The 113,467-nt window shown below is 42.3% G+C and overlaps 15 protein-coding genes and 1 pseudogene across 43 annotated transcripts; 8 read left to right on the forward strand and 8 right to left on the reverse strand.

Moving 5' to 3' along the window:
- Positions 1 to 6,945: 6,945 nt before the first annotated feature.
- LOC108044379 (protein ERGIC-53) lies at positions 6,946 to 10,143 on the reverse strand. Its single transcript, XM_017123371.2, has 5 exons — positions 9,923 to 10,143; positions 9,017 to 9,735; positions 8,469 to 8,941; positions 7,914 to 8,039; positions 6,946 to 7,843 (listed from the first exon to the last, which is right to left on the reverse strand). The coding sequence occupies exons 1-5, from the start codon at positions 10,101 to 10,103 to the stop codon at positions 7,807 to 7,809; spliced, it is 1,536 nt and encodes a 511-aa protein (XP_016978860.2). The 5' UTR covers positions 10,104 to 10,143; the 3' UTR covers positions 6,946 to 7,806.
- A 617-nt stretch (positions 10,144 to 10,760) lies between these two features.
- Positions 10,761 to 20,534, reverse strand: LOC108044378 (zinc transporter foi). 2 transcript variants are annotated; one of them, XM_044457524.1, is made up of 6 exons: positions 20,118 to 20,534; positions 13,923 to 14,493; positions 13,505 to 13,853; positions 13,276 to 13,445; positions 12,196 to 13,206; positions 10,761 to 12,131 (listed from the first exon to the last, which is right to left on the reverse strand). In XM_044457524.1, the coding sequence occupies exons 2-6, from the start codon at positions 14,346 to 14,348 to the stop codon at positions 11,967 to 11,969; spliced, it is 2,121 nt and encodes a 706-aa protein (XP_044313459.1). In that variant the 5' UTR covers positions 14,349 to 14,493; positions 20,118 to 20,534; the 3' UTR covers positions 10,761 to 11,966. The 2 variants fall into 2 exon arrangements, with proteins under 2 accessions (XP_044313459.1, XP_016978859.2); XM_017123370.2 differs by lacking the exon at positions 20,118 to 20,534 and adding an exon at positions 16,438 to 16,537.
- A 431-nt stretch (positions 20,535 to 20,965) lies between these two features.
- LOC108044395 (pyrimidodiazepine synthase) lies at positions 20,966 to 22,103 on the forward strand. The gene is made up of 4 exons (XM_044457525.1): positions 20,966 to 21,067; positions 21,123 to 21,706; positions 21,765 to 21,886; positions 21,947 to 22,103. Exons 1-4 carry the CDS (start codon positions 21,040 to 21,042, stop codon positions 21,975 to 21,977), a joined length of 765 nt encoding a protein of 254 aa, XP_044313460.1. The 5' UTR covers positions 20,966 to 21,039; the 3' UTR covers positions 21,978 to 22,103.
- Positions 22,104 to 22,391: 288 nt separating this feature from the next.
- LOC108044391 (pyrimidodiazepine synthase) lies at positions 22,392 to 23,544 on the forward strand. The gene is made up of 2 exons (XM_017123392.2): positions 22,392 to 22,518; positions 22,700 to 23,544. The coding sequence occupies exons 1-2, from the start codon at positions 22,488 to 22,490 to the stop codon at positions 23,419 to 23,421; spliced, it is 753 nt and encodes a 250-aa protein (XP_016978881.1). The 5' UTR covers positions 22,392 to 22,487; the 3' UTR covers positions 23,422 to 23,544.
- LOC108044394 lies at positions 23,544 to 24,508 on the forward strand (annotated as a pseudogene).
- Positions 24,501 to 25,340, reverse strand: LOC108044393 (pyrimidodiazepine synthase). Its single transcript, XM_017123393.2, has 3 exons — positions 25,313 to 25,340; positions 24,688 to 25,256; positions 24,501 to 24,636 (listed from the first exon to the last, which is right to left on the reverse strand). The coding sequence occupies exons 1-3, from the start codon at positions 25,338 to 25,340 to the stop codon at positions 24,502 to 24,504; spliced, it is 732 nt and encodes a 243-aa protein (XP_016978882.1). The 3' UTR covers position 24,501.
- Positions 25,341 to 25,931: 591 nt separating this feature from the next.
- LOC108044367 (pyrimidodiazepine synthase) lies at positions 25,932 to 27,491 on the reverse strand. Its single transcript, XM_017123358.2, has 2 exons — positions 27,410 to 27,491; positions 25,932 to 26,728 (listed from the first exon to the last, which is right to left on the reverse strand). The coding sequence occupies exons 1-2, from the start codon at positions 27,435 to 27,437 to the stop codon at positions 26,031 to 26,033; spliced, it is 726 nt and encodes a 241-aa protein (XP_016978847.1). The 5' UTR covers positions 27,438 to 27,491; the 3' UTR covers positions 25,932 to 26,030.
- A 135-nt stretch (positions 27,492 to 27,626) lies between these two features.
- On the reverse strand, positions 27,627 to 31,920 carry LOC108044384. The gene is made up of 6 exons (XM_017123385.2): positions 31,833 to 31,920; positions 30,339 to 31,393; positions 29,465 to 30,009; positions 29,147 to 29,205; positions 28,979 to 29,080; positions 27,627 to 28,924 (listed from the first exon to the last, which is right to left on the reverse strand). Exons 1-6 carry the CDS (start codon positions 31,907 to 31,909, stop codon positions 28,729 to 28,731), a joined length of 2,034 nt encoding a protein of 677 aa, XP_016978874.1. The 5' UTR covers positions 31,910 to 31,920; the 3' UTR covers positions 27,627 to 28,728.
- A 172-nt stretch (positions 31,921 to 32,092) lies between these two features.
- Positions 32,093 to 33,194, forward strand: LOC108044385 (transcription factor Adf-1). Its single transcript, XM_017123386.2, has 2 exons — positions 32,093 to 32,309; positions 32,366 to 33,194. The coding sequence occupies exons 1-2, from the start codon at positions 32,162 to 32,164 to the stop codon at positions 32,812 to 32,814; spliced, it is 597 nt and encodes a 198-aa protein (XP_016978875.2). The 5' UTR covers positions 32,093 to 32,161; the 3' UTR covers positions 32,815 to 33,194.
- A 532-nt stretch (positions 33,195 to 33,726) lies between these two features.
- Positions 33,727 to 37,113, reverse strand: LOC108044386 (pseudouridylate synthase 7 homolog). Its single transcript, XM_017123387.2, has 5 exons — positions 36,930 to 37,113; positions 36,682 to 36,872; positions 36,263 to 36,622; positions 36,106 to 36,208; positions 33,727 to 35,903 (listed from the first exon to the last, which is right to left on the reverse strand). Exons 1-5 carry the CDS (start codon positions 37,043 to 37,045, stop codon positions 34,475 to 34,477), a joined length of 2,199 nt encoding a protein of 732 aa, XP_016978876.2. The 5' UTR covers positions 37,046 to 37,113; the 3' UTR covers positions 33,727 to 34,474.
- Positions 37,114 to 37,403: 290 nt separating this feature from the next.
- LOC108044401 (zinc finger CCCH domain-containing protein 3) lies at positions 37,404 to 39,743 on the forward strand. Its single transcript, XM_017123402.2, has 4 exons — positions 37,404 to 38,183; positions 38,325 to 38,867; positions 38,965 to 39,160; positions 39,219 to 39,743. The coding sequence occupies exons 1-4, from the start codon at positions 37,522 to 37,524 to the stop codon at positions 39,594 to 39,596; spliced, it is 1,779 nt and encodes a 592-aa protein (XP_016978891.2). The 5' UTR covers positions 37,404 to 37,521; the 3' UTR covers positions 39,597 to 39,743.
- A 515-nt stretch (positions 39,744 to 40,258) lies between these two features.
- On the forward strand, positions 40,259 to 61,930 carry LOC108044390 (tetratricopeptide repeat protein 28). Of its 3 annotated transcripts, XM_017123391.2 has the most exons (8): positions 40,259 to 40,331; positions 41,192 to 41,282; positions 45,937 to 46,125; positions 51,685 to 53,754; positions 54,305 to 55,472; positions 55,688 to 57,362; positions 57,765 to 58,534; positions 58,598 to 61,930. In XM_017123391.2, exons 3-8 carry the CDS (start codon positions 45,985 to 45,987, stop codon positions 60,325 to 60,327), a joined length of 7,554 nt encoding a protein of 2,517 aa, XP_016978880.2. In that variant the 5' UTR covers positions 40,259 to 40,331; positions 41,192 to 41,282; positions 45,937 to 45,984; the 3' UTR covers positions 60,328 to 61,930. The 3 variants fall into 3 exon arrangements, with proteins under 3 accessions (XP_016978880.2, XP_044313856.1, XP_044313857.1); XM_044457921.1 differs by lacking the exon at positions 41,192 to 41,282 and having other exon boundaries at positions 40,266 to 40,331; XM_044457922.1 differs by lacking the exons at positions 40,259 to 40,331; positions 41,192 to 41,282 and adding an exon at positions 40,397 to 40,416.
- A 109-nt stretch (positions 61,931 to 62,039) lies between these two features.
- LOC108044358 (arginine-glutamic acid dipeptide repeats protein) lies at positions 62,040 to 83,070 on the reverse strand. Of its 24 annotated transcripts, none has more exons than XM_044457928.1 (15): positions 82,581 to 83,070; positions 80,973 to 81,264; positions 71,558 to 71,689; positions 70,297 to 70,530; positions 65,457 to 70,230; positions 65,267 to 65,390; positions 65,051 to 65,195; positions 64,830 to 64,990; positions 64,604 to 64,660; positions 63,924 to 64,007; positions 63,724 to 63,874; positions 63,225 to 63,324; positions 63,034 to 63,128; positions 62,930 to 62,973; positions 62,040 to 62,167 (listed from the first exon to the last, which is right to left on the reverse strand). In XM_044457928.1, the coding sequence occupies exons 3-15, from the start codon at positions 71,618 to 71,620 to the stop codon at positions 62,152 to 62,154; spliced, it is 6,048 nt and encodes a 2,015-aa protein (XP_044313863.1). In that variant the 5' UTR covers positions 71,621 to 71,689; positions 80,973 to 81,264; positions 82,581 to 83,070; the 3' UTR covers positions 62,040 to 62,151. The 24 variants fall into 24 exon arrangements, with proteins under 24 accessions (XP_044313863.1, XP_044313859.1, XP_044313864.1 ...); XM_044457924.1 differs by having other exon boundaries at positions 62,930 to 62,982; XM_044457929.1 differs by lacking the exon at positions 62,040 to 62,167 and adding an exon at positions 62,412 to 62,552 and having other exon boundaries at positions 62,930 to 62,982; positions 71,573 to 71,689.
- Positions 83,071 to 83,699: 629 nt separating this feature from the next.
- Positions 83,700 to 91,610, forward strand: LOC108044400 (UPF0687 protein C20orf27 homolog). The gene is made up of 2 exons (XM_017123401.2): positions 83,700 to 83,930; positions 89,965 to 91,610. Exons 1-2 carry the CDS (start codon positions 83,894 to 83,896, stop codon positions 90,468 to 90,470), a joined length of 543 nt encoding a protein of 180 aa, XP_016978890.1. The 5' UTR covers positions 83,700 to 83,893; the 3' UTR covers positions 90,471 to 91,610.
- A 2,401-nt stretch (positions 91,611 to 94,011) lies between these two features.
- Positions 94,012 to 101,129, forward strand: LOC108044357 (cold shock domain-containing protein E1). 3 transcript variants are annotated; one of them, XM_044458219.1, is made up of 10 exons: positions 94,012 to 96,533; positions 96,912 to 97,474; positions 97,546 to 97,940; positions 98,001 to 98,208; positions 98,263 to 98,727; positions 98,845 to 98,998; positions 99,061 to 99,230; positions 99,322 to 100,272; positions 100,343 to 100,520; positions 100,584 to 101,129. In XM_044458219.1, exons 1-10 carry the CDS (start codon positions 96,497 to 96,499, stop codon positions 100,598 to 100,600), a joined length of 3,138 nt encoding a protein of 1,045 aa, XP_044314154.1. In that variant the 5' UTR covers positions 94,012 to 96,496; the 3' UTR covers positions 100,601 to 101,129. The 3 variants fall into 3 exon arrangements, with proteins under 3 accessions (XP_044314154.1, XP_016978836.2, XP_044314153.1); XM_017123347.2 differs by having other exon boundaries at positions 98,284 to 98,727; XM_044458218.1 differs by having other exon boundaries at positions 98,001 to 98,727.
- Positions 101,130 to 102,882: 1,753 nt separating this feature from the next.
- LOC108044356 (E3 ubiquitin-protein ligase CBL-B-B) lies at positions 102,883 to 110,619 on the reverse strand. The gene is made up of 6 exons (XM_044458220.1): positions 109,755 to 110,619; positions 108,636 to 109,043; positions 108,308 to 108,432; positions 108,119 to 108,240; positions 107,929 to 108,060; positions 102,883 to 106,139 (listed from the first exon to the last, which is right to left on the reverse strand). The coding sequence occupies exons 1-6, from the start codon at positions 110,306 to 110,308 to the stop codon at positions 104,871 to 104,873; spliced, it is 2,610 nt and encodes an 869-aa protein (XP_044314155.1). The 5' UTR covers positions 110,309 to 110,619; the 3' UTR covers positions 102,883 to 104,870.
- Between the last annotated feature and the right edge of the window lie 2,848 nt (positions 110,620 to 113,467).

The raw sequence follows: 113,467 nt of genomic DNA on the forward strand, positions 1-113,467 counted from the left end.
TTTCTTTAAAATTCGATTCGCTTTTTAAACATTTACTTCAGCAGTCCTTTTTCTTCAATTTCTTTAATTTTTCGGAAATACGTAAACTCGTTTTTATATTGCTTGACAAATTCCACACAAATTTGAAGCACTCAAACGACATTTGCATGCGGGCAACTACAAAAAAGAGGCGAGAATAAAACTTATATTGAGAACAATAAAAATTTATGAAAACCCATTAGGGCGAGGCTGGAAAAACAAGCAAACGACTACAAATTGCCGACAGCCGTCCATGTCCTAAGCACGGCGCACTCAAACCCCTTGGATGAACTCGAGATCAGAACGGGATGGAAGGGGAGATTTTGGCCACAAATTATTTTTATAGCTGAGCCCGATCCCAGGCACGAGTACGGAGAGTTATGCGCCGGAGAATCTCATAACCAATCCCGGACTAAGCCCATGGAAGTGCCCGGATGGACGTCTCGGTCGTAAAAAGATGAAAATAACTTCAAGGACTGCACAGTGAAAAATATAGGCGAAACTTACCGAATTTCCATTTAATGGAATATATGTGTTTTACATTTTAACAGAAGGATGCATAAATTGTGAAATTAAATTTTGTATTAAAATATAAAACAACTCATTACACTGAAGTGTGGAAGGTCTAATATTCATTGATATAAGTTTAATTGGTGACCCCGATTCGTTGTTTGTCTCTCTTGAAATATGGCATGTGCCATATATAACTTTTCCTATTGATTGAAATGGTTTAGATTTAACTTTAATTCTTTTAAAATCCGAATAAACATTTTTCTGTTTGAATTTTGAGTTTTATTCCTTGCGAAATGGAATTGTAGGTCCCAATAATGAGTTTCAATTGAACTGTCATTTTTATGAGGCAATGAAATAAAGCTGTAAAGCAGTAATGAATATTTCTCTAAGTGAAATTAAAAGTGGGAGTAGATGTTGTGCCGTGTCATTGTCATTGTCACTGTCGTTTGGAGGCATGGACATGGAAGAGAGCAAATTTTAATTGATGACGATTTCATTAAAATTTCAGACAGCCGCGGCGGCAATCCTGAAAATCTACATCCTGCATCCCCAGCGTGGGGCAATAAAAATGCAAACAAGCGGCGCGTGGGCGATGTCCTTGCTCCAGGAGATGATGAAGATGATGTCGGGTTAACTCGCCCAGCGAAGCGTGAAGGATGCAAAAAGTTAATCGCTCAGGCGGACGGCCCGGCACTTTGTATCTGGCCAGATGTGTTAATGTTTCTCGATCCCAGCCCCGAACAGGGGTATTTTTTATTGCCCTGTCCAGGACATTCAGCATCCTGCGGGATGTGTGTTTGCGCACTAAGTAAATTGCGTAAATTTATGGCTGCGTAAATTGTTTAATGACTCAACAGTCTATTTATCCTGGCGAAGCCATGCACCGACATGGCCTAATGGCCATGTTGAGGTTTAGTTTGAATCCGAGGCGTTCGGGATTCGGAATTCAGTTTAGAGTCAAGGGTGTCAAGTGGAGGAGGTGGTGCCCAGGATTGCCCAGATGGAGGTGGTGCAATGAACTTGTTCAACGTTCCATTCGTACAAGGCATTTATTGACATATACGAAGGCATTAAATGGTTTATTGGCTGCATTTAATGGAAACCTTTATTGCATTTTTACAATATCGTGGAAACAGAAATTTTTCTAAACATCTAAAGCCGTTCAAATTGGATAAATTACAAAACTACATCCAGCTAATAGTTTCTCTCAGTTTAATGTTGATCCTTGGTGCTCTACTTGCATAATAGATTTTATTGATTGACCTACGAAATAATTTAATAAATGAATAACTTTACAAAATCAATTCATACACTTATATTATTTCAAAGAGAGAGTGTATTCCTATCCTTAATTATTTCATAGTCAATCTAGAGGTCTTACGAAAAGCACCACATCACTATCGTTCAGAAAAACATTTACGAATACATTTCAACTTAATTGTCTTCACTTAATTTTCCCTCAATGGAGCATTTTCGGGACCGCTGACATGTCAGTATTTAGAAGACGATTTCTTATCCCAGCTGAGGGATCTTCCCCGCTGGCCAGGACAGCAATTAAGCAGGCATTAAACATGTAAACTGCTTGCACCGCCCCAGAGATCAAGGATTGGGACGAGCAGGAGGATGCTGGCTGTGGATGAGGAAGAGGCATCCCGAGCAGGAAGATGGAACCCCTTACCTTCGAGGGTTGGCTGTCCAATTCCGTTTCCAATTCGCTGACTTGTCGCACCCAGTCTCAAACTGGCGAACGATAAACGGCGCTGATAGCACAGCATTTATCAAGGAGCTGGGTACAAGCTCAATTGAGTTTCAAATTGATGTCACCATTATCGGGAACTGTCATCTCAGGACAGTGATGGGGTGACGCGGACATGAGGGATGGGCAAGAAAAATAAAACACATATAACAACAAGGAGGACTAGCTGATATGTATCCCGTATTTATTTATAATTTTTTCATCATTTATCAGCGGGACAACTTTCTCACAAGCCCGCAATTGCATATTTATGTAGATGTGCAGTGTGCAATTTCAGTTTGCGCTTCGATTTAAGTGCTCATAAATAAAAATCCCCGCAAAAATCCACCCCGGAAAATAGCCAGGGGTGGGGGGTCGAAAGTGGATAGGAAAAGTCCACCCCGGGCGAACTGTCAAAAAGGCAACGGAAAGTTTGTAAACAAAACTAATGCCGACATGGGTGTTGATAAAGTTCTCCAAACTTGTGGCACCCCCATCCACATTCACATCCACATCCATTCCCGGCTTATTGAATTGCCCTACACGCTTGATTGCCCGCTAAACGGATGAGGGGCAGGGGTTTATCCCGGATTTTCCCGGGGCGGAGGTGACTTTGGCCATTCGATTCGTGTGTGACATGTGGATTCGTCATACCAAAAAGCGCAAAATATTATCCAGGCCCGTCTTTTGTTCTGGTTTCGCTCGCAAAAACATTCACAAAGGGTGCAGGACTCGGAATGCAGGATGCAGGCCAGTAAATAGGGCGAGGGGTTTCAATGGGACTCCATTTGCCAGCTCGCTTCAATGGAATTGTGACTTGTGTCTAATGGACTATCCTTTGTCATCCTGCGACCCGCGACTTAATGGCATCGGGAAACTAAAGCAGTTGCACAAACATCCAGCATCCGAGGAGCAGTTTTCCCATTGTCCTTGCACTTTGGGTGGGACGATTTTCCTATGGAAATTTTTAAATTCGTTCAAACGCAGATGGAACGATATTTTTAATCGTTACAAGATAAATTGGTTTCTAATCAGGTTGTTAGGGAAAAATACCCAAGACATTTTGCTTGCTTTAGCTATAAAAATCAACTGCCATCATTTATAAATAACTTCTGACTACTTCTTAGCCTTATTGAATGAAATATATAATTTTACCGAAAATGTCACCAATGGAAAGTCTCTTAATTTGTATTCAAAAATAATTAATACATAAATTCAATAACGAAGCTGTTTATTTTCCTTTGTGTGATATAATATTCCGACTATATACTACATGCAAGATAAATATATTATATAAAAACTTTGATTGAAATAAAAAAATGTACCAAAAATACATGTCAAGTTGTTTAAGTTCCGATTTTTAGAGAAATAAACCATAACCATTACCACCTTCATATTCCTAAATGAAGTAAGCCACTTTGAAATCGGATGTCTGTAAAAAAGATATGGTGTCAGAAGTTCAGGTTTTTGGTCACTTTTCTGCAAAGCCATTTTTCGAAAATGTGAAAAAATGACTAATAATCGAGCCAAAAATACAAACCAAGATGAATATACAGATTTTTAGAGAATTAAACCACAATCATTTAGAAGTATGCCACTTTGAAATAGGAGGTCTGTAAGAAAAGTTATGGGCTTAGAAGTGCGGGTTTTTAGTCACTTTTCTGCAAAGCCATTTTTCGCAAATTTGGAAGGGGGTTAGCTCATAAAAATGACTAAAAATCGACCCAAAAATTCAAGCTTCAAAATTCAAGATTTTTAGAGAATTATCCCACAATCATTTGGAGGTATGCCACTTTGGAATCGGAGGTCTGTAAGAAAAGTTATGCGCTTAGAAGTGCAGGTTTTTGGTCACTTTTCTGCTAAGCCATTTTTCGCAAATTTGGAAAGGGGTTAGTTCATAAAAATGACTAAAAATCGACCCAAAATTACAAACCAAGATGAGTATACATTTTTTAGAGAATTAAACCACTATCAATAAGAGGTATGCCACTTTGGAATCGGAGGTCTGTAAGAAAAGTTATGGGCTTAGAAGTGCAGGTTTTCGGTCACTTTTCTGCTAAGCCATTTTTTGAAAATTTGGAAAGGGGTTAGCTCATAAAAATGACTGTAATTGACCCAAAATTACAAACCAAGATAGGTATACAGATTTTTAGAGAAATAAATTACAATCATTTAGAGGTATGCCACTTTGAAATCGGATGTCTGTAAGAAAAGTTATGGGCTTAGAAGTGCAGATTTTTGGTCACTTTTCTGCAAATCCATTTTTCGAAAATTTGGAAAGGGGTTAGCACATAAAAATTACGAAAAATCGGCCCAAAAATACAAGCCAAGATGAATATACAGATTTTAAGAGAATTAAACCACAATTATTTAGAGATATGTCATTTTGAAATCGGATGTCTTTAAGAAAAGTTATGGGCTTAGATTGCAGGTTTTTGGTCACTTTTCTGCAAAGCCATTTTTCAAAAATTTGAAAAGGGGTTAGCTCATAAAAATGACTAAAAATCGACCCAAAATTACAAACCAAGATGAATATACAGATTTTAAGAGAATTAAACCACAATCATTAAGGAATATGCCGTTTTGAAATCGGATGTCTGTAAGAAAAGTTATGGGCTTAGAAGTACAGGTTTTCTGCAAAGCCTTTTTTCGCAAATTTGACAAAAAAATCGACACAAAAATAAAGTTACAAATACTTTTCTGTAAAGCAGTAAAGTTTTAAATGGTAATTAGAGGAGTCCTTGTTCGTTTTAGCTTAAGCTTCCTTAAGCTTTCTTCGGATCATTAGCAAATTACTCTGCAAAATTCAATTTTCGGATTAGCAACAAAGTTAGTAATCCGGTGACGGCCAATTTGCTTTCTTTGCTGACTGACGAGGAAAAGAAATCTGCCCAGATCGGATGACAGTTATGGAAATTTATGATTCATTGTGAGGCATTTGGGTAGCTGGCGGGATTGCTCGTAGCAATGTAATCCATTTGTTTGCGCAACATTTGTCACGCTGCCACTGCTCCTCCTCGCAAGGATATTTGGGACATGGGCTGGGGATTTGTCAAAGGCCACAGCTACATATATCGCACTGATATAGCCCGCCAGATCCACCCCGTTACATCGTAACTACTTTGACTTTGATTTCATATCCCCTTTTTCGCAAATGTTTGCCAAATGTTGCGAACTGTCGTCCTCGTTGTTGGTTTGCTGATTGAAGGAGGGAGGGAATAAGGACATTCGGGAGGGGATTTATGAATTTCATTTGCTAATGGATTGTGGTGAGCTCTGAAATTCCACAGATGTGTAAATATGCAATATGGATTATTAAAGTTTGGCTATCCTTTTTAAAATGCCACTATATTGATCTGTTTCGGTGGAAAGCAAAACGATCTGGATGGTTTAATGGATTGGAAAGTAAAAATTAGTCATAAAAATTAAGTGTTTGGCACACACACTCTTGTTCAGTAAAAGAAAAATTAGTTAGAGAAGGAGGGATAATTAACAAATGGAATTCTAAAAACTTAAATATGTATCTTTATTAAAGCTTTAAAATATTAAATTATTTCTTGAAATTTAACGTTTTTTTTTATTATTTTGAGTTTTAAATAAACTTCAATAAAATATACTTCAATAAATATTTTAGATTATCTTGGTTTATATTTATTTTAAATAATGTACAATTTTAATTCATTGTGTTTTTAATTAAAAATTTAATTTCACCGAAAATTTTGAAAAATTGTAATTAATTACTTTTATGTTAAAAAGCGAAGTTAGATTTATAGCTTATTAGTATCTTTTTATTTGCCTAATGCATAACTTTAACAAATCGTTACGATCTGGATAACCAACATGATTTATAAAGATAACACTCACTAAACATTAGCTATGCGGAGAAAGTGAATAGACTGAGATCTGTATTTCATAACTAAAGCAAAATGTCTTAAAATATATATTAGTTTAGTTGCTTGTATGGAGTCTATACTATAGAGTTAGTTTTGTTACAATGCACCAGTCCCATCCCTGCTGTGTAAACCCTCTAAGAGTGGAACCATTTTCTTTGTTTGCGAGCCTCATGCCGATTGGCTGTTATAAAGAGTTAATAGTCGTTCAAGTCCCCCTTCCAGTAACCTTTTCTACTGGTCCTGCTCCTGCGCAATGGAAGTACATAGGACTCGGAACACATAAGCGGAGCTACCATCCAACCACACACCAGAGCTGCCTGTCTCAAAACCCCACATATAACCCCTTCCCCAATCTCAAAGTGAATTTATAACATGGGCCGCGACTGCCGTTGGCTTCTGTCCATTTATCTTTCGCTGGGTTTTCCTGGGATTTTTTTTTTGGGTGGTGGTGTGATGGGAACCCAAACCACAGAGGACCTGCCCACAATGCCACCAATGGCAGTTACATTTTACGGCCAAAGTTCACCAGGACCCAACTCGTCCCCAGCTCCACGCACTTTGGCGTCCAAGTGGCGCCATTTTTGCCGCATTGTCATCGCTGGGAGGACGAGAATGGGCCACTGACAGGGATTCTAGTTTATGCTTACGAGGACTCTTCGAGAAATAAAGTTTTCACTCTGTCGATATCAGCGAAAATAGCTTCGGGTTCGGGGGAGTGTAAAAATAAAATGAAAGAGCACAATCAAGCGATAAAGTTGGACAGTTAAAGATAGTCTTTTGTGACGATTTTTTCTATAAATTGATTTTTTATTTTCAGTTTAAACATTTCTATCGAGACTGGAATGGACAACATATATAAAAACACACTTTCTTCAATTGTTTTATAATTTATCAGTATGTATATTAAGATTATTCAGTAGAAAACTTTCTTACATCGCACCAAAGGCATGCGAACAAAACAAAACTTAGTGAGACAGTTCATCATAATTATTACATAAATTCATTTTCAGGCTAAATAACAAAAAAGCTGGCTCTTTGTTTAATCCATAGCACAAGAAAATGGAAAAATTGATTTATGTTGCCAATTATATTTTTGGGAGCCGAGTCCACGATATCATAGAAATTAGCTACGTTTACGGAATTTTCATATATTTATAGTTTTTTCATTTTTTATTTTTTTTTTTTGGGATTGTTTTTTTGTTTTATAGAAATGCCTGCACCCATGATATGCAGAGTTGAGAATGGAGTGAAACTTTCGACTTGACTTGCTAAACAATAAAAAACATCTTCTGCTGGCTATTACTAGGGGGAAGTTTGTATTGTGGCTTCTTCGACGGTTTCTTCGTTTTGTATTGCGTGGCATTGTCATGAGGCTTATTCATTGTTCAAATTTCTTGTTCTTTCTTCGATTAAGTAACGACTTGAATTTATATTCGTAACCTGACTTATCAAACAGACTTCTATATAAAAAAAACAAACAGTTATACGTAATGGTAGAGCATGGTACGCAGAAGTCTTAAATCTTTCATTTTAACTAAATTTAGTTGCTGCCTAGTCAGGTGTGCGAATGTGTTTCCTCGTGTTTTGTGTGGGTGTATGCTTGTGTGTTTCTTTACTCGTTACGATCCCAAGGTGTCGCGATTATGCCTAATAGAACTTTTTCGCTTGTGCTTCGCTGCGGTTTCTGAAATTAAAAAAGATGTAAAAAATTAATTAGTTGTGGATCCCGAATTAAAAGTTAATTCAATACGCACTTGAACACGCTGTAGATAAAGACTAGCAGCAATTGGACAACGGTTATGCTGAGGAACAATGTAACTCCAACGCAGTTGCCCGTGGGACAATTGGCCACCTGCGCTCCTGCTTGCGGTGCTGCCAATCTGTAAAGTAAAACCACATTTAATACGATATTAAGATTATGTAATATAAACTAATGAAACCGCAAAATCCTGACCAATTCCTCTGAAAAAATTGAAGTAAACTGGACTAAAATAATTTAAAACTAACAAAAAACTGTAAACTCTTAAAAGTGATTCTTAAAATCCTATGCTTTACGTTTGACTTTATATTTTCATCGCTTGCCTATTCAGCAAATTTACATTTAAAACAATATACCAAACACGATTTTAAAATTTAGTTTAGCATGAATATAAGAAAAAGTTCTCCTATATGTATAAACAAAAATAATACTGATAACGTTCGCTGAAGCACGAGGTCACTTCCGCATCTTCCCATGTTAATTGAATAAAATGGTGACTTGTATGATAACAGGTTTTAGAAATTAAGATGATGCTAGGCGTATTTCTCACCTCTGGCCCACGTGGGTGATGCCCTGCTTGACCTGGTTCATGCCATCGCGCATCTCGGCGATCAGCGTTTGCACATCATAGCCGGTGGATTGGATTTGTGCTGTGGGCGCGTGCTTCTGATTCATTTGAATGTTATCAGTACGCACATTGATATCGCCCACCAGTTGCCGTATCTCTCGGATGGAGCTGAGCAGCACGTTTTGATTTGTGAGCAGGAGATCAACATCGGTCCTAGTAACGGCCCCTACGGGCAGCTGCTGCTGCACTCCACCAGCGGCAGGCGGAGGCAGAGCCTGTCCGGCATTGCGCGAGACGAGCGACAACGTAGTTTCCTGGCGGCCAATAATCTCGTCGACCTTGCGGGACAGCTCGCGCAAATGATCGGCAATCTGGCTCTGACCCTGCCAGATCTGGCGAAGCTCACGCTGGTTCTCCGACTCGTAAAACTCTTCCCAGTCTTCGTCGTCTTTGTGCTATTGGATTACGCGGTTATTAATTATCAGTCTAACAGATAAGCCATCTTTATTAGTTGCCTGCGTGGCACTTACCTCGTCGGGATGATCCTTCTTGTACTCCAGCTTCTGCTTCTCCAGTTTGTCCTGGTATTCCTTGTACTCCTGCGTCAGCTTCTCCTGGTTGTCCACCTTGGGCTGCTCCTGTGCCTGTCCGGCGGCATGCAGCGAAGTGGTCAGGAAATGGAACACATCGTGGTCATCAGCAAGACCGCCCGTGGCTGCAGAAATGCCAAAGTAGCCGTTCTTGGGCAGATTAACGTTATCCGCCCGCAGACACAGCTCGTAATCATCGTTGTTGTTGGTCATTCCGTTGTGGATGAGCACGGTGAGCACATTGTTGTAGTACTCGATGCGCGCCCGCGTGGGGAAGGGCTTGTTACGGAAATCCCTTAAGCAACCGCTCAGGAGCTGGGTGGTTCCATCATTGGCATGGTCATACAACTTGGTGCCATCATTGAGCACAGCACTGATGTAGGGATTATTGTGCTTGTTGTCGTTGTCGAAGGAATCGAACATAATGGCCAGACCGTTCCAGCGGTCCGAAGATCCGAACACTGGTCCATTGTAGTCACCCTTTTCCGTGGTGTACCAGAAGGCCAGTCCATCCGCTCCGATCCGGCCACGTCCCGTCACCCGGAATACAATCTCCACGTCCCACCAGTCGAAGTTCGTCTGGGATTTCGTCCAGATGGCACCCTTCTGGGAGCGCAGCGATGGCGCCACGCGCACACTTTCCGAACTGGCAATAGCATCTGGAATGAGAAGCAACAAGTTTTGGCTACAGAAAAACCCGGAATGATGGACAAATCGAAATCCAAACAAAGTGCCTGCGTGTACACTTGGCGGCCTCGCGCCATCTCGCTCGCACCCACGGCAGCAGAGCGGCAGCGAGTGGGCCAGAACAACTGACGTGGAGCTGCGTCTTCCACTCGTACTCACTTCCCCCGTACTCCCAAAACGGCACGGTTCCGTCTTTCTGGGCCAAATATGGCGGCTTGAACGAGTACTTGTACTCGAAGCGTCGGTGGACGCCCACGGCCCCAGGACTCAGGTTGCCGGTCGCCTCGGAGCAGGGATTCCACGCCAGGAAGCACAAAATGGCCAGGAATGTGGGCCGCATCTTTGCAATTATATGTTGACAACTAGTGGTGGGTAACGGCTGACGGCACAACTGGGGATATCGATAGCCAGCCGGCACCGTTTTTTCCTCGAAAAGCGATAGTATCGCACAAGCTGTACTAAAACATATGTTGGCATGATTTAAATGTCAATTTTTATTATAGTAAACATCAAATTAAATATTTTACAGACCAAAACCAATCAACAATAATATTAAGAGGGGAATATAAATTCAAAACGTTTTGAGATACTAAAAATTATTTTAGTAATTTAGTAATAATAGTATTGTTGGAATTACCAAAAATATATAAACATTTTTGGATCAGTTTTTAATTGAAAAAAATAAACTGCTAAATACCAAGAGTTCTAAAAAGTATCGAACCGTAGATCACCATCATGGCTATCGATAACCGCCCTAGCCCGCCCAATTCAAAAGCTCTCGCTATCTTAAGTTGTGTATGACGTTGAGGTGGAAAAACATTTATTTTGAAAATTTAAAAAGTGTTTACGTTCCGTTACAAAATAAACAAAAATGTAGCAAAATACGCGCCATATGCATCTGCTGGTGCACACTTAGACGACTTACTTACAAACATGTTTATCAATACATTATTGTAAAATTATTTCGTTAGTTGTTTCAATTGCCTTTTGCGTGATATCACCAAAGTAAGTAGTATTATTACATCCATTTCTCCAAAAGTTTCTTTAGCACAGTGTGTATATATATGTTTACTTCTTTATTCTTTGTTTTTGGTTTCCTGTTTGTAGTTGTCGTAGAGCTTACAGCTAGAATTAATATAGGTTTTACTGCCTCAATAGCACATAGTGTGGGCTTTACAAAATATTTATAGTTGCTCAGTTTAAGTGATAGCTTCGTGTGCAGATCGGTGTGTGTGTGGGATAGTCATTAAGGGCGATCGTGCCGCAAGTCGCACCATTTTACAAATGTTAGTTACTCATTTTTAATCACAATCACTTTCGTGTTAGTTGTGTGCGCAATTAAAAAATTACAACTCAAATAAGAAAAAAATAAACTGTTTTGTTTTAGCTTGGTTTATTACAAAATCATAATTAATCGAGGGCGCTACGGGGTAGCGAAAATCTAAATTATGCATGAGCGTGCCATTTAATAATCTTTTCAATTTATTACAAATACGATAATAAATTAAGCTTAAGTGGTTTTGTGTCTTTCCTTAAGTGGAAATTATATACGTTAGAGTCATTAAGTACTGTCAAAAATAATAACAGTAAAGTAAACGTGCGCACCCTAGACTACGAAATACAAAAACTATATGTATGTATACATATTCTACAATATATATATCGTAATTGTTAAGTTCTGCTTTCAATGTATAAGATCAGAAATTAATGGATTTGGGATACAGATCAAATCCAATCCATTTTCTGTCATTTGTAGTTCTTCTCATGTGTCGTTTTAGAAAAACTTTCTCGACTTGCTTTTCAATTGGTTTCTTCTAAATTCAAGATCACTTTATAACCTAGGCAATTTTAAGACATCTTATATATAATCGGGTGTAAAGTCGACTCGAACGCAGTTCAGAAGCAAAATTAGGAACGAAAATAAAACGAGTTTGCTGAATCTCGTCGCGGGTGTTGGTTGTGTGTTTCATAAACTGGATAACAAATGCGTTTGATAAGCGCCAACCGGCTGTGTATGTGGTTTGTGTTTTGTGTAACTCTGTGGACTAAGGTAAACAACAATCTAATCAAATTATACAAAAAATAATAATTCAAGAGGTCCTATAGGCCTGGCGGAAAAATGCAGTTAATACACAAGATTCGCTGCAATTCACATAATACGCTACAAGATTCGCTGCGGTTGGTTACAATTTTAGTTATGTGATTAATGCACGTGCTGGAAAGATGCGCCTCCCGCCGTTCCAAACACGCTCATGAGATCGCCCTCGTAAAGGGCAATCACTAGCATTATTCCCACTCCGCTCAGCATGCCGAGTATTTGCAGCAGGAACTGGCCCAGTGATTTGTGCGAGGCAGAGATCTCAGGCATCTGCAAAAGTAGGATTATGAATTAGTAAATATAATCAGCAGGTTTAATATAATAAACAACTCACCATATCGACTAAGGCAATGTAAATGAATAGTCCGGCAGCCACGGCAAACATCCACTGGGCCACGCCCTGCGACTGCCCAAAAGCAATGCCGAAGATCATGCCGATGAAACTCAGGACACCCGTCAACAGGTTGTAGTAGACGGCCGACTTCACCGACATGCCCGCCTTCATCAAAATGGCAAAGTCGCCCAGCTCGTGCGGCAACTCATGGCAGAAGACGGCCAGGGAGGTGGAGAAGCCACCAGCAATGTTCTCCGCAAAGGCTGCACCGATAGCCATGCCATCCGTAAAATTATGCAGCCCGTCGCCCATGATGATCATCCAGGCCACGGCGCTCAGCGTCTCGGGTGGCGAGTGAACGTGTCCATGTCGATGGCTGTGACCATGATGCGATGACTCGTGCTCCCGCAGGATCACAGTCACATGGTCGTTTTGGCCGTTCTTATCCTTCGCACTATTCGACTCATACACCGCATTCCCGTCCAGATCGGTGACAATGGTGTTATTGTCCTGTCCCTCCTGGCTGTGCTGGTGGCTGTTGTGCTTGTGATTGTGGTGGTTCATCTCTACACAGTTCGTGTGCAGCGTTGAGAGCAGGGATTCGGCGGCGGCGGCCATGTCGTTGGAGCCGTCGTGATCGCCCACACCGTTACGCACTTCCGAGGCGGAGGCAGCGTCTCCGCCAGCGCCCGCCGCCGAGTTCGATCCATCGCCGGGAAGGTGCATCCACTCGCTCTGCTTGTTGTTCATGGTGATCTCGTCGTAGCAGTACGGATACGAGCTGTACTTTTGCTTGCAGATCTTGTCGCCGGCCACCGAGTTGTTTACAGATGAGTCTGGATCCCGCATCACCTTCGCCCGCGACGGTTTCTTCGTCTCCTTCTTTTCCACGCTCTTGCGCCACTCGGAGATCATGGTCAGCGCATGCTCCGTCACGTAGAAGAAGATGATGCCGCCCAGGCAGCCCAGCCCCTTCATGATCATACCACGTTCATCCTGGCCTGCCAGAGACTGTTAATCGGGAATTTAACATCAGTCATGTCTTAGGAAATAACGGGCGGGGTTATCAGCTCTACTCACATGAGGCAGCAAGTGCAGAAGGGCATCGCCGGTCATCGTACCCACGGCCAGCGACACCAGATACTGGATGATGTATTTGTAATACCGCGAACCCATAAACGGTATGATGGCTACTCCTACCAAGCCGAGGAGTCCGCAGGCAAACACAGAAATGAAAGCATAGATCCACACTGCAAAGGAATATTAAGATAAGTAAACAAATATTGGTATATAGGGTGCTCAAACCCACCGTAAAACATATCCTTGTCCTTCTCAGCCTCAAGCAGCTTTTCCGTGCTGTCGATGTCGGACAGTACTGTCGGCTCTATGCACCCACCGCTCTGTGCCTTCAGCTCGTACAGGAGAACCGGACACAGGTTTAGCAGGTCCTTTTCACTCAGACCAAAGTTCTTGACCTCCTCGCTATGTGAATGTGTGTGGTCGCTAAGCAGGAGTGCGCAGGTGACATTGGAGTTGGTACCATTCTGACTCAGCGTGCAGTTTTTGAGCTGCAGCTCCTCCTCCTTTTCATCATGGTCGTGGTGATGGTGAAGATCGTGAGGCTGGACATGATGCACTAGGCGACTAGCGGGCACGCACTGCGGAACGAATAAGAATCACCAGAGTTAGTCAACGATGAACGGGAGATTAGCTTTATTTATACTCACAGTTCCTTCACTTGCCCCACTGGCCAACGAGTGGAGGCTGAGCTGCTGTAGCAGGCCATCGAATTCGCTGCTGTTCATCAGCTCGTTCTGGACCATCAGCTTTTCGAGATAGTACTGGGTGATCTGCGGGACGCGGGACTCGGAGCTATGGCCGTGGTCATGGCCAGCATGGCGCTTTTGTCTCCTCGAGGGCGGACTAGTGCTGTAGTTGGGGGTGTCGTCGTCGCCAGAAGCGGATCGCTGCTGGCGCCGATCGGTGGTTTCGCTGGAGGGACTTAGGTTCGTATAGACGCGGGCGTTGAGCTGCTCCTGGCTGTGAGTCGTCCCAAGAGCCGGGCCCAGTAGACTCTCGATGTGATCCTGGCAGTGCAGGCGGTGCGCGCATAGCAGGCACACCACGCAAACGGCCATAATGTGACGCGCCATTTTTAGGCCCGACTTGCTCTTGTACTTCCACTCCTAGGACTAATGCTAATGACTCGGACTCTCGTTTCTGTTTACTGCCCAGCAAGATCTGCCGCGATCATTATATATTCCTCAGTCAGTCGTAAATTGGAGCGCTTATTTCGATCTGGAATTGAACGGAAAAGTCGGTAAGAGATTAGCCAAAAACGAAAACAAGTACACTGAAAACCAACACGGAATTCTATCTGATTAAAAATCGTTTATGGGGTTCTACTGTCAGCCCCTTGTTACCATCCCACACTCATTACGACTGAACCGATCCGAAACGATCGGTGGCACTTACAAAAGCCATTTGCCCGTTGCATAACCAAAATAGTCAGCCAACCAAAGCGGAAGTTCAAGATCGTTCGTTGGTGGATCGACACCTCCAATTATGGGACAGCGAGCAGCCCAAACAACAGACTGGTTTCAGGTGCCCCAAGATCACCATAAATGGGCGGTTTCACTGCATTTGTTGTCTGCTATAAACAAAGAATTCTGCTGGTATGGGCAAAAGGAATAGATCACTTCGTACAGTTTAAAAATTGCCTTTGGGGCTCATTTAGTTTTGAGTTTTTGGTATATAAATTGTTAGGTGTAACCACATTTTAATAAGAAATCTTTACATAATAAATAAACTTAAGAGTTTATACTATAATATTTTGTTTATTTTACTTCTAATGCACAAAAACTTTATGAAGTTAATTAATTTTATATATTTATCTTAGCAGAATATCAAAGGAAGTCTTTATAGTTTTGCTACATCATTACTGATAAAAACACTTTAAAAATGTTTCAGCTTATCACTTTGAAAAATCTACTAATTCCACGATGTCTTAACATTCCAACTTCTTATCAAAGCATTTGCTTTTTGAATCACAAAGCTCCAATCACATATTGTCAGTGATTTTATATTATTTTCAATGCCAGAATCCAAATGTTTAAGTCTTCTTTACTGTAAATATTTGCTGATAACACTTCAAAAATCACTTCAAAGGAAGCCAACTCGTAAAAGTTACATAACTTTATCTCATTAAATTATACCAATTGTGGCTTATCTGCCAACTACTTTTCAGCTCCTAGTCGGGAGCCAAAGTGGTCGATGCCATGCGGCTTCTTCGATGAGCAAACTACGAGTGGCACGCGCCAAAAAGAAAATTTGCCAAGCGAGACTTGAAATTCCCCCCCCAACTAACTGAAAATAAGTCTGTTATTGTAGTGGGCTGTAACTACTTGTTGTTGTTGTTTTGTGTGTGGGTCTCAAACAATTTTGCAATTGCGCATTAATGCCACAACTTGGGCAGTTAGTTCAACGGTCCTGCATTGAAATCCAATTTATTGATAAAACTTTGGCAAAAATTTACGACACAGGTGAGAAGTGGGGGTATAATACAGTTACACGTGGGTGGCTTGCTGGTTATCGACATAATAAAAGCGAAAGCCAAAACACCCATAGGTAATAATAGAAACGTCATTGTTGCTGCATTGAGTGTGGGATGGGGCGCGTCAAGGTCGCAGGAAGTGGGCGGGCTGTCATTGCACCCACGGCATTGACAAGGACACATGTCGCCTTGGCAAGGGGTTAAGTGTTAAAGGTTGAGGCTGAAGTTCGCACTTGTTGAGGAAATTAACTGCCAAACTGCCAGAGGGATTCGCGAACAATCACCGCCAGGCAAAAACTTAATTTCATGGCAATAAAAATCAATCAACGAGGCAAATTATTCGCATACAAATTTCCCAAATAAGATCAGACGCAATTCATCGGCAAATATTCCCAATCAATCCTCCAAACTCAGTCAATTGGTCAAGTGCTGCCGCCATTGACTGACTGTTTCGTTTGTATTTTGTTTTTTACTATATCTTGTTTTTTTTTTGTCATCAAGCCTCATTTAAATTCTGTTCGCGTGATTTTAATGAAACCACTGGGAGAAAAATGTTTAACGAGCTCGTTTTTATGTTGATTTCAATGCTATATATTTTTGGAGTGGAGGGTCATCAATTGAATTCACTTTCTTTCACCCCACACATTGATATAAGGAAATGTTAAAAATAACTTGAATGGAGATCGTACCGAAAAGAACTATTTGGAAACCGAACCGATCCGCGATCCGAAGAACCACCAGCGAGCTTTGATCACACTTTGCAACTGAGCGGCGCGCGTCGCTTGCGGTTTGATTTATAAGCCTCGTTTCGTTGATGGCTAATTGGGTGAGTGTGTGTATGTGACGGGGACCACATTAAAGCATGCCCACATCGAAGGCGTACTAACTTAACAGGGCGTGGCTGATTTCGGACCATGGCTAAAAGCGAAGAGAACGCCAGAACCCAACGATTCCACTTGCATTTTGTTCTTTGGACCAAGAGGATTAATGCTGTATTAACTAAGACTCAATGAAAATGTCAATTAACTTGAAAACTAAAATAGTTTCAAAGATTTTACGGTATTCACTATAATCTTAATGTAATTGATTACTAATCTAAAGTAATTAATTATTTACATTTTTGTTTTTACATACAATTTCTTTAAAACTCATAAGTTTTGTTAATTAATTTTAGCATTTCAAAACGAACACGTTAATTTTTAAGCATTTATATATATTTTTAATGTATGTACATCATATTCTTGCAGTCAGAAAATTGTGAGCTATTTTTGTTTATGAACTTTAAATATATAAATATTTATGCGTTTCTGAGAAGCAGTTGTGTTTAAAGCAAAACCATAAAAATAAATTCTATACAGTGAGTTAAATAGTTGTTAGAACTTACAAATAAGAATATTTTTCTCTATTTAATTAATTGTATAGGTTAAATTTCTAAAATGAAAATAATACTGCTGTGGTCGCCCTTTTTTGATTCGATTTTTATTGGTCAACCATATCAAGTGTGCTCTGTATACACATTTTTCTGTCTTTGCAGTCTTCTATGTACATTCAATTTTTGCTGACTCAATTTGAGTTCGCATAACATCTCCATATACGAAATTTTAAGCGACGGTTTTTTCGGTCCCCCGTGGCAATGGTAAAGCCAAAAAGTCAGTGAACTCACTGCTGACTCAGTTGATACACAAAGTTTCGCATGATATCTCCAATGAATTAAGCTGACTCAAAGAAAAACCAATCTATGTGCTGAGTCAAGAAAAAGGTGTTTCGCTTGATATCTAATTTCCCTATACCGAAATCGGATAACAGCAAATATTTGAGACAAATACCAATCCTTAACATTCCCTGATTTATTCCTTCACTGAACCAGAGAATTTTTTGCATATGATCCCACAATCTTAATGTTCAAATGGAGGATGGGTTTTAATTTGCAAATCGTGAAATTTCAACAAATGCTGAAGACCTTTTAATTCATTTTATCTTTCTGAAACACATTCCCCTTTATGTTTTATCCGCAAAACAAAAATTTTGCTTGACATCTACCGATAAAAGCTAAAATTTCACAGACGATCGCACAAAAAAACATTGATAAACGAGACCGGAGGGGTACAACTCATTTTTAAGAGGGTTTATTTCACAAAATTGTGAAATTACTGCCCAGTCTGAGTCAACATATTTGAATTTCACATGAAATCTCCATTTTATAACCAGAAAATTCTTGGAAACCGTTCCCCAATAATGTTTAGTTCACATAACCGGATTTCATTCGGCAGCTACCAATTAAAGCCGAAATTTCACATGCGATCGCTTGTCAATGAGTCACTCTTAATTGAAATAATTTCACATGATATCTCCGCGACTGAAACCTTTGCTGATTGGCACTATTAAATATCACATTTTTTATACAACAACCTTAAATTGCGCAACGCCGGCAAAAACCTGGGAACTGACTCGTAAAACTGCTCGCACGATTTTGTATACATATGTATATACGATATGCACATATCATTTGTGCTAAATGCTGACGAAGCCTCCAGTTGCTTGGCCTGAAATTTCAACCAGACATCTACCCTCGAGAAATGATCTCTACCTGGCGAAGCAATTTATCTTTTATCTCGCCCTATCTACAAACGAATTTCATACCTGAAACTCCAGGCAAATAAACCTGCAAAATGTGTACCTAAGAACCCAAACACACAAACACACATTTGGGCATTATCTTTTTTACCTTTTTGGTATGCCAGTAAATTGTTGGCTCAAAGCTTGATGTGAAATTTCAGTAGACTGACTCTTTGTTGGAAGATATGAAAAACTCGGGTCATGTGACGACCACATGAAATCGAAGTTCTGGACGGTCAGAAGCATTTAAACGGCAACTTTTGCAGAGGTCGATCACGTCGGAGTCGGAATGGAACGTTGCGGATCCGCTTCGATTGGATCGAATCCGGACGGGACGAGGCTCTGACCTTGCCATGCTCGTCGACTGCTGAATTACGTGGACTGGCGGCTTAATATTCAACTAGTACAACGACTGACACATAACTGATGTTGAAGGGCTGGCCATAAGCGATAAATAATTCATCTGGAGGCATCAAAGTGATCGTAGAGAATTGTTTGTTTTCCGTATCGAGTGTTTAGCTGCCTCAGCTGACGGCGCCAGGTTGCAAGGCGGTTGCGGTTGATATTCCATATTGCAAATATAACTTTGCAAATTTCGCTGGCTCATGAATAATTGATTAAAGGCATGTGGGCATTGCAGAAATGGGAAAAGTTCTCGGCCGATAAGGAGTCTTCTGCTGGCCACAACCAGCATTATCTATGATTCATGCACCCACCTACACTTCTGAAAAAAAAACTATGTGGAAGGCAGCCAAAAGTGCGAATGAACATGCTGATATATGGGTCACCGGCGATAACAGTGGCGAAACCAAAGGGGGTCTCGTCCCTGTTCGGTAATATTATTCTATAATTTCTCAATATTCAACATCAACTATTATACACTTTACTATAGATAAAGTTGTAAATTAATTCCCAACAAATTTACCGATTTAAATTGGGACACTCAACTAATTATTTGAAACCTTTGTTCTCCTATATTACTGCAACAGTGAATAAGGGGTCAGGCATATAATTACTCATGGGAAACAACTTAAATTTGTAGATGAATTATTGATTACATAAGAGGTGGGTCTACCATTGAGCTAAATATAAGAAAGAATTACGTGACAGCATTAGAATTTTTTTTTGTTAAATGATTACCACTGTAAATGAAATGCTTATAAGTTCAGAACATTTCAATATTTATAATTAATAGTACTTAATCTGATACATGTGTTACAATCGTTACAGTGATCACACTGGAATTTCATGGTTCACTGCATCGAGTCTGCCCTTTACGAAAACGTGAACTAGTTTTGTTGACATTCAAGGTAGTATTATTTGAGAACCCCTTCTAGAACATTTTCAAGCCCCGCCACTGGAAGATAAGCATTCTGCCTGTGAGCTTCTATAATTTCCCTGATTTTGCGTAATTAGGCTCTGAAGATAGCGAATGGAAATGGCATTCGGAATGGCGTTGAATTATGTATAGAACATAGTCATGACTATAAGTATGCCGATCGAAAATAGCATAAAAACGTGCTGAATGCTAGTGTAGTTACGTGTGCATCTGTGTGCGTGTGCGAGTGTGAGTATGTAAGTGAGCGGGTGTCAAAATCACTCGCACATGGAAATCGCCCGCTATAAATAAATACGAGTGGGTGGTGGGCGGTGGTTGTAAGGAGGGGGGCCCGTCGCTTGCAGTTCCTATACTAAACTTAAACTTGGATTAATCTAGAGTACGAGTAATTAATATAGCTATACCACTACTCACCAGTGAATTTACCGGACTGTTTAACACATCACACACACGGCCACGCAAGTGTATTTATCAATTGCGAGATTCAATGCGGGATCGAAGATAATGCTGGCCGTTTCTGGGGCTACTTCTGATGCGGTGGGCGTAAGTTAGAGGCGCCTTCGAGATAACGCCGAATGTCAATTACGCTGCAATAATCTCGGATTGACACGGAGAAACCGACCGGAGCGGCAGAATAATGCACGGACACGGCCACCAACACCAACACAGGCTCAATTACGCAAGCGGCGGGCTAACTGTAAACATTCTCCGGACACGCTAAACATATGCCGCTGCCATCTCTTTTTCGCACACTCCGCCAAACACAAAAAATCCGCAACTATAACAAATTTTTTTTATAACAATTATCGATAGGCGGCAAGGGCAGAGTGACCGTCTGTGGCTAAGGGCAAAAAATACTTTTCGGTATGTTTTTGAAGTGGCTAATTTTGGTATATTTTTATCGCTGGCGACGTTTGCCCCCATCTCTATCACGTTTTGAAATTCAACCGGGAAAGACCTTTAGTTTCTAAAAGTGTACTACTTAACTATTAAGTAAAAATGAAAGTTATAAATTTAAAGCTAAAGTATGCTAAAAAATGTAACACTTCGTACACATCTAGTACGCAATAAATTAAAAAACAATGAGCTGGAATTTAAATTCAATGATATTAATTTTTTTTAAATTGAAATTTTAATATATCTAGACAAGGTCATATAAAAATTATTTAGTTCATCTCTACGCCTAGTTATATTTCCTATTTGGTATTTTTTTTACTATCACTGAGACTGGAGTTTATTTATCGAGCAACCTCAACTTTCAGAATCAAACATCGATAAGTTTCATTGACAAAAACAAAACCGGTATTGTTTTGCCATATTATTTTTGTTTGCCAAAATGAGCGACACTCAGCATTTAAGCACAGGTAAATATTAAAAACTAAAATCCTTATTGATATTATTAAACGCAATACCCTTCAGGTTCCAAAAAGCCCATATTCCCGGATGATGGGGTCTTGAAGTTGTATTCGATGCGCTTTTGCCCATATGCACATCGTGTGCACTTGGTTTTGGACGCCAAGAACGTCCCACACCACGACACTTACATCAATCTTCGCGAGAAACCCGAGTGGTTCCTGCAGGTGAGCAGCTCCTCGAAAGTGCCGGCACTAGAGCTGGTCAAGGAACCGGGCAATCCCGTGCTGATCGAGTCACTCATAATTTGCGACTACCTGGACGAGAAGTATCCGGAGGTGCCGCTGTATCCCAAGGATCCGCTGAAGAAGGCCCAGGAGAAGATTCTGATCGAGCGCTTCGGACAGTTTATCACCGCCTTCTACCGTCTGGTGCTCCACGAAAATCCCGCTCAGCTGCGCGACACTGATCTCTATGCCGGATTGGACATTTACGAAGAGGAGCTGGGCAAACGTGGAACAGAGTTTTTTGGCGGTTCTAAACCAGGAATGCTGGACTATATGATTTGGCCCTGGTGCGAACGTTTTGCCTCCTTGAAGTTCAGCATGGGTGATGGCTATGAACTAAATCCTGAACGTTTTGGCTCATTGGTATGTTTGTAATAGTTTCTAAAGTCGTCATGTTTAAACCAAGATTTTTCTATACCAGCTTAAGTGGCGCGACTTGATGCTCCAGGATAGAGCCGTTAAATGTTTCTATCTGGATGGACAAACCCATAATAAATACATGAGTTCCCGCCGGGCGGGCAATGCCGATTACAATATGCTCTAGTAAGTCTATGAAGTCTTAATTTTATATATCTGATCCATAAATTTTTTTATTTTTTTTAGCAATGAAGCCAAGCGTGCCAAATTGGAGTAGTCATAATGATAATGGTTTATACACCTCAACATGTACATATTATGAAGATTGATTTAAAATTTACCCACATATACATAAAGCAGCATTATTGTGATTGGAAAATAAATACTCTAATATGCAAAGCAACATTGGATTATTGATAGTAGAAAAAAATTATTTTATATAAATATTTTCAAACTTGATTTGTTTGACAAAAAAAACCAAAAGGATTTCCTTTGAGAGTGTCATTTAATATGCAACTGAATTTTCAATAAGTTACGTTGGTTTCAGTTTAATGGACTTTAAAACATAATTTTATTTGGGTAATTTTGAATTAAGTTAGTAAAGAAACTTACATTCAAAAACTGTAAAGTCACCCGCTCAGCAATCGATAAGACTATTCGATATACTCACTCGTCCAGCGATTACTATATAAGGTCCATCAAATCTCCACTAGTTTGTCATTCGATTGGAACCATTTCTTCCGCCAACATTTCTCGCTTAAGGAATTATCTTAAAATTGTTAATAAAATGGCCCTGCCGCAGAAGCACTTCAAGAGGGGTAAGTGGGGGGCACTTCAAGGTCAACGGGATAGTGACGCGGCAAAAGTTAGCAATTGATTCCATAGTTTTATCTGTCCCCCATCATGAGAATAGTAAATTACCCCACAGATAGAGATATAATTTTAGACCCAAGCATAATGGAAAACTTTCCGCTGACGTCACAAATCACCCATCAACAGGTTCCCCCAAACCGGAAATTCCAGAGGATGGAGTCCTGCGCTACTACTCGATGAGATTCTGCCCCTACTCCCAGCGTGCCGGCTTGGTTCTGGCCGCCAAGAAGATTCCCCACCACACGGTCTACATCGATCTCAGCGAGAAACCGGAATGGTACATCGACTACAGTCCACTGGGCAAGGTGCCGGCCATCCAGTTGCCCCAACTTCCTGGCCAGCCGGCTCTTGTGGAATCCCTGGTCATAGCCGAGTACCTGGATGACCAGTATCCCGGCGAAGGTTCCCTCTTTCCCAAGGATCCTTTGCAAAAGGCCCTGGACAGGATTCTCATCGAACGCCTGGCTCCCGCCGTCAGTGCCATCTATCCGGTACTCTTCACCAAGGACCCACCCGCCGATGCCATCAAGAACTTTGAGATCGCTCTGGATGTCTTCGAGCAGGAGATCACCAAGCGGGGAACGCCCTACTTCGGTGGCGAGAAGATCGGCATTGCGGACTACATGATCTGGCCCTGGTTCGAGCGATTCCCCGCCCTTAAGTACACTCTGGATGTACCTTACGAGCTGGACAAGACACGTTATCAGAACCTTTTGAAGTGGCGCGATCTGGTTGCCCAGGATGAGGCTGTCAAGGCCACCGCTCTGGATGCCCGAATTCACGCCAAGTTCATGCGTACCCGTCATGAGGGCAAGCCCAACTATGATGTTGCCTTCGAGCCCTTGTAAAGGATTCCAGTTCAGGCTGATTTTAAAATGATAACCCTGTAGAACAGGTTTCCAGATACTTAAGCTTAGATTGTGAAACCGCTCAGCGATAAACTATTAAACCCATATGTACTCCCTCTGAAATGTTATTTTTCATCTCCATCTGGGATTTGGGGTTATGCTCAAGTCCTAACCAATTAACCAACTTATTTTGGCTTTGCAGGTTCCACCAAACCGGAGTTACCTGAAGATGGCGTCCTGCGTTACTTTTCCATGGCATTCTGCCCCTTTAGCCATCGGGTTCACCTCCTGTTGGCCGCCAAAAACATTCCGCACCACAAGATCTACATAGATTTGATTGAGAAGCCGGAATGGTACAAGGAGTATAGTCCTCTGGGCAAAGTGCCCGCCCTACAGCTTACTGGGGTTAAGGATCAACCTACAATTGTGGAATCCCTCATAATTGCGGAGTACTTGGATCAACAGTATGCCGAACCACAACTCTTTCCGAGAGATCCTCTTTAAAAAGCGTTGGACAAGATTCTCATTGAACGTTTTGCTCCAGTGGTCAGCGCTGTTTATCCAGTATTGACCTGCAATCCAAATGCTCCTCCAGATGCTCTACAGAAGTTTGAGAACGCCCTGGATGTATTTGAGTTGGAGCTGACTAAAAGAGGAACTCCCTACTTTGCTGGCCAGACCATAGGGATCGTGGACTACATGATTTGGCCCTGGTTTGAACGCTTTCCCAGCATGAAAATCAATACGGAGCAGAAATACGAACTAGATGGCAAAAGATTTAAACAGCTGGTAAGTAGAAATAGCTCAAGTGGATCTATAATCCTAAACTTTACCATTCCAGCTCAAGTGGCGCGATTTAGTGGCACAGGATGGAGAAGTGAAGAAGACTGCTCTAGATGTCCAGCTTCATGCCGAGTTTCAGAAATCGAAGACTGTGGGCAATCCGCAGTACGATTTAGCCTTCAAGGGCAAGCTCTAGAACGCCAACTGGTTTCGTCAAGATCAATTCGTTGGAACCGGTTATGAACCGCAACTATGTTTTATTCATTCCATGCTTACAATTCAAATAAACCAAGTGCATCAGGCATCCTTGACCAGCAGATTGTAGTTGGGCTGCCCCAAGCTGCGCGTGCGCAGGAACTCCGCTTGGACTTCGGCCTCCATGTAGAAGGCCATCACAGCAGGATCCCGCTTCATGCGCTCCAGCCACAGCGTCTGAGAAAATAGATTAATGATGGACCTCTAAAACCCAAAAGATCAACTCACCAGTTGCGGAAAACGCTCCTCATCGTAGTTATAGTCCGCGCCGCGCTGCAACTTCAGAAGTTCCAGACGCTCACACCAGGGCCAGATCATGTAGTCCAGTATGCCCGTCTGATCGCCGCCAAAGAAGTCTGTGCCGCGGCGACTCAGCTCCCGCTCGTAGGTGTCCAGCCCGCTCCAGAAGGGCTCCAGCTCACCGCCGTCGGAAGCCCTGAAGAAGGCACCCAGCACCGCTCCAAATCTTTCAATCAGTAGCTTTTCCTGCACTTTCTTGAGCGGATCACGGGGATACAGCGATCGCAGCGGGTACTGGTCGTCCAAATACTCGCAGATGAGTAACGATTCCGTAAGCACCGGTGGTCCCGGTTCCCGCACGATTTCCAGAGCCGGCACCTTGCCCTGCGGATTCTTGTCCAGCAGCCAGTCCGGTTTCTCTGTGAGATTGATGTAGATACTGTGGTACGCGATCTGCTTGGCATCCAGCACCAGGTGCACGCGCTGTGCAAACGGGCAGAAGCGCATGGAGTAGAGGCGCAGGATTCCATCCTCGGGCACATCCGGCGGGGGTGAGCCTGCCGGGGGTTCTCTATTAGTTTCCATGGATATTTGTGGATCTGCATTCACATACCTTTAGCCAAATGCCTGCCGTTGCTCATGATGTGCGTGCTCGGGTCTGGAGATGCAAGTGATGATAGTGGTTGCCATTCGAGTGGTATATAAAGGGCCGCCGGCTGCCCTTCGCCGGGTGGCTTTTCTTACCCGGCTGAACTTGGCGGCCGGAGCAACCTTTGCGGCTGACACACATGCCCAGCCCGGTTGATACAGTAAATACTCTTTTGAACCTTCCAAAAATGCAAATTTTATTCTGTAAATATTTCAGATAATTCTGAAAGAAATTAATTAAAATTTTAAATTGGGTAATTAATAATTGTTTATTTGAATTATATAGCCTTTTTTCATGACTCAAAAATACCGTGCAATATATCCAAGTGCATTGACTAATAAATTGGTATTCATTGCCATGAGCCCCCAACTTTTATGAATAAGAATATCTTTATTAAGTTTATCTTTCATTTATAATTTAATGAATTCATTCAAAATCTTTATGTTACTTAATTAAAAAGCTTATTTTCATCCTCCATATATATAATTTAAAACCAAAACTTGGAAATTGAGAGCCATTCAAACTTTTTAAATTCTTAATTATAATCCGATTGATTATACTAATTAGTTAAGAACAAATCCAGTAGATTTTATTTATTTTGTATTTAATTTCTTTTTTGTTTTAATATTTTTGTTAAGGTAAATATTTAAATATGTTTTTTGAATTAATTGTAGAAGTTACTCTAAGCCAGCAGATCGTAGTTTGTATTGCCGGCCTTTCGGGTTCGCCAGAACTCGTTATGGTTCTCGGGCGTGGCATAGAAGGACTTGACCACCGAATCCTCCTTCAGAAGGGCAATCCACTGGGCTATTTTGGAGAAGCGCTTTTCGTCGAAGTTATACTCCTCCGGCAGCTTAAGCTTGATAACGGAGAGGCGCTCGAACCACGGCCAGATCATGTAGTCCACGAATCCGGGCTTGTCGCCGCCAAAGAAGCTGGTGCCCCGCTTGGTCAGCTCCTGCTCGAAGATGTCCAGTGCGGTCCAGTAGTCCTCCAGACCGGTATTCTGCGTCAAGATCTTCATGAAGGCACCGGTGATGCCGCTGAAGCGCTCCAATAGAATCTTGTCCTGGGCCCGCTTAAGGGGATCCTTGGGCAGGAGCGGATTCTGCGGGTACTTCTCATCCAGGTACTCTGCAATTATCAGCGACTCAATGAGCGAGGGCTGATCCTTTTCGTCCACCAACTGGAGGGCAGGAACCTTCAGCAGCGCGCTCACATCCACCAACCATTCCGGCTTACTCTCGAGATTAATGTACACGGTGTGGTGAGGCACGTTCTTGGCGTTCAGGACGAGATGGGCCCGCTGGGCATAGGGGCAGAACCTCATGGAGTATAGACGGAGGAGACCATCATCAGGCAGGACAGGCTTGGCAGAACCTAATAACATGGATTTATCAGTGGAATTTCTTCTATGCCGATAAGAAATATATATATAAGGCAAAGTGGGTTTTTTGGAAGGCCAAAAATTATCTGTCTGAGTGTTTTAAAAAAATAAGTTGTCTTAATAACTTTTTTGATAATTTATTAGGTTCGGGACCTTTTGGACCCGCCCCTGTATACAACATATTGCAAGTCATTGACTTGAAGTTGATTGGGCCATACGTGATACTATATGACAAACATTTGGTTGATACGTTATCTCTTTGAAGTGTAAATATTTTGTTTCATTTTATACTTATGGGGTTAAGTAAAAACCGATAATTCATTGATAAAGTTAATAAAAAAATATGATGATTTTTGCAAAATAAAAATTGTTTACATAAAGACGTTTATCGATCCCATAAATACCGGTTTTTCCATACTTCACATCACGCATTGGGCGAATGATTAATAGAAAAAATTCGTTTCAAAATAAATTATGTATCTACTGTATGTTATATCTTCTTTACTTAAACTTTTTCCCCAAAAAACCCAATCATTAATATTCATATGTGTAAAACCATGAATTTATGAGGATTGTTATTTGTTTAGTAAGAGTAGTTAAAGCACTTGTATTTGCCGACTAAATAATGACATGGGCGTTTCTCTTATTGCCGGGAACACGTCATTTTCTCTTACCTTTGGCCAAATGTTTACCAGAACTCATTTTGTTTTTGCAAAAATTGTATCGGAGTAGAAATTATTGTTGAAGTCAACTCGACGTTGGATCCCAAACTGAATTTTCTCTTCGACGGCGCTCTGTATTTATAGACTGAATAATCGCTTGGGAGCTTTTTTAACCATGACTCTTAAATTTGCAGTGTTTTTGATACCGCTTTTAAAAACGATTTCTCATCGTAGACGTTTATTTAAATTAAAACGCTTTGCTACATTTGCGATTTGTTTTGGGGAAGAAACAGTTTTCCTCCTGCATGGTTTATACATCTACATACTTAGTTTGTTAATAATCACGCCTGCTTGTAAATTTTATATATATATTCTGGATATATATTGTTTTTTTTTACATGGTTGGGGGGAGTTTTTAATTAAACTTCCAACTACTACACACACACATTTAGAGATTTATGTTAATGACTTTTCGCAAAAAGTTTCGATCGGCGGAATTTCAAAATAAAACTTAATCTATGTACAAAAAAGTTCTCGAAATTTCTGTTGAAGCCTTATAAAAAATATAAAAAAGTACTAGTACAAATTCAACGAAGTTGCTGACATCATAAAGTCGCGATAGCGTAATACAAAACAGTAGTTATCAGTTATTACATTCCAAAAATAATCAATGCAAATTAATTGGAAATAAAGATAGAATCATTTTTATATTTACTGCTCTAATTAAATGTTCATTATAGCATTTTAATCTTTTTGCTGATGTTGGTCCTACAAATGGAATGTTTTAACAATACAGATTTTCTTATTTTTTGACAATGTCCGTTGATGAAAATTATTCGTACATTTTAAATGATTAAATTGTATAGTTATCTTTTTTCGTATCAATTGCGCGTTGTTGTTACATGTAATTACATGGGGAATAAGTATCTAAAACTAAGTAAATACATACACTTAAAAAAAATTCTACACACATTAGTTAAATATTGTTTTTCTTTCTTTTCAAATTACTCTTTGGGTTTTGTTTTGCATCGTTGCCAGACGATTCCGATTCTAAGTTTCGTTTACATTTTCGTTAATTATTTTTGCGATTTTGTATTTTGTTTGTTGCTCTATAAAATATGCAAACTGGTTGCATTTTGATCACGGTTCTTGCTGTTGCATAATAAACATCCCTCTTTTGATTACTGGAACGACTTGAATTTATCGAACAAAAAGGTGTTTTGATGTTATCCGCTGATCCCAAAGATCCAATTCCTCAAGTGGCGAATTCTCCAGCTTCGAATGGTGTGCTGTTACTTATTGAATCCATGTCCTGATCCGGATGGCCCTCCTTAGGTATTCGGTGAGGTGGTAGCTTCGGACGATAGGGATGTTGTTGCAGCTGCCACTGCATCGATGTCGATGTTGCTCATCTTGTGCAGCATGAGGGACTGCGTCGACCGGGTGACGGTGGAGCTGGGATACTTTGGCTGCATTTGGCTGGTGGACACTGTGGAAGAGCTGCTGGTCGCCGGAGGTGGCTGCTGGCTGCAAGTGAACAGAGTTCATCAGAGTGCTCTTGCTAGTCCTTAGGACACACACCCCTTCTGCTCGCCATCCTTCTTGCTGTTGAACATGGCCAGCTCGATCTCCGTGTGCTGGCTGTTCATGTGACGCACCCATTCCGCGGGCGTATCGAAGGATCTGAAGGGATAAAAGGAGAATCAATATGACACCCCTTGGAAGGATTATATTGTCAAGTCAACTTACGTAGAGCATAAATCGCAGAGCAGGGTGACATGATCATGGTCCATATTGTTCTCCTGTTGCTGTAAAAATATATATTTCATTAAAATACATTAAAATGTATAAGAGTACGAACTCTTTTATTTATTTGCATGTTTGATAGTTTTTTTTAGGAATTTGAGAGATTTAGAGATTTGGATTAAGATTTAAAGGTCATCCTTAAAATGATAATGATGTAAAAGATATATATTTATCTATCATCGACACATAAAAACGTATTTTCTGAATGAATATCTGAATGGTGATTATTTAGGTTAATATAATATTATCATATCATCTTACCGAAACTCGGCGTCGTTTCTTTGGCACATAAGTTTTGACGGTTCGCAGGGCAAGATTGCTGGAGGCGGTCGACGTACTCCCGCTGGCACTGGAGGGCAGGAGGTTCCTCTCCGTCCCGCCCGTCGTATCCCCGGCATGGGTGCCCAGGTGTCGGACCAGCATCTTGGTGTCCTCAAAGGACTTCTGGCAGATCTCGCACACGAGCAGTTGCTTGAAGTTGTTGTAGTCGCGCAGAGTGTGCTCCTCGTTCTCCTCGGAGGGTGTTTCCCGATCCCTGTTCACCTCCAGCTTTACGGCGGTCATCTTAAAGTCCAGCGGCTGCTTGGGCGATGCCAATGGCCCCTCCTCCAGGTTGTTGTTGTTGGACGCATTGGAGGCGTTTGGTGGGTTGTTGCTCCAGTCGGTCGGCTCCTGTTTGATGGTGAGGAAGTTGTGCGGATGTCGAAGGTTCGGCGGATGTGGTGGCTGCTGAGGTGGCGGTGGTGTGGCAGCCAGGCGGGATGACACCACGTGCTCAAAGTGCGGAGTTTCATAGTAGTCACGAGCTGAGGAATTAACAGGAAAGATTAATATTTATACTATGGAACTGTAGCTTCTTTTTTTTTTTTAATACAACAAATATTATTTTATTTTACTATAAAATCCTTTAAAATCAATTTCCGAATTCTTAAGCTATATTTTAGCTATTTCTTCATCATGAAGATGTTCATGAAATGATCTTTTAAAATCGCTAAATAATGTAAAACTTAATTTACCCAGAAAAAAAATTTATGTTTTCCAGACTTAAAAGTTGAACATTAATAAATGAATATACATTTTTATAATCAAATATTACATTTTAAGAGGATTTCATTTTGTATTGCAATTAACTCACATCTTTCGCAGGCGCTTTCCCTCCTCAGGCGTCGTTCGAAGACCAGTCCCACCTCATTCCGCTCCCGCAGTGCCTGCTCCTCGTACTCCGACCTCCGCAGTGTGGTCTCCGCCTGATCCGCACTGGGTCCAGCGGTCATGGGACAGCTGCTACATCCCACCTCCGTGCAGATGGATATGGGTTGGGATGCAGAGGCACCTGCTCCGCCTCCTCCTCCGCCAGTCGTTGATGTCGATGTTGGTGGAGGTGGATGTGACTGTGGGTCAACCTGGCCAGGAGCCGCAAAGCAGCACTTGTCCTCCGGATCGATGGCCACCTCCTTGTTGACCGAGATGCCCAACTTGCTGCTGCTAGCCACGGTAAGGAGTCCTGTGTGAGCGGCCATCTTTGGGGATTTGATGATCACGGGAGAGTCCTTGGGCATTACGGAAACCCCGAGACCTCGGAATTGTTGCTGCTGGGAATGATGGTGATTTAGGTGGTTGTGGTGCGACGACAGGTGGTGGTGATCCAGGGCAAATCGTGTGGATCCTCCCGGCTTGCTGGCATAAAGATCTCCCTGGAGCTGAGCCGACATGGTTGACGGTGGCGGCGGTGGAGGTGGCAGGGCGGAACGGGTGCCATTGGACATGTACATGGCGCTCGCCTCCCGCGGATGCATATGCCCGGCCAGCGGATGAGGATGGTGCGATGTGGTAACCACCGAACCGGAGCCACCGCCATTGGAAGAGCTGGTGCGGCACAAGCCGCGAATCTTGAGGATTTCGCCGCCGCGCAGGACCTCGTTGAGTATGTCGTTGGAGACGGTGGCCTCGCCGCTGTACATGTACTGCACCAGGATCTGGATGGCCCGGTGACTCAGATCCGGCGGCAAGACTACATAGAGCACTCCGTTTGGGTTCGTGATCGGTGCCGTTTCAAACATGGTCGCGAAGAACTGGGACGAAGCACTGAGGATGAACTTGTGGGCCGAGATGCCCACCGTGGGAATGTCCGAGGGGATGCCACTGCTGTTGTAGGAGCTGTACAGGACCACATCGGCGAACTTCTCGTTCCTGAGTTAATAGAAAAACATTAGGGGTTAATTTACATTTTTAATACATTAATAAGGATGGTAGTGTTTTAGCCTTTGACATGATATTTTTAAGATCTGACAATATATAAGGTGACAAATTAATTGATACGAGGTTAAGGTTAATTTATCTTTATTAATAATGTGAGTGTGATTACCCAAAATAAAGAGTTCTTTGGCATACGTTTTAGATGATAAAGATTTTAAATTTGATTTTTGTTCACAACAACATTCGATAATGATTAAAAATGTTTCATAAATTTATGTGTGTTACAGTTATAGCAACTATGTGTACATATATAAAAGAAGAAGCCATGCTTCTAACACATAAAGTTTATAAAAATGTGAGCATTAAACTAATCATCACTTTTGAGCTATAATAATTTTAGCAATTAAGGGATTTCTGTAATTTTATTACTTACTTGTAAAGCGTGGCTATGGAAGAGTTCAGATAGGAGAGGTGCGAGTCCCACTTGAGGTGATAGTTTTCGGCGGCCATCTCTGCGGCCGGCAGCGCCTGCACAACGATAAAATCAATAAATAAATCAATAAATGCCGCCAGTCTGTGGGGTGAATCTCTTTTTGAATCTCCCATTTCCACCTCACCACCCCAGGTGTGGTGAGTACGAGTGGCGAACAACCCTGTTTCTTCGTGCCAGTATATTTATCAGGTAGAGTAACGGTCACTCCAATCCGCTAGTTACCATTTGTTTACAAACTTTTTATTTGTTTTTATTTTGAATATATTGAAATGTCGGAATTCGACACGCGACTTATAGAGTTGGTAAGAGCCAATCCCAAGCTTTATGAGCGGGAACTAAGGAGCACCCCCTACGAAGGCAATAAAAAGCGGAATACGGAAATCTGGCGCAGCATCTCCACTTCATTAAATACAGATGGTAAACAATATGGTTTTCTAAATTAATACTTTTAAATTAATTATATGTCCACTTAGCTGCTGCATGTGTCAGTCGGTGGAAACATTTGGTTGCCAAGCAGCATAGGGAGTTGGCCAAAGAAAAGTCCGGAGGTACTGCCTCCGATTGGAGCCTCCTGCCGCAACTACATTTCCTGCAACGTCACCTTTACCCCAATAATCATCGAAATTCGGGGGATGTGACTAGGAATTCACTGAAATCCATTGAGGAAGTCAACGACGAGGAGGATCCGCTACAGGAGGCCATGGATGAGCAGTTGGCCGTGGCGGGAGCACCACTACCAGCCCCAAATCCTGCTCCTGCAGCACCCGCCACTCCCGCTAAAACGGAAAAAAGGATCGAGGCCCTGCTTGAAGGACTGGGAGAAGCCAACCGGATTAAGGCTGAGAAAAGGATTCTCGCCTACCTTTGCAAATGTAATCTGCGCGCCCTCAACGAAGAGCCAATCGATGATATAGTTATATAGAAAGCTTTCAATAATAGAATACGATTAGTCACTTATTTTAATTCAATTTTAAAATCAATCGAATTCATCACAGTGATAGCCCATTTACTACTTCTTAAGTTACAAACTTAATATTTCCTTTTAACTTTGTTGCAACATTCAAATTTGTAAAATCAACATAGAATTATTTGAAGAATTAAGATTCTATTGCTCAAATTCTGAGCGACATAATATCACGAATGTCTGATTAAAATTAACAGCTTACTTATGAGTTCTAACTTAAAATAATAATCTGATAAAATCCTTTCGATGGTCTAAAACTGTAATACTTCAACTTAAAGTTAATTTTAAGTAAAAATTTTGGACTCTACAAATGCATGTTTTCTTTCTGTAACTGAGCATCTTAAATGTTATTCTATTCTATTTTTACTATGTCAGTTTAAATAGCCTTCAGTGCTAGTATACAAAAAAAAAAGGATTTTATGAACCTCATGACAAAGCATCAAATCAAGGAGAGATTTAATTTGAAAGGTCATTTGTAAACCAAAGATTTAAGGGATAATATAGCAATGCAGTAGGAAGCTATCTGTATGGGCAAAAACTTTTGGTTGGCGGGGCAGGTGGTAGGCGATGGAAAATCGAATTCAGCCACGCCAAAAAACTCCTACTATGACGCAGCTGCTGGGAACTGGTCAAAGAGTCAAAGAGTGCGCGCGCAAGCAATAACATGTCCAATATCCCATGTCTGGATCGGATCGGGGGGGAAGACCCCCCACCGGGTCGGGGGCGACGACGCCAAAACAAGCATTTAGTTTATTAATTTGAGGACTCCCAAAGGGGGGCGGGCCGAAACAAAAACATAACGAGCGAGGAGCGTCGTGCACCCTTAACGACTGATGCCACTACCCCTCGAACCCACCAAATCCCACACCCCGACGCACTAAGCCACTATATGAACTACTCCTACGGCCAGCCACCTTCCCCATTCCCGGACCCTGCTCTTGGTATTAACACCGTATTATCGATTGATTTCAGCACAAGCACACAACAAAAATCAATAGGCTGACAGAGCCGAAATAAAATATTGTACAGTTTTGTGATTGGTAAAGTTCAATGTTGTTGTCCGCTCTATAATTATAGACATTTGTTAACATTCAAATTATACTTACGCCTAAATAAATGGATTTTCAAAATACGCGCCCAAAACGTTTAAATGCTACATTTAACTGGTAATTCACCTTGGCTCTCCTCCTTAGGTTCCTATTTTGGTTTCAATATCTGCGATGGATGCACTGGATCGAGTCTTCGGGTTTACGGGGAACCGTAGTTATTTGTTATTTGTTGTTAATTGATAATTTGTTATTGCTCTTCATTTAGAAAGCTGGGAAAAACCGTGCGACTTGGACTTTTGAGCTGGGAAAACTGCGCAGCGCGTCGTTTCGAGCTTTCACATTGCTGGCCACCGAACGAATGAAATCGCAGCCAAAGGGACAGGACCAAAAGGACTCTCCCAGGCAGAAAGAGAGAGTGAACGGAAGCGAGAGAGAGAGGGTGCAAGCCACGGGATGCGAGAGAGCAGCCCTCGTCCTCACGTGCGCATTTGTTATTGTTGTGGTTGGTTTGAAGTTGGATACGAAGCGCGCGTAAAATTGATTTCCCCAGCATATTGATTTTTGGTATCTCAGTTGGCCTGCACCTCCTCCTTAGCCTCCTGCATTTCCGCCTCCTCAGTTTCCTGCACTTCTTCCGCAGTCACCTCTTTTTCCTCCTCCATGGCTTCTTCCTTTGCGACCACCTCCTTTTCGGTTTCCCCCTTAGACATTGCCTCTTTTTCCAGCAGCGTTTGCGAGGCCGACGATGTATCTTGCTTCAAGAGTTCCCGAAGGAACATTGTGGCGTAGGCGGCGGTGGGTAGCGAGAATTCCAGCAATAGTGCCAGGAATTTGCCCTCATCCTCAGCGGGTTCTGGTGTTACTGGAATGTTCTTTAGCAGCTCCCAGTCGGAGGCAATCAGTGTGTCCTCGGGGGTGTTGTACAGTCTGAAGTTCCACTTGAGATCGCTAGACGATATGATCATCTTGCGGTACGCCCCAGCCAAAGCATAGGTTTTCTCCTTGTGCTTCAGTTGATCCGAGGAGAGACCCACTTCGGCCAGCATTTCCTCGTACCAGGCACCGCACTCGTTGCTGGGATAGGTGATGTCGTGTCCTGGCAGAGGAAGTACCACGTCGGAAAGGTGGAACTTGCCGCTAGCTATGTCCTCTGCAGTCAGTGGGCGAACCTTACGCTTGAAAAGGGATTCCTCTTCGATGGTGTCTTCCTCTTCAACAGTTTCTGGGGGATCTTCAATGGCATCCGCTTCCTTTGGTCCATCCAAATCCTCCGCCTGCTGCTCTTGTTCCTCCACACCATCCGACTTATCTTGCTCTACATAAACTAAGTCCCCGGGTATCAATTTTAGGCCAAACTCCTTGATTCTTCTAGAGGCAATTCTATTGAAGATCAGGCTTTGGTAGGCATGTGGATACAACATAAGCATGTTGCGTGGTATCTGCCGCAAGGCCGAGGAGTAATCGGATTCCCCAAATCGGGCTAAGCCGTCCAGCAGCTTCTTCTCGATAAACTTGTCGCCGTAGATCTTTGCAGCTGCAGCTGCCGAGTCACGATTTTTAAACCACTCCTCGCGGATGGGACGCATAAACTCCACATCCGAGTCGCGTGGCTTCAGGATCAGTTCGCAGGCTAGTTTATAATCGCTCTTTAGCAAAGCCACACCCACTTCATAAGTGGGCACGCTGGCACTGTTGCCAAACCGCTGCAGACCATAGTAGTTGATGAATCCCCGTTCTCGCAGAGATTCCAGGGCTACTTCGATCTCGCCCCGTTTTTCCTTGTCTATATGCCGCAATGCGATGCGGAAGCGATTGCCCTGCAGATCTCCTAACTTGAGTGTGTTGGATTGGAATGCGAAGTTACCGATTTGGACATTTCGCTGGCAACGAGCTGCATTTAAGATGCTTTCTGGCGTTCGGCGTTTGACGGAGAAGTTCTGTGTTGTCTTGGCCCGCTTGTCCTTGATGCCGCTGTAGTTAACCTGCGATGGTCGCAAGCTGTCGAAAAACAAAGCATTATAAATGGAGGTACAAAAAAAGGTTCCAAATTATATCAGGAATGTTTGAGTGATCTCTGAGGATTTAAATTTGTACTCAAAGTTAAAGTAGCAGGGACACTAAAAATCTATTTTGGTAAGAATAAGGTCGGAAAATACTTCTGGATACCCTTAGCCTTCGAGTTTGGATTAATTTAACTTACTTGAGTCGCGCGGCAAGAGTTGAAGCCACATCACTGGTAACCAAATTGGTTTTGTGCACCAAGAAAGTCACATAATCCGCTGGAAAGCTCCATCTATTATCCCCTATTAAAATGGTATTTTTAATCTATGTTTTCCTAGTAAATCCTTGCTTCTAACCTCTTCCTGGTTTCGGTTTAAGTATCCTTATAGTTTTCTTCTCCTCCTCTGGCACCGGGGGATCTTCCTGAGCTGGTGCTTCATCCTTAACTTCATCCTTCTCCTCCAAGGACGCTTTGGGCTTAACCTGTTGCTGTCCAATGGTGGTGGATAGCAGTTTACCTTTATAAAGCTGCTTAATTAGCTGATGGACTTGTGTGCGCTGCTCCTTGTCCAGACTTGTTACATCGATCTCAACCTTTTGCTCGATCTTTGGATCGTGTTTAGCCTCCGCCAAATTGGCTATATCCTTCCATACTTCAGGACCAATCACTGCCTCCAGTTCCTGCCGCCAGTTGTCCAGTTCTTTTTCGGCAACAGCTGGAATATCATGGGTTACGTTATCACTAGAAGTGACTCTTTATAGATTTAATACAAACCAACAATCGCTACTTTTGGCACACTTAGATCGTTCAGTTCCAGGACTTTTCCTGAGCAATCGATCTCGTTTACGTGAAAATCAGAGAACCTCGACTTGAGGATGCCCGTAAAACCAGGTGCCTCCGGATTGGTGAACTCTGTGATGCCCACTTGGTTCTCACGCAGCGTGGATTTCTGCTGTGGCGTTGTTCTGCCCAAGGAAAAATGCCGGTTAACACTAAGGTTGTTTATAAGACGAGATATTTACCTGTTGCTCTGGCCTCCATTGTTTTGGGGGCGATCCCTCTTCTGGCCACGCCAGTTACTCTTTTTGTACGGCCCGGAGTGGTGATTCCTGCGTCCCCTACCTCGATCCTTGCCCATTTCAATTCAAAATTATCGTTTAAAAAGTTCTCCGCAAATTAAATCCACGTTTTGCGAAACATATGATGTTGCCATTCACAAAAAACCATAAACGTTTTTTAGTGTTACCGTGTTGGCGCGGTATTTTATTTTATGAAACTTATTTGAAATTTTTAATCATTTCTATTAAAGTGTGTATTAAAACAATTTCTTGTATTTAAAAAAAGACCATGTACCGCAAATAAGCCCCTAAGTGTTTTTAGAGATTAGCACCAACAAAATAACATTAGCTATAATTTAAATTAGTATTTCTAAAGTAAGACACTCCCAACATTCCAGTATTTTTTGGTAATTAACAAAACACAACTAACGTTCACACTGCAACACACGTAACAAAAATCAGTACAAAGAAGCATTAGAAATAAGTGTTTAAAGCTAAAAATACCCAGAGATCGAAAAAGATTCATTAAATAGGTTTGCTAAACGAAGTGGACGACATGTTGCCGCATATAAGCGCCGACGAGGGCCAGCCTTCCATGACACGGAAGGTGTATATAAATCCTAATTTCCAACTGCAAGGTCAAACTGCGCATCAGCTGCCGTTCCAGGCGTTCCAGGTGCCCTTCCATGCGCCACCGCAGTCCCAGCCCGCCATCCACATCAATCCGCACTTCCTGCAGCGCCAGCAGGCCAAGTACGAAGAGTTCCAGCGGGAACAGCAAAAGCTCCTTCTGCAACAGGTTTCCGCCTCCTATTACCAACAGGATCCTCCATTGCCACCGAGTCCTGCTCTGGCCATGCCACCACCTCCGCCCGCCAAGATCATCAGCAAAGCGAGAACGTGTCTGGTGCGCAAAGCTCCAGTGAGGTCTGTTGCTCCTCCGCCCGCTCGCCCTGTTTCTAACCTGGTGCAGCCGCCATTGGTAAGCATTTCCAAGCGGAAGATTGTGCGCCAAGGAGCTGTTAAGGCCACGTCTGCGGTTACTGCATCCCATCCTACTCCGCCTGTGCCACCAACTAAGCGCACTAGGTATAAGCTAGTGCGCTCCATATCGCTCACATGTACACCTCTGGTCAAGAAGCGTCGTCATCTGCGTGAGTTTGTAGGCCAGTACGCCCTGAGACGCACCAATGAAGCAGAGTCTAGCAAGAAATTGAGGTAAGTCACATTTAATTTTTAGAACTTCAATTTGTAGCAGGAGTGAAAATGACAGTGCATCCATTATGATATTATAGTAACTAAGCCAAAGTAGAGAAATAATTCGGTACTTCCTAAATGTATCTAACATTCCTCTTCCAGCTCCAAGCCACAGGTGCTAAAGCTAGGCGTCAATAAGTCGCTCAGCATGGTCAGCATACACGGCGTGATGTACAAGAAGATATCGAAAAACAAGATAACCAAGGTGGATGCCAGTTCAACAAGGATAACCAAATCGACGTGTCCCAGGACCCTCAAGCGTTCGGATTCTGGAAGAACGCTCTTCGTCAGCGGCAATAAGTTCATCCTAGATCCATCGGGCTGTCGTCTAACGAGAGTTCCACCTTCAGCAGCTGCTGCTTCCCAGATGAGCGTGAACCGAAGTATCCTGCGACGCATTGATATTGGCGGTCTCACCTATGTGGCTTCGCCCAAGACCCTGAATGTCTTTGTACGAACCAGCAATCATGTGTCGAGAGCCCACCTGATCACCGCCAGGCAGAGAAGTCTGACGCTGCTCAACAAGTCGTTGGTGAAGACCAATGTGCCCTGTGCCATCTTCCAGAAACTGGGCAAGTGCGCTGCCCATAGCCGCGGCAAGTGTCGCAAGCTCCACGACAAACGGCAGGTCGCCATCTGTGTCAGGTTTGTCCCAGGCCAAGCGGGGAGTGCTAAACCGTCGATGGCGTTTCCGGTGCAGAGTCCCCAATGCGGTTACCTTCTTGAAATTCTTTATTTGCAGCTTTTTGCGCGGCGAATGCACCAAGGCCCACTGCCTGCTCTCGCATAATGTCACCCTGGAGAAGATGCCCGTGTGTCGGTACTATTTGCGCGGTGTTTGCGTCCGCGAGGATTGCCCTTACCTGCACAAGAAACTCAGCCGGAAGGCCGAGATCTGCATTGACTTTGTGCGTGGCTACTGTCCGCTGGCTGCCGAGGTAAGTTGGTCAGGTCACCAGGTCCAATGATAACCTATTAACTCCTCTGTTCTTTAAGTGCAACAAGCGTCACGAGTTCGCCTGCCCAGAGTTAGAGCGCAAGGGAACGTGCGAGTTGTCCAAATGCGTATTCTGTAAAAAGCCACCATCAAAGCGGTTGGTCAAGCCCCGTCCTGAAGTGGGCAGTAAGCCACTTAGCATCCCAAAAACCCCGAAAGAGTCTGCAAAGCAGGATGATTTGCCCACCAGCTCACGGTACTTCAGATGCGAAGGCGAGAAGGTGCAAGCAACATTACCCAACGCTGTCGTGAACAAGGAGGAGCCTGAGGCGAAAGAAGAGGACCCAACGGAATCTGACGTCACTGGCGGCGTTCGCAGACGTCCAAAACTGGGGACCCTGCCCTCTTTTATTCCCCTCGGCGGAGAAGAAGAATAGTAAAGCAATGTGAGACGACTTGGACCCAACGTTTCAGGTACAAATTAATTTGGTTAAGTATCGTATTAGCGTTAATTCTAAGATATAACTTTAGTAGTTTACGTTCAATATTCAATAAAAAATAAAGACCAATTTACTTGCGTAAAATTTGAAGTTGTTTTTTTTGGATGGAAACTTTATTTTTATAAATAATAAAAACGATTTCTAAAAGGCATTAGAGAGCAAAACGTGGCTTTTGAAACTACATTGTTTTGTAATATTAAAAAATTACAAATAAATAGATCCTAGAAAATATTTGAAATGTTGTATATATTTGATTTTCAAAATTTAACTGAGTTAAAGCAAACATTCAAAATGTATATATTAGCTAATATTAGGATTGAAATGGTTAAGAAAAAGGTAATTGTATCAAACTTTGCGTGGTTTAAATTTAAAAGTCTGGGAGATTGAATAACTAGGGCAAATGAAATTAACCAGAGCAGGAGTAAAGTGATATTATTTTGTTTTCAGTGCATAAAACCATCTGGCATCACCAATCGCTCCCATACCTCCATTAGAGTGGCCAGACATCAGTTTCTTTTAATGGATTTTGTGGCGCCACATAGTTGTGTACCTGTTTTTCAAGCCGCTCTCTCGACTCAAATCTCGATTTTCACGGCACAGTTGAATTTTGCATGCGGCTCGTACAACAAGTAAAGAAAAACGCGGACTCCGTTTCGAGCAACAAGAAAACCTGTGAGTGTGTGTTAGTGTGTGTGTAGCGATGGCTGTTGCAAATTTGTTGTTGGCCAAGCCAAATAATAAAAAACAAAAGCGAAAAGTCAGTAAAGTTGCGAAAAAATGCGGGCCAAAAAGCTGGGAGATTTTCGGCAACGGCCTTTGAACTCGACCACTAGCTTTGACATCTGTTCGCGATCGGGAATTATGGATCTCTCTCTTTCTCTCTCTTCCCCCTTTTTGCTCTCTTTCTCCGTTGGAAACCAGGCCAAAAGCGTTTTCCAACTGATTTTTTCACTTGTGCACTTGTGGCTGTTGTAATTTTTCCGAAACGTTCTCGCTTTGGTGCATTCCTAAGTAAATGCTACTAATAACAAGGGGAAAAAATGAAGAAAAAAGGAAGGCAATCCGAAGATTGGCCAAAGAGATGAAAAAAAGTTGCTTGACTTGTTTGACCCGCGTTTGTGTTTCTGTAACTGTGTGTGTGTGAGTGAGTGCGACTTCTCCTTGGTCTTCTTCTTCTTCTGATTCTTGTTGTTGGCCAAGCCGTATTCTACATAAATTACTAACCAAAATGACACATAAGAGGCATAAAAATGAATTTTTAATTTATGCAACCACGACAGCTGCATAAGTTTTCAAATTTATATAATACTTAAACAAAACTTGCGAAAAGCAAGCAAATAACGGTCTCATATAAAAGCAAATTAATCAATTTGAGTGCATTCATTAAGCCAATCTGATCGTTAGGTATGATTATTGACCCATTGCCAACTTAATCGTTAGAAAATTGCAATCAAGTTTGCTCTAATTCCGTATAATTACCTTTTTATGTGCCACATTTTCACCCATTAAATTAATTCAAAATAATTCTGCAGCCTGTGATAAAACAAAGCGAGAAACAATAAAAAGAAAAGAAGTGAGTGGAGAACAAAGCAAGCGGTTTCCAGTCTCCAGCAACATTCCATGGTGAGCATGAATCCCATAAATTCCCAACGAAAGTCTGGACCGAAAATGTTTAAACTCGAAATTTATGTGACAATGGCATTAGGAATTCGAATCTCCAGCACGATATAATTATATTAGATTTTATTTTCATTTAATAATTTGCATAATTGGGCCCTCGTTGGCTCGCGGTGGGGTTCCTTGGGATTTTCCTCATCGCGGTGGGTCGTGCGGTCCGTGGAATGGTAATCGAGGTAACGGTGCAGTGGAGGGCAGGGGTATCTTTGTAGTTTGACTTTAGTCTACCTATTTCGATTGCATTGGAGCTCGATGGAATAAAAAAGTTCTTAAACTTTAATGTTTATTATTTAACTCATTCAGTTTCTAACTTTATTGGCCTTTAAAACTAGCAAATAGCTCAAATCATAATAAATATAAAAGACTTGGGACACGAACATGCCAAATTGAACATTTTGTAATCCGTTAAAATGGATCAGTTTTAGTTATTCTGCACAAATAGCTTAAACAAAGCTCTTCATTGAGTATTCTTTTTTTCATTTTCTTGAAAATATTTATGCTACACAGATAAAAGATATTCCTCAAAAACTTAAAAGACTTAGGACACGAACTTGTTCCATATGTTTTAATAGTTACTTATCGAAACATATTGAATAATCAGTCAAGAAATTACTATTCAAGAATATGATTATAAATAAAACTTTAAATTGTTTAAATTAAAATTATTATTTAAATATTTAAATATTATATTTGAAATGAATTTTATACTATTTTTATATTTAAAATAACGTGAAAGCAAAAAAATGATTTGCTATAAAATAATCTAATAGCATATTGTTTGCCATAAAATTTTATTGAAAAGAATTTCCAAGAAAATACAAAAGACTTAGGACACAAACTTGCAGTGGGTGGCTTGAATCGACCGTAGAACGGTTATATGGCTAACGGTGCCGCGCAGCCGGGAAGGAAGAGGAAGAGCCGGCCACTTTCTAGTCGAACCCGCTGCGCTTTAGTCTAATGATGTCAATTACATCGTGCCACTCGCATTGCGGGCAACAAATGCATGCCGTGCTTATAAGGCAGCAACAATGCGGGCTGCCACAGAAACAACTGCAAATGCAACAGCAGCAGCAGCAACTGCAAACAAGTGACTGCGACTTTGGCTTCATTAAAATTGCTTTTCGTTTGGCTTGCCTGCATCTTTCTTCTTTCGTCCGCCTTGTTTCCTTTTTCTATTCAATGCTGTTTTAATGTTGTGGCAGCTGGGAAATATGTATCTCTACTATGTATGTTTCTCTGCCAGCCAACAATTTTAATGAGTTTTTAAGAAATTGTACAAGATGCCAGTTACGGCTGCTAAAAAGCAAAGCCTACGAAAAAACATAAACACCTTTTAGCCGCAACACATCTCATGTTGTGTGATTAATTTTGTTGCCGATTTGTCCGTTAACAAGTGTCCAATGTGTGGAAAAAGACGCGGCCGTTTAAGGGGGAAAGTGAAAACGATTAAAACCCTGGGAAATTCAACTGTGAATGGATTTTAACAGATGGAGGGCATGTATTTTATATTTTATTTTACCAAGAAAGTATCGTAAATCAAACTGAGATAAAATCAGATTGGTTATATGAATTTCTACAATAAAGTATGAACAGAATTTTAAAAATGTATAAACGGCGTGATCACTTCTGATTTTTTGAAAATATTTTCATCTATGTATACATTTGTTTTAAAAAGTTAAAGATTAAACTTTTTTTATTGCTGGACATTTTTATGCGTTTGATTTTATTTCATTAAGCGTATGGGCTCATTATATATTTTTTTACTAAGCTCATATAATTATATATAAATTCATACCGCGAGCCGCACTTAAACTCAAAATTTAATAAACATAATAATTTATGACTCAATTTCTGCACGAAACATATATTTTTCGGTCTTTTGTGCGAAAGAAAAGCCTTAAAAAAATCTGAACTAAAATCGGTGCTGTCACGCCCACGTTTCATGCTCGGGGGTTTAATGGGACAGAATCTCGGGAAGGGGAAGGACGGAGGCCTCTTTACGCCCAATTTGTCACACATTTCAACAGGTTACGAGATGGACGCGATTCGGAGGAGGGGTCCTCAGATGGAGATGGAGTTGGAGGAGGAGGAGGAGGAGGCATTATCAAAAACCGACCGAAGAAGACGTTGACGATGACGATGAACGAGGACTGGCAGGCGGCCCTTAACTCGGATCACGAGTATATCGGTCTGGGTCTGGGTCTGGGTAGGCGTTGTGATGTGGAATTTTCGGGCATACCTGGCGGGCCTCATGAAGCGTGAGGAATTCCCCCGCCACCCGACAACCGACCCCCTGCTCTTGATCGATTTCGTTGGTGCTGTTACTTGTTGTCCTTTCTAAGTGAAAAATTATGCAAAAATGTTTCACTTTAATAGCGGAAATCATTTATAGAAGTTGTAATAAAGTCTCAGCAAGCCCCCTGCCTCTTCTGAACCATCGGTGGTCATGTTTTTTTCGGGTGATGGAGACGAGTCCTTCTTCTCCTCCGTGTTGTTGTTGCTTCATGTTGCCCAAGGCTGGGTTTTGTGCTCGTTAAACGACCGCCAACGTAGCCAAATGCAACGTTGTTGCAACACTTTGTTACTGTGACAGTGGCGTGGCCAGAAAAGGGGGTGGGGGGAGAGGTATTGGCCCGTTCCAAAGGAGTCTAAGTTAAGGCGACTTTAGTCAACGCTAATGACCTGACAAAAGCAATTCAAAGCGGTTCTTGTCGGTGCTTGGTGGTGCTGTTGTGGTGTGGCATTTGTTGACTTTTAGGCGCAAATAAACTGTGAGAGTTCATTAGCTACAAAAAGAGACAAGAAACTACGAAGTATGCCTTATTTGGGTCGATAAAAAATGTGTTTCCTTAATCGCAAAACATGGTATGTAGATGGTAAGAATGGATACATAAGATAAATGAATGAGAATAGTTGTTAATGTGAAATACTTATTGAAAGTGTAAAAGGATTTAGAAGTAACCATTTTTTCGTTATTTTAACTTTTTTTACTAAATTGCTTTTGCTTTTTATTTACCAATTAAGTGCCTATTCATTAAAATTCTCAATAAAGCTAAAAAAAAATATTGTTTATTTATATTTTTGGACATAAAAGCAAATCGTTCGACAAAAAAAAAATTAGAAATCATAACTTTGAAAAGAAATTAAAAGAGAACATATTTTATAAGATAACAACCTATAATATCTGTCTATTTTCTGTTTGTTTAACTTACAAACCTTGTCTATATGACTTTATTTCCAAGCAACTTAAAAAAATACAAAAGACTTAGGACACGAACTTGTAGATTCGTCAGCAAAAAACTCAAACAATAGCGTATAATTCGCCCACCTGAAAAAGCGGGCATCATAATGCAGCTCACATACAAAAACAGAAACCGTTGCCATAAAAAGCTGCGACCAAGTACAATTATAAAACCATTAAGTCATCTAAATTAGCTCATTTGCAATGAAACCGGGCATCATAATCGTTAAAAGCTAGCAAAAACTCGCAGTCGCAGAAACGAATGATAATTGTGCAAGAAAAAAGAGGCGAGCAATCAAAGGAAAATACCAACACCTCCAATAAAAGCTATAAAAGCGAACTGTTAAAGGTGCCGCCACACAGACGCTGACCAATTGATAAGCGCTTTATGACATTCAGCATTCATACGGTTTATGATTTTTTTTATGCCTATTTGTTGGCTATTTTCTCGGTGATAGCAGTGAATTGAGAGCACGGCAACGATCATAAAAATATGCCAGAGCGAAAACATAATTGCCTGTGGCCAATGTGTATTGTGCACTCAATAAAATTCGACTCTGGGAATTCCAAACTGTCGACTTTTTCATTAGAATTCCAAGGCAGTGCGCTGAAACGAGTGCAGGGGGAATGCACTTTTCCAGGGATCCATGGTGACTGCGGTTTTCCTCGGCCTGTCACTCAACTCGCTTGTCACGGGGCCTAACATTTCAATTATGGCCGTATCTATGGCTTCTGGCCAACAATGGAAGCCCATTAAAAGACGCGCACTATTGCCACATGAGAGAATGGATCAAATCGCAACTCAGGGTCTGCGAATTTCCGCTTGTGAAAAGCGACTTAATTGATTTCGGTGCTTTTAATTACAGTTTCTTGTTTGCTTTGCAACTTTCTCTAGAAGGCGAGCCAATTAAATGATAACAAATTCGAAGGGAAGAGGCGGTTTCCAATTCCGATGCTGATGATAGGCAGGCGCCGCTGGCAAGTGAATGGCGCAATCAGAATCTCGCAACCCAAAGTCGACACCCAAAACCCAAAGTGGAAACAGAATTCTCACCGATGCTGAGGCCACTGTGCGCGGATAAGTCTTGTTTTTTTGTTTTTAGAAGTGGGGGCAAAGAATGAAGGGGTCTGCGGATCGCACAAATTTATGGCCACATTCAATTGTCAAGTTTATGTGACTGCGGCTGAGGATCGGCCAATATTTGCATAAGAGGCGTCCCTTGGATCCCTAGAATTCCCTGGCATTTGAAAGTCTCATTGTCGGGGGCTCTTGCTTTTGTTTATTTTCCTTTTTATTTTTTTGTTTTGCGAAATCGCTCTATAAATAAACACCACATACACCACTTCTTTTGTTTACAGAAACGCAGAGATCAGAGGGCGCTTTAATGATTCCTCGCTGGCACACAAATGACGAATTATGAGAACCTTATAAATTTGCCATTAAACTTTAATGCAAATAATCACGCCACTAATAATGAGAACAATGCCAAAATTGCCGTCGCTGGCGAGCAGCTGCTGAATAAGATGTCGCAGCGGGATTTCTCCGAGGTAAGTCGAAAGGCGAAAGGAAATCGAATTATTGTTCAATTATTGTTTTGGAAGCTGCCACACAGCCTCTCCGTTTCTACTGCCCAAAAACATGTTTGCCGGCCATGTATTTCCAGTTTGCAGTTCAAACACCATGACAATTATTTATGGCCTTCAAATATATATAAAACTTAATCAGGCATTACGCTCTCCAAAGTTCAACAAAGAGATGAGGCAGAGACATAAGGTGAAACCCAGACGCAACAGGAAAAGCAAAAAAAAAAAAAAACAATCAGGGGCAATAATCAAAATGATGGCAAAATGATTTCAATGTTGATTAACTCAGCGGCAAGACTACAAAAGGGCTAAGCTACAAGGGCCAAATTAAACAAAAGCCCAGCCGAGCAGGGAGATAAAAATGCCAAAACGCAAAACCCCATGAATTGCGACTGGGATTGGGACTGGGATTGGTACTGGGACTGAGACGGGGACGGGGACTTTGACTAACCCCAGCTCCTGACCCTGACTCCTTGCCCGGCCCTTTCATCATATTCCGCGCTGTCATGTCATGGGCAAGAACAAAAAAAGATCCAACAACTTGAGGAACAGACGACAACGTCAACGATGTTGGATAAGTTTCAGGCCCTGTCTCCGCAACGGACCAGTCCAGAATTCGGAATCCAGCATCAGGGAGTCGGAGTCGAGCATCCAGACCCCTGCGGCCTGTCTCGCCGACTTTACTGACTGACTGACTGACTGCCTCTGCCTGCCTTTCGAGTGTCCCTTTGGCAGCTAGACGGACGATAGGAAGTGACCATTCCCATTCCAATTCCCATTCGCAAGCCCCATCCACATACCCATACCCATCCCATTCCCCCAGATTCCGCGATCTGAGAAGCGTGGCCAGGAATTTTGGGTTGGTGGCCAGCGAAGTGGGGGATACAGCAGCTAAATGAGTGCATAAATTCCAGACTAATGTCAGTTCCCATTAAAGCCTAAACAGACGAATGATGAGATAAGCAAGCGAGGGACTTTAATTTAATTTTAATCTTAAATTAAATCAATTCTGACACCGAAATTGAAAATCGTGCTACAATATTAATTTTTGTATACAGATTTTTAGAGAACTAAACACAGTCATTTAGAAATATGCCACTGAGTAATCGGATGTCTGTAAGAAAAGTAATATGCTGAGAAGTACTGGATTTTGGTCTCTTTTCAGCAAAGCCATTTTTCAAAAATTACCAAAAAACCAGAATTCAGATATTTAGAGTATTAAACGACAATCATTTAGAGGTATGCCAATTTAAAATCGGATGTCTGTAAGAAAAGTTATGGGCTTAGAAGTGCAGGTTTTTGGTCACTTTTCAGCAAAACCATTTTTCGAAAATTTGCAAAGGGGTAACATCATAAAAATGACGAAAAATCGGCCCAAAAATACAAACCAAGATGAATATACAGATTTTTAGAGAATTAAACCACAATCATTTAGGAATATGCCGTTTTGAAATCGGATGTGTGTAAGAAAAGATATGGCCTTAGAAGTACAGGTTTTTGGTCACTTTTCTGCAAAGCCATTTTTCGAAAATTTGGAAAGGGGTAAGCTCATAAAAATGACGAAAAATCGGCCCAAAAATACAAACCAAGATGAATATACACATATTTAGGGAATTAAGCCACAATCATTTAGGAATATGCCACATTGAAATCGGATGTGTGTAAGAAAAGATATGGGCTTAAAGGTGCAGGTTTTTAGACATTTTTTGGCAAAGCCATTTTTCTGATCCGGCCCGTTTCGACTTATATATTACCGGCACCAGAAATAAAACCTTTTGCATAGTTTGGTGGTGCTGATCAACAATCTATATACTTTAAAGGGTCTGAAATATTATTATCACTGCGTTGCAAACTTTTAACTGAAATTTTAAAACCCCTGCAGAGGTATAATAATACCAAATAAGTACATAAAAAGCTTATAAAAGGCGGTGCCTAGTGCCTGACTTCCTGCCTACGTTCCAATGGGATAATCTGGGATTATCCGCGCAGCGTGTGCGATTTTTAGGAAGAAGCTAGGACCCCTGCCCGTAGCTAATTATTTTATTACGCGTTAAATTGCAACAAAATTCTCGAGTTGAGCGCAAAACATGCCAATGTGCGCCACAAGCAATCGTGAAATTGTTCGCATTCCAATGCGGCGAACTTTATCGATGCTCCGTTCCGTCCAGCCACTGGGGCTAACACACATATATAACCACATATACATATATATGAAACCAAGTTGGCTAACACATACTAGCCCGTTTGGTTCCAGGCAGCCGCCCGAGTGCATCTATGGGTGCCACTTTTTGTCTTACTGAGCGCTGTTTTTTTTTGTTGCTGCTCTTGCTGCTGGGCGGACAGCCAAGAAACGGCGACCAGTTCTCGAATCGCAGGTTTTTCTCTTACATTCCTGAATTCCACCGCCGACTTCCTTTCTCTACCCGCTTTTTCTCCCTTTCTCATTGCATAAAATTCTTGTCCGTCTTCGACTATTTTCTAAAATGCTGCTGTTGCTGTTGGTTTGCTGATGTTGCTGTTGCTTAGCTGATGTTGCTGTTGGGTTGCTGATGTTGCTGTTGGGATGCTGCTGCTGCAGTTGACCGTGTGGCTGCTGCTGTTGCCAATTTAGCTGGAATTGCCGAAGCGAGCCAGCTAGCGTATCACTTTACATGACTTCTCTATGTGCCATTTGGGCGCCAATTCCTAAATTGACATACAGCACGGCGCAACAAAAACGGAGCGAAAGGGCAGAAAATGGAGAAAAAGATCCACTGAGATTCCTACCCTCCAGAAAAGAAAGAAAGGCAGTTAATTAGAAGACACAAATAGAGAGAGAAGAGCTTTCCCAAGCCAGTGATCTTGGTACTAATCCTGAGTTTATCCAGTAAAGGAAAGAAATGCTTGAAAAGAGTTTAGGAAAAGCGGTGGTAAACTCTTTAAAAGAGATTATATTCATCAAATTAAGAACATTTTGTGTTTCGTTTTTAGGATACATTAGCTTATTTAAGAAAAGAAAAAGGTTAGCTTATAGCATGCTCCCAATCGTAGCTGTAAAAGCTTTTCCAAACTCCACTCACTTACTTCAAAGAAATGCCTGCCATCTGTCATCGCTGTATCACGTTATTCATATTCAGCATTCCCACAGTTTGAGCTTATCCTAATCCATCGGCATTCCGCCTCAAGTTCCCCCAACTCTGTCCGACTGCCAGCTATTATTATTATTATTTTAGTCAAAGTGATAACATCTGCTAATGCCATTCCGTTTGGATGTCTGGATACTCAGAACGGCGCTCCCTTCCGCCGGAGATCTTCGTCGGCCGTTTCGAGGGCATGTTCCTCTGTGCGTGTTTATTTGCCTTTGACCATCGGCAGCAGCCCCGCAATCTTGTCTGCGAGATCTACTCGGCTAGTACCGCCAACGCTCCACAGCGAAGAGTTTGTGTTCTTTTGAATACCCTTGCAGAGGGCTTCATAATTTACAAGAAAAGTTTTGGCTAAATGAACCCAACCCTAAAAAATATGAATATATTTTTGATCTGCGTCACATATAAATAAAACATATTTTTGTTTTTACGCAATTTATTCATTTGGATTTGGGATAAAATTCTGTATTAAATATGGTTTCAAAAAGATAGTTACCATTTACCATTTGGTCATCATCAAATAGCTAAATTTCATTCATTGAATCCAATAACAGAATTCTTCAGGATTTTTTGGAATCTGCCGACAAAGTTTTTCTATTTTCCATTGATAAAAGCTAATCCATTAACTTAAAATAAATTTGTTTTGCATCTGCAAGGGTATTTTGAGCGATGCTTTCCAAACTTGGCCGTTCTTTCCTTCTTTTATTTTTTGTTCGGTTTTTTTGGTAACGCCCTCTTCATTTGGGACTTATCGCTGGGGCCAAGTCCGTTGCCGGCTTTTATAAGCTGCATAAGACGAAAATTGCGTTCTGCATCTGTCAGATACTTTGTAGCTGGCTGATTTATTCGGAGCTGGCCAGGTCCGGCCAGAAGGCCAATCTAAGCACGTTATCCGAGACTCACGCCCCGCCAGCGAAGGCTGCAGCATCAGCATCAGCACTTGCCGGCCACGTTTCCTATCAAGGACTGGCACTGAGACTGGCACTCGGTCGCCGTTTCGGTGCTGGCCTAATGCATTTGCATACTCATTGCATTTAATTGCTTCAAAAAATATGTAAAAATTTTCACGTCGTTGTCACGGTCTCGTCTCACAACATCCCGGCGATGTGGCCGTGACCATGGCCATCGGTGGCCTATGCCAAAAAAGGCCTCAACTCTAGCCAGTAGCTACTGATTCACCACCAGTCGTGGCTCAGTTCTTGGGCCACGAATTCGTGGAATTGCTTCCGCATTTGATGGCCAGCGAACAGGATCGGGAGCTGTGAGCTGTGAGCTCTGGTCTTCGAGCTGCGAGCTGCGAACTGTGAGCTGTGAGCCAACAGCAGTTGGCCGGGAAACGTGACTCGGTGGCCGCATACCTATAGTATACCTGTGTTCCGAGGGCAGCCGACTTAGCCGCCAAGCTGGTGCGTCGGCATTTAACATAATTACAACCCAGTGACGACGGCACAGTGGGTCATCGTCATCCGGCTGGTTTTTATCTGGAAAATGTCTTACGGGATAAGCAGGGATAATAAAATTGAAATATATTGTTTAAAAGTACAAAACAAGGACCTTGGAATATATGTGGGTACAGAAATCTTTTCATTCGAAATATACAATTGGTGCACATCCAAGAGATTTATCTATGCATTCTAATAGCCCTGCCACAGCAGTCAGTTTTTAATTTAAATTTTCTATTCTAACTTTGTTTTATTGAACTTAAATACGTATTTTTAAAAGAAAATTAAAGCTTAGTAAAATTTAAAAAGTACCATAACTATCTTCACATTTTTTGGAATATAATGTTTTGTACTTATTATTATAATTATCTTATTATAAATTCCAAATTTACTTAAAAGTTAAAACTTTTATTTAAGTAAGTTTGCAATTGATAATAAAGGTATCCTTAGCAAATCGCTACTTTAACCCACTGTACTTCCCAATAACAGCGGCAGATGTGCAATCATCCAGATTCTCCCTCAATTCTGCAAATCCTCTACTGCCTTTCGTTTCTCCTCCACTTTTGTACAGTTGTGTTTATTGCTCTACTTAGCCCATCGCATTGTGGAATGTTCCTTATCCCAGTAATTTGGCCCTAATCAATGCTAACTTTGATCTCCTGCACAGGGAGAAAAGCATATGAAAAATGTAGTATGTAGTAACATGTTGCAGTTTTATTCTTAGAACTTTAAATAAAATTTTTACAATTAACAAATGTATGTTAGGTTTTATCCTACCAAAGCTTAAGATTGATAAATAGGTTACACATAAAATTGCAAAACTGTTTGCAACGCAAATAGAAAATACCTGCTTCACTGCATTTCAGAATTCAAGGAACATTTTTGGTATTATATTTTAAAATTTATTATTATTTTTTTAGTAATCCTTTCCCTGTCCTTGTTTTATTTCTCCGCAGAACGAGCCGGAATGCACGCCGGAGTTGCCCGCCGCGAACCGCGCCCTCTTCCTGGAGAAGGTGCGTCAGTCGAACGCCGCCTGCCAGAGCGGTGACTTCGGCACTGCGGTGCTGCTCTACACGGATGCCCTGCAGCTGGATCCGGGCAACCACATCCTGTACAGCAATCGGTCGGCGGCCCTGCTGAAACAGGGTCAGTTTGCAGCCGCCTTGCAGGATGCGACGCAGGCGCGCGACTTGTGTCCCCAGTGGCCGAAGGCGTACTTCCGGCAGGGCGTGGCACTCCAGTGCCTGGGTCGATATGGCGAGGCACTGGCATCCTTCGCCTCCGGCTTGGCCCAGGAACCGGCCAACAAGCAGCTGATGGGGGGCCTCGTGGAAGCCTCATTGAAGAGTCCCCTGCGAACGGCACTGGAGCCCACGTTGCAGCAGCTGCGCACCATGCAGCTGCAGGAGTCGCCGTTCGTGGTCAGCTCGGTGGTGGGCCAGGAGCTCCTCCAGGCGGCCCAGTATCCGGCGGCGGTGTCCGTTCTGGAGGCAGCTCTGCGGATCGGCAGTTGCTCATTGAAGTTGAGGGGTTCCGTATTCAGCGCCTTGAGTTCCGCTCACTGGGCTTTGAATCAGCTGGACCAGGCCATTGGCTACATGCAGCAGGATCTGGCGGTGGCCAAATCCTTGGGAGACACGGCGGGCGAGTGCCGGGCACATGGCAATCTGGGCTCGGCCTACTTCAGTCAAGGAGCCCACAAGGAGGCCCTAACAGCGCATCGCTACCAACTCGTTCTGGCCATGAAGTGCAAGGACACGCAGGCGGCAGCGGCTGCCTTGACCTCGTTGGGTCACGTATACACGGCGAGCGGGGATTACCCCAATGCCCTGGCCTCCCACAAACAATGTGTCCAGCTGTTCAAGCAACTGGGAGATCGATTGCAGGAGGCGCGGGAGATTGGCAATGTGGGAGCGGTTTATCTGGCCCTGGGAGAATGTGAAGCGGCCCTGGATTGCCATTCGCAGCACCTGAGATTGGCCCGCAAGCTGCACGACCAGGTGGAGGAGGCCAGGGCGTACTCCAATCTGGGATCGGCCCACCACCAGAGGAGGCAGTTCACCCAGGCGGCGGCCTGTCACGAGCAGGTGCTCCGGATAGCCCAGGCTCTGGGGGATCGGTCCATGGAGGCGGCCGCCTATGCGGGATTGGGTCATGCGGCGCGTTGTGCCGGCGATGCCAGTGCCTCCAAGAGATTCCACGAGCGTCAGTTGGCCATGGCCCTGGCGGCCAGGGATAAACTGGGCGAGGGCAGGGCGTGCTCCAATCTGGGCATTGTCTACCAGATGCTGGGCTCCCACGATGCCGCCCTGAAGCTGCACCAGGCCCATCTGGGCATTGCCCGCTCCCTGGGCGATCGCACGGGAATGGGTAGGGCGTACGGGAACATGGCCAGGATGGCCCACGTGGCGGGATCCTACGAGGCGGCGGTGAAGTACCACAAGCAGGAACTGGCCATCAATCAGGCGGTGCACGATCGCAGTGCAGAGGCGGCCACGCATGGTAATCTGGCGGTGGCCTATCAGGCCTTGGGTGCCCATGATGCGGCCTTGACCCACTATCGGGCGCACCTGGCCACCGCCAGATCCCTGAAGGACACCGCTGGCGAGGCCTGTGCCCTGCTCAATCTGGGCAACTGCCTCAGCGGAAGGCAGGAGTACGAGGAGGCGGTGCCACACTACGAGAGCTACCTGATGCTCGCCCAGGAACTGGGTGACGTGGCCGCCGAGGGCAAGGCGTGTCATCTGCTCGGCTACGCCCACTTTTGTTTGGGCAACTACCGCGCGGCTGTGCGGTACTACGACCAGGATCTGGCCCTGGCCAAGGATGCGCAGCATCGACCCAACATGGGACGGGCCTACTGCAACCTGGGACTGGCCCATCTCGCTCTGGGACACACCGCCGCCGCATTGGAGTGCCAGCAGCTGTTCCTGGCGGTGGCCCATGCCACCAACCAACTCCCTGCCAAGTTCAGAGCCCTGGGAAACATTGGAGATATCCTAATAAGGACAGGATCACATGAGGTAAGTGATCAACCCAATCCCGGATCAAACCAATGGTTATTAACAAAAATGTTATTATATATTATATATATATATTAATGCTCAACAATAAATATTTGTTTTTTGAGATCTAGAAGAAGTCTGTATTTTGATCAATTTATTGTTAATCCCTAGAACACATACAATTAATAAACTATTTTGAACAAATAAAAATATAAATAAAAATTTAAAAAGTCTCGTTCATGTTCCTAGGTCAATAAAAAAGCTATTAATATCCAAAGCAATATACAGATAAATTAAATAATTTGTTATATTTCATAAATATACTTTAAATAACGCAGAATAAGATAAGAATAATAAAGGCTTTCAAAGTGTTGATATAGTGCGCTCTTAGAAATTTGTAAAGCGTTATGTATTCAAATAAGAAGATTCGAAAGATTAAACAAGAAATAAACCAATTATTTATGTGTTAAATAATATCGGATAAAAAAAATATTTCTAAGGCCAAGAGTTTTAAGGACACTCCTAAAATTAAAATTAAAAAATTAAATAATTGTTTTATCCACTCCAGGAGGCCATTAAGTTGTACCAACGTCAACTGGCTTTGGCCCGGGCTGCTGGCGATCGTTCTATGGAGGCGGCTGCATGTGGAGCTCTGGGATTGGCCCATCGACTGATGAGGCGCTGGGACAAGGCGCTGGGTCATCACACCCAGGAGTTGACACTGCGCCAGGAGCTGGGTGACTTATCCGGGGAGTGCCGCGCCCACGGACACTTGGGAGCAGTTCACATGGCCCTCTGCAGCTGGACAAATGCAGTAAAGTGCTACCAGGAGCAACTGGAGCGAGCGCAGGAGCAGCGGGATGCTGCAGTGGAGGCCCAAGCCCATGGAAACCTGGGAATCGCCCGTCTTAACATGGCCCACTATGAAGCGGCCATTGGTTGCCTAGAGGCGCAACTGGGAACTCTGGAACGTGTGTCGCTGCCTTCCACCCAAGCAGATCGTGCTCGAGCTTTGGGACATTTGGGAGATTGCTATGCCGCATTGGGTGATTACGAGGAAGCGTTAAAGTGTCACGATCGGCAGCTTCAACTGGCCTTGGGTCTGACCAGCCATCGGGATCAAGAGCGCGCCTATCGAGGATTGGGTCAGGCACGCAGGGCACTGGGTCAACTGCCGGCGGCTCTGGTTTGCCTCGAGAAGCGTCTGGTGGTGGCCCACGAGCTGCACAGTGCAGAGATCAAGGCACTGGCCTATGGTGACCTGGGCCATGTCCATGCCGCCCTGGGGAATCATGCCCAGGCGCTGAACTGCCTGGAGCATCAGCGTGAGTTGGCGCAGGGACTGCAAGACCGCGCCCTTGAATCGGATGCCATGTGCGCCCTCGGTCAGGTGCAGCAGCGGATGGGTCAGCACTCGGAGGCACTGGAGCTGCACCGGCAGGATCTGCAGATTTGCACGGAACTCTCCGCTCCCGCCTTGCAGGCCCGGGCCCTGAGCAATCTGGGATCCGTCCACGAATCCCTGGGCGAGCAGGCGGAAGCCCTCAAGTGCTACGAGCGGCAATTGGAGTTGAGCTCGGATAGATTGGCCAAGGCGATGGCCTGCTTGGCCCTCGGAAGGGTTCACCACCAACTGGAGCAACACAATCAGGCGGTGGACTATTTGCGCCAGGGATTGGCAAGTGCCCAATCCATGGGAAAGTCAGAGGAGGAGGCCAAGATAAGACATCAATTAGGTGAGTGAAAAATGTATTTCACATACAAATTATTATGATTGCTTTGGTTTAACAATATTTACTCATATCGAAAACAATATTAAATTGAGAAGTCCTAAAGTGTTGCGTTTTATGACCAAAAATGCTTTAGCATATCCCTAATTTTGACAAGGATCTTTGTTTTTTTTTTATTAATGGACATTCATTCATATCCTACTTCATTATCTTTCTTATAGGTCTTGCCCTTCGCTCCTCTGGCGATGCCGAAGGTGCCCACCTCCAACTGGAGACTGCTGCTCAGTTGTTGGAGTCTGTTCGCCACGAACAGCGAAGTCCGGAGACGCGACTGGCCCTCTACGATCTGCAGACCAGCTGTTACCACCTGCTCCAGCTCCTTCTGGTAGCCCTAAATCGCAACGAGGATGCCCTGGTGGCCGCCGAAAGGTGCAAGGCCCGTGGAGGAGCAGATGCCGTGAGCGGGGAGAGCTCCAAGGTTCCGTTGGCCAACAGTGAGGCCATTCAGGAGACAGTGAACCGGGGCAGGATGCCCGTGCTTTACTACAGCTTGGCTGGGGAGCAGCTCTTCGCCTGGTTGCTGCAACCACAGGCTGGAATCGTGCGGTTCCATGCTGCTCGCATCGATGCCCACAGCTTGCAGCTTCCTTTGTCCCTCAGCGAGGAGGAGGAGGAACTGGAGATGGAGAGGGAATTGGAACTGGAGCGAGAACGGGAACAAGATCGTGGAGAAGAAGAGCGCAATTCCCAGCAGGCCAATGGTTTGCTGGAGCGCTATGTGAACATGGTGCGGGATAATCTGGGTGTCAACTCCCAGAGTCTCCTCCACGAAGGAGACGGAAGTGGCTGGCGAGCCAGCACAGAGCAGTTGCTGGAGGATCTCCCCGGAGCAGGAGGCGCCGGTGGAGGAGGCTTTCTGCGCATGGTGAACCGCAATCATCTGCTTAACTCTTCGAACTACTCACTGAGCTCACTCTTCTCGCTGGGATCGGTTGGTGGCTCCGTGGCCAGTCTCCAGGGATCCACGCGATCCGTGGGCAGTCGCAGCTCGCGCAGAGCTCCAGCTTTGCCCGCCTGGCGCGGACCTTCCTGCCTGCACACCCTCTACAATCTGCTGTTGGCTCCATTTGATGATCTACTGCCCGCGGGAGGAGCAAATGCCAACCGACAAGGCAGACGAGAGTTGATCCTGGTGCTGGATAGTTCGCTGTATCTGGTTCCCTTTGCCATTTTGAGGGCGGCTCGAGAGGATGGGGAATACCTGTCCGAGAGGTGTGCCATCCTTACCGCCCCTTCGCTGCAATCGCTGCGAAGTCGTCCGAAGAGCAGAAGAGATCGAGCGCGTCCACCCAAAGCTCTGGTGGTGGGAGGTCCTCGTATTCCATCCAGTCTTGCGGAACGTTGGGGCTGGGCTGGAGCAGAATCACCTGCAGCTTTGCAGGAGGCCGCCATGGTGGCTGATATGCTGCAGGCCACCGCCCTGGCTGGTTCCAATGCCACCAAGGAGTCCGTTCTGGCCGAACTGCCCTCCGCCGAGTGCATCCACTTTGCGGCCAATCTCAGCTGGCAGTTGGGGGCCGTCGTCCTGAGTCCCGGCGATGTGGTCACCGCCGAGCAGCAGCAGCAAAAGGAGCCGCATGAGCCCCAAATGGCGGACTTCACCCTGGCAGCCGGAGAACTGCGCCAGTTGCGCCTCAGTGCCCGTTTGGTGGTCCTGAGTTCATATCACTCCGTGGAACCCATCACCGGAGCCGGAGTGGCCCAACTGGCAGGCGGTTGGCTTCTGGCTGGAGCCGGAGCCGTGCTCATTTCACTTTGGCCTGTTCCGGAAACAGCGGCCAAGATCCTTCTTCGCGCCTTCTACTCCGCCTTGTTGCAAGGTGCCCGAGCAGCTAGGTAAGTGATAAAACTAGTTTACAGGGAAAATGGTACTCTTCAGTAAAGGTTAACTCAGAAACTTCCCTAAGAACAAATCTTAAAATAAATTTATTCATTAGTCAATATCCAAAAAATAAGCAAAGTTAAAATAAGAACTATTGGAAAGATTTATTTTTAATCCTTATTAAAACAATTTATATGTTACCATCGGGAGTCCAATTAAACACGATGTAGTTTTTAAGAATCGACAATATTCCAAATTGTTAATGTTTTTTTAAGATTTTTAAAGATTTGATTATTATTTTGCGTAAAGTTAAATTGGGTGGGTTAAAATTTATAGGGAACTCGCTTAGATTTATAAACTATTATCTTTCGATTAGCTTGGAATATTATTATCAATAACCTGATTATTTTTTATAGGGCCTTGGCTGAAGCCATGCAAACGGTTCAGCATACGAAGCACTTTGCCCATCCGGCCAACTGGGCTGGATTCCTGTTGGTGGGTAGCAATGTCAGGCTGTCGAACAAGGTGGCTCTGGGTCATGCCCTTTGCGAACTCCTGCGGACTCCAGAGCGATGTCGGGATGCACTGCGTGTCTGCCTGCATCTGGTGGAGAAGAGTCTGCAGCGAATTCACCGTGGCCAGAAGAACGCCATGTACACCACCCAGCAGAGCATCGAGAATAAGGCAGGTCCGGTTGCCGGCTGGAAGGATCTGCTGATGGCTGTGGGCTTCCGCTTCGAACCGGCTGCCAATGGGATTCCGTCCAGTGTCTTCTTTCCCCAGGCGGATCCCGAGGAGCGTCTGTCCCAGTGCTCCGCCAGTCTCCAGGCTCTGCTCGCCCTAACTCCGGCCACACTGCAGGCCCTGGCCAAGTTGGTCCATGTAAACAGTGCCGAGCACGCCGATGATATTATAGCCGTGATTCGAAATATCCTGGCCCAGTTCCCGGGCACAAATCCCGGCTCCAGTTCAAGCTCCATCAAGACGGATGTGATCGCCGAGTCCTGCTTCATCGAGATGCCATTGAGCGTAAGACTTTGGCGAGTGGCAGGGTGCCATGAACTGCTCGCCTCCGTGGGCTTCGATCTTACAGAGGTGGGTGCGGACCAAGTGATCCTGCGCACGGGAAAACAAGCTAATCGCCGACAATGCCAGTTTGTGCTGCAGGCGCTCCTCGCCTTATTTGGTAAGTAATACAGAATGGTGTTGGATATTCCTTATTAATAATAATCTGGTTACTTTACTTTAGACACCCGCGAGGCTCCCAAGAATCTCGGCATGAATCTCGATTCGGACCACAGCAGCAGTTGCGAGTCTCTGGCCGAGACGGAACTGGATGCTCCACCAATTCCTCCCGCGGCCAGCAGCACTCCCTCTGTGAATGGGGCCACTAAGGCGCCACTCCCACTTCATCCGCGTAGTGCTTTCATCTCCTATGTGCGACGTCGTGGCGAGCCGGATGGCGGACGAACTGAAGCCATCGGTGGAGCAGGCGGCACAAGTGGAGGCGGCTTGGATTCCAGCTTGGCAAATACCACCGACAGCGAGCACTCCCTGTCTGATGGCTATGCCACTCAGCCGGGCTTTGGTCTATCCAATCCTCGACTGGGCTATGCCAGCATGCGTGCGCCGGTGAGGGTTTCCCGACCTGGAGGAGGTGGCGAAAGCGATGCCGCCTTCACACCGAGTCCGCCTGTGACCGATCCCAGTTTGTCCCTGGCACTGGCTCATCAGACGCGCATTAGAAGTCTTTACTCGCAGACCAGTTCAGCGGCAACAGCTCCTCCGGCATCGACGACCATGAGCAGAAGACCTGATAGCTCCAGTTCGGCGAGTAGCACCACAGATTGGGAGGGATCCGGGCATGCGACGGTCCTGAGACGTGGAGTAAGTGCAGCCATGCCACAACAGCAACCACCACTGCCTCCGCCACGCCCACCAACCTACCACAATCTGGGTGTGGGCGTGGGAGGACGTAGCAAACCGAAGATCAAGTTGGGAAGTGCCCAAAGTTCGCTGGCGGCACGGGTTAACAAGGAGCATGCTCTCTTCATGGACAGACTCAGTGTACGGACGGAGTTAAGTGCACCCGGCGGAGCTAATGCCATGAGCAATGGATCAGCCACAAGGAAGCCACTGGCCCTGCCAGAGGAGGAGGAGGTCTCAAATGTGGTCTTCAATCCATCCAGCTTGTACTTCTCGCAATCGGACGCTGATCTGTTGAACGAACCCAAGCAGGAGGAAGCTCCGCCAGCTTCGAAGTCCAGTGGCAAAAGCCTTCAGGACAGCATGATGCGCCACATGAACCGCGAACTTACACCCAGCATCTCAGAACTTTATCACGAACGTAATCTGGGTTTGGGATTGGCTCCGCCACTGTCGAAGCTTCTCTTGAGTCCTAACTACGAGGAGCAGGAGGTGGTAGCCATGGGTGAGGGTTGTCCGCAATCGGGTGCTGGCCTGAAAACCCTGGTGGATGCGGTTAGCGAACTGGAGCTGAGTGGCAGTTCATCGGGAGCCACCATGCCCACGGTGGTGGGTGGAGGAGGCACTGATGTGGAGGGCTCAACTGATCCCACCGTCGAAGCCACCTGCCCCATTTGCGGTGAACCCGCTGATGTCATCTGCCGCTGCAAGGCAGCCACTATTCAAAAGAAGAGCATCCTTAAGCCATGGCTAAGCAACGTGCCCGATAGCAGTTTGGTGCAGGCCAGTGAGTTGACCACGGCGGACATATTGGAGCGTCGCCTGGAGATTCACACGGCCACTTCGGGAGCTCCCTACTCCGTGGATCTTTGTCGACGGGATGAGGGCGATGGGCGATCGGTGGCAGATTCGCAATGCAGCAGCAACTATAAACGAGTGCTGGCCAGCGCCACCGGAGGAGCAGTTAGTCTGGTGGGGATCGGCAAAGGAAGCGAAGCGGAACCACAGAGTGCCACTTCGGGGGCCACCTGCTCATCCGCCCGCCTTGTCTAGACCTACTTAATCCCCTAGTTTCATTAATTTATTACTGCATGTATTTATTGTTTCTCGTATTCCTCAACGAACGCATTTTATGGATAATTTATTTTCATAACCAAGCCACTGATTAAAATTTATTCAATTAATTTAGTAAGTCTTTATTACGATCCCCCTAAACTAATAGATTTTATAGAATGATATGACTTAGCAAAAATAAACTGTTATAATCAAAAAAGGTTGTTTTATTTTAATAAAGCTGAAATCCCATTTAAAAACGAAAACCTGTTGGCGTACATTTCCATAGAATTTGATATACGTCATTTGCGAAAGCAGAAAAATTTGTCTGGGATTTGGTAACTAATGTAACTAATTTTATTTTGTTTTACTTAGTTTTTACAGGTTTCAATAATTTATCTTTTGTGTATGATTTTTTTTGTTTTATAATTTATTTAGTAATATAGCTGCAATAATATAGCTGCATTTGTTTGTTTTTGTTGTTGTATATATATAAATATGTATGGATCTTCACTTTACAATTCTTAAATGTTAACTACGCAAAATCTGTTTTTTTTGTTTTGTTTTTCTTGTCGTTTGTGTGCCATTGAATATGCTTGCAAGACTCCTACAATAAACTTTCATAATTAGTATATATATAGCTACAATATATTTATATCAATGTGTATATTCAAAATGTGAAATAAAAAACTGTATTTAAAAATATGTTTCTTTTCTTTTACTCTTTTTGTTTAGTATAATTCACGCATTTTTTTTGCCATTCCATCAATCCACCTTTGTGTTTTGTTGGCCTTCACATTTAAATCTTTTTAAATATTGTATGTATTTAATGCATGTTTTTGCGTATAATAAATTGTATAAATTACTAATATAAATTAAGCACTCGAAATTACAGCTGCTTCAAATGCTAGCATGACACACCTATAAATCGCTGTGCTGTGCTTTTGGGTTTGAGAGCAGCATCAAATCATTCACATAATACCCATATTATTATTTCGTTATTTAATATGCACTTTTTACAAACTTTCGTCTCCCGCCCTTATAATACTCTAGTCATAGCAAAATAATAAATAATGAGTAGCAATTAGTTGGTAGGCAAAGCTGCTTGCTACGCTAACATAAACGGGGACTACAAAAAGCGAAATCTAGGCATTGGCGTGATTCGTTTTCCATTTTATTTTAGCTATAAAGTCGAAAGCAGCAAGCATATATAAACCGTACATTAATTAGTTAAATTGTGGCTGGAAGTACATTAAAATAATATTAGGCGTATCTATTGGGTAGAGTGTCAAAATGTGTTGTAAAAAGAAAATCTATCTCCGAATCCATTTGTACAGTACACTCGAATATATATGAACGCTCCGTCCTTGTAATCCATAATCGTTTTACTATACTAATTTATGTACCTTGCCTCCTGCAGCAAGTGCGGGTGAGTTTGTGTTTTGGTTTTGCTTAGTTATCATCGTGTCTAAATCAATTGGTTTGTATAGCTTAATAGTTAGTTCTTTTCGAAGTGCAGCACATTCATATCTATAAGCAGTTTGAAAACCTCAATAAAAATTTGTGTGTCAAGTTCGTTTTTGTTCCATTGCCTTAATAAGTCTAGACCCTATTTAACACGCTCCTTCCTTCTCGCTTACGTTTAAGAATTTAACACTATACACTATGAAGAGGATACTTAAGATATTGCGACCATCGTGTCCTGTTTTGTTTAGTTTAGTTTTGTAGTTGGTTTCTGCTTTTTGATTCTGGATGCCTTGGTCAGTAAGTGTCTGGTGTGAAGTGTGGTGTGTGCAGCTGGAACGATCCACGATCCACTCCCGATTAACGCAGCTGATTCCTGTTTATCAAAATATCAGATTAGATCAAGTACGGCATGATGTCGAGTTAAACATTTACTAAATGAGTTCAAGCATTGGGATGAGTTAAATCAAAAAGGGCTTACTAACTTTTTACATAAAAACGTGACAAGGCGATGCGCAACTTAGAGTCGCTTGGATTTCTGGTTTCTGGATTTCTGAGCCATACGCTGACGTCGTCTCTGCTGATGATGTTGGTGGTTTTTGTGGTGAGTATGTGGGGGTTGTATGTGTGGAAAACAAAATGTAAACGCTTGAACACAAAAATCACACAAAGCAGTTCCTCACGGCCGCGGCCCGAGTATTGTCTTTGTTCAGTTGCTTGCTCTCTACAATTGCTGTCTGTCCACTTATCTGGGCCGTTGTCTGTGGGGATGAGAGAGAGCGGGCGATGATCAAACGGAAACGGAAACAGAAACATAAATGCAACATAAGCAAACACGAAAACGGTGATAAACTATAACTATAAATGGGTTGGATGAGCCTAGCATATTTTTTTATACAACAGACTTGTCGAATTCATTAGATTTAAGATCATATCAATCCCATCTTTTTATTATTAAATATTATATAGATTTATTCCTATTATCTGGAATGTGTCTTAAAAGTCTATAACATTATAAAGCAATTTTATATTATAAATGACATTTGAACATTTTATTTCCGATATTTATTTAGATAATATTTATTTTAGATTTTTAAGACACCCCTAACATTATTTTCCTATTCCCAACGAAACTCACCTAAAGTACTGATCATGCAGGGACTGTCGCTGGAACTCGGCGGCCTGTAAATACTGTATATATGTAATTAATGAGTTAGGATGTGGGGTGGGGAATTGGGAAACCTGTAATTGGTCGGCATAGGACATACGCAGCAGGACATCCGAATGCGGCTCCCTAGGTATAAGCATATTTGGCCGCGGATACTGGCCAACATTCGCTGAAATGTGAATGAGAAAAAAGGTGTATCAGTTAAATAAATGTTCTGTGGGGGGTATAAAACGGGGCGAAAACCTCGAGGGCTATACAAACTCACGTGGCAGTTGGAAACCGGCCTCCGGTGGTTGCGGCTGTGGATGCAAAGGCAAATGTAAATGAGTATGAGAGTGTGCATGATATTCTCTCGTCAATCGTATCTGAAAATTATTGAATATCGTAGAAAGTTTCAAAAGAGCCAGTGCTGCGTGGGCGTGGACGCCAATAGAAGATTAACAGAGTTTTATGTAACGATGCGTAATGCGGGTTAGATGGCGACAGATGTCGATTTGATTTATTTTGTTTGTTTTTTTTTTTTTGGTTAGGTGCCCCGTCGAGGGGGCAAAAGCATGGCATGGCAAATAATGGTTAGCACAGAACATGAACAGCATGACGGGACACGTGCTTGGGTTTTTATGCGGGTACTGGACTGGTTAACAGGTGAGCTGACAAGTGGACATAGTGATTGGTTCGGTTTTGCGGTTCGATCGCTTGACGTTCCAAATACGATTGATTTTGTGAATATGAGTCGAGTGGAATAAAAAAGAAGTGTAGCCTACCATACGCACCATGTGCTCGCCCGGGTCCAACCCCACATGGTGCGGCGGTGGAATTCCCAGACGCTCCCTCTCCATCTGCGATATCGCAGGATTCGCATATAGGGGGAACTGCGAGGGATGGATGCCGCTGTTGGGATAGTTCGAAATGGATCTACAGAATTATTTTCAGGTTATATAATCTTAAACAAGCTTTAACCCACCGTCGATAGTACTCCATCCAGTGCGGATCTAGTCGGGATTGACTAGCAGCCGCAGCTTGTGCGTTTTTGATCTCCTCCAGTTCCCTGCAAGTATTCAACATTTAGTACGAGCACCAGGATTAATGGCTGGCAGCAGGGGAATATATGTGTTTTTGGTTTAGGAATCATGGCTTGGAGAGGGCCATATTGCAAATGATAAATAGCTCAAGCATAAATTTCGACGTGCGCATAATATATCGAATTCTTAAAAAGCTGGCGGGGATTAAGCTGGGGAGATGTTGGTGCGTTTCAGAATGGATTGTGTTTAATGAATGGGAATGTTAGTGCGTTTAGGGATCCTTTTAAAACAACCCGATTAAGTTAAACCAATTAGTTAAGGATATATTTTAATATGGTTGTTATTAAATAAGTTTAGAGGGGGCATAAAAATTTCAATTTTTATATTAGTTTTAATCATTAATACAAAATCACTTTAAAGAATATAAAATTTGAATGTAACTTATTATTGGGTTAGTTCTATAATCCCGAAAAGCACTGTTTAGTATGGGAAAATGAGGTGGTGATAAGAATCGAGTTTTTGTGGGGTGTGAATAGAATTTTTATGAGGCATGAGAGGTTTAATGGTTGTGTATATTGGATTTTTCATTGAATTGAGGGCTTGGCAGGCTTTGGTACTGTACCTCTCTCTGTACATGGGGCCCATTGGATGATGATATGGCACCATCTGCTCAACAGGACTGAAATTGAATTGAATGGAAATAATTACAATCAGCAAACGCGACTAAGTGAACTCCCAGATGGAGTTTAATTCAGGAAGAGCGAAACGACAGAAGACAACTGAACTGAAACCTAACAGTAGACAGAAGATTCCAGGGGGAGTGGTTCCTCCATCCCCGCGACACTTACCTGAAGGCGACGTGGGGACGAGCGTACTCGGACAGTTGGCGCAGGGCAGGCGTATCCGCATACGGAGGCTTAAGCTCCGCCTTCATCTTGGCCTGCTGCGCCGCCTGTTGAGCGGCTGCTGCTTGCTGTTGTTGCTGCTGCTGTTGTTGTTGTTGCTGCTGCTGTGGGGGATTAATAATAACATTAGATTTGTTCCTCTTTTAGATGGCATCTCCACTAACCTGACGCCGCTCACGCTCCTTCTCGGCCAGCTTGCGGTCGCGCTCCTCGCGTTTGCGGGCCAACTTGGAGTCGGCCACTGGCTTGAAGATCAAATCCGTTCTCGTGCACGAATTGTAATCTCCGCGATCAATGTGGCGTACGAATCTGTGTTGACAAGATAATATAATTAATCAGGGAGCAATTTCAAATGTAATTTCACGTGGTAAGACACTTACATGGCAGACTGAGAGCGATGGCACTCGGTGTCGTCCGGCTTCGCCTCGGGACTGGGACCACGTGGTATGTTGTGCGTGGGACTGGGAATCTCTGGCTCCGGATCCGGCTCAATATCAATGGGCACTGCAAATAAGAACATATTGAATTATTACCTTCCACTCACTAATCACTGGATTGCCCCCATCTTACATGGCTCCGTTGGATGATGTCCTCCGCCCATTCCCGCCGAGTTGGCCGAGTGTGCATGGGCTCGCAGGGCGTCCATGTGCGAAGTGGGCTTCAGGCCGTGAGGCTGACCATCTTGCGGCGCGAAGGGTGATCCGTGAGGAGGCCCTTGTGGATATCCCGGCATGTGACTGCCAGGATAGGCACCAGGCGGTAGTCCCGTCGGTGTTCCCGGTCCGCCCATTCCCGGTGGCATTCCACCGCCAGGACCCTGCGGCGTCTTTGGCGTCGGCGGCTTGTTAGGTTGCATTCCACCGGGCTGCTGCTGCTGCGGCGCCTTGTGCTGTTGAGCTGCTGCTGCTGCTGCGGCTTGATGCTGTTTCTCAGCAGCTGCTGCTGCCGCAGCGGCCGCTGCATTCTGCTCATCCTGACGCATCTGTTGGGGCGGTGGTCCCTGCAGTCCAGCATGATGGGCGGCCATCACGGCGGCCGGATCCAGTTGTCCTGGCTGAGGTGGTGGCTTCATGTACGCCGGGAATCCAGGGCCATAAGGTGTATAGCCGTAGGGCGAATTGAAGGGATGATGGTGCGGCGAGTAGAAGACCGAGGGATGCAGCAGAGGATGCGGGTACGGTGACTGTCCCGGATGCACTCCAATCTGAGGGATTCCTCCGCCAGGCGCGATCAATGGCAGCGGCAGGGGCATCTGCGGGTGTCGAATGACCGGCGGAGAGGCTCCCGGTCGCAAGTGAGGTGGCGGGGAAGTCCCCAGACCCCTCTGACCCGGCTGAGGAGCGTACATCTTGCTCAGAGGACTAGCCATCAACGAGGCATTGGACACCGGTGGCGGCGTCATGTGCGGCGATTGCTGTCGCATCAGCGCATGCCGGTCCCTTTCCGCCACAGCGGCTGCCGCGGCGGACAGCGCCGAGGACGAGGGATGATGGCTGAGCGGAGACTGTGGCACCGGATGCAACGGGCTCTGGCGACTCAGGCTGCTCACACTGGACGCCGGGGAAGCCGCTCGATGGGCAGCCGCTGCTGCAGCTGCCGCCGCCGCTGCCGAGGAGTTGGGCAATCCTCCGGGTCCCACGCTTCCGGGCCCAGAAGGCCCTCCTCCGCCGCTCGAGATCTGCACGCTGGGACTGGCGCGGCTAAAGGCGGACGATGGCACCGTGCTGGTGGTCAGCGACATACTGGTAGACGTCATGCTGGCCACCGAATGCGGCGTCAGCGGGGCCGAGGAGGCGTGCGAGTGTGGCAGGTGTGAGGGCGGGGTTCGGCGACTTAGAGCGGACTCTGGAATACCTCCCAGTCCGCCGGGGCCGGCCAGCAAGGCGATGGGTCCACCGCCGGGACCCAAGCCTGCTATCGAGTGCGACAGCAGATGGTGTCCGGGATGAGCTAAAGCTGCGTGGGCCGGATGACCAGGCGGCAGGTGTGCCAGGTGCGGATGTATGGCCATCGGATGCCCGATGAGTCCAGGCGGCGGCGGTCCACTGCCCGAGAGACCGGGCAACGGCGATGTGCGGTGCGCGTGCGGCGACTGTTGCGGCGGTGGTCCACCGGGACCACTCGAACCCGCCATCGTGGTGGAAGGCTGCGAATTTGGCGGCTCTCTAGACGATTGCGGATCGTGAAGGGATCGCGGCGGTTGCTGGGCAGGTGATGGAGTTCGCACCGTGCCAACTGGTCCGCCAGGCGGCTGTTGTTGTTGCTGCTGCTGCTGGGGGGCATGCGAGGGCGGCAATCCGTGAACGTGTTGCGGATGTCCCTGCAGTGACAGCGGCATGGGCGCATGGGGATGCATACTGGGCGGCAAGTCGTGCGGCCGATGGAGTCCTTGCAGATGCGCATGTGGGTGAAGGTGCGGGTGCATGTGCGAAGGCGCCATTGTCGAAAGCGTAGGAGGAATTCCAATGGAGCTCGGCGGCATCGAAGAGGCCGCAGAGAGCTGCGGATGCTGGTGACCAGGATGCAATCCGTGCTGCAAACTTGGCGGACCCGGAGCCGTGGGCGTTGGCTGGTGCAGCGATGTGGGCGGTGGAGGCGGTTGCGGTCCACCACCTCCCGCTGAACCTGGTGGCGGGCCATGGATGAGGTTTTGCGGATGCATTCCTGGTGGCAGGCCACCTCCGGCTGGCGAAGGCATGTGCGGCGAAGGATGCGGCGACTGGAACTGCTGCGGCTGCGGGGGCATTGACGGCGGCTGCGAATTGCTATTGCTACCCTGGCTATCCTGACCTGGTGTAGATCGCGCCGAGGCGTCGATTGGACTCTCCGGCGGCGGTCCATACGGTGAGGACTTGATCAGATTCTCCCCATACGGCTTAACGTCGGCTGGTCCTGTCTGGGAGACCGGAGGCATTGGGTACTTAAGATCCTGTGGCGGACCGTATTTGGCCGCCAGTGGATCGCCATACTTGAGCATAAGACCGGATGGCTCGAAGGGCCGTCCCAGCGGTGGCGTCTGCACATCGTGCTGGTAGTGCGGCTTGGGCATGGCGATGCCAGGCGGCGGCGTGGCTCCCGGAGGCACCTGATGCGCCGGTGGCTGGGACTGCTGTTGCTGGGACTCCTGTGACGTTGGCGGCGGTCCATACTTATGGCCCACGTCCAGCTGGGAGCCTACGTTGTGCGGCAGGTGACCAAAGCCAGGCTTTACATCGGGTATCTTTAGCGAATCCTGGTAGCCCGGCTTGCTTGGCGGCTGATGGGCAGTGGACAGCTCTACGGGGTACTTGCCCTGCTGCTCCATCATGTACTTCATATCATATTTGCCAACAGCAGCCGCTGCAGCCGCCGCTGCCTGCATCTCCTGACTATACTTGAGTGCGTCCAGGGGCGGCGGTGGGGGATACTTGAGATCCTGGGGAGCGAACTTCATCTCCATCTCGGGCGGATATTTCTGCGGCGTTGTCGGCGCTCCCGGCGGTGCCCCATTGCCTCCTCCTACCGCATCGCTATGCAGTTGTGGCGGCTGTGGAGGAACACCTTGTCCCGGCGGTCCGTACTTCAGCTGGCCATCAATTAGGTAGCCGGGTGGCGGTTGCGTCGGCATCGGTCCGTGTGACATGTGCTGCAGGTGCAGCGGCTCCGGCTGACCACTCTCCACAGGAGCTCCGGAAAGTGGATGCAGTGCTGAAGGTGGTGCACCGGGACCAGATGGCGGCAAACCGCCCACACTGTGCTTCAGAGCATCCTCGTTTTTGATCTCAATCTTTACCTTCAGATCCTGGGGCTCGTTGCTATTCTGATTGCAGGTGGCGTCCATCGAGTCTTCCATGGGCTCCTTCTTGATGTATACCGACTCCGAGGGCGGGCATACTGGCGGTGGCTGGATGCCCACTGGAGCTAGTTGCTGCTGCATCTGCATCTGCGATTGCTGCTGTATATGTTGCTGCTGCTGCGAAGAAGCCTCCTGCTTGATGGTGGCCAGCTTCTTGAGCATCTCCGGATCGCTGTCGCACGACTCCATCTTCTCGATGGCTTCCTTGCGCTCCACGGATGCATTCAGCGCCTCCACAGTGGCAATTGTGGGCACCTTCATGGTAATGGGCGGCGCCACGGGATTGGCCACGGCATTGGGATTGGGTCCGTCCGCCGAACTCGTCTCCACGCTCATCGGCGCCTGGATGTTCGTCTCCTCGTCCATGTTCTTGATGGCGCTGTCCTTGCTGTCCTCTGCCAAAGCCTCTGCCTTGATGGCTTTCTCCTCGGCCTTGGCTTCCAGATCATTGGTGACCATATCGCGCTCCTCCTTGCAGCTGACCGTCTCCTTGCTGTCCTTAGTAGACTGCTGCTCGGCGGTGGTCGTGTCCGTCGTATTGGACTCGCCATCGTCGAGCACCGAGTCCGGTCTGCTATCCGAGTTCATGCTCTCCACCGGACTGTCCGGCCGCTTGCGTTTCTCCTTGACGGCATTCTCCTCCTGGGCACTCGGCTCACTGGCCTCCTGCTCCGTCCGCTTCTTCTTGTTGGGCGTATCCTGCTTGCCACCCTTGCGCTTGTTGGCCGAACTCTCGGCCACGGCTTTCGTCGGCGTCTTGGGACTATCGACCGAGGCTCCGCCGGCAACGTCCGGTGTTTCGGAGCCCCGCTTGGGCCGCTTGCCATTAGCCACGGCGTTGGCTGACTGGTCCTTGGACGAGCTGTTGCCGCCAGCGGCACCGCCGCCTGTTGAACCGCTGCTTATGGAGGTGGCGTTACCGCCACCGTTTCCGGCCGCGTTGTTGCTGCTGCTGGTGCTGCTGTTGTTGTTCTGTTGCTTGTTTCGCGTCCTCATCCTTGAGGGTGATTCATCCCTTTTGTGGGTCAGACTCGAATCACTGTCGCACTCGCTGGCGTCGTCCTCGGTGAGCGAGCTGTTCTCCTCCTTGGAGACAGCGGGCGAGGAGCGACTCGCCGTCTCGGACGCCGCGGTTGCCGCCGCCGTCGCCGTCGTCGCAGTTTGTGGTTCTGGAGTGTCCTCCTTCTTGGGAGGTGTGTTGCTGCTGCTGTTATTGGCCCGCGTGACACGGTTTCGGCGCAGGGCGCTCTGTCGTCGCCGCCTATGCGGACGGTTGTTGTTCGCACCGGGCGTCTTCTTCCACAGATAGTAGAATTCGACCAGCTCCGGCGTGTCCTTGTGCGGCAGCAGGTCCTTATGGATGCGGAAGAAGTTCTTGCCGAACTGACGCAGACCCTTGATGAACTTCTTTGTTTCGTCCTCGGTCCACTTCTTGTCGATGCCCTTAGAAACGGGGCACTTTACTAGCGCTTGTAGAGCTTTGCCTGGATCGTAGCCAGAATCGTGGAGCTGCAAAGGGGTTTGGTTTGATTAAATAGAGTTCGGTAAATGCATATATCATCTCGGGAAACTCACCACGTCGAGTGCGTTTATTGTGGTGTCGTCGCGACTGGCAGCCAAACAACCGTCTTCTAGTCCGCCATCACACATTCCTTGAAATGCAGCCATGGAGCGAGCCGCACGCAAGAACATTAACAAGTCGCCATCGGCCACAACGCCTGGACTCCATCTTGATTCCTCTAGTTCACGTTCATCGGTTTCCTTGTCGATGGGGAAGCTTGAGATTGGATTATAATCGGGCAGTTTTGCCTTCAGTCGTCATAGGAGACAAACGAAAAGTTTCGGGATTAGTTCAAAAACTCCAGGAGAACGATTGATGGGTTAGTCACACAACCACACCACGCACACTACACACCACAGGCAAGACAGCTAGTGCCGGCAATCCGGGGGGATTACCAGCACCCACGAGATGATACACAAACTTAAGTCTAATGCATGATTATGGATGAATAATGTATAATGTGTGCTACGGATTTCCTCGAACGGATTTTGGGAAGGGAGCAGGGAAATAGATTGGGATCTGGATCTGGATCTGGGTCAACTGCTACTCGTCGAGGATTTGAACTAGTAAGAGCCAATTGCATAAACGCTAGAACTACGAATTATTTACAGGGATTAGGCGTTATATACAGGGGATACTTTTGAAAAGGTTATGCTAAGAGTAACCGAAATATTTAAAGATATGCACTTTGTTGTAGCCTTTTGGAAGAGAACGATCGAATCGAATGATATAGAATAGTGATGAGTTCTGGTTGCATATATTAGTATACAGAAGTGAAGAACTTAGGTAGTGAACATCAAATCAATAACAGGAAAGAAAGACTTGTTTAAAATATCCAGTACTTTATAAGTTTCAAAATTCACTAATGAAAAGAACTTAAGCGTCACTGTTTCTTTAACGAATGATTTAAAGTTAGCGGAAAACAAAATATTGGCATGTAAATAGATATTCATTTAGTCTGTGCCGAAAAAGAGTGAAACTTTATAAGTTCCGTTTTCGCAAAACTTGATTGAAATCAAAACGGAAAAGGAATCATTTATTTCTTTATTTATATCTCGTTCCCTCAAAGGCTACACGAAAAAACAGTTTGTAAACAATTTTTTTTTGTTTAAGACATCCAAAAGGAAGAACAAAGGATCATAAATTACAACTTTTGCAAAAAACAAAAGAAATAAGGGCTACATTTTCGTTTTGCATAATTGTTAAATTTTGTAGTTCTTTGTTTTTTTTGTTACCGTGAGCTGAATTTCTGATTTGTGAGAGTTATGTACGTACATAGACATCGTTTACCTGGTGGCCGGGACCCACTCGAATTTCTCCTTGAGTGGAGGCCGCCATCACCCTTTAAAAACACGCTTCCGGTCCAGTGTTAAGCCTTTTTATGCCCTCTACGATATGAAAATTCAACTGCAAATAGATCCAAGCACACAGAGAAAATTCGTTAACAAAAAAGGATTCAAACAGAGAGAGAACGGCCGGCAACAGGGGAAAGTGTGTCGGGGTAAAAAAGCATTTTCAATAAAGCGATGAAGTTCATATCAACATGCATAAATAAATAATCCATAAAAAAAATGCCGTGTAATGTGCGAACGATGGAGTGACGATGAGAGGGGGAATGGACGGGGGACACGGCTGACGGGACCGGGAAATTAGGGGTTTATGCTGTCGGACGATTGAGTCTCTCTGCCACTTAATCGCCTGCATATGTTAATGCGCCCGCCACGTACAGACCCCGCGGGATTCGGAGGATTGGGGATTGGACTGTGGCACTGACAGACGGATGGTTTTGCTTTGGTTCGCTTTGGTCTGCTTAGCTGGTTCATTTATTATACCCTTTACCAGGAGATTCGATAGTTTTGACCAGTTGTTTGTGATTTAAAGGTCTTCTTTTTCTCATCTTGCTTAACAAAAACCCTTTGGTGACCACAAATAATATAATATTTGTTTACTAACTGATAATAGATTTGTGTATCTTCTGAAAACAAAATTCACCCATAAAATATTGGTTCCCAATCGAATTTGTATTTTTATTAAGCTTTTTAGATAAGCTCTTCTTTTGTGACCTAGGGTAATCCCAGCTTCGGTATCCCATATAACTCTTCTCTGCCGTTTTTACTGAATTTTTTCAAACCATCACTGGCTGGTTTTTTGTTTCTTCGCCTTGTCTGGCGCTGTCTCTCGAGTGTGCGTGCAGCTGTAAACAGATTTTCCGCTCAAGTAAGTCCGCGAATAACTGTAACGAGGCGGTTAAGTAAGCCTCCTCCGGTCCCATACCATCCCATGTATCCCATACCCATTCCGATGCCATTCCCAACCCCACCAAGAGGAATTATCATTAAATTTGCTTATGAATCAATATCATTGGCAATGCACAATGACAGGCAAATGAACGGACGGACGTAGTGCGTTGCCTGCCGTCTCACATCAGGAATGCCGGCGGTGTTGCGGTTGTGTGGCAGCGGCACACAAATTATGGCAATTAAAATCAATTAATTAAATGCAGCGACAGCTACGGGAGCGATGACGACGACTGCCCGACTCGCATTGGATCTGCACAGGCAGGCACAAAAAAAAAAAGAACCAAAAACAGATATATATACACTTATATAGAGGTGTATGTGCGCATTGTCGACAGATTTACACTCAATAAGGCACGACACGCCGCCTAAATGACTGACGACAACGGCGAGCGGGACGCGGAGGGTTCCACGCCACGATCCCGGAGGAGGTGGACCAGGAGGAGGGGCACAAAACGCCTGGGAGTGTAGGACCTGGACCTGGGGTTGCACCGTGGTCTCAGCGATTCGATTCGGTAATCCCCTCGGCACAGCCACACACATGAAATATTCATGACCGTCAGAGGGAAGGAATACAAGTATTTCTGCTGCCTTTTGTTTGACTGCCAGCAAAATATGCCGATGAATATTTACCTATGAATAATTGTTTACCAAGCGTAAAAGCTGAGATATCAATGGATTGCTTTTCGGTATCAGTAGTGTTCTACTTATTTCCTCATCACCCTCAAAGTCTAATAAAGCTGCAAAAGTGTTTGAACATTTGTAATGAGACACTTTTTGCTATCTCTACAAGTAAAATTGATTTTGTTAAAATTGTTTTTGTATTTTTATTCAGTGGGAACCTAAAACAAGAACCAATTTATTTAAAAATAAGAAATATAGCTTATCTACTGGCTTGAAACCTCGAAACTTAGAAGTCTGCTCCACTGTGCAACGAACGGTCTGCGTTTGGGGCCAACACTTATCAACGACATCAGCAGCAACACCATACCACACCACACCACACCACACCACTCCATTCCAAGCCACACCACATCGGACCAGGTTACTTGCTTTGGCTTTGGCCTGGCCCTGTTGGCCTGGTTGGGCTTTGACTGCTTGGCTGGTTGGTTTAACTGGCAGCAAACTTTTTTATGGGGGAGTCGTGAGTGGAAAAATTTCATATAAACACACACAAGGTGACGGTGGCCACCAGGGCGCAGGGCACGCGACCGACTGAATCCCCCAATCCCCACATGCCGAGCATTGTCGGTGGGTTGCTGCTGTTGGCCCCCGGGCTGCAGCACAGAAAGAAAATAATGATTATCTTATATCACATCATATCATAACATATTAACAGAATATTTAAACTTTTATCAAACTTATATAAAAATCATTTTAAGAATTAGCTGCATGTTTTCAAATCAACTTTCTTGTAGTATTGATTATCAAACTACCTAAAACCCTACACGTAACCAAAAATAGGGGTTGCAATTCAGTCACCCCGGAAAATGATTGATTTAATCTCTGCCCAAAAGTGATTTTCCCCTGATCATTTTCGGAATTTTCCACTGTGCATTGCCTTTTGGGCTGCTGGTTGACTGGCGCTTGGGGAAAAATTGTGTAATAACTGCTGGCAATGTGCTAAGCTGTTCCTCCCGCTGCCTGCGGCTCTATTCTGTGGCGGCTTTCCGCTGGCGGTGTCGGGCGGCTGTTATAAAACAAATGTACTACAAAAAGCGACGTTGTAAACGCACAAAGCCATAAAATCTGAAAAGACAAAACGAAAGGCTCGAACACATTTGCCACCACCGAAAAGTGCCCTCCGTGTGTTCGCCACTCCCTCCTGCCCTCCTCCTTCCTGCCTGCCTTTTCAGCTCTACAGTCCCTTTTTCCCCGTAAAAGACCACAAATTATGGCACAGTCTGGAGAAAGAGAGGGATATACAGAAAGCGAGAGAGACGGCACGAGTCGGGTAGAGTCTGTACATGGACTACGTGACGTTCTCGAGTACTTGGCTCTCACTCTGTGAGTCAGCAATGTCGGTTTGGCTCCAGCTACAGCTTTGGCTTTGGCTTGGCTTTTCCTGGGACCCCCCACATTTTCCCCTTTGGCCCATCCGACCTGCGTGTAAATTTAAGGCCAATAATGCTGTCAGTCTCAACTGGCGCGTCCGTCTGCGCTCAATTAATGTCATCGCATATTATAAAGTTACACTGGATTAACAACTTCGACTCGTCCCCTATCTGTGGCTGGAAATTGTTTTCTAAACAGCCCATAAACATAAACGAAAACAAAGCGAGAAATGTAAATGAAAATAAAAACTTGGAAAGCCAACGGCAGCAACAGCAGAATAACACAGAGAAAAATGGTTTGGTTAAGATTCAATATTCACAATTCATATGGTTTGTGTAAAATCAAATATGAGACACATTACATATGATTTAGATAATTTTATATTAAATATATATGATATTTAAGCACTTCGAAGATATATTTACTAAACTTTTTCATCTTTTTGGGGTAAGAAATATTTTCATAGTAATATCAAACGATATTATTTGTGTTTTTTCCGAGTGTAACAACGAACAACATCGACAACAGCCACAGAAAGAGGAAATTCAATAAACAATTTGTAGCATGAGTAGCGGAAAATTGTGTGTACGCACGCGGCTAAACGGACGCGAGTGGCTTCCCAAAGGGGAGGGAGGGTGATGCGGGTTGGGCGGGAAAAGTGGGGAAAATCAGACGAGGGGCCTCTCGCTCGCACATTCCGTCTTTCTCTGTCCCACTCGAGCAGCTCCCACTGCGCCACTGAGTATAATTTTGAAATGGAAAAGCTGTCGACTGTCGTCGGCTGGCATGTCGGCTGTTTGGCTCTCCCGCTTAGCTTTAGCTTTTAGCTTGTTTTTCTCTTTGTAATCATCGCTTGCCAATAAGCTGACTAATTGACTGACAAATAGGCATCAGCTACGGCGGCAACAACTACGAGATGGCGTTAATAAGAGCGTCAGACAGACAGACAACTCCAAGAGCCCCTTATGCCGCAACTGTACATTAAGGGTGGTGTGGCCATAAAACCCGAGACTACTTCATCCTTATCAACACGGGACTCTCAGCGAGAGATTATTAGGTTAGTTCCCCGGGCTACGCGATGGCGAAGTTTAAGTGATATGGCTGTAAATGAATTAGACCCCCGGCTGTGATTGGGAGACCCCGTGTCCGTCGGTCGATGCAAAAAGGGTGGAAAACGTAGAATCCTTCACTTTTCGATTGACTCGCCACAAACTCGAGTGGGGTTCAATCGCTCTGAACTTGTCCAATCGACCGGAACTTTCAATTGAACCACTCAAGCGAACCTTTGATCCCAGTTGTATTCCTGTATTCTGTGTATTCTGTGCATGGCTATTTTGTTTATTTTATTTATAGCCCATTTGTGTATTCAATGATTCATTCAGCTTAGACCTTTAAATTAACACACTCAAGTGCACTCTAGAATTTCAGAATATAACTTTTATTCGTTTGAGTTTGCTTATTAACTTTATGATTTATTTTTGTTCCTTGTTGTTTATACCGAGTTATATAAAGAAATATTACCAATAGGTTCATACATTGAAATGAAATGAATTTCCTGCCAAATAATTTAATGATCACTCAATATGTTATTTATTTTCTTTTTAATAAATTAGCCATCCAAAACATTTCAAATATGCTTGCCCAATATTTAAATGCTAATATATTACTTGTCTTCAGTGTTGTTTATGCCATAAACAACAAATTTCATAGCCATTCATGTGAATGGCTATTTTCCATCAAAATTGATTCTGTAAATTCCTCAACTCCCCCCTCTTATAAACAAAAAAGAAATTCCTCTAATTTAACCGCTTCAGAGCCCCTTAAAACCTCACCTAAATAACCCAACTGAAATTGCCCAGCTCTGCCGCATTCCCGAGGGCATAACAAAAGCCTCTCTATTAAGGCGTTCGAGAGGAGTCCATTTAATTACCAAGACGAGCCGCACACACAAATTTTAACCATGCAGCATGGCCAATTGAGTTCGTCATAGGCATTTCGACCGAGGGCTATAAAGTAGGCATTTATACATACACCTTCCATATAGAGACCGTTTGAGTGAATAACGGTGTGCCTGTGCATCTGTCCATTTGAAGGGTTCGTGTCAAGTACGGAAATCCCATTAAATGTTCGTAGGCACTTTGCAGAGACAACTTGTGTGTGTATATAAGTAGCCGGATTCGTGTTGTGAAAGCCAAATTTTCACAACAAGTCAAAACAGACGTTGCAGAAGTCAGAAAGAAACAAACAAAGCCTGATGGTAAAGTGGCTAGGAAGTGTGAGAGACGAAGCGTTTAACCAAAAACCCATAAAACAAATTTCTCTTTTCTTCGCCCGGGTAATGGAATTGTTTGCTTCTGTTGGACATTTTTCGACTCGCTCCGCTCCGAGTTTGTTTCAGCAGGTTTCAGGTCCGTTCTGTTTCTCGTTTTTGTCTGGACAGGCAGCTTACAGTTGTTATGCCCATTACTCAACATCAACAAGAACATTATGCCACCGCAGTGGCACTCACGCTGGAGCTACTCCTCCTCCTCCTTCACCTCCACCTCCACCTCCTCGTTCTCTCCCCGGCATTCCTATTCATGCTCCAATCTCTGCCACACACACGGATACGGACATGGACACGGACACGGACTCCAGGCCACTTCACTCCATTCCACTCGCCACTCCACATGCTTTTCTTCATTCAACCCAAACGATTGAGCATCTATTCAAGCAGCCTCGTCTCCGTCTCCGTCGTCGTCGTCGTCGGCATCATCATCATCATCGCACAGCCGACGACGACGAGTCAACGCTCCAAAAGCCAAATAAACGACCCACAGCGCTGCCGCTGCACTCCCTTCTCTGCTAGCCTGTGCGCTTTAAGGTGGACCTGTATAGGATCTAATCCTAAATATAACATACTGAACATTCTACATTTCATCCAAATCACACGCAAACAAATGCCTTGAATATAATGCTGCTTTATGGCAAAGCCACATGCTTATTATAAGTAACCGTTTGCTGTCCAAGTTTTAAATTGATACTATCAAAAGATATCAATTGATTATTTTTTTTCGGAAAAAACTTTTTCAAAGAGCAGTCAAAACATTGAGGTGGCTTTATAGATAGTATACCACCTCCATTTCCAACTTCGAATCCTTAAGTTTAGTTTAATTCCTTATTATAAAATAAGCTGGATCGATTTGTAAGAAAAAAGAAATGGTTTCCATTTTTTACAAAATATAATCCGATAACTACTGGTTGTTGGAAAAACTCTTACAAATGCATTATTGTGTGGAAATATGAGACTGATAAACCATCTATAGACATTCTTTGCTAATAACTTGTTCTATGCCTTTCATAAACCCTGAACTCAAGGTCCACCCCAGGTGCAAATTCATTGGCCCGATCCGATGCGAACTGAACCGATCCGAACTGGGGTCGTCTGCATCCGAAACCGAATCTGAATCCGAATCCGAATCGTAATACGACGTCAGCTCGTGTCTGTTGGCCTGCTGTCGGCTTCGTTTCATACGATTTGTTGGATTTGCTCATGAAGTTGTTAAACAGATTGTCGGTGTAGATACCTTCATCATTTTGCTCGCCGTCCCTCGTCTCAACCTCAAGCTCTGTTCATCCTCCACCCCCTTTTTCCGCCCTAAGTATCCAGCCAATTCTGTAGTCTGCGGCTTGGTGTGTGTGCGTGTGCTTGTGCGATTAGTTTAATGTAATTTTATCGAGTATTTTAAGGATTTTGCGGCTTATCCGCGCTTCATTTGGAAATTGTTTCGTGTTACTTATGTCGGGATGTGTCTCGTCTGGAGACAGCAGGATGTGCGGGGTGCCTGTGTCTGGCCCTTTTCCCTGTGCCTTTTTATTCCCCGTCGTTGTCCCTTTTTTCTAGTGTTTATGGAACTGTCGTTATTTGTTTGTTTGCCATTGCACGAGTGGCTGTATGTTTGTAAATGAGCTCTTTGCATGTGCCGTCCAACTCTTACCCCGTATTATTCCGCTCAGCTAATAGAATTACACACAGCGCCAAAGATTTATGGGCCCATTTAACACGCTTTTGCATTATATTCTCACCCACTTCGGACTGTTCATTGATTTTACACTGATTAACACGAGCTTAATTATTTGTATTATTTTTTTCCCGCTTTATAAATAAAGTATAAATAATAATAATACGCTGATATACAGCCACAAATACATCGCTTGGCATTGTACGTTTTAATAGGCACTTTGTGTGTGCTAATTATCTTATCGCTAAATGGAGTTAACACGTAACAGAAACAGTAAATGGGATTGATTTAGCACTGGCAATGTTTGACTAACGATGCCATCGTGAGGAAATGCGAAGTACGAGTATATTATTTAAATAAAAACATTTGAGGCGGATAGGTTTTTTTCCCCCGGTAGTCACATATTGGTTGTGTTTGTAAGATATGTTTCTAAATCAATCAATAAATAATTGAATACATCATTGACTCTGGCAATATCTGCCGCTACCTACTATTGGTAGTACCACCAAAAAAATCCTATTATTTCAATTACCTTCCGTGTTGATATTCGAAGTTGTCAAGTTTATTTTTAAAAGTGATCGATAACCAATCACTGATAATTTAGTATTAATATTCTACAAGTGGCAGACAATGGTAAAAGGTAAACAAACTTAATTGTGTTTACCCTTTCAATTTCCAGTTACCACCGCACGAGTTTATCTCACGTACACACCTCTAGGGCCTAGGTTTTTCCAGCACTCTGGGGCAGCTTTAGTCGAGGGGATGGCTTAGATCAAGTCGCTTGGCTGCCCCGTCAGCAATGCTAATTAATTCGCCGCTTATGTAATGGACAGCAGAGCTAAAAGGGGCTAAGGAGGGTTCTGATCAAAGGGGGAAACCTTCCGCTTACTTCTAATCGACACCAATAAATCGACACACTCGAGTCAAGTGTGCGCGGATGGACGGACGGACTTTTCAATCAGATAAGCAGCACTTATAAATTAAAAGCGCAACAAAACAGATTAATAAAAGTTAAACTTTAACGGCACCTTATAAATAAGCCAAATGACTAATAATAAAATATGAAAGCGCGCACAAAACACCGACATCAAAGGCAGCCAGCAACTGTGTAACAAACACACCAAATAAAAAAAGCTCAACACAAAATATAAAACCGATCCAAACCAGAAGAGCAGGAAAACCGCAAGGGAACTCATCCATTTCCAACAGCATTTTATGTTTCTTTTTTGGTATTTGTGTTACTGAAATATTCGTGTTATTTGTGCCCCTTGAGTTTCCGTTCGCAGCGTACGTTTCGCTTTTTTATTAAATGCATTATTAGCACGTTATTTATTAATTAAACACTCCAGCCTTTTAATGCGTCTCTAATCAGATGGCCTCGACGCCGCACTCTTTGTGGGATGGGTGGTTGAGATAAGCGGACGCGCCAAGCAAATGGAAATGTGGAAATGGGCGGTTCGGGCCAAAAGATAAGCGTTGCGAGCGGTGTAAATTGTCTGGGAATTTCCTCGAAATCAATCTCGATTTACCAGGAATTTCACTTGGCGAAAAGCAGGTTAAAGGTAAGAAAGGCACTTCATTAGAAAAGATAACGAGATCCGTAAATCCCCGTTGAACAATCGAAAAATACGAGTATCATGTGACTAGTAATCCCTCATTAGTTCTAATTTAAGCCTGCACAATGTTATTTGAATAACAAGTGCCCTCCTAGTACTATAATTGGTTTCCTATTAAACTAGATTCAGAAGTGGCTCTGAGGCAACCAACCTATAAACGATTATGTTAGAAAAATATAACCCACTAGCTGGAATCAGTTTTCGTTGTTCTATATTTTGTCATGTGTATTTTCTTTTAAAAGTTCTCTACAGTTTAGCTAGTGATTTGAATATGGAAAACAGTTGCTTTTTACCAGCCCCACATTTCATCTGATTCATCTCGGTCAGCATTTTCCGCTCCAAACAAGGGAATTATAATTGCCCTACAAGGCAACTCATTAGCAGTCTAAAATAGCTGCGATAAAGATCTGGTTTAGTTGATTATGGGTAATAACCCTTATCTGTAAAATAATCGTATTTTCCCCCAAATACCAGACCAAAAATGAGAAGCAACAAAAAAATCCAAATATGACCAACAATAACAGCGGATTATGGCACACGCCCCCAGTTTGTCTAATTGATTTGGGATCCCATGGAAAAATAGTTTCCTCCATTAGCCCAGAAACCCTTCCGAACAACAGGGGATGTGACACATGAGACGGGGCCAGCGTTGAGTATCGAATTAAGCAAACAAATAATTATAATTAAATGTGTGCCCGGTCGAACAGATGTCTTGGCTCACCATGAATCCGGGTCGGGGTTGTATATCGTCGAGGCGTTCCTCCCGAAGAAGCTCCTCTCTCCAGCAGCAGGCGGCAAAGTAACTCCGGACGCCGGTCTCCGTCTCCAGATTCCAGACTCCAGTTGATGATGATGATGATTATGTGCTGGGTCGATGGAAGCGAAGGGGTGGGCGGTCTTGGTTGTTGCTGCTGCTCTGCTCCTGTTGTTCTTGATGTTGTTGTAGTTGTTGCTCAGCGAGGGGGCAGCGAGTAGCCGGAAATGTATATTTTGGTTAATTTGCACAAACACAGCTGGAAGGCGAAGAGATGACGTAGGTGAGAGCCGAGTCGAGGGAGATGATTAAGCAAAGAAAAGAACTAAACTAAAGAATTAAACGTGTGGGGATGGTTAAAAACCCCCACCGAAAAACAATGCATCAGAAGTAGCGGTTACAATTGGGGTAAAGAACTTACAAAATTTTATCTTTGTCTATTTGGGATCTTAAATAATAGTTTTAATGTTCATAAATATCAACCTTGCTTTTAAATAAATATTTTTATTCCACTACTCAGTGGTTCCTTTAGTTTTGGTTTATGAACTAAACTAAAAGAATTTACCTAATCTCAAAATGTATTAGCAGATTTATATAATACCTCGCATTATGTAATTTTTAGAATGTCATTATTAAGAATAAAATATCAAAAATTTGTGTATAACGTAAATTATCATTCGTTAACTAAATAAATTAACTAAATACCGTTGTACTTCATAACGCAAAACACCATCTACCAAGAAAAAATTAAAGTATTGGACTGTGGATCTATAGAATTGTTTATATGCTTAGTTTTATGTCTCTATTGGCAATAAAAATACATAGTTTGACTTGTAGAGCCTTCAAGTAAAGTAGAATGGAATGTATGTATATATTATATACCCTAGAACTCTTATGAATATGTCCCATACTTGAATTATTAACAGCTTGCTGGATAGGAAAATCCTGAGCATAGACAGTAAGTATTTCTGTTAATTTATCAGCCAACAAAAAGGCAACAAGCGCCGTTTTTCGACAACGTCAGCAGCAGCAGTTGAATAAGAAGAAGCAGAAGGAACAGCGGTCACGGGCGCAGGGGCGCAGCTAGAGAAAGGAGAAGGGGGGTCAGAAACAGGAGCATCCTTGGGGGGTGGTGGGTGCGCTGTCCGCAAGAGCGTCGCGTCGGTGGTGACGCCGACGATAACAACAACAACAAAGTGGAAACAACGGTGGTGGGTTGCTGTTGCCCCTGTTATAGTTCTTGTTGTTTTTGCCTTTGCTGCTGACGCTTGGATTTTGCTTTGTTGTTGCTGCTGCTGCTGCGCTTGCGATTCCTTTTCAGCAAATTTGTTGAGCCTTCGTTCGTGTTTGCATTGTTCTACCCCAAAAAGTTCATAATAGACTGGATTCGCCCGCCCCCATTTAAAAATTGAAGGGGGACCGCCACTGTTTTTTCCCGTTTCTTCCGTACTTTTTTACCCGTAAGACGTCGCATAAATTTGAATGATTTGCACGCTGCGCAACTGCGATTTCAAATTAAATTAGTGACACACTTAGTAATAATTAATTTTCGCACACTTGTAGATTTTTCCTTACGTTTTGCTGCTGCTTTTGTTGTTGCTGTCGCTGCTAAGTGTTGTTGTTTTTGTTGCTGCTTCTTATGGTGTTTTTGTTGTTGGGCGCGTGAAACTCGTCGTACGCTTTTTTTTAATGCTCTTCTCCGTTTCTCTTCTTCTTTTTTGCATACACTTTGCGCACACACACACTAACAGAGAGACACACTCCCGTACAGACACACACGGACACTCACGGCTCACAGACACACACACACACAGGCACGCACTTTGGTTGCTTGCTTGCGTTTTTTTATTGCCTGCCTTCGCTTTCAGTTATTTTCACTGGGTTCGTGCGCGTTTTTTGGTTGCTTTTCCGCGAGTTTTCCATCCACACGCCGCAGCCAGCGTCGTTCCGAGTGTTTTCGCCAACAATTTGCTATAATTCGCTGGCCAAATTGCGTGCCTTTTGTTAATAATCGCCACTACGAATTTCTCCGCGAAGAAGCCACCATTTTGTAAAAATATATACTTTGCAGGGTCTGGTAGCACTGGTTTTGGAGGGGGGGCAGCTCTGTCGCTGGTTAGGGCCTAAAAAATCCAGCAACAGTGGCTTAGCAAGCAGCTTTTGTTGGTGAACTCAATTAACATTATTATTATTTGTACCATTTATTAATTCTTTAAATCGTTTTTGTTCTTTTAAATTAAAAATATTTATTTTAATACGCTTTATTTTGTTTTCATTATGGCAATTAATTTACTAAGAAAATACTTTAAGAAAACTTTGGAGTGAGTCCACGCTAATTTTAGTAGTTTTGACTACCAAAAATAGTTCCAGTATTTCCGATAACCACTAACTTCCTATCGATTTTGTAAAAAGCCTGGCAGCCCTAAAAGCGATTGTTTACAGGGTGACAGTTAATGGTATATTTTGAATTTTTGTGTGTATTTCTGACCAGAAAATAATATATAAGAAATAGTTTTTTGCGTTGCAAAAAAATTATGTTTTCTATTGAATAAATTATTAGATTTTGTATCGTTACAATTAATAAAAAGTTTTTTTAGGCTTATCTTTGGTATATTTAAAGACAATGGTATAATTAGTATATTTTCCTGCGCAAGACGGTATGTTTCTTAAACTTTTCCGCGGTCACACTGTTGTTTATTTTGTTATTAGACGTTGTTGGAGCGTTGACGCTGGAAACTGATTTAAATCGGCTAATAATATTAAGTGAACTTGAAAAAGCGCGTCGTCTGGTTGCATTGGATATCGACTGAACGGAAAATCGTTTGCATTTAACTCACCCACCAAAAAAATAAATTATAAAGGAAGCTGCAAATCTTTGGATCCTAAAAATGTGCGACGAAGCCGCCGAAAATGTGGAGCATCAAGGTACAAATTGCATATCCATTAAATGGTCCTCCAATATTTGTATAGAACCTTTTCAAGTGCGTTAAAATATAATTAGGTAAAATCGGTGGTTTGGGGCTTTTCGTTGCTGTTAAAATACAAGGGGGTAAGTGGTAATGACTTCGGTGAATTTTGGCGTATACTAACTAATGTTTAATTATAATGAAAGAAAACTGGGCTAAATTTAGGCAAGTCAGGCAACTCAAGAAAAATCGTTTCCTGTTGACCTTTTCAGGGATTCAGGACAGCTGCATTTTGACTAAGCAACTCTCGTGCATGTGCCACACTGAAAAAATAACATCATGGTTTAACTACTAGTTAAAAAAGTTTTTATTAGACATGATAAAGTGATAAATACAACTAGAATATCATTATTGTGATTATTAAACATTTTAATTCAAGTGTTTTAGGGTTACAAGATAATAAGAAACATTAAAGTCATATCAACTATAATACCAATGTTTGAATATATATATATATATGTAACTATAAAAGATAATTACATCTAAAAACAGGTGCTTGTGCAAAATAATATCATTTTTAAAATTCCAAAATACCATATTTTTCTAAACTTTTACATCACTTATAATTTGACATATTTATGTTTTTATGTGAAAAATAGAAATTGAAATTTGATAATAGAATATATTCGATTTTAAAGCAAAGTCTAATTTTGTTGAAGTGTAAATATGGAATATGTGAGCTTTGGTATTTCCTTCCTTCCTACTTCACACATTTCCTTATCTTTTTCCCCGCTCCCCCACTTATTGTTGCTTCTTGACCTCTTCCTGGTTTTCTACCGCAATATTAAAAATAATATTTGTTCATGGCCAGAGCTAAGCCAATTTTCCCCACTTACCACCCACTTTGCCGCCCTTGCAGATATCATTTGACATTTGCCGGTGAAATCGATGATTTTCCCGCGTTTGTCGCCATTCGCGTGACTTAAATGGGTTCTCTTATCTTTGCAAACGGCACTTGAACAGAATTTTATCAGTGGCAGTTGAGCCTGTTCAAACGTTCTTAAATTGTCTTAGATTAATTTTTATTTATGATCTCCTGACAGAAGTTAATGAATTGTGCGCCATAAACACATGGAAAATAGAAATAATTTTCACTTTTGTGTATACACACTTTCATCAATTAGAGTTTATCTCGCTTTTTGAGAGGCAGTTTCAAGTGGCGGTAATATTTGATCCATTATGATGTATACTTAGCAGTTTATTTATGTCCAAGATTAATGTTTGTGTTTTTTATTTTATTAGTCATTTATAAGAATTTGATCTCCATAATACTTTAAATTAAAAAGGGTTTTATATTTAGGCTACTTTATCAATTAAATTTAAACGGTTCTGTAAGAGTAGTGAATGTTTCATGTAACATAAAACAAATTGTCTACCTAAACATGCATTATATTCGAATGGTTTTTTTTTTGTTAACTAAACGTGGTTATTTGTAGAATATTTTCAGTTATTTCTCCTACACTTTATGGCCGACCCATGCAAATTGTCGTGAGTTAGCGTTTGATAATATTTGCCAAGCGTTTCGTGGGCAATGCTAATTGTAAATTCATTTAGCGCCCGCCCGGAGATTATAGTTTCAGCACCGCAGAACCAACAGCAACACTCGTAATAGTAATCGCAGTGACAACGATCCCCTCCCATTGGGCTAATTAAATTGCATATAACCTGACCGCCAGCTGAAACTGCTTTGTTGTATTCTTTTATTCTATTTTTTTCTTCTATAAAGTGATATGCAATTGTGCAATCCTCATGAGTTGGGCTATTTATAGAGTCGGGGAGACCAAATGGGCACGTTGTTTGGCCTCGTTGCTTTTGTTGCATGAGGGAGCACCTTCCTCCCTTCCACCACCTACCTCGTTTACCACTTAAATCTCACCCAGTGTCCATGAGGTGTTTGTGATTGATATTTGTCTCGTTGGGACACGGACACCTTTTCAATTGTTTTGATTCCAGAATCGGAAAAACAAAATTTACAATATTGTTATGCATGTTTGCAGTTTGTTGTTTCTACCCTCCCCCTTTTTGCATTTTCTACAATCTATATTCGATTTGGCACGTACAGCGAATGGATGCCTTTTTATGGCATCCCCCATAGGGAAGCAACACCGACAATTCCGGTTGCCACCTGAATTAGTTATGGGGCAGACCCACAAGTACCGCCCAACAATAAAAAATACATTAAATTTGATGGGTATAAATTATATAATTACAAGTGTGAGAGAGCAAAGCTGCATAAAGACCAGTTTGTCTTTGACAAATTGGGCAAATTTGACAAAATATAATTAAGTTTTAATTAGTTTTGGCATCTTTCTTTTGAATGTTTTTAAATACTTTTCAGGAAAATCTTGAATATGAAAGAAATTTTGAAAGAATCAACTATTTTATTTAAAACTGCAGTTTTGTTTTAGTTTAAAGATTTTGTTTGGATATTAAGAAATTAATCAAATCAGTTAGATATGTCAGTTAAATACAAATAAATTAAAATTAAGCCTCTTAAGAGATAGATATGCCCAGATCATGATTGGATCATGCTGTTCACCGCATGAAGAGTTTCATGGATGGTCTAGCCCCCATATTCAGACATTAATTTAGAATATATTTGAGTAAACGAACCAATTGAAATACATAGAGAAAGCCAACGAGTATTCAATTGGTAGACAATCTGTCAGATATGCATCAGATAATTTATCTGTATACAAAAATTGAATCTATTGCGGCAATGGCAGAGAGATGAAATCCCAAAAATGTTCTACTCAAAATTTGAATTTCCAGCAATAACAGTTGATTGTAAATTTCCATTAATGGTTAATCAATGGTGATTGGAGGGCACGTGAGACTCTTTTTTCCCCCAGCCATCCGGTTTTTTGAGTGTGGCGCATGACTCTAAATGAAATTTATAAAAAGAACAATCAACTTTTCTCCCGCGACACTTGGCGTAGCGGATGGAATGGCATTGTGTGGCATGACGACGCCTCCATTGTTGAATCGGCTCTAAGCAGATTAAGCTGGATTACAATAAATTGCTTACATACTGCAAAATGGGAAAGGAGCAACCGGAAAATTGCTTCAATTTCGCATTCGTCTGCGCTTACAAAAAATGGAATAACAAAAATTACACATAAAAATCAAGTCCACATTTCCGTGCACATTAAAGTGCAAAATTGAATTATTACGATCTGCTGAGCGGGCGAATCGCCAAAATAAACAACAGAAAACAGGAAAATGGTCAAGAAAAAAGGGGAAATAAAATTTCAACCGTTTGCGCAGACATTCCAATCGTTGCGACATCAGAACAGAACAAAATATCTATTTGAAAACGAAAAACAAAAGATACAAAACGTTTCATAAACTTGGGTAAAGTGTAGAAGAAAAGAGACATTGAAATACAAATATTACCAATCTATACTGCAACATAAAAAAAGGGAAATATTCAATAATAGAATTGATTACTGATTAAATAATAAAATATATTATATATAAATAAAATAAACATTTTAATTGATGGAAATGGTTATTATGTGATTAAACTATTAGCAAATTATCAAATTTCTAGATTATAAATACTTTAAGTTTTTGAAACGCACTTTCTGGCTTTCCACATTTGTGTGGAAATGTTTTGCCGAAAATAAGAAACTTTTGCCACAATTGCCGATGCCAGTGCCATGACCAACTAGTCAAGGGTTCTATTTATAGCAATAGACAAGACTTTTTCGGGGCCGTGGAATATTGCTTTAAAATATATGAGGCAATCGCGTATGATTAACTAGGCAACTTTTCAGATATCTCAGGGCATTGCACGATTGTGATTAGAAGTCTGATAAGATGCTAGTTTTCGCTTTCATACTTTTTAGCTGCTTAAAAATAAGTGAACATTAGTCAACGGTTTGTTAATTAGATCGCAAAACAAGCGATCCAATAAAATACTATTTTAAGTTTGCAATGCCTCATGCCAGTTATTAGCAAGCTGCGCTTTGGTAAGTTTCAAACGCTAATTTTAATTGTGCTGTATTTTAAACCAATGATTCTAATCAATATATAGTCATCTGATGCAAGACAGAGGTGTCGAATTAAACGAGAATGTTTAACACAAGTCTACAAGTTTTTATAATATTAAGATTTAGGATATGAAATTTGTTATTGAGCATTAATTTTTATACCCTTGCAGAGGGTATTATAATTTCAGTCAAAAGTTTGCAACGCATTGAAAGAGACATTTCCGACCCTATAAAGTGATCAGATCTTGATCAGCATCACCAGGAGAGTCGATCTAGCCATGTCCGTCTGTCCGTCCGTCCGTCCGTTTCTACGCAAAACTAGTCCCTCAGTTTTAAAGCTCTCCTTAAAATCTCCTTAAAACTTTCCCAAAAGTTGTCTTTCTATTGCAGATAGTATATAAGTCGGAACGAGCCAGATCGGGCCACTATATCATATAGCGGCCATATAACTGAACGATCGGAAATCGGATCATAAGGATCGGTTGACTATATCCTATAGTTGCCAAATAACTGAACGATTGGAAATGACATAACTTTGGTGTTTTTTAAGTTAGGTAGTTGGGATTTTTTATGAGTATTAAGAATGCATCATATGATAAACCGATCCGATTTTGGAGAATATAATTTACAGAATATTCTGCAAGGGTATATCAACTTCGGCTCCGCCCGAAGCTAGCTTTCCTTTCTTGTTTTTAATAGCTTTAAAATGTTGTAATAAAGTTTGTAAAAAAGGTAATAAAATATATAAATAAAACTTAAAGTATTTATATTTATATTTAATTGCCATTTAAACTATCCATTTATGTAATATATCTTGAATAGCTTTCAACACTTTGCAGCCAAATTTATTCGAAAATGCTTAGCTCATTCATCATTGTTACCGCACAATTGGCATACGTCTGTTGGCAACAATTAAAAGCCAGCGGCAGGTTTTTATTTATTTTGAAATTCAATTTGCTCTCTGGAGTGCGAGTGCCAGTGCGAAATTCGACGCTTGAAATCTTAAACGACAGGCACTGCACTTGGTCCCAATTGACCCAATTTTAACGCGATTTAAGCCTTAAGTATAACCCAATTCCCCAATTTCACATTCGTCCCTCCATTGTTACACAGAAAACATATTTTCAATATTATGTATTCTATTTTCAAATTAAAAATTTACTTTATTTTTGAAGAAATAATCTTAAAACGTATCTACAAAATCCAATATATACAATTCCATAGATATATTTTATTATAATTATTATATATTTTTCTCTATTAGAACTGGAGAATCAGGAAGGGCGTTTAATTGGACCTTCAATATCCAATATATATACAATTTCATAGTAAATAATTTACATTTGATATCAGGTCAAAAATTATTTTTTCTGTGTATGAACTGGGGAATAAGATGGGGCGTTTAATTACACGCTTACACGCAATTTCCGCTGCAAATGCCGCTGGGGGAAATTTACCCGAGGCGGGGCCGAGACTTCTGTTTGCTTGTTTGTTTATCTCGCAATATTAAGGCAATTTTACTCGATTTTACTTGTCTACCTGGCCGACCTTTGCCTTTGAGGAGCAGCATTTTTAATTCATCTGTCCAGCTTGTTCAACAAATAAGATTTTCAATTAAGTCCTGTGTGCATTTACTAATCGCAAAAATGTAAATAATTAAGCAAGCGATGCGGACGATAAGAAATTTTAGTTTTATGCTTTCTTAAAGGGAAATAATCAAAATTTCAATATAAATGTCGTGCAGATTTTGCTTAAGTTTTGTTTAAAGTTAAGCAATTTCTTAATCTATACATTTTCAAAGCGACATATTAAGAACCATTCATGTACATTTGACTAAAGGTTTTTATGAACTTGTAGCACTGATATCTTTATAGTTGATAGTTGAAGATAAGTTAATTTAAGCAATCTAAATAAATTAAATCACTTACCATATCATATATATAAGATATTTATATAAAATACCACCGCTATATTAATATTCAACCTTTTTTATTTCAGACCATCATGTGCATTTCGACACGAACACGGTGAAGGATGACTTCGAGTCGGACAGTTGTGTGACATATCAGAGGTCGGGCGACACGATTGTGGTTAGTCTGGGATTTCTGCAGATCAATCACCGCTACCTAATCGACCTGAAGCTCCCTGCGTCCCTTTTTGGCGATGCGGGGACGCTGGGCAGCAAGTTTGAGCCGGTGATCAGCGCCACTCCGAGTCTGCATTGCAGGATTACGGAGTTTGCGGGCACCAAACATGACGAACATGACTTTTTCGAGATGAAAATCGAGTTCTTTGCCTACAAGGAGAAGCTGCTACGCGAAGTCCTTCACATCGTCAGCTCATCCAATGCCAAGGAGCTGCTGCAACTGGTGATCGCCGCCCGGGTTTTGGGAAAAGGCAAAGGCACTCCCATGCTGCGCACCGGAATCCACTGCATCGGAGTCGAAAGGGATGAGGATGAGTCCGAGGCCTCTGATTTCGCCGGTTTCGACAGCAGACCCTAAACTGGAACCCCTTTCTCGCCTTGCCGCAACTTGTTTTCGTAGTTAATTGCAGATATTTACATAGTTCTTAAGTAAAAGGGAAATTAATAATATGTAACGTTAGTTAATACCTACATAGCAACCAATTGTGTATGTTAAACTCATTGAGCATTTACATTTAAGTTTCGGTTTCAGTTTTGCGTGTTGTACTTAACATTTGTAAATTACCCAAGTCCGCAATTGTCAAGTTTGTATTGCACGTGAGTGGGCAAACTGCCAGTAATTCTTTATTTTTTTAAAACGATTTTAATGACCCTGTTATGTCTACAATTTTCCAGCAAGATTAAAATGGATTTGCTGTCTGTCCTTAAGTGCATTTTAAAAGCTAGATTCATGACCATTGCCTCATTTTCACTCTCCATAAATATATTATGTTTATTAAATGAGTTGTCTGATCAATTTTATGACGTGTTCTGCGATAACAGAGTCAATTCAATGACATTTTAAATAATGTATCACTTTTAAATCATTATACCAATGACTATTTCTATGGTAATCACTATAGTGTCAAATTTAAATGTTATTTTTTAATTTCAATGCACTGTACATACATAAAGTTAAATTTATTTCCTTTAAACGGCACCAAAAGCAAAATATTTTCAAAAAAACAACTAAAGTAAGTAAAGCCTCGAAAATACACAGAGACCAAACTTCAGACCTTTTTCTAAATATATATAGAGATATAATACAATCCAGGCAATTCATTATCCCAAGAGTATGAAAAACCAGATGCAATTTATTGTGCGACCAAATCAAGGTGCTCGTAGCCTAAACATTTATGCATTAACATTAACCGAAACACTTTATTAAACCTTTTTTAATAAAACTAGCCCAGAGACATATTAGCAAGGGTATTTTGATAATATATTCAAGTTGATAACATTTTGCACTGTCGAATGTATAAAAAGGCACCGTAACCAATTAACTAGATTTTGTAAACTTAAATCTATAAAAAACTGATCATAGATAACAATAAACAAAATATTGAGCCCATTATAACATAATACTGAATACCATCTAAGTTAATTATCGAGAGGCCCCTAGCGAAATGCTTGGCAGGCCGTTAATAAAAATTCGTTAAAAGCCCCAAAAGACTAAAAACTTTTTGGTTTTCCATGGGACAATGTCAAAATTTCAGATTATGAGTTACAAAAATATTGAAAGTGGCTCCATGAAGCTTGAATTGCGAGTTTAATTCCATAACCTTTTTTACCATTACCGTTGAGGGCTAAGGTATTTAATGTTGTCTCGTTGCCAGAAGATAAATGTAATAAGATATAACTTAAAATTAATTTCCCAACCCCCTAGCCAGCACCCATGGCCTCTGCGTCACAATTGCCCTCGACTTGCGCGCTTCGCAACACTAGCACTGTAGGCCAAAAAGGCGGTTAACTTCAAAAATCATCGCAATTAAAGAACAATTTGGATTTTATTAATCTCACAAAAAGTCAGAAAAGAAAATGGATCACCAGAAGGAACCATGCAATTAATTTGTTCGTATAAAATGAAGGTAGGACATAGACAAGTCTTTTTTGTTTGTTTATTTAATTGACTTTATTTTCCACAGAAGATTCGAAATTGAATGTCTAAGTATCACACTTTATTTATTTCATGGGAAAAGCGTTGGTAAATGATCCACCACTTCTGGCGATTGTCTGGGGCAGTTCGGGCTCTCCCTAAGACTTGACTTTAAGGAAAGCTAACACGCTGAACCACTATTTAAACTTTGTCGAACTGAAACCAGAAAGTCTAGGTATCACTTAGAATAATAAAGATCGCTGGGGCATATATTTTTCGGTAAAAGTTCCCAAATGATCCTGGTAAAACAAATAAAATTTAAAAATTATGTTTTGTTTCAACGGAACATTTTTCAAACGAGCAAAGAAATTATTATGGTCACACCGTGAAATGGTATTTTTTTTTTTGTTGTTGTCGGCAAAATGGCGTCCGGTTGTTGTGCTGTCGTGTGGTACGTGTGGCTGGTCGAGAAAATTCTTTTTCGCTTCGAATAGGACTATTATTTAACTCAAATTCGGAACAAAAATATGCAGAAAATGTGCCGCAAACATAGCTGTGATGGAAAAACATGAAAAGTGCCAGAGAAACAAGGTTTTTAATGCCTAAATAACGTTTTTTCTTGCTGGCCAGCCAGTTTTTGTGTGCCTGTGTGTGTGTGTGCGTTCAAGGGGTACCAAAATTTGCAGCCCGAAAAAAAAGTTGAAGAAAAAAGTTTTTTTTTACCAACTTGGCACTTGGGTGGTTGTGCATGTGTGTACAGTCGGCTAAATTTACGCAAAAAACCACAACAATAATGTGTAAAAATAGTTTACAATTGCGAATGCGTGTGTATGAGCCTGCATGTGTATGTGTGTGCGTAGTGGGTTGAGCATGTGTGTGTGCAATTTTTTCCGGCAGGCAAAAATCTCTCCATTTGCAACACTGAAAAATCGATAAAACTGCAGCAAGACTTTAGGTGTAGATTTCACTAGCCAAAAAAAAAAAAATGAAAACGATTAAGATTTTTAAGCTAATCGTTTCCACCTTTTTCTTTTTTCACCCCACAGCTTTTGTAACTAAAACTCCGTTTTGACATCACTTTCATCATAATCTGAATACAAATAATAATATAAAAATACAACAAAAAATATGATATAAAAAATAAAAAAAAACCATCGAAAACGAATCAAAAAATAATACATACAAAATATAAATCGCAAATAATTGAAAGTTACAGCAAAAATATATTAAACCAACAACAACATAGCTCAAAAGAAAAAAAGTCAAAGCAAAAACTTTTTAAGTTTTTTGGACTCTTCTTTGTTTTTGTTTCGTTTGCTTTGCAAAGAAAAAACACACAAATCTGAAAAAACGAGAATTTTTACGCCGCCCGTGGGTGTGAGCGAGACAGACAGAGAGAGAGAGAGGGAGATAAAGCGACTGCGCAAATATAACAAAACAACAAAAAACAAGCCAAGCTTGAAACGAAGACTTTCAAATAAAACAACAAAACCAACAACAACAACAAACCAAACAAATTGAAACGCTGTGAAATTAACTCGTCAATACTCAAAAGCACCAACAAATAAATAAATAAAAGAAAAGCAAAAAATAAAAGCAAACTACGAAGGAGCAAGTGAAGCGGAGTTGAAAAAGAAAACGGCTAAAGCACTGAAAACAAAACAGCAACGGGAAAGGAAACTAACGGAAAAATAAAGGCAACGGCGCTGCGGCGTTCGGACTCGAATAAAAAAAAAACAAAAACAATACCGAAAAAAAATATTTTTCAAAAACGCTAAATCAATCCCAGAATTCCTCATTATTTTTCCTGAAAAGCTTTAATTTAATTACGAATTTTTTGTTGTTAAGTCAAAGTGAATTCAATTTGCTAATTAATTTAAATTAAGACAACAACAACAGCAACCGAGCTACAAAAGCATCAGCAACAACAAACAAACAACAACCAACCAACAACAAACAACTGAATTAATGTTTTAAAGTACAAAATAACCGGGAGTAAATCAACAACAAATAATTTAAACATATTAAAAACGATTTAATTTAAAACGCAACATCAATCTAAATTATTTAAATAAACAAAAAACACTGCTAGAATTTAAGTCGTAAAGGAGAAAAAACTGATAAACGCCCAAAAGGGCTAAAAGGAAGTGAGAGAGAGAGAGAAATACGGAGAAAGTAGCAAGAAGAGCAGAATAAAACCGATTAAGCAACAATTGTGCCGCAAAAAAGTGTGAATAAAAAAATATATACTAAAAATATAACGGTAACAATAAAGAAAACATTTAAAACCAAAAATCTACAAGAATTCTATAACTTTTAAGTCACGTTTTACACAGACCTACAACAACACCAGCAATTTAACTTAGCCAATAAATTAAACAAAAGAAATACAATAAATTAGTGAAAAATAAACGGATTATTAAAATATATATATAGAACGCATAACAAATTTAAAACTGCGGCCTCGTGCCAAAGAAACAGTTTTTATTTTTTCCAATAAAGCATTGTTTTTTACTAGTTTTCAATTCAGTTTTTTTTATAAGTGTACCTAGTGAGAAATGTTAAAAGTCTAAAACAGCAAAAGCAACTGCAACAAACGGAAGTAAAACGGAGAAAAGATAAACAAAACAAATTCAAAGAAAGATTTAACAACTCTGTGATAATTACTGTAAATTTATAAATTTAAATAAACAAAAAAGAAAAAAGCAAAGAAAAACCACAAAAAAATCTCTAATGGAATGAAAGGAAAAACCCGTACTTTTTAACAATAGGCGAAGAAGGAGCGAAAGAGGAGGCGAAGAAAACAGAAAAACATCTTAAACCAACAACAACAACTTTACACTTAAGAGCAAATGCAAATGAAAAGATAAAAAACATTGAAACAAATTCGTGATATCTTAAAGGACTTCGATACATATATACTATAGTATATTATATATTATATTATATAAACTATTAAACTAAGCTTAAATCTAGTAAGCAAGAACCGAGAAAACAAAACAAAACAAAGGAATAAGTGAAAAATAACAAAACCAACCAACACAAAGCAAAAATAAAAACCGTAGGTTATAAAAAGACTTCAAAACGCATTCAAAAAAATATATATTTAAATAAAACAAAATAAATTGTAGGCTTAAAGTTCAACATAGTAAATGAGCGAGGATAACTCCACATAACGGGTGTCCTATATCTATTATATATTAAAAACAAAAACCTTAAAACTCATAATTTTTGCTTAGTGAATAGTAAATGAAACAGCAATAAAACAGCAACAAAAAACAACAAACAAATTATACAAATCGTGCAACCGAAAAGTAATAGCAACGTACAGCGAAACAAAATAGGAAATCGAGTCGAAGCTAGAGAGGAGGAACCGGAAAGGGAAGTGCCGAGAAGAAGCAGCAGCCGGAGAATAAGAAGGAGAATCGAACCTCGTCCCCAAAAATCATCGTTGTACTAAGGGTATTCGAAAGTAATTTAAAATAAATCACTACTACTTCCTATAAACCACAACGATTGCCTACAAAATATATATTATATATATGTATACTATATAGAAAACAAAAAAACAATATAATCAAGCAAAACACACAAAATATTCAAATATCAAACAAAAGCTAATCTAACCCAAAAGTAAAAAGTATTCCCAGTGTATTTTTCTAGTAAAACTAAAGTAAAAATATAAAAAAATCAACCAAAATCATTTCAAACAAAATGCAATAATTCAAAAGTAATTCATAATTCGAACAAAACAAAACAACACCAACGGCAGCAGCTGGTATGCATTTTCATCGTAAAACAACAATATTTTGAGTACACAAAACGAGCAAAAAATATTTTACAAAAATAAACAACTTTAGAAACAAAACCTACAACAGACCCAGGAAGGAACTTCAAACTACCAAAACAAACCAACAACGTTACAATATTTGTCGGCATTTTTTACAAAAAAAAAACACACAACTACAAGGAACACAAACAAACCAACAACAGCAAGGAAAGCTAAGAAATACAACCATTTTTTTGCGGGGCATGCCCTCAAGAAAAGACAATTTTTATTAACTTCGAAGACAAGGAATTTCAGTGCCTCTTGTGCCAGTGTTTAGCCAAAATATATATACACAAAAAACAAAACAAACAAAAAATAAAAAACAAATACGTATTTATTGCTTAGTTTTTTTCTCTTTGATATAAAAAACACAAAAAAAAATCTTTAAAAAAAAAATAAACAAAAATACCCTTAAAAAACAAACAAAAGTGAGATCAAAAAATCTGTTTTCGGTCATTTTTCGCGCTTTCTTAAACTTCGACTCTCGTTCCATTCGTTCTCGTCATTCGCATCCGTTATCGGGTTATACCACTGGCCACCCAATACCAATCGCAATCACTGTCGCCAAGAACCAGTCTCCAATTTGCTAGTCCTTATCAGCATTTTCTTTGTTTGTTAATATCCAATCAATCAATTCAACATGAATACGCAATCGAAGGTGTACCGCACCGGCGAAGGTAAGTGGGGAATTGGGTCTCTTATTTACAAAACATGTATGCAGTGGTTCTAATTTGTTGACTTGAGCTTAAACATGCTCCTTAGCTCATAATAAAAAAAAGACCAAGAAATTCGTATTTTCTCTTATAAAAAGTTTGTAATTTCAATTTTTTATGTCTATAAGATCTATTAAGAAATCAACTTTTTCTTACGCACTATAATATTTATTTATTATTATATTTGTTAATATTTGCCTAAACTTTAACAATTATTATAGTTTTCTGATTTGTAACCTATTTGATACAAATTAAATTGATTTTGAAACATTCTAAGCATATAAGCATTCTTAATTTGAACTCTTATATTTTCTTTTTCTACCCTCAAAATGAATGCTACAGAAATCTATGACAACTTGCCATGCGATGGTTACTTCAACATCAACGCCATTCGCAACCTGGGAATCCCGACTACATTTCCGACCATTGGAACCTTTACGCTTGACTCAACAACGCTGGGATTGCAGCCGCAAGGTCAGGGACCGTCGTCCCAGCAGCAGCAGCAGAATTTGCATCACCATCAACAGCAGCAGCAACACCAACAGCAGCAGCAGCAGCAACACCAACAGCAGCAGCATATGCAGCAGCAACAGCAGCAGCAACATCAGCAGCAGCAACATCAACAGCAGCAGCAGCATCAACAGCAGCAGCAGCAGCAGCATCAGCAGCAGCAACAACATCAGCAGCAGCAACAACATCAAAGCATTGGAATGTTTGATGCCAATGAAGTTAACGATGTCATCCAGAATCCTCCTCAAATAGGGGTATTCCAATCTAACAGCGTTTTGACCAACGGAGCTGGGAGCTCCTCCTCTATCTTTGGCTCCCAGTCAAGCAGTTCTTCGGCTGCAGCTGCTGATCCCAGCCAGACCACCCGGGAAACTGGCATCATCGAGAAGTTGCTGGTGAGTAGAAGACGGAAGCTTTCACTTGACCGCAATATCTTATTTTACATTTGTATTCTCCATAATTATAGCACTCCTATGGATTTATTCAGTGCTGCGAGCGGCAGGCACGACTCTTCTTTCATTTTTCGCAATTCAGCGGTAACATTGATCATTTGAAAATTGGAGATCCCGTGGAGTTCGAAATGACCTACGATCGCCGCACCGGCAAGCCGATAGCTAGTCAAGTGTCTAAGATAGCCCCAGAGGTTGTTCTCTCCGAGGAACGGGTCACCGGCACAGTGACCACCGAGCTGCGCACGGACAGCGCTAACAATCTGCTCAACTCCAGCGAGACCACCGGTCGCATAAGCTATGAGAACCGAGGCGAATGCTTCTTTTTACCCTATACCAAAGACGATGTGGAAGGCAATGTCAACTTGCGCGCTGGCGACAAGGTCAGCTTTCAAATCGCAACGAACCAAAGGTAAGAATTAGTTAAAAACTCCATAAACTTAATTAAATCTATTTTTTTTCTCCACCACAGAGGAAATCTAGGCGCCTGCCATATTCGCCTGGAGAATCCGGCCCAGCCGGTCAAGTATCGTGGCGTGGTTTGCTCCATGAAGGAGTCGTTCGGCTTCATTGAACGCGCCGATGTGGTCAAGGAGATCTTCTTCCACTTTTCGGAGGCCGAGGGCAATGTGGAGTTGCGTCCCGGTGACGATGTGGAGTTCACTATTCAGACGCGGAGCGTAAGTGGCAGCGGCGATCCGACCAACCCCAACCTCCTCCAATCAAAAATGCAGTCTGCCTCTGTGCCTCCGCAGGGCCGTGAATTTGCGTGCAACATCACGCGCCTAGCACCGGGATCGGTTATCTTTGAGGACGTGGACAGCACTGTGTACAAGGGCCAGGTGCTCAAGTCGCTCGATCGCAACAATCCTGTGCGCCAGAACAATGATCCCTTGCCGGGTCGGATCCGTTACAGGGCTTTGGATTACTCCGAGGTGGAGGTTCCGTTCGGGGACAAGGATCAGAAGGGTGACTTCACCTTGCGCCATGGTGATTGGGTGCAGTTCCTCCTTGCCACCGATCGGCGTGATCAACTGCAGCGGGCCACCTCGATCGCCCTGCTGGACGAGACCTTCAAGGTATCTGGCGAGAAGCGAGAGCAGGGCACCATCGCCTCCCTCAAAGAGGGATTCGGCTTCCTTCGCTGCGTGGAGCGCCAGGCCCGTCTATTTTTCCATTTTACTGAAGTTTTAGATACGGTAAGAACATATATAATATATTTAAAGGGGGTGAAAGTAAGGGAGGGAAGAATTTTTTTTTTTTGCTTCAAGAAACATATTGATATCTTCTTAATGACTCAATTTTCGTTTTTATAGAGCCGCGAAATCGACGTTAACGATGAGGTGGAATTCACTGTCATTCAGGAGCCTGGATTGGCCTATAACAACTCGCGTTTGCAGGCCATACGCATTAAACACTTGCCGCCCAACTCAGTGCAATTCGAAACTCTAATGGCCAGCAACATTGAGGGTATGCCTTATAAATTTCCATTCTAGTTTATATCCTTACTAATCTGTAATATCAACGAACAGGCTGCGTGACACGCGAGGCGCCCAAGAGCCCAATTAAATCTCAAGATCGCGTCGAGGGCGGTGTGATTACCTACGAACATGCCGATGCTAAAAAGACTATAATGTATTTTCTTAAAGACTGCGAAAAACCACCAAGGATTGGGGAGCGAGTACGCTTCGATATTTACATGGTAAGTTTGAAAATATAAGAATGATGATTGCATTCCTAAGGAGTCATTTTGATCAAAATCATAATCTATAACACACTTTTCAATTCTTCAGGTCAAACGTAATAAGGAGTGTATAGCCGTGAACGTACAGCAAGTTTCGCTGCAGCAGCAGCAACAACAGCAGCAGCAACAGCAGTTGCTGCTTAATCAGCCGAATGCTGGGGGAAACCTCAACCAGAATGACCAGCTGACAGGATTGTCGAACGGAATCAGTAGCAGCAGCTCGAACGCCTCGCTGCAGAATGGTTATGTGATGCACGGCAGCCCCGGGGGCAGCACTAGCAGCGTGGGCAGCAACAACCCGGGCCACATGGACGACTTCAAGCTGGAAAACAACAATCATGCCGGATCCGAGTCCGGTCAGGTGTACCGTGGCTTCATAGCCGTAATGAAGGAAAATTTTGGATTCATTGAGACTTTGTCCCACGACGAGGAGGTCTTCTTTCACTTTAGCAACTATCTGGGCAACCCCAACTGGTTGGAGCTGGGCCAGGAGGTGGAGTACACTCTGGCCCGCAATGGAAATACTTCCGTTTCTGGAAACTGTCTGCCAGCGGAGAATGTCCGCATGCTGCCCAAGAACTCTATTCCTCAGCCTGCTGTGCTGGACACCACGCACAATGGTGTGGTGGCTCGTCCACTGCGCTGCATTAATCCTGACCAGCAGGAGTATGCCGGTCTTATTGAGATTCTCGACGAACTACGCACCACTGTTATTTCGCAACATGAGTTCGGGATCACTAGTCTGGTAAACAAAAGGGATCTTCTTCAGAAGGGAGATTTGGTTAGTTTCCGCATCGATGAGAGCGGTCGGGCAGCTAATGTGAATGCCGTGAGGCAGAAGAAACGCGCCACTGTGGACTCCATCAAGGGGCAGTTTGGTTTTCTCAACTTTGAGGTGGAGGACGGCAAAAAGTTGTTCTTCCACATGTCCGAGGTGCAGGGCAATACTGTCGCATTACATCCAGGCGACACCGTGGAGTTCTCCGTGGTCACCAATCAGGTTGGTAGTTTAATTATAAAACTTTAATGAATTACAAATTAACAAGATACATTACATCTGTCTACATCAGCGTAATGGAAAGTCTTCGGCTTGCAATGTTCTGAAAATAAACGATCGTCCGGATCGTCTGATCTCGCGCCTCAAGCTCAACGGCGATGACACTGTGCCGCGCCTTATACTCATTCGTGCACCAAAGGGACCGCAGGGCAAAGGCTTTTCCGTTTTAGCGCGTCATCCACGCATTCCAGGTGAGATAATGGACACCCCATCTCTTGAGGAATATTTTTAATTGAGAAAAACGAATCTTTCAGGCAACTTGGTGGAGTAGATGGCTGAAAATGTTGCATTATCAAGCCAGGATATTAGATGCACATCAAAGACAATTACCTACAGCTATATATATTCTTGTACGCAAGCCATAAGCGAGCAGGCTACCAATCAACCAACTAAGAGCAACGTGAACTTGTCGCCCTATTCATATACACAAACAAATATAACGAATATAATCCCTAGAAGCAAGAAAACACTATTGAAAACGATCGTAATTGATAATAATTGATAGCAAAGGCATACATTTAATATTTACGAAACTACTTAACGGCAACTCAACAAGAGAACTCTTCGTGTCTGAAATCGAAACTTATTTGTAATATTACCAACTAACCCCTCCACCATTGTAACACTTTGTTTTCAACTAGAGGCAACCGTGATTCGTGTTGAGGCTAGTTTGAAGCAAATTGAAATTGAAATCCAAGTGTCTGAGAGATGAAACCAAAACGTTTGTATACGTATACTATTTTCTACTAGTTTGCTTTAATTTTAACTAATTAAAAAACCATTGCGAAAAACAAAACAAAGTGAGAAGAAGGAAACAAACAACATAATCTATGAAGTATTTATTCTAGAATGGCAACGAAACCCTTGCATAATTGCTTTAGAAATTGTATAAAAGCAACACTCTCTATATACATTTATCTATGGCTGGGATAGTTCCCGCTTCTACTGTATCTTGCTCTACTTGTATTCTTTTGTACTTCTCGAAAATTGTTCTTTCACTGCTTTCAATCTTACTGTTAACGATTTATATTTATTGAATAATTATTGTACCGCGGCAGCCACAGTTGTGTAGAACAAGAACCGCAGCAGCAACATCAAACAAGAAACCAATCAATCGAGTGAATCAAGAAGAAAGTATTTATATCTACAAGTACAGTACATATATAATTTACATATTCATTAACGTAAACATACTTAATATTAATGTTATTATTTCCTTTGATTTGATCTTCGCTTGTGAACACACACCAAGTTGTTTCGCCAATTCTTTTGTTGCATTCAGAGGGTTGCATTAACTTATTACATAACATATTATACAAAAACATACATGCTACATCGTAAATATTTATTTAAAGCAACAACAAAATGCATTAAAAAAAATTCATAAAAAAAATATTGAGGAGAGAAGGAAATTACAAAAAGTTTTGTGTGACGATGAAGAGCAAATTAAATTTGCTGCGCCAAATCTGTTGAAACCATTTAATGAAGATTATAAAAATAATTTTTAAAAAATCTATATACGAGAAAAAAGCTACAAAAAAATAAAACAAAAAAACCAAACCTTATGAGCGTGTCGTGTGTCGGTAACAAAGAGCAAATATTGTGAAAATTATGAATTTCAATTACTAAAGAAAAAAACTAATGTAACAAGAAAAAAAACACAAAAAAAACATTTAACAAGCTAACAACAAATTTGGGATCAGTACGTCCTATTATAGCCATGTTATATACAACTAAAACAGCAAAAAAACAACACAAGAACCTACACTAAGCAACACAGACACTCACAGACAAAAACCAGAACAAAGAGCAAGAAAAAATAGTAACTTTAATATTGTATAACGATTATACATACATCTACATATAGTTATATGCGGAGTTATATCCCGAGGGATATATAAATATCTGCAGGGCGGGTGGGGTAACTGAAGGTTGATGAGATAGTCGACAGAAATGCCAAACGCCATCGCAGCCCAAAACATTTTCAGAGCGGGCGGCGGTCGGGCGTTTTGTCATTCATGCAATGCAAGAAATGAACAGCACAGTAACTAAAATCCTTATTACGAAAAACCAACAAAAACAACATAAAAATAATTCAAACAAAACCCAAAAAAAATTGAAAAAACTCCAAAAATGTAACAAAAACATCAAAAAAGATACAAAAAAATACAAGAAAAATACATACATACATATGTGCTTGAATACGAAAAAAAAAATCGCAAACTATATAAGTCAAATAATACAACAACAACAGAATAAATAATAAATACATATTTCAATAAACTAAAAATTTGCTTGTGTGTTTAGTTTACCTTTAATGGGAGCACAAATGGGTGTGTTTAAAATAATAATAAAATAGTTTTTAAAAACTCGAATATTATTGGATTGAACAACAGAATAAATTTCTTTTCAAATTAATTCGTTCGAATATTAAGTGCAGTTTATAAAGAAATGATAGATCAAGCATTCTTATTTCAATATCAAGTCTAGTTGCTAATTAATTGACGTATACATGCCTTAGACTTCCCGACATTAAAAAAAAACAAATACCAGTTTTTTTCGTTTTATTTTTTGTTTTTATTTATAAGAATAATTTATATCTGCTTAGATTTGTTCGGTTACATGACATGACTATGGTATGGTATCATCATTTCTCCTTTGCTTTGCCTTAGACTCTCGTACGCTTCCTAAAACTTGACAGTTTATTGACATTATCCCTTCGGTTGTTGGGTTCTCTATAGGCCGAGAGTTACCTTTTGTTCATCGTTTGTTCTTACTCTGCTTAAATTTCAAGATCCTTTCGTTTTTCTTTTATATATTTCTATACTCGTATGTGATGAGGTTATGTCAAATAACTTATGATTTAACGCTTGCATTGATTTCTCGTTTAGTGAATATATTGCATTGATTTCGATTCGATTCGATTTTTTGGTTGTCGCACGTTTAATATATCGCCTATTTATAAATATATATCGCTTAGGTTTAGTAGATATACGAATATGGCAAAAATGGTGTTTTCTGTGTGGGACTAGAACATTTTTTTGACGAATTTAAAAACCGATCGATCGATTATCATATATAAAGCCAGTAAAAAGGGATTCGTAATACAAATTGAATTATGATTATTTTCTCGTTTAACTTTGTTTGGGAGATTAATTGATTCGATTCGAACTTACAAGTACTATTACAAAAACGTTTAAGCTTTGTATAAAAAATCGAGGTAAACTTGATAGTGCATCGGATCTGGTTGGGTGTTGTATCCTTTACTTGGGTAATCCTTGCTTGCATTTGGTGTTAAGGGGAAACTCAGAGTTCTGTGTTTTTTTTTTGGAGGCATTCGCCGCCGAAGGCATTTCAATAATGGCTGTGTTCGATTCTGATCTCCTACGATGGGTGCACCCAATTCAAATATTCTATTGGTTTTATTTTGGATGAAACGATGGACTACTTATAGATGGGCTCATGGACATGATAGTGACACAAAGCATCGACCTAGTTGAGTTACAATATAAACACCAGATCTAACATTGTCTTTTCTTATTTGGCTTTTGATTCGCTTTTTATACGAGAGAGAAGAGAAAATTTTAATTTCGAGTGTTTGGGGTGGGCAAGTTTTTCCTTCCAGAACTGCGTATATACGAGTTATAATTTCTTATATATTTGTTTGCTCTTAATAGGAAGAAGTTAGATAGTCTTAATTTAAGTGTACATAGCTATATTTGATATCCAAGGGTTGTGCTTTAATTTTTGTTTGCCTTCTAGCATTAATAATTTATTTTTTTGCTTGTCTTCAATAAATTGTCAAACGGGGAAACTTGAATTGCTTGTGCTGGCTACGCCAAGTGGGGACTTCTTAGAGTTTAATCTTCTGGGATCGACTAACTTAGCGTAACTATGGGACAGGTGTGGGTTTGGTGCTCCTAAATCGAAGAGTATTTACCATGATTTGAGAGATTAATGCGAATTTCGTATGATTCTTGATTACAGTCGATCTTCTCTAACTTGATTTTTTGCATAATTCTGACAAATTTGTATGGTACTAGCGTTTAACGACTGAGCTTCCTACAATTTGGTATTCTACATTTAAACAAAGAGTTTTGATGAATGAAAAATTAAAAAACCGCTCTACAGAAGCGATTGTGCCTTATTTGATATTTTAAACTATTTTTAAATTTCTTAAGTAATAATTATAAAATCGAATTAATTTGAAGTGCCATCGGATAAAAATAAGCTAAAAAACTATATAAAATTCCCTAAAATAGTATTAGGAATTTTATTATTATTTGTGATTGATTGTATACCACAAACTACGTTTCTGACTTCGACATAAAATTACTACATTAATAGAAAACAATTTCACCGAATATAAAGTCCTAATTTTGTTACTTTAAAAAATTTAACAACCTATTAAAATAAATAAATATATTCCAATACATATATATCAATATTGATTCGAGTTAGAGAAGTTCGACTGAGGATTGATTTTTTCGGCTTTTGGTTAAGCACTGTCATCCGACTTAACAATCCGCCGGCAGGGCACTTTAGGCGCTGTTCTTGGAGACAAACTCGCGCAGGATGTCGCCGGCCATCTCGATGTTGTTCCGCGAAATCCCCAGCGCGGTGATCGCATTCTCCTTGGAGTAACCAGCGTTCATCAGGCGGGCTATGTACTCCAGGTTTATGTTCTCGTAGGGCACGGTGCCGCAGTCTTTTTGATTGATCGTCACGTTCGCATAGAGCAGCGGTTGCGGTTGCTGGGTAGGATTGGCCCCATTACCCGCCACCGCTGCCGCCGTTGTCGTCGTTGTGGTTTGGCTCTGCTTGGCCGGCGTGGCCTTCTTTCCGTTGGCCATTGCTGCAGCGGAACCGCCACTGCTGGTGGTGCAGAGTTGTGTGTAATGAGAGGAGGCCGAGTCCTGTCGGCTCAAGGTCACGCCACGCGCCTCCAGCGGGCGGGTATCGATCACCCCACTTATGGTTTCCGCCGGACCCACCTCCACGATGTCCTCATCCAGCAGGGAGAGCACCGGCGATGTGGTACTCGTCGCAATGCGCTGCTGCCGCATCAGATCTTCGGCCAAGGTGTCCACGCTCGGCGAGACATGTGGCGGAATTGGCGGTGCCGTCGTCTGAGGCGGCACATTGTCCAAGCTGCACTGGATGTTGTCGATGCTCTTGCTGCTGCTGGGCGGTGGTGGTGCCGTGGCCTTGCAGGGTGTCTCCACGCCAGGCGAGGATTTTCTGGGCGGCAGTGGGGGAGCCACCGCCGCTGCTGCTGTTGGTGCCTGGTTCCCTGAATCATGCAGATTCTGCAGGATGGCATATGAACTCGAGCTGGAGGCATTGTCGCTGGTGCTGCTGTTGTTGCTAGAGTTCTGCGGCAACTTCTGGCCATAGGTGGAGTTGGCCACACAGGATCCGATTAGCGGAGCACTCATCCGGTTGGTGTTCTTCTGGCTGGTGCTGATCACGCCGCCTCCATTGCTGAGGACCGCCGAGGCAGGAGGTGCCGAGGGCAGGGGCTGCTGGTGCTGGGAGGATGATGATGATGCTGCCACTGTTGCTACTGATGCTGAAGAGGAGGAGGAGGAAGTGGAGGCGGCGGCAATGGAGGAGCAGGAGCTGCTGGGCAAGCTGAGGGTGGGCGTCCCACCCGCATAGAGATCGTTCTGCACTGCCATCAAACTGGGCGTGGTGCTCCGACGCCCCAAACGGGGCGATGTGTGCGGACTGTGCTTCTCGGCCGCCACCGTCGTGGATGTGCTGAGTGCGTGCAGCGATGAGGTGGCTATGTTGAAGTCGCCCATATCCTAAACATATTCAGAACAGAAATTAGATTACAGGTCTCCATACAGTTCAGTTTGCACTATGCATGGAATAAAAACAATCATCAAAACTGACAATGAATTGGAAAAAATATTATGTTCTTTCGATTTCAACAAACATTAAAAAAAACACATATTGAGAATTAACATAAGAGAAGAGAAAAGAATAATCACTCAGATTTCTTTACATTATATAAAGAAACCTTTTTTATTTGGCGATTCTAAAACTAATAAAGATTCCATCTGCTAACTTTTGTATTTGCAGAAACACAAATGTAATAGGATTGTTTTCAAGTAATTGTCTGGCAATTTAATCGAATTTATTAATTCTCTGGACTGTCGTCGAATTTTTCTGGGAACAAGATTAAGTACAAACTAATTTAATAAAAATTCCATGTAATAAACAACTGAACAATGTGGACCAGTTAAGCAAGTAGTTTGCTGATCATGGAGCATGCCGCTGGCTGGAGGAATTGGGCATGCACATCAAACAGAAAATCTGAGGAAAATAAGTCTCTAGTAGAAACACAGCTAAATAAATAAGGAAACATAAAAATCAATTCAAACCAATATTTAAATATTCGTATTATGCATATATTTTGTTTTGTTTCATTTTTTTTGTGGATGTGTTGTTGTTTTGTTTTTAGCCGTAAACTTATTAAGGAAATTAAAAACTAAACGCTAAAATGTATAAAAGTTGCATTATATGTTTTATATAAATAATCATTATCGTGTACATTAATGCGATCTCTTTCAGTGTTATATTAAGTTAACGAAATGAGCCGAAAGATGAGTTCAATTTTTAAATTTCTCTGCTAATACTTTTCGTTCGTGTTTTTGATAGCAACGAGAGCTATAAATTCTGGCCTTGTGACACAGGAAATCAAAAATTAATTTACATAAGATCTAACTAAATTATCGATTCATTCGAGGCCTCCCATATGGTTAAGCCTGATTCATACTTTTCTTTCGTTTTTTTTTTGTTAATAATAAATTACAGTCTTAGAGCAGCGCGGTGGCTGCTTACAAATAAAAATGAATTGATGAGGGGAAACACACGCTACTACAAACTAAATATATCTTTGGAAGTATTAAACAATAAACTAAAATGAAATAAACACATAACGGAGTAAAATGAATAAGATCATGATTCTAAGGTAAGGGATAGATACAAAAAATACTGCCGTATTTACTCGAAGTGGAAGAGTTTTCTCTAATAGAATAATACAGGTGCCTATGTACATAAGTGCAATCGAGGGCGAATCGAACCGATTAAAATGATTCATAAACAGAGGCGAACGTGATCAATAAAGAGAGAGAGCGTGAGAGGAAGAACGAACAAACTAAACGAACGCACACAAACCAAACCAGCAGAGAGAAAACAGAGGAAGCGATAGCAAACAATGGTTGATGAGCGACTTCCGGTCAAAGAACTTTAACTACGTTATGCATGTGCGCGATGGACAATGGTTGAGCGTGTGTGCGTGGGTCTGTGAGTGTTAGTTGCATGAGTTTGGCTAATAATTTAAATATGTTACAGCTAAACAAACAAAATTAAACTCGAAACTGCAACTGCAAACTGCAGGCTAAACATTTAACTTATATAAACAATAGCAGTTTTAAAATCTAAAATATATAATGTATACATATATAGGCATATATAACTGTATAAACGAACCAAAGGTAATCATAAGAGTAATATGTATATAAATAGCAGCACAGGCGGCAGCGGAGCAGGCGGATCAGGCTGATCAGGCTGTGAACAAAACTATACCTCAGTGTCGTCCTCTTCCTGCTGCTGCTGTCGCCCATTGGTGACGTTCCGGTTGTGTTGCTTGCGCGGATCAAAGGCGTCCACGACGATCTGCTCGGTGCCCTTGATCTCGGCCCGACAGAAGGGACAGCCCTGCAACAAATCATTGGTTAAATGGGCCTTAATTAGTTAATAAATCAAAGCCGCTTACCTGTCCCTCAGAATCCACCTGCCAGGAGGTGAGGCAGGGCGTGCACAACAAGTGCCCGCAGGGCTCAATGCGGATATCTTTGTCATTCTCCGCACAGATTTTGCACAGCTGAAAGGTGCTGCCTGTAATTTTCAAATCAAGTCAATTAGTAAAGAGTTTTTGATTGGTATAAAACTGAGTAAAACCTACCCATTTCACAGTAAAGTTCGTATTGCTCTTGGGTTACGGTTATGTGGTCCTCGGTAGGACTTTGAACGGCAGACGACAGATCCGGATTGTAGGCTTGGCCATCTGGATACAAGTAAAAGCCCTCACTGAAAATGGTTAAAAATATTATAAACAAGATGTTGGTAAACAAGAAATATGGACGAACTTAGGGAATATAAGGTAAAATCATTATTTCTGAGAAATGTGTAAAATTTTAACTTTTAAAAATAAACCATTTGATTAATATTAGAATAAAGATATGAGAAAAAACGGAAAGTTATCGTGAATCTAATAATATATTATCTCTTACCGATGGCCATCGAGCAGCGCCTGGCAAAGCGACTTGTTCTGCGGGATCGTCTGCAGAATCTCGCCCTCCGCGGTCACATAGCCGATTGCCCACTGTCCCAACCGCGTGCAGGAGAGCCGGAAGACATAGCTGCCCGCCTTGAGGATGTAGCGCTGCAGGCGAGCCTTGACCTCGTCGTAGGTGAGGAAAGCGACGTAGCCCGGATGTGTAACGGCTAGGATTTGCCAGTTGCGGAGCAGCGTTACCCAGGGCTGAAAGAGGCGTGTGAACACGTCGAACTCGAAGTTGGAAATAAAGTCGTTGCAGGTCAGATCAATGGTGGTCTTGAGGGCCATGGCCTCCAAGCCAGAGATTATGGGATGTACTTTGTTCAGCTCCTGGCGGAAGATCTTCCAGGGAACCAATGTGCTGCAATACAAAGAAGAAAATGTAAGTATTTGTGGAATGTCATTGTTTCGAGACTCTGATATGTAGAATTTCAAACATACTATCAGATTTTACTAATGGAATTTAAATGAATCATAAAACGACATTGATCTCAATTTCATTTCAAATATTATCAAATAGGGACACGTTACTGATAACAAGTAGAACCCCAAAACCTTATTTTATGTTGATTGTGGACTCTTACCACAGTATTGATAAGTTTCCATGTGTATTTGATTGTGTAGTTTCACAAAATTCAATGAACGAACAAACAAAAAGATTCCGGTATTAAGAAGTGTATACATTGAGTGCACCTAAAATCCTTTTTAAAGTAACTAGATTTAGCAACAGAAAGAGTAAACTAGTGATGAGCCGGTTAAAACTGGTTTAAGAATAAGACGTGTTAAGGTAACATGGCAATATTTCAATAAAAACTATTAAAATCTAAATCATAATTTATTTTATCATTATTATTGCGCTTTACAAATATATTATATATATATTCTTTAATAATGTTAAATATTCTCAATAGCAATAGCTTTAGATATCGAACTTGGTCTTTCGTAAAGTTCCTCTGCCTGCTGATACCAAAAATAAATTACAACCTTGTCTTTGAACTCTAAGGACTGACTTTATATCCAGCTAGCCGAGACTAAACATGGTAGATTCCAGGTCTCACACTACCAAACTCACCTGTTACCGAAATTGCTCTTCCAGAAGTCGGCCGCATCCGCCTTGGTGATCCGAAACTGATCCCCGGCGAAGACCCCGTTGGGAAATATGGCCTTTAGTTCGCTGAGCATGTGCGAGAAGACCAGGCTGAGCTTGGTGAGATTCCTGCGGTAGTGGGAGTTCTCGTCGAACATCTTCTCTTTGCCCTCCTTGAATAGCTTGATGGCCTGCTTGCACTTTCGCATCAGGTTGTTGATGAATACATTGAAGTGTTCGTTGGCGTGGAGCAGATGCATCTGCTCCTCGTTCTTGGAGTAGATCAACCTCAAACGCTGATAGGTGTCCGGCAGGATGTCCAAGATAAACGGTGGACTATTCTTTAGGTTCATCTTGGGCTGTTGGCATAGCTTGACCACCTTGTCCATCAGCTTCCAGGTCTTCTCCAGCGTTTTCTTATCGGTGGACAGGCGCTGGGAGACACATGCCTCCGAGATGGCGCCGTGGAGCTTGGAAAGCAGCGATGGGAAAATCTTTGGCTGCGACTGCACACGGGTTCCACTGCCTCTCGTCGCCATCTTTTCTCTCTGCCGCTGCGCTGCCGACTGCGCTGCCTCTGCTTCCTCTTCTTCTCCTTCTTGTTGTTGTTGGTTGTGCCCTCTGCGTAGTTGTAGTGGTGATTTTCCCTATCTAGCTTATCCACAATATTTATCTATCCGATTTTCCCCCGATCTTCAACGCGTGCAATTTGGGGGGCTAACTTTATCCTTAACTCCGCACTTGGCGTGGGCATTTGGGGCTACGCGTTTCGGCGACGTTTGCGTTTTTTAACCCACACAATATTTTCGACTTTTTCAATGAGTGCGATGTCGGTGTGACCACGGCTGCAACGCCAGTAAATACCACTTAATCGTCTCCGTCTGGGCACACTGTTTGTAGGGTTGCACTTAGCTGTGACGTCAGTGTTGACCGTTGTTAAAAAGACGTTACAAAATGGCGAATTATATTCAAAAACATTAACCATCCGGGATTAATTTAGGGTATAGTTTAAGGGTCTTAAATTAGGACAAGCAATGGCCGTGTTCGATTACTACCACCTCTGATACTATTTTCCTTAACGGGCAAAGTAATGCAGATTGTATGCGACAAACATTACAACGCAACAATGTCTATGGAAATGTAATTAGGGTCGTGGATCCATTGCTTTCAGATTACTTAAAATAGTAACTTTTTAAAAACAATTTTCGCCGCTGGCAAATTAACGTTTTAAAAATCTTAAATTAAACATATTTAAAAAGTCACAACATAAATTTGTTTCTTTGTTAGGGTCGGACTTTAAAATGGAAATAAAAAAAGCAAAAAGGGAATAATAAACAAGATTATTGGTATTGTAAATGATATTACATCGAAAAACAAATATTACATCGAAGAAGAGATGTCCTAATGTCAATTCTAGTATTCATTTATTAACAGACTACTAACGAAGTATTTTCAAAAATGCATTTTGTTATTAAATAGTGTTGGATTAATACTGCATATGATTTAGTATCAAACTAACAATCATGTTATTTAAGTACTAGTTATAACCTGGTCGGAGTAAAGTTTACTATTCGTTTTTGATATATTTTTCCGGCAGAGGCGAGAACTCTCCCCCTGCCATATAATTTCCGCCATTTATCGTTGGCTCCACAGCCTCGCATTTATATAATACTCGCACTGGATCGCAAGGCTAAGGCTGTGATTAGATGAAAAGAAAACCAGCAGAACAGGTGCGTGGCTCTTGCCTTCTATCGTTTATTATGGCCATCTTTTCGCACACGGTTGTTTCTATTTTTTTCTATTTTTTAATATGCACTGCCACTGCAGCCGCAATTTTCACTTTCCATTTTTATTGGCAACCGCAGGCGACTGCCGTCAAATATTTGGCCAAAAAGAAACTGCACGGCTGCCAAAAGGTTTTTACGTCTCCGGCTGGCTTTCTTTTAATTAAATTTTGGTTTTCTGTTTTTTAGTTTCTTACTTTTTTGGTTGTTTTTTTTTTGTCGTGTTTGGGATATTAGTTCTGGGCGCTGGCGCTTAAAGCCGAGTCACGCCTGTCATATGCAGTTTGGCTTTTTTTTGTTGAGCTCGGCATTTGGCTCTCTCTGATCTGCCCAAAAAGCTAACTGTAAACATTCACTTACTGACCTCTTTTTCGGCGGCAACTTCCACCTCCACTCCACTCAATTTTCTTTAATGCACGCGACTCTGCCGCCAATGATCTGCTTCTTCATCGTCCTCCACCCGCCGCCTGAGCACAGTGGTTCGATTTAAAGAAAAAGGTAACCAATATTCGGAAAAATATGATTTATAGCCTTAAGTTTCAGAAGGAACTCTTAATCACTTTACGAACGAGACTGTAGATCGCTCAGTAAACATTCAGAATTATGGTACTTAAAATGTGTATCTTTTTAAACAAAGTCAGAAGTCAGACTCCTGAGATACGATATATTACCGATAGGTAATAATAAGAACCTTTAATAAAATGTTAAGAAAATGTAAAACTTCCAAGCTTATTTCTTAACCACGAATAATAAGTACATGGATTTCAGTTCTAAAAGTTGAAAATTAAAGTTATCGGGTTCCCATTTTTGTTTTGAGTGGTAAAGTCTTAAAAAGGAAGTTAATATTTTAAACAAGTGAAAGCTAATTTGTGTAAGAGTAAACTAATTAACCTACCGCTTATACTATTTTGTAACATTACGGCTTGCAGTTAAATTTCAAAATAGAAAGGAAGACAGGATGTAATAAACCAGCCACCCCAGGAAGATAATAATAACCAATTTCGTATATGAAAACACAATTTGAACAAATAAAATAAATCAATTTTGAAAACCAGGACACTGTGCGAGGTGTATGTGTGTGTGTGCTTTGGAGAGTGTGTGTGTGTGACCCTTATTCGCAACAGCCGCTGAGGCGTAAAATTTATGGCTTTAAAGTCTACAAGTCTATAAACACAGCTTCCAGGCTGCACTTTCTACTGCAACTGCAACTGCCAATGCGCCACTGCCGCAACCACTGAAACTGAATCGTGGATCGTGGATATTGGATGTTGAATGTTGAATGCTGGATATAGGAGAGGCACGGATGGATCTGATCGGATCGGATCGTGTGTGTGCGTTATAATTTCAAATGCGGCTCGCCTTTTTGGATGCATTTTGCTGCCACTTTTGGCAATTTAAATTTGTACGCAAAACCGATTAGGCCAGCAGACATGACCAAGTTGTTATTTTAAATACCGACAACTCCATTTAATCAATATGCCCAGCCTGGCAACAATGCACAAGAAAAACTGTTGGCATTGAGCAAAAGGAAGAAAATTTGTAAAGATTTTTGTATAGCTTTTACCTTTGTTTAAATATGCACTTTGACTGGCAGCGAAATTTTATATTCAAAATTCGTACTTTAAGTACTTTCTTTGAGTGGTTTTAAAATGCAATTTTTGTATGTAATATGATTTGATTGATTCTACATGCTTAGCAATATTTTTATTCTTTCAAAAATAATCGTAATCTTAATAAATAAAAACCCAACATTAAGAATGATTATTGATGAAAAAGAAATACAATATTGCTTTCCATTCTAGATACTTTCAATAAGTCAGTAGTTTATAGATAAATTCCTATTTATCTCTTAATATAATGCAATGTTATCTTTGAAATTAATATATATTTTAAATTAAGAAAACCTACATTAAG

Source organism: Drosophila rhopaloa, unplaced genomic scaffold (assembly GCF_018152115.1).
Source record: "Drosophila rhopaloa isolate 14029-0021.01 unplaced genomic scaffold, ASM1815211v1 contig_163, whole genome shotgun sequence".
NCBI lineage: Eukaryota > Metazoa > Arthropoda > Insecta > Diptera > Drosophilidae > Drosophila > Drosophila rhopaloa.

Excerpts from the sequence above, each read along its gene's own strand:
- LOC108044379 (XM_017123371.2), bottom strand. The coding sequence starts at position 10,103 with ATGCGGCCCACATTCCTGGCCATTTTGTGCTTCCTGGCGTGGAATCCC. Across the intron at positions 9,736-9,922 it reads GTTTTGGGAGTACGGGGGAA|ATGCTATTGCCAGTTCGGAA; the intron begins GTGAGTACGAGT and ends TTCTCATTCCAG. Across the intron at positions 7,844-7,913 it reads TTTATCTACAGCGTGTTCAA|AAACCGCAGCGAAGCACAAG; the intron begins GTGCGTATTGAA and ends TTTTAATTTCAG.
- LOC108044378 (XM_044457524.1), bottom strand. The coding sequence starts at position 14,348 with ATGGCGCGTCACATTATGGCCGTTTGCGTGGTGTGCCTGCTATGCGCG. Across the intron at positions 13,446-13,504 it reads GGACAAGGATATGTTTTACG|TGTGGATCTATGCTTTCATT; the intron begins GTGGGTTTGAGC and ends ATTCCTTTGCAG. Across the intron at positions 12,132-12,195 it reads ACATTGCCTTAGTCGATATG|ATGCCTGAGATCTCTGCCTC; the intron begins GTGAGTTGTTTA and ends CTACTTTTGCAG.
- LOC108044395 (XM_044457525.1), top strand. The coding sequence starts at position 21,040 with ATGAGCGACACTCAGCATTTAAGCACAG. Across the intron at positions 21,707-21,764 it reads CTGAACGTTTTGGCTCATTG|CTTAAGTGGCGCGACTTGAT; the intron begins GTATGTTTGTAA and ends TTTCTATACCAG. Across the intron at positions 21,887-21,946 it reads GCCGATTACAATATGCTCTA|CAATGAAGCCAAGCGTGCCA; the intron begins GTAAGTCTATGA and ends TATTTTTTTTAG.
- LOC108044391 (XM_017123392.2), top strand. The coding sequence starts at position 22,488 with ATGGCCCTGCCGCAGAAGCACTTCAAGAGGG. Across the intron at positions 22,519-22,699 it reads GCAGAAGCACTTCAAGAGGG|GTTCCCCCAAACCGGAAATT; the intron begins GTAAGTGGGGGG and ends ACCCATCAACAG.
- LOC108044393 (XM_017123393.2), bottom strand. The coding sequence starts at position 25,340 with ATGAGCAACGGCAGGCATTTGGCTAAAG. Across the intron at positions 25,257-25,312 it reads CGGCAGGCATTTGGCTAAAG|GCTCACCCCCGCCGGATGTG; the intron begins GTATGTGAATGC and ends AACCCCCGGCAG. Across the intron at positions 24,637-24,687 it reads AGGAGCGTTTTCCGCAACTG|ACGCTGTGGCTGGAGCGCAT; the intron begins GTGAGTTGATCT and ends CTATTTTCTCAG.
- LOC108044367 (XM_017123358.2), bottom strand. The coding sequence starts at position 27,437 with ATGAGTTCTGGTAAACATTTGGCCAAAG. Across the intron at positions 26,729-27,409 it reads TGGTAAACATTTGGCCAAAG|GTTCTGCCAAGCCTGTCCTG; the intron begins GTAAGAGAAAAT and ends CCATGTTATTAG.
- LOC108044384 (XM_017123385.2), bottom strand. The coding sequence starts at position 31,909 with ATGGCCGCCGAAAACTATCACCTCAAGTGGGACTCGCACCTCTCCTAT. Across the intron at positions 31,394-31,832 it reads TCCATAGCCACGCTTTACAA|GAACGAGAAGTTCGCCGATG; the intron begins GTAAGTAATAAA and ends CTATTAACTCAG. Across the intron at positions 29,081-29,146 it reads CTCTGCGATTTATGCTCTAC|ATCCTTCGATACGCCCGCGG; the intron begins GTAAGTTGACTT and ends TTATCCCTTCAG.
- LOC108044385 (XM_017123386.2), top strand. The coding sequence starts at position 32,162 with ATGTCGGAATTCGACACGCGACTTATAGAGTTGGTAAGAGCCAATCCC. Across the intron at positions 32,310-32,365 it reads CACTTCATTAAATACAGATG|CTGCTGCATGTGTCAGTCGG; the intron begins GTAAACAATATG and ends ATGTCCACTTAG.
- LOC108044386 (XM_017123387.2), bottom strand. The coding sequence starts at position 37,045 with ATGGGCAAGGATCGAGGTAGGGGACGCAGGAATCACCACTCCGGGCCG. Across the intron at positions 36,209-36,262 it reads TAAACCGAAACCAGGAAGAG|GGGATAATAGATGGAGCTTT; the intron begins GTTAGAAGCAAG and ends CCATTTTAATAG. Across the intron at positions 35,904-36,105 it reads ACTCTTGCCGCGCGACTCAA|CTTGCGACCATCGCAGGTTA; the intron begins GTAAGTTAAATT and ends GTTTTTCGACAG.
- LOC108044401 (XM_017123402.2), top strand. The coding sequence starts at position 37,522 with ATGTTGCCGCATATAAGCGCCGACGAGGGCCAGCCTTCCATGACACGG. Across the intron at positions 38,184-38,324 it reads GAGTCTAGCAAGAAATTGAG|CTCCAAGCCACAGGTGCTAA; the intron begins GTAAGTCACATT and ends TTCCTCTTCCAG. Across the intron at positions 39,161-39,218 it reads ACTGTCCGCTGGCTGCCGAG|TGCAACAAGCGTCACGAGTT; the intron begins GTAAGTTGGTCA and ends CTGTTCTTTAAG.
- LOC108044390 (XM_017123391.2), top strand. The coding sequence starts at position 45,985 with ATGACGAATTATGAGAACCTTATAAATTTGCCATTAAACTTTAATGCA. Across the intron at positions 53,755-54,304 it reads TAAGGACAGGATCACATGAG|GAGGCCATTAAGTTGTACCA; the intron begins GTAAGTGATCAA and ends TATCCACTCCAG. Across the intron at positions 55,473-55,687 it reads CAAGATAAGACATCAATTAG|GTCTTGCCCTTCGCTCCTCT; the intron begins GTGAGTGAAAAA and ends TCTTTCTTATAG.
- LOC108044358 (XM_044457924.1), bottom strand. The coding sequence starts at position 71,620 with ATGGCGGCCTCCACTCAAGGAGAAATTCGAGTGGGTCCCGGCCACCAG. Across the intron at positions 64,661-64,829 it reads CGTCCCCACGTCGCCTTCAG|TCCTGTTGAGCAGATGGTGC; the intron begins GTAAGTGTCGCG and ends ATTCAATTTCAG. Across the intron at positions 63,875-63,923 it reads TGGATGGAGTACTATCGACG|ATCCATTTCGAACTATCCCA; the intron begins GTGGGTTAAAGC and ends ATAATTCTGTAG.
- LOC108044400 (XM_017123401.2), top strand. The coding sequence starts at position 83,894 with ATGTGCGACGAAGCCGCCGAAAATGTGGAGCATCAAG. Across the intron at positions 83,931-89,964 it reads CGAAAATGTGGAGCATCAAG|ACCATCATGTGCATTTCGAC; the intron begins GTACAAATTGCA and ends TTTTTATTTCAG.
- LOC108044357 (XM_044458218.1), top strand. The coding sequence starts at position 96,497 with ATGAATACGCAATCGAAGGTGTACCGCACCGGCGAAG. Across the intron at positions 96,534-96,911 it reads GGTGTACCGCACCGGCGAAG|AAATCTATGACAACTTGCCA; the intron begins GTAAGTGGGGAA and ends TGAATGCTACAG. Across the intron at positions 97,475-97,545 it reads GCATCATCGAGAAGTTGCTG|CACTCCTATGGATTTATTCA; the intron begins GTGAGTAGAAGA and ends CCATAATTATAG.
- LOC108044356 (XM_044458220.1), bottom strand. The coding sequence starts at position 110,308 with ATGGCGACGAGAGGCAGTGGAACCCGTGTGCAGTCGCAGCCAAAGATT. Across the intron at positions 109,044-109,754 it reads AAGAGCAATTTCGGTAACAG|CACATTGGTTCCCTGGAAGA; the intron begins GTGAGTTTGGTA and ends TTTGTATTGCAG. Across the intron at positions 108,241-108,307 it reads CGAACTTTACTGTGAAATGG|GCAGCACCTTTCAGCTGTGC; the intron begins GTAGGTTTTACT and ends TGAAAATTACAG.